The following is a 144179-nucleotide window of genomic DNA, read 5'->3' as shown; positions in this document are numbered from 1 at the left end:
GTGTTGGGCCCATAGAGACCAAGAGATAGTTTTCAGGGGGTACACTATCTATAATAGTGTATTCGGCCAGGCCTTGTAACAAAGGCTGGGCTGAACCCATGTAGCTGATGTGTAGATCAATGTTTGGGTCCCACACCATACAAGGAAGCCCAACTGGGCAGCAGTTTGGAGGGCTGAATGAACACATAAACTTAAATGGGCCTTAAGCCCATTTCAAACTGGGCTAATTTGATTAGTCACTTAAAGGGGTGAATTCTGAGATGGATCAGCTGATAGGATTGGGCCCAAACCCTATCCACTTATAGAGTCCAAGATCTAAATAAGATTTGAAGGGATAGGATATCCATCACATGGATGCCCGAAGATTGTGGAATAAGGGGGCGAATTTCAAAAATTTTCTCTCCCTTCAACTGGGAATCAAATTCCCTATTTAGAAAATCATATTTTCTAGGATCATTCTTGAACCATAAACTGAACTAGATCTGAACCAAAAGGAGCAGGGAGGGATTATACCTGATACGAAGAAACAGTATCTCCCAATGGAGGTGTTCACGCCCAAGGAAGGATTCAAAATTTGCTCCCACTGAAGGTGGTGCAGAATCAGAGTGTTCTTCCAAAAGAACTTGACCCTTCGCAAGAATCAACTAGACGGCTTGTGAAAGATTGGAATCAAGATCAAACCTTGATTTCTCCCAAGAATAGGAGATCGAACTACTGGAGGCGACGGTTGTAGGAAGGAGGCGGCAAGAGAGTATTTGCAGGGTGCAGAATTCTCTCTTCTTGTGATCTCAGCTCTGAAGACAAGGGTGTGCTGGTTGCATGTCTAAAGGCTGCCGCCCCCTCCTCCTTTTATAATCACAAAGGGATCAGCTCCTAATCCCATTAGGAGTTGCTAACCCAAATCATATTTGGATTAGAAGTCCCTTTAAGTGATAAGGGATAACCCTTATCTTATCTGCAGATTAGATCAGCCATCTCCTAATCTAATTAGGAGGTTTCCAGATCTAAATCTTATTTAGATCTCGGACTCTCTAAGTGGATAGGGTCTACGCCCAATCCTATCAGTTGATCCATCTCAAAATTCGCCCCTTTATGTGACTAATCTAATTAGCCCAGTTCGAAATGGGCTTAAGGCCCATTTAAGTTATGTATTCATTTAGCCTTTCAAACTGCTGGCCAGTTGGGCTTCCTTGTATGGCGTGGGACCCAAACATGGATCTACACATCAGCCACATGGGTTCGGCCCAGCCTTTGTTACAAGGCCTAGCCGAATACACTGTTATGGACAGTGCACCCCTCGAAAACCATCTCATGGTCTCTATGGGCCCAACACTTACCCTAAGTGGTTCCTGGGCCAAGCCACCTTATAACACCCAGGGACTGTGGACCGATGCAAGATTAGCCCATCAGGTTTTATCCTCAATGGTCTTACACTTAACCTCTCAACCCATAATGATCATACACTGCCCGACAGGAGAGGACCTCTCACTCGGCTGCAAGAAACAGTGTTGCACTCTCTCTTATATGGATCCTGGGAATTAAAACCTTTTTGCAAATATTTCAAAACCATAATATATATATATATATATATATATATATATATATATATATATATATAATATGTTTTACAAAATAAATCTTAACGATTGAAATCATCTTGGAGAGAGTGACTCCATGCCTGAAAGGAACATTTCCTCGGAGTTTTCTATGCTATATCTTTTGACTATTTTTCCAATGTAGGCAAATTGGGATAATCCTATTATCTGCTTCGATCTATCTCTATAGAGTCGAAGACCCAGTATATAGGAGGCTTCTCCAAGATCTTTCATGAAGAATTGCTGTGAAAGCCATACTTTCACTGTAGTCAACATTCCTACATCATTCCCAATGAAAGAATGTTATCTACATACAGAACCAAGAATGTAACCTTATCTCCACTGGACTTCCTGTAGACACAGGATTCATCCGGATTCTGCTCGAAATCAAACGATTTGACAGCAGAGTTAAAACTGATGTTCCAACTTCTAGAAGCTCGCTTAAGTCCATAAATTGATCTATTGAGTTTACATACCATGTTTTCCTGACCCGCAACTATGAAGCCTTGCGGCTGCTGCATATAGATATCTTCAATAAGATCTCAATTCATGAATGCAGTTTTGACATCCATCTGCCAAATCTAATAATCATGGTATGCTGCTACAACTAGTAGGATTCTAATGGATTTAAGCATAGCCACAAGCAAAAAGGTTTCCTCATAATCGATGCCCTCTTTCGGAGTGTACCCTTTCACCACCAAACGAGCTTTGAAGGTCTCAACCCTACCATCAGGGCCATTCTTCCTCTTGTAAATCCATTTGCAACTGATTGCTTTTACCCTGGAGGGTGGATCTACTAGAGTCCAGACTCCATTGGTCTCCATTGAGTCCATCTCTGCTCTCAAGGCCTCCATCCACTTCTAGGAATCTATGTCCAACATAGCTTCCACGTAAGTCACGGGATTCTCCTCACTAGTCAAGGTTTCCACCAGGTAACTATCCTAGTCATAACCATAACGGGCTGGTGGCCTGGATACCCGAGTGGATATTCTAGGTTGGTCACTACCTGGAACTTGTGGGACCTCTCCCACTACTCCTGAGCTCTCCTCATCAAAAACAACTTCCCGACGATGGGTGTGCAAGATGAAATCAGTCTCCAAGAATTGTGCATTTCCACTGCAGAACACTTTCTGTTCACTTGGGTCATAGAATAGGTAACCTACAGAGCCTTTTGGGTAGCTTACAAATAGGCAATGGCTGGTCTTAGATTCCAACTTGTCCGCACCCATTCTTTTAACGTGTGCTGGACAACCCCAAATCTTCAAGTGTCTAACACATGGTTTCTTTCCGGTCCAATGTTCATATGGAGTATTCATAACCGATTTGGTTGGAACCCAATTCAGTACGTAAATCGCAGTCTCTGATGCGTAACCCCAAAAGGATGTGGGTAACTCTGAGTGTATGAGAAACAACTGGACCATATCCAATAAGGTCCTATTTCTCCTCTCTGAAACACCGTTAAGTTGTGGTGTAGAAGGAGGAACTAATTGTGATACTATCCCATTGCCCTTTAAATAGTCCTTGAATTCGACAGAGAGATACTCGCCACCTCGATCTGATCAAAGGGCCTTAATTTCTCTTCCTAACTGTTTCTCGACCTCTTGTCTAAACTCTTTGAACTTTTCAAAGGATTCAGACTTGTGTCTCATTAGGTACATGTAACAATATCGTGAGAAATCATTTGTGAAGGTGATGAAATACACGTATTGATTTCGTGTCCTAAAACTCAGGGGACCACATACATAAGTATGTATCAGGTCAAGTGTGTTTGTACATTTTTCAGGCTTACCGTTAAATGGTCGATTCGTCATCTTGCCTTGTAGACAAAGCTCACTGGTGGGAAGATCTTCTACAGTTAGAAAATCCAAAGGACCATCCTTTACCAACCTTGTGATTCGGTCAACACCGATGTGGCCAAGTCGGTAATGCCGTAGACACGTGGGATTAACTATATCACGGGCTCTCTTCTTGGGGATTTCAGCCGACGTAGTTTTAGTTATATTAGTTTCTAGAGAAGGATGTAGAACATAGAGACCATTCTCTAGTTCTCCATATGCGATGAATCTGTTATTTCTTTTAATAGTAATCGTATTACTAAAGAAAACAGAATAACCATCTGCACACAGTTTTGAAACATAAATCAAATTTCTCCTTAAATTTTGTACATAAAGACAATCTTTCAATACAATTATTCCTTATCTAAAAATTAACTCCATGGTTCCTATGGCCGCGGCTGCAACAGTTGCAGTAGTCCCTAAGTAGAGTGTGACTTCTCCTTCACTCAGCCATCTACTTACCTTGAACCCCTGCAGTGAGTTACACGCATGAGTTGAAGCCCCGGAGTCAATACACCAGGACGCAGAAGCTACCAATAAATTGGTTTCTATAACATAAGTTTCAAAATTACCTTTCTTGGATTCCAGGTAGGCAGGATAGTTCCTTTTCCAGTGGCCAGTCTTCTTGCAGAAGTGATAGGCATCTGATGCTTTGTCTTTCTTCTGCTTCTTACCCTTAGTGACTTTCTTCTGAGGCTTGTTAGCCTTCATCTTTCTCTTGCCTGTCTTGCTAGCTTCAACAAGCATAGCTACATGCTCATCCATTCTTAATAGTTCTTCGGCTCTTTACAACATATTGCTGAGCTCTTGCAAACTGATATTCAGCTTGTTCATATTATAGTTCATAATGAATGGATTAAAGGAAGGAGGCAAAGAATTAAGGATAGCATCTATCTGGGTTGCAAGGTCCAGCCCGGATCCAAGAGCCTCCAGTTCGTTAATGTATCCCATCATCCGAAGACAATGGTCGTGAACTTGTTGGCCCTTGGACATTTGTGCGGTCAAGAACTGTTTCAAGACCTTTTGTCGAGTAGAACAATTCTGCTCTTCATACATCGTCCTGAGACTGTCCAATATGTCATCGGCAAGTTCGATCTGATCGAACTGCCTCTGTATTGAGTTGTCCAAGGAGACAATGATGTAAAATCAGGCAAGGGAGTTTTTCTCCTCCCATTCCTGATAATCTCTCCTTCGGGCCTCAGAAGCCCTGTTACCCGGACGCTCCGGGGCAAGATTCTTTGCCACATTGTCCAACTTTTCAGAAGTTAGGACCAGCATAAGGTTCCTGTACCAGTCGGCATAGTTTGGGCCCTTTAGCTTGTTGTCGTCAAGAAGCTTTGCAAAAGATCCATTTGCCATTTTCTGATAAAAGAGAAAACATCAGTCCACAACCTAATTTGATTCATGTTCATTACATAGATACGGATTTTAATCTACATTCCATTTCCATTTATTCATCTCTGAGATTTCCCTCCTTTCTCAGTGACGGAGACTACGGGTTGTCTCTGGAAATGTGGGAAATCACATAGGGTGCATGGAGCCAACTGTTTCAGCTCCATAACCCCACCACCTTTCTGTGAAGGATCATATCCACTCATCATATGAGTATTCCCTTTGGCCTTTGTCAGAAAAGGTTCAGAGCCATTTTCAGGTAAACCTTTCTGTCCAGTAAGTGCTTACCCATCATATTCATGAACGCCATGGTACCATGAGAGAGTTTCCATTTTCTGGTGAAGCCTCTCCCACATCAGTCTATGACGCCCCTATCATCTTATGAAACACTCAGACAAGCCCAACACCAAATGGATAGCCCATTTTGTGGTGCATTTCCTCATTACTGAAAGGCCCATCCTCATGCTAATGATGAAAGGCCTTTAGAGAATTCATCATATGAATCTCCCTATCACATGCACTCATATTAGTTGGAGGGAATAGTTAATTACGCCCTAGTTTGATTTAGGTCAAACCAAAGTGGCTCCCACTGACTTTCATAAAGTCAAATTTCGGTGGGCCTTAAATCAGCTAGGGTTTCACACATAACCTCTTGATGAGGTGTGGGGCCCACCACTGAGGGAGGTCATCCAATGACCAAAAGGGACACCATAGCAATGATGTGCATTCAGCCATGGTGTGCACAAGAGCCACTGTCGAATGAGCATGGGCCAAGCACTTATGGCCCATGTACGCAGCACATCACACATCCAAACATCTCATGCTGGGATAAATTGATCCAATCAATTAATCATCTGTAAGGCCCATTGGAAGCTCGTTTTAAAGCCATAATATTAACCACTAATATTATCTAGGAATATGGGCTAAATTAGGGTTACCCAGTTCGGCCCCTATAACTTTATCCTTTCAAGTGGGCTTTTACCAGTTTTAACTATTTAAAACTAGGCCTTTGTAGGTTGGACCGAATTAACCATTTAATTAAATATCAATCCTCAGGTCCATTAGTGGGAAAATTAGGGCTGACCTTCAGTCTTGATTAAACCCTAGATTTGGTCCAAACAGTTTGAACCAATCTTGGTTCGAATGGGTCTAGGGTTTGATCTTTAATTAAATCTTTAATTCAAGAAAATAATCTGAAATTAAATAAATGATAAAAGAAAATCAAGAATCAGTTAAACAGGGCTGTTCGCACAATCCATCCAGCAAAACAGAGGATAGATCATAGATTTGCAGTTTCATAAACTGCAAATCGTAGATAGTAAATGTCCCATCTGCGAAATCTCCCTTTCTGCGCTGCCATTTTCGATCCAAGAATAAAATAAATAGAAATCCTACTTCTATTATTAATTACATCAGATTAAATACCTATACATTGAGTCTAAAAAATTAAAAAAAAAATTATTTACAGACCAAATGTAATAAATCACGAAACTGCAAATCTTGCAGTTCTCCCTGCGCAAACCAAGAATTTGATCTCCTCTTGTACGAACAACCCATAAATCAAGAAAATCATAAAGAACTATTCTAAACAATAATCAGATTTATATAAAAATAATTTCATATTATTTGCCCATCAATTCTGGGAACAAATTTCCCAAAACCCATATCTGCGCAAATTGGGTAGAACGCCTTCTGCCCATTTGCGCAGGATCAGATCTGAAATAGAATGGTTCAAGATTTGAACCTGGCTCTGATACCACTGAAGGGATAGGATATCCATCACATGGATGCCCGAAGATTGCGGAATAAGGGGGCAAATTTCAAAATTTTTCTCTCCCTTCAACTGCGAATCGAATTCCCTATTTACATAATCATATTTTCTAGGATCATTCTTGAACCATAAACTGAACTAGATCTGAACTAAAAGGAGTAGTGAGGGATTATACCTGATACGGAGAAACAGTATCTCCCAATGGAGGTGTTCACACCCAAAGAAGGATCCAAAATCTACTCCCACTGAAGAAGGCGCAGTGCAGGGTGGAGCAGAATCAGCAGTGTTTTTCCAAAACAACTTGACCCTTCGCAAGAATCAACTGGATGGCTTGTGAATACAACTCCAACCAATCTTTTCTCCAAAAGATTGGTATTAAATTCAAATCTTGATTTCTCCCAAGAACTAGAGAACTAACTGCTTGGAAGCGGCGGCTGCAAGAAGGAGGCGGCAAGAGAGTATTTGCAGGGTGCAGAATTCTCTCTTCTTGTGAGCTCAACTCTGAAGACAAGAGTGTGCTGGTTGCATGTCTAAAGGCTGCCACCCCCTCCTCCTTTTATAATCTCAAAGGGATGAGCTCCTAATCCCATTAGGAGTTGCTAACCCAATCATATTTCGATTAAAAGTCCCTTTAAGTGATAAGGGATAACCCTTATCTAAATCTTATTTAGATCTTATTTAGATCTTATTTAGATCTTGGACTCTCTAAGTAGATAGGGTTTGGGCCCAATCCTATCAGCTGATCCATGTCAGAATTCGCCCCTTTAAGTGACTAATCAAATTAGCCCAGTTAAAAATAGGCTTAAGGCCCATTTAAAGTTATGTATTCATTTAGCCTTCCAAACTGCTACACAGTTGGGCTTCTATGTATGGCGTGGGACCCAAACATTGATCTACACATCATCCACATGGGTTCGGCCCAGCCTTTGTTACAAGGCCTGGCTGAATACACTGTTATGGATAGTGCACCCCCCAAAAATCATTTCATGGTCCCTATGGGCCCAACACTTACTCTAACTGGTCCCTGGGCCAAGCCACCTTATAACACCCAAGGACTGTGGGCAGATGCAACATTAGCCTATTAGGTATTATCCTCAATGGTCTTACACTTAACCTCTCAGCCCATAATGATCATACACTGCCCGATAAGAGAGGACCTCTCCCTCGGCTGCAAGGAACAGTGTTGCACTCTCTCTTATATGGATCGTGGGAATTAAAACCTTTTTGCAAACATTTCGAAACCATAATATATATATATATATATAATATATTTTGCAAAACAAATCTTAACGATTGAAATCGGTTGCCGGAAGTCTTGGTTTCCATCAGTGAGTGTGCATCCCCGATCATTACATTTGTCCGACAAAGGGGCTGATCCTGTTACTATGATCACCCACTCAGATGAATTCTCAGACTGTCCCAACATACCCAAGTTTTGACCCCCGCTAAGGATTTCACTGATTGGTATATCAAACACAGCCCAATCCGACACCTAGCGCAGTATCATACCCAAGTCTAGGGGTCGGGTGTAACTTTCCAGTTTTGCCCATCAATCTCTAAGGTCCAGGGCAATAATGGAAATCTGGTCTGGTTCAAAGATTCAATCAATCCTACATTGTATGTGCCTAGGGACTCACCCTGGCAACTGACACAGGCCACCCCAACCAACATGGTGGCACTACAGTGTCAGCCTTGTCAGGAAAGGTCTCCCCAGACCGACCCACTGGCTGTGAACATTCTAAACTAACACGAATCTCATTAAGTATCTAGTTTAAGGGTATTACACAGAAACATACCAAGGGAACAAGAATCAAATATGCACTTTTATTGTATGCTCTTAGCATCAATCAAGATGATGTACTTTATGAGTTTATTGTAAATGAATAAAAGTGCATATTTAATTCATGTTCCCTATGTATGTTTCTATGTAATACCCTTAAACTGGACACTTAATGAGACTCATGTTAGTTTAGAATGTTCACAGCCAGTGGGTCGGTCTGGGGAGACCTATCTTAACAAGGCTGACACTGTGGTGCCACCAAGTCGGTTGGGGTGGCCTGTCTCAGCTGCCAGGGTGAGACCCTAGGCACATACAGTGTAGGATTAATTGAATCTTTGAACTGGACCAGATTTTTAGTATTGCCCTAGACCTTGGAGATTGATGGGCAAAACTGGAAAGTTGCACCCGACCCCTAGACTCGATTATGATACTGCACTAGGTGTCGGGTTGGGCTGCCTTTGATATACCAATCAGTGAGATCCTTAGCGGGGGTCAAAACCTAGGTATGTTGGGATAGCCTGAGAATTCATCTGAGTGGGTGATCATAGTGATAGGATCAGCCCCTTTGTTGGACAAAGGTAATGATCGGGGATACACTCTCACTGATGGAAACCAAGACTGCCAGCAACCGATTTCAATCATTGTGATTTGTTTTGCAAAATATATTTTATATGAGATATAAAAGTATATATATTATGGTTTCGAAATGATATGCAAAATGTTTTAATTCTCGGGATCCGTATAAGCAGAGAGTGCAACACTGTTCCTTGTAGCCGAGGGAGAGGTCCTCTCTTGTCAGGCTGTGTATCATCATTACGGGCTGAGAGATTAAGTGTAAGACATTGAGGATAATACCTGATGGGCTAATCTTGCATCGACCCATAGTCCCTGGGTGTTACAAGGTGGCTTGGCCCAGGGACCACTTAGGGTAGGTGTTGGGCCCATAGAGCCCATGAGATGGGTTTCAGGGGGTGCACTATCCATAATCGTGTACTCAGCCAGGCCTTGTAACAAAGGCTAGGCCGAACCCATGTGGCTGATGTGTAGATCAATGTTTGGGTCCCATGCCATACAAGGAAGCCCAACTGGGCAGCAGTTTGGAAAGCTAAGTGAATACATAACCTTAAATGGGCCTTAAGCCCATTTGGAACTGGGCTGGTTTGACCACTCAACTAAAAAAGGGGCAAATTCTAAGATGGATCAGCTGATAGGATTGGGCCCACACCAAATCCACTTAGAGAGTCCTGACCTAAATAAGATTTAGATCTGGAAGCCTCCTAATTAGATTAGGAGATAGCTGATCTGATCTATAGATAAGATAAGGGTTATCCCTTATCACTTAAAGGGACTTCTAATCCAAATATGATTTGGATCAGTAACTCCTAATGGGATTATGAGCTGATCCCTTTAAGTCTATAAAAGGAGGAGGGGGCAGCAGCCTTTGAGATGCAACCAACACATTCTTGTCTTCAGAGCTGAAATCACAAGAAGAGAGAATTCTTTACCATGCGAATACTCTCTTGCCTCCTACTCTCTTTAGGAGTAATCAAGATTTGATCTTGATACTATTCTTTTGGGGAAAAGATTGATTGGAGCTGTATTCACAAGCCATTCTGTTGATTCTTGCGAAGGGTCAAGTTCTTTTGGAAGAACACTGCTGATTCTGCTCCATTCTGCACTGCACCATTTTCAGTGGGAGCAGATTTTTGATCCTTCCTTGGGCTTGAACACCTCCATTGTGAGATAATGTTTCTCTGTATTTGGTACATCCTTCCTGTTACTCCTTTTGGTTCAGATCTAGTTTGGTTAATGGTTCAAGATTGATCCTTGAAAAATATGTTTATCTAAAATAGGGAATTCGATTCCCTACAAAGATGGAAGAAATTTTTTGAAATTTGCCCCCCTTATTCCGCATTCTTTGGGCATCCATGTGATGGATATCCTATCCCATCAGGGGTATCAGAGCCATGGTTCAAATCTTGAACCAATTTGTTTCGGATCTGAACCTGCGCAAATGGGCAGAAGGCGTTCTACCCGATTAGCGCAGATATGGGTTTTGGGAAATTTGTTCCCAAAATTGATGGGCAAATAATCTGAAATTAATTTTATATAAATCTGATTATTGTTTAGAATAGTTCTTTATAATTTTCTTGATTTATGGGTTGTTCGTACAAGAGGAGATCGAATTCTTGGTTTGCGCAGGGAACTTGCAAGATTTGTAGTTTCTTGATTTATTCATTATATTTGGTCTGTAAATAATTTTTTTTTTTAGTCTGGATGTACAAGTATTCGATCTGATGTAATCATTAATAGAAATAGAATTTCTATTTATTTTCTTTTTGGATCAAAGATGGCGGTGCAGAAAGGAAGATTTCGCAGAGAAGAAGATTTCGTAGATGGGAGAAATACAATCTGCGATTTGCAGTTTATGAAACTGCAAACTGTGATCTAACCTCCATTTTGCAGGAAGGATTGTGTGAATTGCCCTGTTTGACTGATTCTTGATTTTCTTTTATCAGTATTTAATTTTAGATTATTTTCTTGAATTAAAGATTTAATTAAAGATCAAACCCTAGACCCATTCGATCCAAGATTGGTTCAAACTGTTTGGACCAAATCTAGGGTTTAATCAAGGCTGAAAGTTAGCCCTAACTTTCCCACTATTGGGCCTGAGGATTGATATTTAATTAAATGGTTAATTTGGCCCAACCTCTAAAGGCCTAGTTTTAAATAGTTAAAACCGCCAAAAGCCCACTTCAACAGATAAAGCTATATGGGCCGAACTGGGTAACCCTACTTTAGCCCATATACCTAGATAATATTAATGGTTAATATTATGGATTTAAAATGGGCTTCCAATGGGCCTTACAGATGATTAATTGATTGAATCAATTTATCCCAGCATGAGATGTTTGGAGGTGTGATGTGCTGCGTACATGGGCCATAAGTGCTTGGCCCATGCTCATTCGATAGTGGCTCTTGCGCACACCATGGCTGAACGCACATCATTGCCATGGTGTCCCTTTTGGCCATTGGATGACCTTCCTCAGTGGTGGGCCCCACACCTCATCAAGAGGTTTCGTGCGGCACCCTAGCCAATTAAGGCCAACCGAAATCTGACTTTATGAAAGTCAGTGGGAGCCACTTTGGTTTGACCTAAATCAAAGTAGAGCGTAATAACTATTCCCTCTAGCTAATATGAGTGCAAGTTATAGGGAGATCCATATGATGAACTCTCTAAAGGCCTTCCATCATTAGCATGAGGATGGGCCCTTCAGTAATGAGGAAACACACCAGAAAATGGGCTATCCATTTGGTGTTGGGCTTGTCTGAGTGTTTCATAAGATGATAGAAGCGTCATAGACTGATGTGGGAGAGGCTTCACGAGAAAATGGAAACTCTCTCATGGTACCTTGGCATTCACGAATATGATGGGTAAGCACTTACTAGATAGAAAGGTTTACCTGAAAATGGCTCTGAACCTTTTCTGACAAAGGCCAAAGGGAAAACTCATATGATGAGTGGATACGATCCTTCATAGAAAGGTGGTGGGGTTATGGAGCTGAAACAGTTGGATCCATGCACCCTATGTGATTTCCCACATTTCCAGAGACAACCCGTAGCCTCCGTCACTAAGAAAGGAGGGAAATCTTAGAGATGAATAAATGGAAATGGATCGTAGATTAAAATCCATATTTAGGTAATGAACATGAATCAAATTACGTTGTGAACTAATGTTTGCTCTTTTATCAAAAAATGGCAAACGGATCATTTGCAAAGATTCTTGACGACAACAAGCCTAAGGGCCCAAACTATGCCGACTGGTTTGGGAACCCTATGCAGGTCCTAGCTTCTAAAAAGCTAGACAAAGTGGCAAAGAATCCTACCCCAGAGCGTCCGGGCGACAGGGCTTCTGAGGCCCGAAGGAGAGACTATCAGGAATGGGAGGAGAAAAACTCCCTTGCTTTATGTTACATCATTGCCTCTTTGGACAACCCAATACAGAGGCAGTTCGATTAGATCGAACTTGCCAAGGACATATTGGACAGTCTCAGAATGATGTATGAATAGCAGAATCGTTCTACTCGACAAAAGGTCTTGAAATACTTCATGACTACAGAAATGACCAAGGGCCTACAAGTTCACGACCATTGTCTTCGGATGATAGGATACATCAATGAACTGGAGGCTCTTGGATCCGGGCTGGACCTGGCAACCCAGATAGATGATATCCTTAATTCTTTGCCCCCTTCCTTTAATCCATTCATTATGAACTATAATATGAACAAGCTGAATGTCAGCTTGCAAGAGCTCAGCAATATGTTGCAAAGAGCCGAAGAACTAATAAGAATGGATGAGCATGTAGCTATGCTTGTTGAAGCTAGCAAAACAGGCAAGAGAAAGAGAAAGGCAAAGAAGCCTCAGAAGAAAGCCACTAAGGGTAAGAAGCAGAAGAAAGACAAAGCATCAAATGCCTGTCACTTTTGCAAGAAGACCGGCCATTGGAGAAAGAACTGCCCTGCCTACCTGGAATCCAAGAAAGGTAATTTTGAAACTTGTGTTATAGAAACCAATTTATTGGTAGCTTCTACGTCCTGGTGTATTGACTCCGGGGCTTCAACTCATGCGTGTAACTCATTGCAGGGGTTCAAGGTAAGCAGAAGGTTGAGTGAAGGAGAAGTCACACTCTACTTGGGGACTACTGCAACTGTTGTAGCCGCAGCCATAGGAACTGTGGAATTACTGTTTAGAGAATGAACAATTGTACTAAAAGATTGTCTTTATGTACAAAATTTAAGGAGAAATTTGATTTCTGTCTCAAAACTGTGTGCAGATGGTTATTCTGTCTTCTTTAATAAAATGATTACTATTAAAAGAAATAACAAATTCATCGCATACGGGGAACTAGAGAACGGTCTCTATGTTCTACATCCTTCTCTAGACACTAACATAACCGAAACTACGTCGGCTCAAATCCCCAAAAAGAGAGCCTGTGATACAGTTAATCCCACGTGTCTGTGGCATTACCAACTTGGCCACATCGGTGTTGACCGATTCACAAGGTTGGTAAAAGATAGTCCTTTGGATTTTCTAACTGTAGAAGATCTTCCCACCTGTGAGCCTTGCCTACAAGGCAAGATGACAAAATGACCATTTAATGGTAAGCCTGAAAGATGTACAGGCACAGTTGACCTAATACATACTGATGTATGTGGTCCCTTGAGTGTTAGGACATGAAATCAATACATGTATTTCATCACCTTCACAGATGATTTTTCATGATATGGTTACATATACCTAATGAAACACAAGTCTGAATCCTTTGAAAAGTTCAAATAATTTAGACAAGAGGTCGAGAAACAGTTTGGGAGAGAAATTAAAGCCTTTTAATCAGATCGAGGTGGCGAGTATCTCTCTGACGAATTCAGGGACTACTTAAAGGACAATGGGATATTATCACAATTAGCTCCTCCTGTTACACCATAACTTAACGGTGTTTCAGAGAGGAGGAATAGGATCTTATTGGATATGGTCCGGTCGCTTCTCATACACTCAGAGTTACCCACATCCTTTTGGGGTTATGCATTAGAGACTATGATTTACGTGCTGAATTGGGTTCCAACCAAATCGTTTCCAAATACTCCATATGAACTTTGGACCGGAAAGAAACCAAGTGTCAGACACTTGAAGATTTGGGGTTGTCCAGCACACGCTAAAAGAATGAGTGCAGACAAGTTGGAATCCAATACCTGTCGTTGCCTATTTGTAGGCTACCCAAAAGGCTCTGTAGGTTACCTATTCTCTGACCCAAGTGAGCAGAAAGTGTTTTGCAGTCGAAATGCACAATTCTTGGAAACCGATTTTATCCTGGACACCCATCATCAGGAAGTTGTTCTTGATGAGGAGAGCTCAGAAGCAGTGGGAGATGTCCCACAAGTTCTAGGTAGTGACCAAACTAGAAGATCCACTCAGGTATCCAGTTCACCAGTCCGTTATGGTTATGACCAGGATAGTTACCCGGTGGAAACCTTGACTAGTGAAGAGGATCCCGTAACTTACGCGAAAACCATGTTGGACATAGATTCCCAAAAGTGGGTGGAGGCCATGAGAGCAGAGATGGGCTCAATGGAGACCAATGAAGTTTGGACTCTAGTAGATCCACCCTCCGGGGTAAAAGCAATCGGTTGGAAATGGATTTACAAGAGAAAAATGGTCCCTAATGGTAGGGTTGAGACCTTCAAAGCTCGTATGGTGGCGAAAGGGTACACTTAGAAAGAGGGCATCGATTATGAGGAAACCTTTTCACCTGTGGTCATGCTTATATCCATTAGGATTCTACTACCTGTAGCAGCGTACCATGATTATGAGATTTGGCAGATGGATGTCAAAACTGCATTCTTGAATGGAGATCTTACTGAAGATATCTATATGCAGCAGCCGCAATGCTTCATTGCTACAGGTCAGGAAAATATGGTATGTAAACTTAATAGATCCATCTATAGACTTAAGCAAGCTTCTAGAAGTCGGAAGATCCATTTTGACTCTGCTGTTTAATCGTTTGACTTCGAGCATAATCCGGATGAACCCTGTGTCTACAGAAAGTACAGTGGAGATAAAGTTGCCTTCTTGGTTCTATATGTAGATGACATTCTACTCATTGGGAATGATGTAGGAATGTTGACAACGGTGAAAGTATGACAACAATGGAGCCATTACTCAGGCTAAGGAGCCACGAGCCCACTCGAAGTCGAAGCACATCGAGAGGAAGTACCACACACTGCGGGAGATTGTTGGTAGAGGGGACGTCCTGATTCAAAAGGTAGCGTCAGCGAAAAATGTAGCAGACTCATTGACGAAGCCACTATCACAGAAAGGGTTTGAGAAACACATGGAAAGCATGGGACTCCGGCTAGTACCTGATTGGAACTATGTGCAAGTGGGAGCTGTTAGACAGTTTTGTATGCCCTTAGCTTCAATCAAGATGTACTTTATGAGTTTATTGTAAATGAATAAAAGTGCATATTTGATTCATGTTCCCTTGGTATGTTTCTGTGTAGTACCGTTAAACTGGACACTTAATGAGACTCATGTTAGTTTCACAACCAATGGGTCGGTCTGGGGGACCTATCCTAACAAGGCAGACACTGTGATGCCACCAAGTCGATTGGGGTGGCCTGTCTCAGTTGCCAAGGTGAGACCCTAGGCACATACAGTGTAGGATTAATTGAATCTTTGAACTGGACCAAATTTCCAGTATTGCTCTGGACCTTGGAGATTGATGGTCAAAACTGAAAAGTTGCACCCGACCCCTAGACTCGATTATGATACTGTATTAGGTGTCAGATTGGGTTGTCTTTGATATACCAATCAGTGAGATCCTTAGTAGGGGTCAAAACCTAGGTATGTTGGGATAGTCTGAGAATTCATCTGATTGGGTGATCATAGTGATAGGATCAGCCCCTTTGTCAGACAAAGGTAATGATCGGGGATGCACCCACACTGATGGAAACCAAGACTGTCGACAGCCGATTTCAATCGTTGAGATTTGTTTTGCAAAATATATTTTATCTGAGATATAAAAGTATATATATTATGGTTTTGAAATGATTTGCAAAAGGTTTTAATTCCCGGGATCCATATAAACAAAGAGTCCAACACTGTTCCTTGCAGCCAAGGGAGAGGTCCTTTATTGTCGGGCAGTGTATGATCATTATGGGCTGAGAGGTTAAGTGTAAGACCATTGAGGGTAATACCTGATGGGCTAATCTTGCATCTTCCCTCGGTCCCTGGGTGTTACAAGGTAGCTTGACACAGGGACCACTAAGGGTAAGTGTTGGGCCCATAGAGCCCATGAGATGGGTTTCAGGGGGTGCACTGTCCATAACAGTGTATTCGGCCATTCCTTGTAACAAAGGCTGGGCCGAACCCATGTGGCCGATGTGTAGATCAATGTTTGGGTCCCACGCCATACAAGGAAACCCAACTGGGCAGCAGTTTGGAATGATAAGTGAATACATAACCTTAAATGGGCCTTAAGCCTATTTTGAACTGGGCTGGTTTGACCACTCAATTAAAAAGGGGTGAATTCTAAGATGGATCAGCTGATAGGATTGGGCCCATACCCTATCCACTTAGAGAGTCCAAGATCTAAATAAGATTTAGATCTGGAAGCCTCCTAATTAGATTAGGAGATGGCTGATCTGATCTGCTGATAAGATAAGGGTTTTTCTTTATCACTTAAAGGGACTTCTAATCCAAATATCATTTGGATCAGTAAGTTCTAATGGGATTAGGAGCTGATCCCTTTAAGTCTATAAAAGGAGGAGGGGGCGGCAGCCTTTGAGATGCAACCAACACATTCTTGTCTTCAGAGCTGAAATCACAAGAAGAGAGAATTTTGCACCCTGTGACTACTCTCTTGCTGCCTTCTTCTTGCAGTCGCCACGTCTAGCAGTTTGATCTCCAACTCTCTTCAGGAGTAATCAAGATTTGATCTTGATACTAATCTTTTGGGGAAAAGATTGATTGGAGTTGTATTCACAAGCCATCCTGTTGATTCTTGTGAAGGGTAGTTCTTTTGGAAGAACGCTGCTGATTCTGCTCCATCCTGCACTGCGCCATCTTTAGTGGGAGCAAATTTTGGATCATTCCTTGGGTGTGAACACCTTCATTGGGAGATATTGTTTCTCTATATCAGGTACATCCTCCCTGTTACTCCTTTTGGTTCAGATCTGGTTTGGTTAATGGTTCAAGATTGATCTTTGAAAAATAAGTTTTTCTAAAATAAGGAATTCAATTCCCTACAAAGATGGGAGAAATTTTTTGAAATTTGCCCCCCTTATTCCGCATTCTTTGGGCGTCCATGTGATGGATATCCTATCCCTTCAGAGAGGAAATTTTAATAATGAATGGCATCTGGCTGACGACATTAATTTTGGCGTTGGTTGGCAAGCAACCCAATGTAGTTGTTTTTAGGATTAGAGCTTTTTGTTTTTTTTCTTGATTCGAGACCAATCGGCAGACCTTGAACTCCTTGGGAAAAACCCTCTTGATTGTTCCCTTTGGCCTAAGACCCTTTTGCATCAATCTAGTTATGCCAATGTGGACAATGGCATTTAAGTTGGGGGGGAGGAAAGAGGGAAAATTTTAAAAAACAAATTGAGAAACTAAGCCTATAAATATGTAGAATTAAAATTTCACTGAAAATCTTAAAATCTTTTTTCCATTAAAAGAGATTCCTGAACAAAAAAAAGTTAAGGAAACTGATAAAAGAATATTAAATTTAGAAGAAATTGGTAGCAAGTGACAGGAGTTAAATTGGTCTTATTTGAATATTGTCAAAACTATTTAGAAATTGAAAATACTCCCAAGTTTGCCCCTGTAAAGATAAGAAGAGAAAGATTGAGAAATTAGACAGAAATTCTTTAAATTCTTAGAGACAGTAGACTACCCTGAACGGTGTTTCAAAAAAAAAGAGAGAGAGAATAAAAGGTCAACGGACACCCTAGACTTAGTAATCAAGTCTCTTCACCTAAGTTAAGTGTCGAGATTCGCATCAAACGGAAAAGGGAAGGCCAGAGACACTTACCTAACACTTAGTAATCGGGTCTCTTCACCTATGTCAAGTGCCGAGATTTGCGTCAAACAGTGAAAGGTAGCAATAAAAATGTGTGTGCATATCAAATTTAGGGGTAGAGAAATGATAAGAAAAATACCTGCCCGATTTTAAAAATCAATCTCATCTTATTGAGACTGTCTGCAAATGGAAGGGTATATAAGATTTTTAAGCCAAATTTCTATAATGTTCAAAGCATGACGATTTTACCCCTTAAACCCAATACTGATCTATACAAAGTTTGAGAATTCTGAAATCAGGATACTTGGTTAATTTTGTCATGGATGATCTTGCAATGGGAATGATATTTTTACTCGATGTAATTTTAAGGCTGCATTGCTAAGGGACTAGCAACGATCAAGTCGGGTGTGATAACTCTAAATTTTGATGCCTTAACAGGTATCATTTTAGGGTTACCTAGGCCTTAGAATAGTCAAAATGTGCCCTTTTTTCAGTTAAATTCAATATTGTGACCTCTGAGGGTCCTTGTCCAAATCCTGAGAAAACTAGGGAAGTTTCATGGTAGAAATGTAGTTTTTGGGAAGCTGGTGTGAATTCCAACAGAGAGAGGGGGTGTTTCTGTGAAAAACTGAGCACTGGATGGCACCTCATATCTTCTAAACCCAGAATGGCACCCTTCTTACTGTATTAGCATACTCCCCTATCCTCATCAAACCCTAGGGCACCTCCCCTCTCATTCCTTTTACCTCTAACAAACCCTACCAGCCCCTAACTACAAAATTCTCACATTCCATTCCTTTTAACCTCCACCTTTCGGCCGGAGGTGCCTAAATCTCCACCATCCAATCTTAGGAGCCAAAATCTCAGCCATACATAATATTAGGTGCCCTCTCCTTCTCTTCTCAGCCTTAGGATCACCTTACACCAATCCTAACTCTCCATTCTCAAAACTAGGGTGCCCATATTTCTGCAAAAACCCAATTACCGCCCCTTTTTCTCTCTAATCCCAGTTATGATCACCCTTCTCTAAACACAAGGACCCCAGGGGCCCTGGAGAAGGGGTTGGTCAATTCTCCTAGTTCACAAGGCTAAGGTTTCTTGAGGAGTTCAAGGGTTGTAGAAGGGAAGGACGCCCAACTCTTATCAGGAGGGGTTCCTGCAAGTAGTCCAGCCAATCACCAGCTACCACCACTAGATCTAACCAATCATCCTTTTATTTTCTTTATTTTCTTTCATGTTATTTTTATTTCAGCAATCTTTTAGATTTAATTTCCGTTCGTTTGTGTGTTTTGCAAATCCAAATTCGGCTGATTCAAGGCTAAGGTGTCTCGAGGGGTTCGAGCGCTAAAGAGGGAAGGATGCCCAGATCTTGTCAGGTTGGGTTCCAGCAAATCGTCCATCCAATCTACAGCTACCGCCACTGGATCCGAATTTTGGATCACTTTTATTTATTTCTTTTGTTGATTTTAGTGTTCTTTTATTTCTGAATTTTGATTATTGCCTTGTTTCATTCTGAACATTTAATTTTAGCATTAATAAATTTTATTTTCTAAGTTTCTACAATCCCCATGTCCATTTTCTTTTTAATTGTCTAGAATGAGAAAATAATAATTTTTCCCTTGCTTCCTTGTGGGTTCGACCCCTTCCTCACCACGTACTACATTGTTTAAGGTTACGTGAGGATAGAAAAAATTTATAAATTATTAAACTGGTGTTCCAAAGTGGTTAACGACATGCTTCCGGTAACACCAAGTTTTTGGCGCAGTTGCCAAGGAAGCAACGGAGAAAATTTTTTATTTGCTTTCTCCAAATCTGTTTCATTATTTTTTTATTTTTGTTTGATTACGTGATCTGTAATCTCATTTTTGTAGGACGTAATAGCAAAAGGTGGGGTACCGAAATGTTACCAAACTATTGAAGAAAAGAGAAGAGAAGAGAAAATGGGATTGCATTTCAAGTGTAGTCACCCCAGTTAAATTCAAATTTGAGTTTAAATTTCAGAATTTAAATTTCAAAATCTAAATTTGAAATTAAAATTCAAATTTTAAATTTTTAATAAAGAAAAAAGGAGAAGAAAAAGGGACTTCAGAGTTATATGTTGTGAAGGAGATCTCTGAGGAGAGAAACAGTAGAACCCATACCAATGATAGAGAGATAACTCCATCACCAACAACGCAACCAAATGGCCTCAATCAATGATGCATGGTCCAGAAAGCTGAAAGAGTATTTCACTCTGACCCAGTATAACCCTTCATCCTGTATACAGTTGTCGAATACCTAGGCCGTGTAGTATCAAATTAAATCAAGCACAATCCAGATGCTCCCTTCTTTCTATGGGAACCCAAGTGAGTATACATACAAACACATAGACGAGTTTCTGGAAATCTGTTCCACTGTAAGGATCCAAAACTTTAGTGATGATGGCCTTAGATTAACTCTTTTCCCCTTCTCCTTGAAAGACAAGGCCAAGCACTAGTTGGGAACTATAGCGAGACCTATTAGAACTTAGGTAGAAATGCAACAAGAATTCCTTAGACAGTTCTACCCTATACGACGAACCAATACCATGAGAAGAGTCATCACTGGATTCACCCAAACATCGGGTGAACAAATTCACGAGTCTTGGGAGAGAATGAAAGAGTTGATGAAAAAGTGCCCACACCATGCCATGTCTCAATAGCAAATTGTCCAAGCCTTCAATGAAGGTCTAACTGATCAATACATGCAAATGGTTGATGCATCCTATGGGGGGCATTTATGAGCAAAAGTGAGGATGAAGCATATACTCTTTTTGAGACATTGAGTGAAAATTCCATCAACAATGCCTCATTGTATTCCTATGAAAGGTCAGTGGAACCCTCTAATAGGGTAGGGCTCTATGAAGTCGGTGGAACCCTAGAAACAAGTCGGTCCAACCTTATAAGGTTTACCCACAACCTCCTCAAACCAATTCAATTGATGGCAAATTCAGGAAAATTCTAACTCAGTAGCAGTCCATAGCTAGATTTGAAAGCCAAATATGACAGCTAGCTGAAACCGATGTAAATAGAAAAGTGGGACAACTACCGAATCAACTGGTTGTGAATCCTACAAATCAGCCACCGGGTTTTCCTACATAGCAGATCTAACCACCTCCTAAGAACCCTCTATTTGAAAATGCCAAGGCTATTACAATCTTAAGGAATGGGAGGATTTTAGAGGATGCGTATGAGAAAAAGAAAGTGAAGAACGGAATGAGCAAGAAGACCATAAGTTGGGGGCAAGAAAAAAGAAAGGAAAATTTAGAACAACCTATAGTGAACCGACCTATAATTCCCTTTCCAACCATACTCATAGTCGGGCCATTGCGAAAGATGAAAGAGACTTGCAATGAGGAGATCAGGGAGTTATTCAAGCAAGTTCATATTAACATCCCTCTACTCAACATGATCCAACATGTCCTGGCCTATGCCAAGTTCTTGAAAGAGTTGTACACTCAAAAGAGGGAGCCACGATCAACCCCGCAAAAAGTGATGCTCTTGGCAGATGTTAGTGCGGTTATCCTAAATCAACTCCCTAAGAAAATGAAAGACACTGGTGCTCCTTTAATAAGATGTGTCATCTCTAGAATCACTTTTGATCGGGCTCTATTAGATCTTGGGGCCAGTGTAAATTTGCTCCCCTCTATTATTTATGAAAGGTTCAGGATCGGCAAATTAAAACCTACCCCGGTAATTCTACAACTCATTGATCAAGACTCTTCCAAGTGTTATTGAGGATGTCATTGTCAGGGTAGAGGATTGTTACTTGCTAGTGGATTTTATGGTCTAAGACATGACCCCAACCGAGGAACTAAACCATAACTCGATAATCTTAGGATGTCCTTTTCTGGCAACAGCCAATGCAAATATCAATTGTAAATCGGGAGAAATGGACATTTTATTTGGGGAGCAAAAAGTTCAATTAAATGTATTTAATGCCACTAAGTATCCAAACCTATGGGAAGATAAGTTCAAGGTAGATATAGTGGATGAACTTTTAGATTCCATGTCTACCCCTTGGTTAGCCTAATCTGAGCCCTATCTTTGTAAAGAATAAAGCAAGTCCGGGAGTGTAGATGAGATAAGTGAGTGAATGTGTCTGGCTGAAGACGTTAAACATAGCGCTGGTTGGGAAGCAACCCAACATTTTTAAGAATGAATGGCATCTGGCTGACGATGTTAAAATTAGCGCTGGTTGGGAGGCAACCCAACATAGTTGTTTTTAGGATTAGAGTTTTTTGTTTCTTTTCTTGATTTGAGACCAGCTGGCAGACCTTGAACTCGTTGGGAAAAAACCCCTTGATTATTCCCTTTGGCCCAAGACCCTTTTACATCGAACTAGTTATGCCATTGGAGGCAAAGGCATTTAAGTTGGGGTGAGGAAAGAGAGAAAATTTAAAGAAAATTTTGAGAAGTTAAGCCTATAAATATGTACAATTGAAATTTCATTGAAAATTTTAAAATTTTTTTTCCATTAAAACAGATTCTCGAATAGAAAAAGTTGAGGAAACTGATAAAAAAATATTGAATCTTGTAGAAATTGGTAGCAAGTGACAGGAGTTAAATTGGTCTTATTTGAATATTGTCAAAACCGTTTAGAAATTAAAAATACTCCCAAGTTTGCCCCTGTAAAGATAAGAAGAGAAAGATTAAGTAATTAGATATAAATTCTTCAAATTGTTAGAGACAATAGACTACCCTGTGAAGGGGATGAAATATCCATCATATGGATGCCCGAATCTTGTGGAATGGAATGGGCGAATTTCAAAAATTTCTCTCCATCCTATTGGGAATCGTATTCCCTATTTTAGAAAAATCATATTTTTTAATGATCAATCTTGAACCAAGAACCGAATCAGATCTGAACAAAAAGCAGTAGGAGAGGGATATACCTGATATGGAGAAATAGTATCTCCCAATGGAGTTGTTCACGCCCAAGGAAGAACCAAAGACTGCTACCATAAAGATGGCTCAGTGCAAGATGGAGCAGAATCAACAGTGTTCTTCCCAAAACCTAATCCTTTGTAAGAATCAACAGGATGGCATGTGAGCACAGCTTCCTATCAATCCCTTCACAAGAAACTGATATCAAGATCTGATCTTGATCACTCCCACTTAGAACAGGAGATCGAATTGGTAGATATGGCGGTAGCAGGAAGGAGGCGACAAGAGAGATTTAGCGCAGTAAAGCTGAAATCTCTCTTCTATAATTTCAGCTCTGAAGATAGGATATGAAGTGTAGTATATCAAAAGGGTGCCAACCCCTCCTTCTTTAATAACCTTAAAGGGACCTGCTCTTAATCCTATTAGGAGTTGTTGATCAAGATCATATTGGGATCAAAATTCCCTTTAAGTGATAAGGGTAAACCCTTATCTTATCTGTAGATTAGATCAGCTCCCTCCAAATCCTATTAGGAGGTTTTCAAATCTGAATCACATTCCATTTTGGACTCTGAGTGGATAGGGTTAAGACCCAATCCTATCTACTAATCTAATCCCAAAATTCACCCCTTATTAAACTGATTGAATCATCCCAATTCGAAATGGGCTTTAGGCCCAATAAGGTTAAGTGCTCACTTAGCCTTCCAAATTGCTGCTCAGTTGGGCTTTCTTGTATGGTATAGTACCCAGACATTGATCTACACATCAGCCACAAGGGTTCAGCCCAGCCTTTGTTAAAAGGCCTAGCCGAATACACTGTTATGGACAGTGCACCCCTAAAACTCATCACATGGGCTCTATGGGCCCAACACTTACCCTAAGTGGTCCCTGGTCCAAGCCACCTTGTAACACCCAAGGACTGTGGGTAGATACAAGATTAGCCCATCAGGTATTACCGTCAATGGTCTTACACTTAACCTTTCATCCCATAATGATCATACACTGCCCGACAATAAAGGACCTCTCCCTTAGCTGCAAGGAACAGTGCTGCACTCTCCTCTCATATGGATCCCGGGAATTAAAACCTTTTGCAAACAATTAGAAACCATAATATTTATACTTGTATATCTCATATAAAATTTATTTTGCAAAACAAATCTCAATGATTGAAATCGGCTACCGGCAGTCTTGGTTTCCATCAAAGAGAATGCATCCCCGATCATTACCATTGTCCGCCGACAAAGGGGCTGATCCTGTCACTATGATCACCCACTCAGATGAATCCTCAGACTGTCCCAACATACCCAGGTTTTGACCTCGCTAAGGATCTCACTGATTGGCATATCAAAGACAGCCCAATCTGACACCTAGTGCAGTATCATAATCGAGTCTAGGGGTCAAGTGTAACTTTCCAATTTTTCCCATCAATCTCCAAGGTCTAGGGCAATGTTGGAAATCTGGTCTAGTTCAAAGATTCAATTAATCCTACACTGCATGTACCTCATGTCTCACCCTGGTGGCAGAGACAGGCCACCCCAACCGACTTGGCGGCACATCAGTGTCAACCTTATCAGGATAGGTCTCCCCAGACTGACCCACTGGTTGTGAACATTCTAAACCAACACAAGTCTCGTAAGTGTCCGATTTAAGGGTATTACACAAAAACACACCATAGGAACATTAATCAAATATGTACTTTATTCATTTACAATAAATGTCATAAGTACATCAAACTGATTGGAGCTAAGGGCATACAAAATTGTCTAACAGCTCCCACTTGCACTTTGGTCCAATCTGGAATAAGCCGGAGTCCCATACTTTCCACGTGTTTCTCAAACACTTTCTATGTGAGTGGCTTAGTCAATGGGTCTGCAACATTCTCCACTAAAGCTACCTTCTAAATCAGGACGTCCCCTCTATCAACAATCTCCTGCAGTACGTAGTACTTCCTCTCGATGTGCTTGGACTTCGATTGGGCTCGTGGCTCCTTGGCCTGAGCAATGGCCCCATTGTTGTCGCACAGCAACGAAACGTTTCCCTTCTTGGAGTTTTCCATGTTGTACATTTTGACGATTTGTCAATGTAAGCAGATTAGGATAGAGTCGAAGACCCAGTATATAAGATGCTTCTCCAAGATCTTTCATGGAGAACTGTTGTGAAAGACATACTTTGACCGAGGTCAACATTCCCACATCATTCCCAATGAGTAGGATATCATCCACATACAGAACCAAGAACGTAGCCTTATCCCCACTGGTCTTCCTGTAAACACAAGGCTCATCCGTATTCTGCTCAAAGTCAAACGTTTTGACAGTAGAGTCAAATTGGATGTTCCAACTCCTAAAAACTTGCTTAAATCCATTTGCCAAATCTCATAGTCATGGTATGCTGCTACGGCTACTAGATCCTAATGGATTTAAGCATGGCCACAGGCGAAAAGGTTTCCTCATAATCAATGCCCTCTTTCTAAGTGTACCCTTTCGCCACCAGACGAGCTTTGTAGGTCTCAACCCTGCCATCGGGGCCCTTCATCCTCTTATAGATCCATTTGCAACCAATTGCTTTTACCCCAGGGGGCGGATCTACCAAAGCCCAGATTTCATTGGTCTCCATTGAGTCCATCTCAGCTCTCATGGCATCTTCCCACTTAAGGGAGTCTATGTCCAACATAGCTTCCGCGTAAGTCACGGGATCCCCCTCACTAGTCAAGGCTTCCACGATAACTATCCTGGTCATAACCATAACGGACTGGTGGCCTGGATACCCAAGTAGATCTTCTAGGTTGGTCACTACCTGGAACATGTGGGACATCTCCCACTACTCCTGAGCTCTCCTCATCAAAAACAATTTCCTAACAATGATTGTTTAGGATGTAATTCTCTTCCAAGAAATGGGCATTCCGACTACAGAACACCTTCTGTTCTCCTGGGTCATAGAATACATAGCCCATAGAGCTTTTGGGGTAGCCTACAAATAGGCAACGGCTGGTTCGGGATTCCAATTTGTCCAGGCTCATTCTTTAACGTGTGCCAAACAACCCCAAATCTTCAAGTGTCTGACACTTGGTTTCTTTTCACTCCAAAGTTCATATGGAGTGCTCATAACCAATTTGGTTGGAACCCTATTCAGCACATAAATCGTAGTCTCTAATGCGTATCTCCAAAAGGATGTGGGTAACTTCGAGTGTGCGTGATGTGACCGGACCATATCAAGTATGGTCCTACTCCTCCTCTCTGAAATAGCGTTAAGTTGTGGTGTAGCAGGAGGAGCTAACTGCGATACTATCCCATTGACCTTTAGGTAGTCCCTAAATTCGTTAGAGACATACTCGCCACCTCGATCGGATCGAAGGGTCTTAATTTCTCTCCCCAACTATTTCTCAACCTCTTGTCTAAACTCCTTGAACTTTTCAAAGGATTCAGACTTATGTCTCATTAGGTACACGTAACCATACCGCGAATAATCATCGGTGAAGGTGATGAATGTTATGTGTTGGTTACAACTCCTAACATTCAGGGACCCGCATACATCACTATGTATAAGGTCAAGCGCGCCTGTACATCTTTCAGGCATGCCACCGAATGACTGTTTTGTCATCTTACCATGAAGGCAAGGCTCACAGATGGGAAGATCTTCTACAGTTAAAAAACCCAAAGGACCTTCCTTTAGCAACCTTGTGATTCGGTCAATACCGATATGGCCAAGACGGTAATGCCAGAGGCACATGGGACTAATGATATCATGAGTTCTCTTGGAAACATTAACCAATGTAGTTTCGGCTATGATGGATTCTAGAGAAAGATGCAGAACATAGAGACCGTTCTCCAGTTCCCCGCATGCAATGAATTTGTTGTTTCTTTTAATAGTAATCGTATTACTAAAAAAAATAGTATATCCATCAGCACACAATTTTGAGGTAGAAATCAAATTTCTTCTTAAACTTTGTACATAAAGACAATCTTTAAGTAAAAGTGATCCTTCTCTAAAAACAATTCTTCACTGTCGATGGCCATAGCTACAACGCTTGCAGATATTCCCAAGAAGAGCGTCACCTCTCCCTCACTCAGTCTTCTGCTTATTCTAAAACCCTGCAATGTATTACATGCATGAGTTGAAGCCCCAGAGTCAATACACCAGGATGCAGAAGTAACCAACAAATTGGTTTCTATGACACAGGATTCGGGATTACCTATTTGGATTCCAGGTAGGCAGGACAGTTCCTTTTCTAGTGGCCGGTCTAGTGACAATGGTGACAGGCATCGGATGCCTTGTCCTTCTTCTGTTTCTTGGATTTGTTGCCCTTTTTCTGGGGCCTCTTCTTAGACCTCTGCTTCCATAAGCATGGCGACGAGCTCATCCTTACAAACCAGTTCCTCAACTCGTTGCAACATATTGTTGAACTCTTGTAAGCTGACATTCAGCTTATTCATGTTATAATTCATGACAAACCGATTATAGGACAAAGGTAAGGAATTCAGAATAGTGTCTACCTTGGTGACATGGTCTAGCCCGGACCCTAGGGCTTCCAGCTCGTTTATGTATCCCATCATCCGAAGACAATGGTCATGCACTTGCTGTCCCTTAGTCATTTGAGCGGTCATGAACTACTTCAAGACCTTCTACCGAGCAGAACGATTCTACTCTTCGTACATAGTTTTCAGGCTATCCAATATGTCCTTGGCCAGTTTGATATGATCGAACTGCCTCTGTATTGGATTGTCCAGAGAAGCTATGATATAGCAACGGGCTAGGGAGTTCTTTTCCTCCCACTCCAGGTAGTCCCTTCTGTAGGCCTCAGAAGCCCGATCACCCGGACGCTCCAGGGTGGGGTTTTTGGCAACTTTATCCAGTTTTTCAGAAGTCAGTACCAGCATAAGGTTACGGTACCAATCAACATAATTAGGCCCTTTTAGTTTGTTGTCATCAGTGAGCTTGGCAAATTGTCCATTAGCCATTTTCTGGTAAAATAGCAAACATTAGTCCACATCCTAATTTGATTTATGTTCATTACATAGATATGGCTTTTAATCTATGTTTCATTCCCATTTGTTCATCTCTAAGATTTCCCTCCTGTCTCAGTGACGGAGACAACGACTTGTCTCTGGAAATGTGGGAAACCACATAGGGTGCATTGAGCCAACTGTTTCAGCTGCAAAACCCCACCACCTTTCTGTGAATGATCATATCCACTCAACATATGAGTTTTCCCTTTGGCCTCTGTCAGATAAGGTAAAGAGCCATTTTCAGGTAAACTTTTCTGTCCAATGAGTGCTTACCCATCATATTCATGAACGCCAAGGTACCATGAGAGAGTTCCCATTTTCTGGTGAAGCCCCTCCCACATTGATCTATGACGCCCCTATCATCTTATGAAACACTCAGACAAGCCCAACAACATTCTCTCTCGAGTAGAGTTCTCAAGATGGAAGTGCATTAAGTCCAAGGAAAAACCATTATATTCTGATGAATCATGTATATATATCTCTATATACCATTCAATTCATACTATGAACTATTCAGTCAATTGTGTGAATTCCTCTCTCAATTCATTCAAATAAACCAAATCAATTAAGGGGTGGCCAAGCTCTTAATCGCATTAAGCAAGATAATTCATAGACTATAAGGAAATCACAATCTTGGATAAATCATAAAGGTAAAAATGTATTCATTAATAGGGTTAGGCTTTCCACAGCCCCAGCTAAAAACAAATAAGTTCATGATAAAAGAATTAAAGCAAACAAAGGGAAAGAAAGAACTCATGAATTCGCCCATGGTGCTGAGATCTCTTCTTCTTGCCACCACCTTCTTCTTGAAGTTTCTTGAGTTCTTGATCACCTTCTCCCCAAGTTTCTTGAATTGTTTGATCTCTTCTTGATAGATCTGCAATCTAGTTCGTGATACCCTTAGGGTTGGTATGCCCCCCTCTCATATAGCTTACAATTATTGGAGTTATCTCAAGAATGGATAATCCAGCCTTGATCCAAACTCCTCCTCCTATCCTATCTTCTCTCCTATCTCAAGATCTAAATCTTTACTAATATTTCTGGAATTACATTTAAAATTTAAATCTAACAAGACTCTCTAAATTCTTGAATTCGAATGGGCTGCTTTAATGACTTGGGCCACCTCAATGTTTTTCTGCGAAATGGGCTTCAGCTGGAAAATGGGCCTCACTACGAAATTGCTCCATCTTTGGTCCCGAATTTGACTTTGATGTAGGCCGAATCTATGAAAGCCCAAAACATAAAAGTTGTAGATTTCTCTCTTATCTTTCTAGTGAATCTTGAATCAGCCAATCGGAGCTCAAATATGAAAGTTAGGCCCAGATTATTGATCGCTACCAAAACTTTGAAAATCCATCCGATTAGCCTTGTTTTCCTTCTTGCGACTTCTTTCCTTGCCCTGCACCAAAATACAAGAAATATGAGTCTAATTAAGTACTAATTCAGTATAAAAGACAGAATATTAGGGGGTAAAAATATGATAAATTTTATTCTCATCAAATCCCCCCACACTTAAACTCTTGCCCGTCCTCGGGCAAGACAAAACTGAAGCAAAACTAAAACAAGACAAGCTGACTAACTACTAAAATTTTTGGAGGACATTCTTCAGAGGATGTTCGCCCTCTTGCATGCCTTGATCCAGTATTTAATGATTCTTCCATTCGTCCACTTCTTGTTCCTCTTTAACTTGTCAAAGAATCATCTTAAATCGCTAATCCTCATGCTCCCCAGTGAAATCAACAATCAAGGGGAGTAGGCATTTCATCGCATGAACAATTTTAGGACTAAAGTAAACACTCATTGTTTTCATAATCAAAATGTAGCAAGATTCAAAGTATTCCCTCATAATAAAATATATATATTTTTTTTTGAATAAGTCAAAACAAGGAATGTTATTACTATAAGCTTGCTTATGTATCACATCTCCACCCCTAGCATGAGTTCATTGCATCAAAAAGTGACAAGGGTTTGGGATCTAGGGATGAGTGCATTTTATTCTCCATCTCACCCTTTTCTTATGCTTTTAGTGTGAGTGCATTTTATGCTCCATCTCACACTATACTTTATTTTTCTCCTCTTCCCTTTCTTTTTTTTTCTCGAAAAAGGGCATCACCATTTTCATACCAATCCTTGAACTCACTACTGTTGTCTGAACATGTCTATAAACGCAAGTTCTAGAATAATCAAACCATGTTTGATAGTCATAAACCAAATGCTCATAGGGGTCAAATTTGTATTGCATCTTGCTCGTTGATCATTCCAACTACTGAGGTACCTTCCATAGCCAAAAATTTCAGCTAGATTTGCTTGCATCCTTTCTTGTCTATCGAAGTATGCTAGAGTTAATTGAAGAAAAATTTTATCAACCCCTTAATCCCCCTTAATCCTCCCCCACACTTAAGGTATACATTGTCCTCAATGTATGGAATATGCATAAAAAGAATAAGGAGAGAAAGAATTAAGGGGACTTCTCTGAATACCTCGTTGAGATCCTATAGATGTGAGATACGAGAAGAAGAAACACACTCATAAGAAAAAATGCATTATGAGTTGTAATTTCAAACGAGTCTAGCTCAAAAGTCAAATTTCGCAGTTCTGATTTCAATACAAACTTCAGCTCTACTTGTTGCAATTGATTAGGACTATTGTTAAGTGCAACTTTCAATATGTCTTCTGATTTAGATGTATCTACTTCATCAATGCAGTCAAATGCATATATCTCATGTTCAATTGTGTTGGGACATTTCATGGTTTTAAATACATTAAACACCACTTCTTCATCATTAATTCTAAGAGTAAGCAGACCTTCTTTCACATCAATTAAAGCATTACCCGTAGCAAGAAAGGGTCTCCCTAGAATCAACAGCATTGTCCTATCTTCCTCCATATCCAACACAATGAAATCAGCAGGAATGATGAAATTACCCACTTTGAGTAAAACATCTTCTACTATTCCCCTAGGATATTTAATGCTTCAATCAGCTAGTTGCAAGGTAATAGTTGTAGATGTTAGTTCATGCAGTCCAAGTTTTTCAAAGATAGAATAAGGCATTAAATTTATGCTAGCACCTAAATCGCATAAAGCTTTCAAATTCAGTATTCCCTTTGGTGCAAGGTATAGAAAAACTCCCTGGATCCTTTAGTTTTGGAGGCAGTTTATTTTGAAGAATGGCTGAACATTCTTCGTTTAGCTTTACCATCTCACAATACTCCCACTTCCTTTTGTTGGACATCACCTCCTTCAGGAATTTGGCATACTTTGGCATCTGTGACAATACATCAAGAAGATTAAGATTAATATTGGATCTTTTTAAACACTTCCAAAAATTTTTCAAATTTCTTATCTAATTTAGCCTTCAAGACTCTTCTTCGGTAGGGGATAGGAAGTTTAATTTCATCTAAATTCAGTTTAGGGGTGCTTCCCCCATTCTCCTTTTGCAGATCAGCCACATCAGCTTCCTTGTCTTCTTTCTGGATTTCACCAACTGTCTTCCCACTTCTTAAGGCTATGGCGTATACCTACTCTCTGGGATTCTTCTCCGTGTTGCTGGGTAGTCGTCCCTCTTTTCTTTCCAACAACAGATTCACGATCTACCCCATTTGGACTTCTAAGTTCTTGATTGATGCTTCTTGACTAAAGAACCCCTTATCATGCTCTTGGAGCTTTGCTTCAGTTGCATTAATGAACTTAGAGATCATTTCTTCCAAATTACTTCTTTTTTCTTGTGGAGGCGACTGTTGTTGGAATCCCATGGGTGCCTTTTGTTGATTGTTGCTCCATGAAAAGTTTGGATGATTCCTCCACCCTGAGTTGTATGTATTTGAGTAGGGATTGAAATTCGGCCTGCTAGTATGAGAGATAAAATTAGCATTCTCATGTGAAGTAAAAAGACTATCTAATGGACAATCAGAATTAGTATGTCCTATTTGACCACATAAATCGCATGGAATGCTAGATGATGCATTAATGTCTACAACATTGGAAGTATCAAGTTTCTTATTCAAATTAGCAAGTTGCGCAGATAGGGTTGCGAGGGAATCGATGTGGTGTACTCCCCTCTGATTGGTTCGGTCATTGCTCCACTGGTAGCTGTTCGACACCATCACCTCTACTAGGTCATAAGCTTCCTCTGGTATTTTTCTCATGATTGTGCCACCTGTAGCTGCATCAATAATAGATCGATTAGAGGGGGTAATACCATTATAAAAAGTCTGAATTTGACACCAAGTTGGTATTCCATGGTGAGGACACTTCCTAAGCATATCCTTGAATCATTCCCATGCTTCATACAAGGATTCCCTCTCAAATTGAGCAAAAGTAGTAATATCATTAATTAGCTTTATTGTTTTAGAGGGTGGGAAATATTTAGCCAAAAATTTTTGGGTTAGATCATTCCAAGTGGTGATACTTCCTGCAGGGAGTGAGTTAAGCCAATCTTTAGCTCTATCACGCAATGAAAATGGAAATAATCTAAGCCTAATAGCATCATCACTAACTCCATTATGTTTACATGTATCACATATTTCTAAGAATTTAACAATGTGTGCATTAGGATCATCACTTGGTAACCCACTAAACTGAATACTTGTCTGAATCATTTGAATTATTGCAGGCTTGATTTCAAAATTGTTACCCTGAATTGTGGGCTTGCAAATGCTGGAAGTCGCCCCATCAATGGTTAGACAAGCATAGCCCAGGAGGGTGTGATTTGCTTCTGCCATTTCTTCCCCAATTTCTATTGCTGGTTCACCAATATCAACCTCCTCTCTTGCTTTACCTCTGTTGGCCCTTTGCAATAAGCGAAGGGTCCTCACAATTTCAGGATCGAATCTTGCTAGTCCTTCTTGTCTAGTGCATGTCATGCACTAAAAAAAATCTGAACAAAGCAAGAATTCAAACAAACTAAAAAAAATAAACAAAATAAAATAATAAAAATCCAAATTAATCAAGGTTAACAAGTTGTAATATTATTTTAGGATTAAATCCCTGGCAACGGCGCCAAAAACTTAATAGCTATAATTATAACCCTAGCAAGTGCACTAGTTATCAAGTAGTATAAAAATACCGTTCCCACGGGGATTTAACAAAATAACTATTAGAACTACAGCCTTCCCTAATTATTTGGACAATCGAATTTCAGATTTAAGAGTAAAAACTGCTAAAAATAAAAACTAGAAAAGAGAAAATGGAAGCAAGGGTGATCACTAACCGAATATGCAACAGATGAAATCGCTAGGGCTTTTGGTCCACCTAACCTATGTAATGAATATTAACGGATTCGATTAACCAAGATTATTTGTCATTCTCATAAGCTGAGTTCTCTCTAATTTTATTTAATATACTCTCTCAAAATATACTAAAACTACGCCTATCAGGTAACCCTTTGATCTCTCGAGTAGAGTTCTCAAGATGGAAGTGCATTAAGTCCGAGGAAAAACCATTATATTCAGATGAATCATGTATGTATATCTCTATATACCATTCAATTCACACTATGAAATATTCAGTCAATTATGTGAATTCCTCTCTCGATTCATTCAAATAAACCAAATCAATTAACGGGTGGTCAAACTCTTAATCGCATTAAACAAGATAATTCATAGACTATATGGAAATCACAATCTTGGATAAATCATAAAGATAAAAATATATTCATTAACAAGGCTATGCTTTCCATAGCCCTAGCTAAAAACAAATCAATTCATGATAAAAGAATTAAAACAAACAAAGGGAAATAAAAAAACTCATGAATTCACCCATGGTGCTGAGATCTCTTCTTCTTGCTGCCACTTTCTTCTTGAAGTTTCTTGAGTTCTTGATCACCTTCTTCCCAGGTTTCTTGATTTGTTTGATCTCTTCTTGATAGATCTGCAATCCAGTTCGTGATACCCTTAAGGTTGGTACACCCCCCCTCTCATATATAGCTTACAATTACTTGGAGTTATTTCAAAAATGGATAATCCAGCCTTGATCCAAACTCCTCCTCCTATCCTATCTTCTCTGCTATCTCATGATCTAAATATTTTCAAATATTTCTGGAATTACATTAAAATTTTAAATCTAACAGGACTCTCTAAATTCTTGAATTCGAATGGGCTGCTTTAATGACTTGGGCCGCCTCAATGTTTTTCTGCGAAATGGGCTTCAGCTGGAAAATGGGTCTCACTACGAAATTGCTCTGTCTTCGGGCCCATATTTCACTATGATGTAAGCCGAATCTGCGAAAGTGCAAAACATGAAAGTTTTAGCTTTCTCACTTATATTTCCAATGGATCTTGAATCAGCCCAATCGGAGCTCAGATATGAAAGTGAAGAATAGATTACTGATCACTGCCGAAACTGTGAAAACCCATCCAATTAACATTGTTTTCCTTCTTGCGACTTCTTTCCTTGCCCTGCACCGAAATACAAGAAATATGAGTCTAATTAAGTACTAATTCAGTATAAAAGATGGAATATTAGGGGGTAAAAATATGATAAATTTTATTCTCATCATTACCCTAAGTGGTCCTTGGGCCAAGCCACCTTGTAACACCCAGGGACTTAGGCAAATGCAAGATTAGCCCATCAGGTATTACCCTCAATGGTCTTACATTTAAAATCTCAGCCCATAATGATCATACACTGCCCAACAAGAGAGGACCTCTCCCTCGGCTGCAAGGAACAGTGCTGCACTCTCCTCTCATATGGATCCCGGGAATTAAAAACTTTTGAAAATAATTAGAAACCGTAATATATATATACTTTTATATCTCATATAAAATAAACAAATCTCAATGATTGAAATCGGCTACCGGAAGTCTTAGTTCTCATCAGAAAGAGTGCATCCCTGATCATTACCTCTATTTGACAAAGGGTGGATCCTGACACTATGATCACCCACTCAGATGAATTCTCAGACTATCCCAACATACCCAGCTTTTGACCCCGCTAAGGATCTCACTGATTGGCATATCAAAAACAGCTCAATCCGACACGTAGTGCAGTATCATAATCGAGTCTAGGGGTCAGGTGTAACATTCCAGTTTTTCCCATCAATCTCCAAGGACCAGGGCAATGCTGGAAATTTGGTCCGGTTCAAAAATTCAATTAATCCTACACTAAATGTACCTCGTGTCTCACCCTAGTGGCAGAGACAGGCCACCCCAACAGACTTGGCGGTGTTAGACAGTTCTGTATGCCTTAGCTCCAATCAGAATGATGTACTTTATGAGTTTATTGTAAATGAATAAAAGTGCAAATTGGATTCATGTTCCCTTGGTATGTTTCTGTGTAATACCCTTAAACTAGACACTTAATGAGACTCGTGTTAGTTTAGATTTGTTCACAGCCAGTGGGTCGGTCTGGGGAGACCTATCCTGACAAGGCTGACATTGTAGTGCCACCAAGTCTGTTCGGGTGGCCTGTCTCAGCTGCCAGGGAAAACCCTAAGCACATACAATGTAGGATTAATTGAATCTATGAACTGGACCAGATTTCTAGTATTGCCCTGGACCTTGGAGATTGATGGGCAAAACTGGAAAGTTACACCCGACCCCTATACTCGATTATGATACTGCACTAGGTGTCAGATTGAGCTGTCTTTGATATACCAATCAGTGAGATCCTTAGCAGGGGTCAAAACCTGGGTATGTTGGGACAGTCTGAGAATTCATCTGAGTGGGTGATCATAGTGATAGGATCAGCCCCTTTGTCGGACAAAGGTAATGCTCGGGGATGCACTCTCACTGATAGAAACCAAGACTGTCAGTAGCCGATTTCAATCGTTGAGATTTGTTTTGCAAAATATATTTTATATGAGATATAAAAGTATATATATTATGGTTTCTAAAATGTTTGCAAAAAAGTTTTAATTCCCGAGATCCATATAAGCAGAGAGTGCAACACTGTTCCTTGCAGCCGAGGGAGAGGTCCTCTCTTGTCGGGCAGTGTATGATCATTATGGGCTGAGAGGTTAAGTGTAAGACCATTGAGGATAATACCTGATGGGTTATTCTTGCATCTGCCCATAGTCCCTGGGTGTTACAAGGTGGCTTGCCCAAGGACCACTTAGGGTAAGTGTTGGGCCCATAGAGCCCATTTGATGGGTTTCAAGGGGTGCACTGTCCATAACAGTGTATTCGACTAGGCCTTGTAACAAAGGCTTGGCCAAACCCATGTGGCTGATGTGTAGATCAATGCTTGGGTCCCACGCCATATAAGGAAGCTCAATTGGGCAGTAGTTAGGAAGGTTAAGTGAGCACATAAGCTTAATGCGCCTAAAGCCCATTTCGAACTGGGCTATTTAATTAGTTAATTATGGGGCGAATTCTAAGATGGATTAGCTGATAGGATAGGGTTATGAGAAATTTGTTCAAATTTTGAGACGGTTCAAATTTTGAACCAATTTGTTTCTAATCTGAACCTGCGCAAATGGGCAGAAGGTGTTCTACCCAATTTGCGCAGAGAAGGGTTTTGGGAAATTTGTTCCCAAAATTATGGGCGAATAATCTTAATTTTATATAAATCTGATTATTGTTTAGAATTATTCTTTATGATTTTCTTGATTTATGGGTTGTTCGTATAAGAGGAGATCGAAATCTTGATTTCTGCAGGGAACTTGCGATTTTGCAGATTATGGATTATTTTGTTACACTTGGTCTGTAAAATAATTTTTTTTATTATTTTTAGACTGAATGTATAGATATTCGATCTGATGTAATTATTAATAGAAATTAGGATTTCTATTTATTTTATTTTGGATCGAAGAAGGCGGCAGAGAAGGAGATTTCGCAGAGAAGGAGATTTCGCAAATGGGGGAATTGCAATCTGCAATTAGTAGTTTATTAAACTACAACCAGTGATCTAACCTCTGTTTTGCAGGATGGAGTGTGCAAATAGCCCTATGAGACTGATTATTGTTTTTCTTTTATCAGTATTTAATTTTAGATTATTTTCTTGAATTAAAGATTTAATTAAAGATCAAACCCTGGACCTATTCGAACCAAGATTGGTTCAAATTGTTTGGACCGAATATAGGGTTCAATCAAGGCTGAAAGTCAGCCCTAATTTTCTCACTAATGGGCCTGAGGATTGATATTTAATTAAATGGTTAATTCGGCCCAACTTTAAATGGTTAAAACTGCTAAAAGCCCACTTAACACAAAGCTATAAGGGCTGAACCATTCGACCCATATACCTAGATAATATTAATGGTTAATATTATGGATTTAAAATGGGCTTCAAATGGGCCTTACAGATGATTAATTGATTGGATCAATTTATCCCTACATGAGATGTATGGATGTGTGATGTGCTACGTACATGGGCCATAAGTGCTTGGCCCATGCTCAATCGACAGTGGCTCTTGCGCACACCATGGCTGAATGCACATCATTGCCATGGTGTCCCTTTTGGTCATTGGATGACCTTCCTCAGTGGTGGGCCCCACACCTCACCAAGAGGTTACGTATGGAACCCTAGCCGATTAAGGCCCACCGAAATCTGACTTTATGAAAGTCAGTGGGAGCCACTTTGGTTTGACCTAAATCAAACCTGGGCATAATAACTGTTCCCTCCAGCTAATATGAGTGCTTGTGATAGGGAGATTCATATGATGAACTCTCTAAAGGCCTTCCATCATTACCATGAGAATGGGTCCTTCGGTAATGAGGAAACGCACCAGAAAATGGGCTATCCATTTGCTGCTGGGCTTGTCTAAGTGTTTCATAAAATGATAGGAGCGTCATAGATCGATGTGGGAGAGGCTTCACCAAAAAATGGAAACTCTCTCACTGTACCTTGGTGTTCACGAATATGATGGGTAAGCAGTCACTAGACAAAAAGGTTTACATGAAAACGGCTCTGAACCTTGTCTGACAGAGGCCAAAGGGAAAACTCATATGATGAGTGGATATGATCCTTCACATAAAGGTAGTGGGGTTATGCAGCTGAAACAGTTGGCTCCATGCACCCTATGTGATTTCCCACATTTCCAGAAACAACCCGTAGTCTCCGTCACTGAGAAAAGAAGAAAATCTTATAGATGAATAAATGGAAATGGAACGTAGATTATAATCCATATCTATGTAATGAACATGAATCAAATAAGGTTGTGGACTGATGTTTGCTCTTTTATCAGAAAAGGGCAAACGGATCATTTGCAAAATTGCTTGATGACAACAAGTTGAAGGGCCCAAACTATGCCGACTGGTATAGGAACCTTATGATGGTCCTAGCTTCTGAAAAGCTAGACAAAGTGGCAAAGAATCCTACCCTGTAGCGTCCAGGTGATAGGGCTTCTAAGGCCCGAAGGAGAGACTATCAGGAATGGGAGGAGAAAAACTCCCTTGCCCGGTGTTACATCATTGCCTCCTTGGACAACCCAATACAGAAGTAGTTCGATCAGATCAAACTTGACAAAGACATATTGGACAGTCTCAGGACGATGTATGAAGAACAGAATCGTTCTACTCGACAAAAGGTCTTGAAACAATTCATGACCGCACAAATGACCAAGGGCCAACAAGTTCACGACCATTGTCTTCAGATGATGGGATATATCAATGAACTGGAGGCTCTTGAATCCAGGCTGGACCTTGCAACCCAGATAGATGCTATCCTTAATTCTTTGCCTCCTTCCTTTAATCTGTTCATTATGAACTATAACATGAACAAGATGAATGTCAGTTTGCAAGAGACTAGCAATATGATGCAAAGAACTGAAGAACTGATTAGAAAGGATGAGCCTATAGTTATGCTTGTTGAAGCTAGCAAAACAGGCAAGAGAAAGAGGAAGGCAAAGAAGCCTCAGAAGAAAGCCACTAAGGGCAAGAAGCAGAAAAAAAATAAAGCATCGGATGCCTGTCACTTCTGCAAGAAGACCGGCCACTGGAAAAGGAATTGTCCTGCCTACCTAGAATCCAAGAAAGGTAATTTCGAAAACCAATTTATTGGTATCTTTTGCGTCTTGGTCTATTCACTCCGGGCTTCAACTCATGCGTGTAACTCACTGTAGGGTTCAAGGTAAGCAGAAGGCTGAGTGAAGGAGAAGTCGCACTCTACTTGGGGACTACTACAACTGTTGCAGCTGCGACCTTAGGAACCGTGGAGTTACTTTTTAGAGAATGAACAATTGTACTAAAAGATTATCTTTATGTACAAAATTTAAGGAGAAACTTGATTTCTGTCTCAAAACTATGTGCAGATGGTTATTCTGTCTTCTTTAGTAATATGATTACTATTAAAACAAATAACAGATTCATCGCATATGGGGAACTGGAGAACGGTCTCTATGTTCTACATCCTTCTCTACAAAATTAACATAATCGAAATTACGTCAGCTGAAATCCCCAAGAAGAGAGCCCGTGATACAGTTAATCCCACGTGTCTGTGGCATTACCGACTTGGCCACATCGGTGTTGACCGAATCACAAGATTGGTAAAGTATGGTCATTTGAATTTTCTAACTATAGAAGATCTTCCCACCTGTGAGCCTTGCCTACAAGGCAAGATGACGAAACGGCCATTTAACGGTAAGTTTGAAAGATGCACAGGCACAGTTGACCTAATACATACTGATGTATGTGGTCCCCTGAGTGTTAGGACACGGAATCAACACGTGTATTTCATCACCTTTACAGATGATTTTTCACGATATGGTTACGTGTACCTAATGAAACACAAAAGAGTTTTGTCTAATATTTAATGGTAGCTCACTATAGATCCAAGGGTATACAGATGTCAATTTCTAGTCGGATCCAGATGATAGAAAGTCTACATCTGGATATGTTTTCACAATAGGATCGTGTGCTATTTGCTGGAAAAGTAGCAAATAGGGGTCCATTACAGACTCCACGACCGAGGCCGAGTACATTGCCGCAAGTGAGGCTGCCAAAGAAAACGTGTGGATGAAGAAGTTCGTTCATGAATTGGGAGTAGTTCCGTCCTGCACGTCACCCATCCCATTGTTGTGTGACAACAATGGAGCTATTGCTCAGGCTAAGGAGCCATGAGCCCACTCGAAGTCGAAGCACATCGAGAGGAAGTACCACGCACTGTGGGAGATTGTTGGTAGAGGAGACGTCCTGATTCAGAAAGTAACATCAGCGAAAAATGTAGCAAACCCATTGACGAAACCACTTTCACAGAAAGTGTTTGAGAAACATGTGGAAAGAATGGGACTCCGGCTAGTACCTGATTGGACCTAAGTGCATGTGGGAGCTGTTAGACAGTTTTGTATGCCCTTAGCTTCAATCAGAATGATGTAATTTATGAATATTTTGTAAATGAATAAAAGTGCATATTTGATTCATGTTCCCTTGGTATGTTTCTGTGTAATACCCTTGAACTGGACACTTAATGAGACTCGTGTTAGTTTAGAATGTTCATAGCCAGTGGGTCGGTTTGGGGAGACCTATCGTGACAAGGTTGACACTGTAGTGCCACCAAGTCGGTTGGGGTGGCTTGTCTCAATTGCCGAGGTGAGACCCTAGGAACATACAGTGTAGGATTAATTGAATCTTTGAACTGGACCAGATTTCCAGTATTGCCCTGGACCTTGGAAATTGATGGGCAAAACTGGAAAGTTACACCCGACCCCAAGACTCGATTATGATACTGCACTAGGTGTCGGATTTGGCTGTTTTTGATATACCAATCAATGAGATCCTTAGCAGGGGTCAAAACCTGGGTATGTTGGGACAGTCTGAGAATTCATCTGAGTGGGTGATCATAGTGACAGGATCAGCCCCTTTGTCGGACGAAGGTAATGATCGGGGATGCACTCTCACTGATGGAAACCAAGACTGTCGGTAGCCGATTTCAATCGTTGAGATTTGTTTTGCAAAATATATTTTATATGAGATATAAAAGTATATATATTATAGTTTCAAAAATGTTTGCAAGAAGGTTTTAATTCCTAGGATCCATATAAGCAGAGAGTGCAACACTGTTCCTTGCAGCCGAGGGAGAGGTCCTCTCTTGTCGGGTAGTGTATGATCATTATGGGCTGAGAGGTTAAGTGTAAGACCATTGAGGATAATACCTGATGGGCTATTCTTGCATCTACCCACAATCCCTGGGTGTTATAAGGTGGCTTCGCCCAGGGACCACTTAGGGTATGTGTTGGGCCCATAGAGCCCATTTGATGGGATTCAGGGGGTGCATTGTTCATAACAATGTATTCGACTAGGCCTTGTAACAAAGGTTGGGCCGAACCCATGTGGCTGATGTGTAGATCAATGCTTGGGTCCCACGCCATACAAGGAAGTCCAACTGGGCAGCAGTTAGGAAGGTTAAGTGAGCACATAAGCTTAATGGGCGTAAAGCCCATTTCAAACTGGGTTATTTAATTAGTTATTTTCGGGGTGAATTCTGAGATGGATTAGCTGATAGGATAGGGTCTTGACCCTATCCACTCAGAGAGTCTAGATCTGAATCACATTCAGATCTAGAAACCCTTAATGAAATTAGGAGAAAGCTGATCTAATCTTCAAATAAGATAAGAGTTTATCCTTATCACCTAAAGAGAAGGCTGATCCAAATATGATTTGGATAAGTAGCTCCTGATTGGATTAGGAGCCGATCTTTTAGGTTAACAAAAGAAGGAGGGGGTGGCAGCCTTGAGGATGATTCATTCAGATCTTCTTTAGTGCTAAAATCAAAAGAATGAAGAATTAAGCATCCCTACAGAATTCTTTCTTACTGCCTCCCTGTTCTCGCCGCCCTGTTTTCCAGTTCGATCTCCAGTTGTGGGAGAAGTCAAGATTCAATCTTGACATCAGTTCTTTGAGAAAGAATTGATAGGAAGTTGTGCTCATGTGCCATCCTGCTGATTCTTGCGAAAGACAGAGTTCTTGGAGAAGAACACTGTTGATTCTGCTCTATCCTGCACTGCGCCATCTTCAGTGGAAGCAGTCTTTGGATCCTTTCTTGGGTGTGAACACCTTCGTTGGGGGATACTATTTCTCCGTATCAGGTATAATCCTCTCCTACTCCTATTTGGTTCAGATATGGTTCAGTTTATGGTTCAAGAATGATCATTGAAAATATGATTTTCTAAATAGGGAATGTGATTCCCAGTTGAAGGAGAGAAAAAATTTTTGAAATTCGCCCCCTTATTCCGCAATCTTTGGATGTCCATACAATGGATCTCTCATCCCTTCAGGTGGCACATCAGTGTCAACCTTGTCAGGATAGGTCTCCCCAGACCAACCCACTGGCTGTGAATGTTCTAAACCAACACAAGTCTCGTAAGTGTCCGATTTAAGGGTATTACACAAAAATACACCATAGGAACATGAATCAAATATGTAATTTATTCATTTACAATAAATGTCATAAGTACATCAAACTAATTGGAGCTAAGGGCATACAAAACTGTCCAACACCCTGAATAGTGTTTCAAAAAACAAAGAGAGAATAAAAGGTCAACGAACACCCTAGACATAGTAACCGGGTCTCTTCACCTAAGTTAAGTGTCAAGACTCGCGTCAAACGGGAAATGGAAGGCTAGAGACACTTACCTAACACTTAGTAATGGGGTCTCTTCACCTAAGTCAAGTGTTGAGATTCACGTCAAACAATAGAAGGTAGCAATAAAAATGTGTGTGCATATCAAGTTTAAGGGTAAAATCCACTGTCAGAAATGATAAGAAAAATACCCGCGTGATTTTAAAAATCAATCTCAGCTTATCGAGATAATCTACAAATGGAAGGTTATATAAGATTTTTAAGCCAAATTTCTATTATGTTCAAAGCATGATGGTTTTACCCCTTAAACCCAATACTGATCTATACAAAGTTTGAGAATTCTGAAATCATGATACTTGGTTGATTTTGTCAAGGATGATCTTGCAATGGGAATGATCTTTTTACTCAGTGTAATTTTAAGGCTGCATTGGTAAGGGACTACCAATGATCAAGTTGGGGGTGTGATAACTCTGCATTTTGATACCTTAATAAGCACCATTTTAGGGTTACCTAGGCCTTAGAATAGTCGAAATTGTGTCCTTTCTCCAGTTAAATTCAATATTGTGACCTTTGAGGTCCCTGTCCAAATCCTAGGAAAACTGGGGAAGTTTCAGGGCTAAAATGCAGTTTTTGGGAAGTTGTTGTGAATTCTGGCTAAGAGATGGGGTGTTTCAATGAAAAGCTGAGCACAGGAGGGCGCCTCCTATATGCTAAACATAGAACGGTGCTCTTAAGGGATGAGAGATCCATCGTATGGACTTCCAAATCTTGTGAAATAAAGGGGCGAATTTAAAAAAAAATTCTCTCCCTTCAACTGGGAATCGCATTCCCTATTTAGAAAATCATATTTTCAATGATCAATCTTGAACCATAAACTGAACCAGATCTGAACCAAAAGGTGTAGAGAGGATTATACCTGATACAGGGAAAAAGTATCTCCCAACGAAGGTATTCACGCCCAAGGAAGGATCCAAAGACTGCTCCCACTAAAGATGGCACAATGCAGGATGAAGCAGAATTAGCAGTATTCTTGTCCAAGAATTATGTCCTTCACAAGAAACAGCAGGATGGCAGATGAGCACAGCTTCCTATCAATTCTTTCTCAAAGATCTGATGTCAAGATCGAATCTTGACTTCTCCCACAACTGAAGATCGAATTGGGTGTCTGGCGGCTGTAAGAAGGAAGCGGCAAGAAAGATCTTTGCAGGGATTGTAGAAATCTTTTTCTAAAGGCTGCCGCCCCCTCCTTCTTTTGTAACCCTATAAGATCAGCTCCTAATCCAATTAGGAGTTGCTGATCCAAATCATATTTGGATCAGACCTCTCTTTGGGTGATATGGATAAACCCTTATTTTATCTGTAGATTAGATCTGCCTTCTCCTCATCTCATTAGGAGGCTTCTAGATCTGAATCATATTCAGATCTGGACTCTCTGAGTGGATGGGGTTAAGACTCTATCCTATCTGCTGATCCATCTCAGAATTCGCCCATATTTAACTTATTAAATAAGTCCAGTTCGAAATGGGCTTTAGGCCCATTAAGCTTATATGCTCACTTAACCTTCCTAACTGCTACTCAGTTGGGCTTCCTTGTATGGCATGGGACCCAAGCATTGATCTACACATCAGCCACATGGGTTCGGCCCAGCCTTTGTTACAAGGCCTGGCCGAATACACTGTTATGGACAGTGCACCCCTGAAACCCATCAAATGAGCTCTATGGGCCCAACACTTACCCTAAGTGGTCCCTAGGCCAAGCCAACCTATAACACCCAGGGACTATGGGCAGATGCAAGATTATCTCATCAGGTATTATCCCCAATGGTCTTACACTTAACCTCTTAGCCCATAATGATCATACACTGCCCGACAAGAGAGGACCTCTCCCTCGGCTGCAAGGAACAATGTTGCACTCTCTACTTATATGGACCCCGGGAATTAAAACATTTTTGCAAATATTTTTGAACCATAATATTTATACTTTTATATCTCATATAAAATATACTTTGCAAAACAAATCTCAACAATTAAAATCGGCTACTGACAGTCTTGGTTTCCATCAGTAAGAGTGCATCCCCAATCATTACCTTTGTCCGACAAAGGGGCTGATCCTGTCACTATGATCACCCACTTAGATGAATTCTCAGACTGTCCCAACATACCCAGGTTTTGACCCCCGCTAAGGATCTCACTAACTGGTATATCAACGACAGCCCAATCTGACACCTAGTCCAGTATCATAATCAAGTCTAGGGGTCGGGTGTAACTTTCCAATTTTGCCCATCAATTTTCAAGGTCCAGGGCAATACTAGAAATCTGGTCCAGTTCAAAGATTCAATTAATCCTACATTGTATGTTCCTAGGGTCTCACCCCGGTAGCTGAGACAAGTCACCCCAACCGACTTGGTGGCACCACAGTGTTAGCCTTGTCAGGATAGGTCTCCCCAAACCGACCCACTGGGTGTGAACATTCTAAACTAACACGAGCCTCATTAAGTGTCCAGTTTAGGGGTATTACACAGAAACATACCAAGGGAACATGAATCAAATATGCACTTTTATTCATTTAAAATAAACTCATAAAGTACATCATTCTGATTGAAGCTAAGGGCATACAAAACTGTCCAACATGCCCCTCCTACTGTATTAGCATACTCCATTCTCCTCAAAAAAGCCTAGGGCACCTCCCACTCATTCCTTTTGCGTCTAACAAACCATAGCCGCCCCTAACTACTAAATCATCACCTTCCATTCCTTTTAATCTCCACATTTCAGCCCTAAGCACCTAAATCTGCACATCCAATCTTAGGTGCGCAAATCTAAACCATACATAATATTAGGCGCCCTCTCCTTCTCTTCTCAGGCTTAAGATCACCTTAGACCAATCCTAACCCTCCATTCTCAACCCTAGGGTGCCCATATTTCTGCAAAAAACCCAGCTACCGCCCCCCTCTTTTTCTCTAATCCCAGTTATGATCACCCTTCTCTATAAAAAGGACCCTAGGGGACCTGGAGAAGGGGTTGGTCAATTCACCCATTTCTCAAAGCTAAGGTTTCTTGAGGAGTTCAAGGGTTGTAAAAGGGAATGACGCCTAGCTCTTGTCAGGAGGGGTTACTGGAAGCAGTCTAGCCAATCTGCAGCTACCGCCATTGGATTTGATCAACCACCCTTTTATTTTATTTATTTTCTTTCATGCTATTTTTATTTCAGCAATCTTTTAGATTTAATTTTCGTTCATTTGTGCATTTTACATATCCAAATTCAGTCCAAATCATAACTTCAGTCACAGGATACGTGCATAAGCCTCTTCCCTTCACCTACCTTGGGATCCCAGTTGGTAAGGGTCGCGTGAAGGCAGAAACATTTCGTGAGATTGTGCAAAAAGTGGCAGCAAAAATTTCTGGCTAGAAAGGGAAAATGATTTCAGTTGGAGGTAAGTTGGTCCTAATTAGACATGTGTTGAGCAGTATTCCGATATACTTGCTGTCGGCAATTGCAACTCCCAAGAAGGTTATCAAGCGCCTGAATTAGTTGATGAAAGGATTCCTTTGGTCTAATTCAGAGACGGATAATCATCACCATTGGATAGCTTGGAGGAAAATTGTGAGACCTTTTTCTGAAGGTGGGCTGCACATTAAAAGCTTATCTAATGTCCAAAAAGCACTCAGGTTGAAAGCTTTGTGGCGAGTGCTATTTCAAAATTCCTTGTGGACTGAATTTTTCAGAGCTAAGGTGCTGAAGGGTGATCATTTCTATACAGCCATCCCTCCGTGCTATACTTCTCGTACCTAGAAGGTGAATATGGAACTAAGAGGTGATTTAGTCCTTCTCTTGAGGTGGTTAGTGGGAAGGGGAGAAATCAGCTTCTGGTTGGATAATTGGACCATGGATGGTCCTTTAATTGAAAAAGTCATTCAGCTATATGGTCTTAATTTGCAGTTGAGAGTTTGTGATGTTGTTGATGAGGTAGGAATTTGGAGTCTAGATCAAGTTAGGGGGTTTCTTGAGGGTGAGGCTCTTTGACATATTCAGAGGTCAGGTGTGAAGCTCTCTAATAGCCAAGGCAAGATAGTTTGGCTTCCTGAAATGAAAGCGGAGTTCTCTGCTAAAACAGCTTGGTCCTTTTATAGGGAGGCTCATCCTACGGTGGAATGGTACAAGGTATTTTGGAATGCTCTAGTGCCCACCAAGATAAGCTTCTTTGTCTGGAAACTTATGGTGGGAAAGGTAGGGGTGGACTCTGATATAAAGGAGTTGGGGATCCCTTTTGTGTCAAGATGTGTCTGCTGTCATGATCACTCATAGGAGAATGTTAATCATTTGTTGGTGCATGGCTGTCTAGCTCGAAAAGTTTGACTTTTCTTTAGCAGATTGTTTAGGCTCTCCTTCAGGGGTAACGAGAGTATTAAGGAGCTTCTCTCTATTTGGTTTTCAGCACCTTCAGGAAAAAACCAATGGGCTGTTACAGTAGGGTTGATTACTTGTTTTGCAGTCTGGGAAATCTGGAAGGAAAGAAATAGGTGCATAATGGAAAATAAATTCAGATGCTCTAATATGGTGATTTGGGTAATTGTGTGATGGATCAATGAGGTATCCTCTCCTCTAAATCTCACCCATAAAGTGAGTTTTACTCAACAACTCTCTTTACAGGGTTTGGGTTTGCGAATTCACCCAATTAAGAATAGGTACATCAAGGTGGTGCATTTATTAGCAGTTCTGGAGGGTTACTTTAGGTTGAATGTTGATGGTGCTTCTAGAGAAAATCCTGGCCCATGTGGTGGAGGGGGTATCATCATAGATGGAAGAAATGGTTATATTAGTGCTTTCTCTAACACTTATGGTTCGGACTTCAATTTATTCACAAAGGCTATGGCTTTGTTGGATGGCTTATACCTGGCAGTTGCACTTAATTTAGAGAAGATAATGGTGGAGTCAGACTCCAAACTTCTTATTGATATTCTCAGTGGTACTTGTACAACCCCTTAGAAACTTTGGTTTTGGTTGTCTCAAGTTCAAGAGATTAGAAATAGATTAGATTTCTTTTGTGTTCATATTTACAGAGAGGCTAACCAACCAACAAATGCGCTTGCGAAGCTTGGTTGCTTAGAGTCTCAGAAAACTATTTATGATTGCACAGCTATACTTCCTTCACACGTACAACACTTGATTACAGCAGATGGTTTAGGCCTTCCTTTGTTGAGAATTTGATGATTTTAGGTTGCCTGGATGCTTAATGTTTATATGAGCCAGGCTCCCTTTTGTATAGAGCGAGGGGTAAGGCTTCACATCCCCCCTCCATGGTTTTCTACATATTAATAAAATTTTGGTGGCCACCCCTCCACTGGGAGTAAATTTTGGGACTAAAAAAAATATACTATTATCGTTCTCCAATAAATATTTCATTTAGTGAAAGTTAAATTATAAAACTTTCAATTATTCAATATTGTTAAACTTAAAAAATTATAAAAGAAAATATTATTTTATTAATTAACTAAAAATCGTAATTATAACAAATTAGTTACTTAATAATAATAATAATAATAATAATAATAATAATAATAATAATAATAATAATAGTAGTAGTAGTAGTAGTAGTACTTTAATATTACTGATTTCAAAACCAATACACACATAATAAGAATATACTATTAGTTAATAATAATAATAATAATATACTTATTATTATTACTGATTTCATAATTATTAATATATTATTAATCTATTAATAATACTGATTATTATTAAAAATGTTAATAGAAAATTTTAATTACTTAAAATTATTTTCTGAAATTACCCGTTTTATTTTAGACAGATAATTAATTATTAATTTTAATTTCTTAAAATTATTATTTACTGAACAATTTTAATTACTCTTTGATTTAACGAACTTATTTTTGAATAATTGTTTTTTTATGTTCAATATTTTTTTGCAAAAATCTAAATAATTTTCATTTGCAATGATAACCATTTAATTTTTCTCTTATTCAGTTTTCCAAAAGATAAAAAATAATAATAAATTAATGATATTACCTATTTTTATCAAATTATGTATTCATCAAGTTGTTGTCATTAATGATGACAATGGTGATGAGTCAACTTTTTGAAAGAGAAGGGTACTATTAATAATTAATGAATTCTAATTAATTAATTTTAGCTATTAAATACTAATAATAATAACTCACTGATAATAATTTCTTATAATAATTATTGCTAATACTTAATTATTGATATTAACTAATTACTGATAATTTTTCTCATTATTATTTCGGAATGATAATTAGTAATGACTTTCATATTGGTAATTAATAATTCAGAAATCATCATTTTATGTTTATATTAACTCATATTAATTATTTTGAAAATAAATATCTAATTTTAATTATTTATATTAGAATTATTATCATAAATTATAATTCATACATTTATATGAAATAGTTAATTATATTATTATTATCAATAATTATAATTAATACTTATATTAATTAATATAATTATATTATTATTATCAATAATTATAATTAATTATTACTAATAATAATGATTTCTGATAAAAATTAATTAATGATAATTAATAATTATTTTAATAATGTTAATTATTAATTAGGATATAATCATTTTATATTTATATTAATTCATAATCATCATCATCATCATCATCATCATCATTATTATTATTATTATATTTATTATTATTATTATTATTATTATTATTATTATTATTATTATTATAAGTAATTATAAATAATACTATTATTATTCTCCAATAAATATTTCATTTAATGAAAGTTAAACTATAAACTTTCAATTATTCATTATTGTTAAACTAAAAGAATTGTAAAAGCAATTACTATTTCAGTAATTAACTAAAAGTCAGAATTATAACAAATTAATTACTTCATAATAAAAATAAAAATAAATATTAAATAATAATAATTTAATACTACTTATTTCAAAATCAATACACACATAATAAGAATATAATATTAGTAAATAATAGCAATAATAATATACTTATTATTTTTACTGACTTCATAACTATAATATATTATTAATCTATATTACTAAATAAAGACATGAAATAAAAAAAAATATATTCAAATTACCACTAAATGAATGAACTAAAAATCTATGAGTGTTCTTATTGACTTGAATTTGACACATCAACATGCCCAAAATTATAATTTCAACCTACATTTCCTATTTCTATCTCCCAATTCCCATAATTCAAGCATACCATTAGGTTATGTGCAGGTTTCTCTACCTTTTCCCTAAAGATAAATTCTAGCTAGTCTACGTGCACCATGGGGAGCTTAGACTTAAAATCAATAATCACGATTGGGCAAAAGAAGTGTTGCCACTTGGAGGTGACTTCCATACTCATGATGGTCCCATTATTCTCCTTTCTTTCATGTTTCTTCTGTTGGATGGGCTTTGGAGTCCTGATTATATTATCAGTTGATTATAGATATACATGATGATGATTTGATTGTAGTCATATATTTTTCATCTCTTACTTCAAATGATGGATGCATCTACAAATGTCGTTTGGTATGGATTGTTTTTCTTAGCAGCTCTTTAAATGATTTTCTTCCTTCTTTGCCTTTTTGAATGGATATCATTTAAATGCTTTTTATCCATTCATATGTCCCTAAATAATAAGCAATATTGGTGATATTGTTTGTAAACATCCATCTAATTTTACTATTTTATAAATAGATTAATGATTTCAAAGTTATTGATACTTTTTTGGGGGTGGATTGCTAAATAAGACATTGATTTTTTATTGTTAAATAGTAAATTTCAAATTAAATGATATTGTAGTTGCCCCTTACTTAGTATGGGGTCATTGTCTAGATAAAACATGGTAAGTCTCTTAAATCAAATAAAGAACCTACCCTAAGTTTCTATTATAAATAATTAAAAAAATGAAATAATTCAAATTAAATCAAATAATTACTTGCTGAAAATTATTGGATTAAGTAAATAATAATAACAATCACTTATTTATAGAAATTATTAATAATAATAACAATCATCAAGTACTTAATTAAATAAATAATAAAAAATGAAATAACAATCATCAGTTATCATTACTTCTCGGATGTTTAGGGAGAATGACGGTTCAGCCCAAAGTCAAAATTTGTAGGCTCAAAGTACATTTGGGGTAGGTGCCAGCTCGAAATTGATGCCAATTCACAGGCGGGTATAAGTGCATAGAGTGTGGGTTTTGGACCTTTTGAATGTTTATAGCTCTGCAGTGGAAATCAGAAATCTGTGTTGAGCCTTCCGTACTTCTCGGATGTTTATTCAAAGCATTCCCCATAATAATTACCGGATATAGTAATTAAAACTTAAATAAGAATCAATATTTATTAACAATCATTAAAATTATTAAGACAAATCATTAATGTTTATTCTTAAATGCAAAATATGAATTAACAAATCTATAATATAATAATTATACTCGGTTGGAAAAATTATTTTAAGTAAATATTTAAATAATTAAAATTTTAGTTATTATTATTACTATATAACAAAAAATTTAAATTAAATACCAAAATAAATTAATAATTATAATAAGAATGGTTAAATTAAAGTAATGAATAGTTCAAGTTGAATTTAATGACCCGTATAATTTTATGGGTTCGACATATAAAGGTCAATTTATAAATAGTAATAAAAATTGTGATAAAAATCATTAATGTTTATTCATATATATATATATATATATATATATATATATATATATATATATATATATATATGTATGGGGTCATTCACTAGTTATCAACAATAGTACGCTTTAGTGTGCATTGTTTCTGGTGTTCTGCAACCCGTTTTTCAAACTCACTGTAGAAGATAGCCTTTTCGGGTGTTAATGGACCCATTTTCGATCATACTGGTGGACATTGGTTTTTTCCGTGCATCATGCATCTTAAAGGATCTATTAGATTTAATTATTAATCTTTATGAACTAGGGCCCTATTAGAAACCTCCCATTATACTTTCTCCAAAAAAAAAGAAAACAAACAAAAGAAAGAAAACCCATTGAGATGGAAAAACCAATCTTCGAAAGTTAAAAACAAAACTGGGTAATGCAACAACCTTTGTGTATTAGTATGATGGTTCTCATGTAAATTTCTGAAATACATTATCTTTTTCCAAAAACACTATATTCTTGGTTTACATTAAGTCAAAGTACGTTATTCTCAGCTTACACTACTTTTTTTGTAAACTGTTGAAACCTTTCCTCAAGTTTCTAATTGTTTCTAAAACCTCCCTAAAGTTTGTTAGTTGCAATCATCTCCCCTGAACTTTTAAACATAGTTGCAAGTAGATGAAGGGATGAGAGATCCATCCCATGGACGCCCAAAGATTGCGGAATAAGGGGGCGAATTTCAAAAATTTTTCTCTCCCTTCAACTGGGAATCACATTCCCTATTTAGAAAATCATATTTTCAATGATCATTCTTGAACCTTAAACTGAACCATATCTGAACTAAAAGGAATAGGAGAGAATTATACCTGATACGGAGAAGTAATATCTCCCAACGAAGGTATTCACGCCCAAGGAAGGATCCAAATACTGCTCCCACTGAAGATGGCGCAGTGAAGGATGGAGCAGAATTAGCAGTGTTCTTCCCCAAGAACTTTGTCTTTCACAAAAATCAGTAGAATGGTATGTGAGCACAGCATCCTTTCAATCCTTTCTCAAAGAACTGATGTCAAGATCCAATCTTGACTTCTCCCACAACTGGAGATCGAACTGGCAAACAGGGCAGCAAGAACAGGGAGGCGGCAAGAGAGTATTCGCAGGGTACAGAATTTTCTCTTCTTGATTTCAGCACTAAAGAGGATCTGATGTATATCTCCTAAAGGCTGCCGCCCCCTCCTTCTTTTGTTAACTTAAAAGATCAGCTTCTAATCCCATTAGTAGCTGCTTATCCAAATCATATTTGGATCAGCCTTCTCTTCTAGTGATAAGGATAAACCATTATCTTATCTGCAGATTAGATCAGCTTTCTCCTAATCCCATTAGGAGGTTTCTAGATCTGAATCACATTCAGATCTGGACTCTCTGAGTGGATAGGATTAAGACCCTATCCTATCTGCGAATCCATCTCAAAATTCGCACCTTTAATTAACTAAATAAATAACCCAGTTCGAAATGGGCTTTAGGCCCATTAAACTTATGTGCTCACTTAACCTTCCTAACTGCTGCCCAGTTGGGCTTCCTTGTATGGCGTGGGACCCAAGCATTGATCTACACATCAGCCACATGGGTTCGGCCCAGCCTATGTTACAAGGCCTGGTCGAATACACTGTTAAAGACAGTGCACCCCCTGAAACCCATCGAATGGGCTCTATGGGCCCAACACTTACCCTAAGTAGTCCCTGGGCCAAGCCACCTTGTAACACCCAGGGACTGTGGGCAGATGCAAGATTAGCCCATCAGGTATTATCCTCAATGGTCTTACACTTAACCTCTTAGCCCTTAATGATCATACACTGCCCGACAAGAGAGGACCTCTCCCTCGGCTGCCAGGAACAGTGTTGCACTCTCCACTTATATGAATCCCGGGAATTAAAACCCTTTTGCAAACATTTTAGAAACCATAATATATATACTTTTATATCTCATATAAAATATATTTTGCAAAGCAAATCTCAATGGTTGAAATCGGTTGCCGGCAGTCTTGGTTTCCAACAGTGAGAGTGCATCCCCGATCATTACCTTTGTTCGACAAAGGGGCTGATCTTGTCACTATGATCACCCACTCAGATGAATTCTCAGATTGTCCCAACATACCCAGGTTTTGACCCCCGCTAAGGATCTCATTGATTGGTACATCAAAGACAGTTTGATCCGACACCTAGTGCAGTATCATAATCGAGTCTAGGGGTCGGGTGTAACTTTCCAGTTTTGCCCATCAATCTCCAAGGTCCAGGGCAATACTGGAAATCTGGTCCAGTTCAAAGATTCAATTAATCCCACACTGTATGTGCCTAGGGTCTCACCCCGGTAGCTAAGACAAGCCACCCCAATTGACTTGGTGGCACCATAGTGTTAGCCTTGTCAAGATAGGTCTCTCCAGACCGACCCACTGGCTGTGAACATTCTAAACTAACATGAGTCTCAATAAGTGTCCAATTTAAGGGTATTACACAGAAACATACCAAGGGAACATGAATCAAATATGCACTTTTATTCATTTACAATAAACTCATAAAGTACATCAATTTTGATTGAAGCTAAGGGCATACAAAAATGTCTAACAGTAGACCCCTTGGATAGAATCATCTAAACAAAGGCATGAAAATGTCCAAAATACCCATGCAGTTACTTTGACTAAAATGTTTATTTTCCAAGTTTTACTTTGATTGAAATGTTTATTTTCCAAGTTTTTTCCACATAAGAATCAATCTCCCAAACCCTTTAATCTCTTTTATGAAATTGATAAATTGTCCTTCATATCAATAGTAACTGCATGGGTATTTTAGACATTTTTATGCCTCTTTTTAGAAGATTCTAATAGAGGGGTCTATTTGCAACTGTCATAAAGTTTAGGGGTGGTGATTGCAATTACCAAACTTTAGGGGAGGTTTTAGCAATGTCCAAAACTTTAGGGGAGGGTCCAAAAATTTACCCTCTTTCTTTGGGGAAAATGATGAATTTTTTATTCATTTTTAATCCCATGCATCTATCATTATATTGAAATATAGGATTTTCCATGCATTGCACAGGCCTCCACTAGTAACTAAAGCATCGCTTTCCAACATTCATTAAGAGGTATTACCGGTATTGGTGAAGTTTTCTTTACTCTGATCTCTAAATGTAGAAAATGTTATTTTGAATTCTAAAAATTGTCAAATGTCCATTTTAATCCCATATATGAGAATTTTTGTTGGTCTATTTAATTAATTAATTATTAATTAATACTAACATAAGAGTTAATAATTAATTAACAACTAATAAGTCATAATTAATTAAAATTCAATTTATACTAATGCTAATTATTATAATAATTATTTCAAAGTTATACATTAATAATTATTATAATAATTAATTAATATTATAATGATTAGTTATTATAATAAGAAGAATTAATTAATTCTTATTTAAATCTTAATTATTATAATTAAAATTTAAAAATAGTTATTATTGCATATGAGGCCCTTGAGTTATAAGGAAGGTGAAGTGTTTTGTGTTTTGGGGGTGTTATTGAAAAACAAAAAAAAATGTAAGATTCCTCTTTAAGAGATAATAGATAAGAGGAAACGAACGGTCATTTTCCTCTTAAAGTTGGAAGATTCCTCTTAAGAGGTAAAAGTTAATAAAAAATGAATGGTCATTTTGCTCTTAAGGCTCAGCTTGGAAGGAGTACAAATACAAATTTGTAGAGTGCAAAACTATGTATTTTATATTATTTTGTATGGATTTGTACTATACATATTTGTATTTGTACTCCTTCCTAACTGAGCCTAAAGTTGTAAGATTCCTTTCAAGAGGTAAGAGTTAAAAAAAATGAAAAGGCCCTTACACAGTTACACTCACTATTAGCATGATATTATAAAAGCACACAAATAAAGACAAAATGAGAAGTAATCCAAAAACTTCCTTAAAAGAATTTATAAAAAGGGAAGCAAATCTCGAAAACCAACAAAACAAAAGAAATAGAACAACAAGGGCTCATCTCCATTTTTTTTCCTTTACTCCGAGGAGAAATCAGATCTCTCCTTATCTGGTTCTCAGCTTAGCTACAAACCCTAACTCCCAAGATCACCAGATCAGGAGCCTCCTTTTCATCTTCCATCCCCCATCTTAATCATTGCTTTAACTTTCAAGAACCAGATAACTATAGCCTCACCTTCATCCCACACTTAAATTCTCTCACTTTACATGCCATTGAGTAATTTCTCAAAATTTCTTTTTGTTTCTAAATTTAAGTGACCCATCTCACTCAGTTTTCTTTTAAGGTGGGTAAGAATTTCTTTACACATTTTCCAACTCTTGTGAGGGCCTGCTAGGGAAGATCTCAGAAGAGCTAGAGAGACATGACTTGCATGGGCTCTAATCCAATCCAGCTTATCTCATCTCAACCATCTAGAAAGAACTTGTTGACCATATGAAGACATCAACCTCTTAGGGTCCATTTGATTCGCTTCTGGAATCAGAATCAGAATGATCTATTCCTATATCCTGTTTGGTTCAGACCAGAATCAGAATCAAAATTGAAAACAGCTGGAATTCGACCTCATTCCCAAGGTAGGGGGTGGGAATGGCCATACCCTCAAATGGGGGAATGTCATTCCACCAGGAATGGAAATAGGATTTCGATTCCTCCCAACCAAATGGATAGAATAAAAAAGAACCATTCCGATTTTGATTCTAGACCCCTATTCCCACGAACTGAACGAGCCCTTCGACTCTTGTCCCAAATTCCCAATTCACCTTGAGAGGAACCCTGGCTAGTGAGCCAAAACTCAATCACATCCATCTCCGCATATCAAGCATCAAAATCACAAACACCAACCAATTTAAAATTTTTGTCATCATACGTCACCCATAACCTTGGAATTAGGGATGGCAATTTTCCCCATTTCCCCGATCCCCATGGGGATCCGCCTCGGGGCAAGGATGGGGAACCCCTTTATATGTATGCATACGTTATATATGTAAATATATAAACATATATTTATGTATTAATATTTTTAAAAATATGGTTGAATATATTTGAATATTTTTTAATACGATTGTAAATGTTAATTATTTTATTTTTATTTTTTTTAAATAAAATAAAAAACAAAAACAAAATGGTTAGCATTATAAAGAATCACAGGGAATGGGAATCCCCGTGAGGATGGGAATGGGGATAACCTTGTCCCCGTTAGCAGGGATGGGGAGAGGCTCCCTATCCCCACCCCACCCGTTGCCATTCCTACTTGGAATCCTCCATTCTCTCCACATGTGTAGGTGTCGATAGGTGATTCGCTATAACAGATAGTGCTTTCATGACCCATTCAGCGCCTTCATTCACTTAGATTGAAACAGTTTCATCAAGGTCCCTACCAACACATGAAACCAAGTTTCTGTCGCATTTTCAGAAATAATGACACCATCAACAAAACTTCCGACTCCGGATCTCCTACCCACATCTACCACAATATACTACCCCTCGTGAATTGGGAACATCTTCCCCTGCATAATACTATGCAGGAGGATTAAATGTTCTCCATGTATGGCTTCGATGTTACGTGTGTAGACGTGGGCAGAGTTTGTGTGGGCAGGAGATCCAGATTCAAAACTTCCTCCTTTTAAGTATCAAAATGAACAATCTCTTGAAAATCTCCCAAACGTAACTTACGATTTTGAGATGAAATTTGGCAAGCAGACACAAATAGAAGCAAAAAACAAAAAAAAAAAATTCTTCTAAGGATCTTTTATTTCCTGCTTCTAATGCCAAAGGAACCAATCACAAAATCATTATTCTGGACATCAATCAAGAAAAGGTTACACAAACTCGAATGGTATTGGAAAAGAAAAATAAGACCATGTGATGGGAATAAGGAAAAACCAATCAATCATGTTAATACTAAAAAAATAATGTTAGCATTTTTGGTCAGTGATGTATACAGATCCCTAAGTGAGTGCTGCCTGGCGTCTTCTATAGCACTATAGAGGAGAGATCTTGGAATATCGTTCTCATATCTGGTCTCTCAGAAGCAGGAAGAACACATCTTAGAGCCACCCGTAGGATATCCTGCAAACCTCTTGCTGTATTCTCAACATTATCATTATCTATAATCAGACTGTCGAAGCACTCTTCTGAACGATTTTCAGCTGCCAAGAATCTAACCCAATCTGTCAGATCAACTGCTCCAGGGTGCCCAGAGACTATCTCTCCAGCACTTTTCGCAGTAACAAGCTCCAGCAAGATCACCCCAAAAGCATAGACGTCACTTTTCAATGATGGGCATGGCTTACTTGAATTAGCAAATTCAGGTGGACGATATCCAAGTGCACCTGCATTCAGAACCTGCTCAGTTGTACCAGCTGGAGACATTATCCGGTGGAGACTATAATCAGTAAGCAGTGCATTCAGATTAGGAGATTCTAACAAAATGTTTCTTGATTTTATGTTGCCATGAGGGATTGCTCTTTCATTGTGAAGGTAGTTTAGACAGGAGGCAACATCTATGGCAACGTTGAGTCTCTGATTAAGAGATAAAGGTGGGAACTTTCTCAGCTCATTCTCTGCAAAAGGCATAAAAAGCCAGCAATAAGTTATCTGAAAAAAACAAATAAAAATTCAGGTAAGGAATACTAATCTCACATTAGGACATCTCTATAACCAACAATTTCTAAGACAACAATCCTAGACAACTGTAATGTCACATTCTTAATTGTTATAAAAAAGAAGAAACTCTAATAAAATAGATCATAACCAACAATTTCTAAGACATAACAATCTCACATTAGGACATCTCTATAACCAGCAATTTCTAAGACATAACAATCCTAGACAACTGTAATGTCACATTCTTAATTGTTATAAAAAAGAAGAATAAACTCCAATAAAATAGATCACATGGTTATGATCATGATGTTGGTTTTAGTTCGACAAAGAAGACAGCCTTGATGGGAAATGTCAGATCATGAAACAAAAAATAAATTAACTTGCTACAGTATTCTTGTTGACAAGGGTGTATAGGTGCTTGAAACTGCTACAAACATTAATAACTATGCTAATCACAATTCTTTTCCAACACAAGTCATCAAAAATGAAAAGAAAACTCCAAAATTTTAGTCACACCTGGAAAGTTCACTCAATCAAGATGTAAGAAAGACAACTCAAAGTGGAAACCAGGGTATTAGCAACTAGAATATGTAGAAAGAAGATGAAGAAGACAAGGGGGGAAATTCAAATAGCCATACATGCAGCCTATTCCTTTCTCTTTTCATAATCAATACCCAACTCTCCCAAAAATGATCTCAACCACAATAATTCTAACACTCCATATGCCATTGCCCTATACTCTGCTTCAGCTAAGGATCTGGCAACTACAGACTGTTTCTTCTTCATGAGACAATGTTCCCTGCCACCAAGGCACAATATCCTGAGATGGATCTCCTATCATCAATACATCTAAGCCCAATCAGCATCAATGTATGACTCTAGCTTCATGTGTCCATGCTTGGAAAATAGAATACATTTCTCTAGAGTACCTTTCAAGTAGCACAAAACTCTTTTTGCAATTGCTAAATGTGTATCTCTGGGAGAATGCATAAACTAACTAATAATGCTTACTGCATAAGAAGTGTCTGGCCGAGTCATGCAAAGATAATAACAACTTCCTGAGCATTCTCTGGAACACTCCCTTATCAGTCAATAGTTCATCATCAGTAACAAGAAAGCTTATGGTTTAGGTCCATAGGGGTAGAAGCCACTTTAGCACCAAGTTTACCAGTCTCTACAAGGAGATCAAGAACATACTTGCATTGAGAAATGAAGATACCATCCTTAGATCTAGCAACTTCAATTCCCAAAAACTATCTGAGATCCCCCAGATCTTTTATCTCAAATTCAATGTTAAAAAATCTTTTGAGCTTAATCACTTCTTGAGTGTCATTGCCCGTAACCACAATGTCATCAACATAAACAATCATAAAAGTCACCAAAGAGTTACTTTTCTTCACAAACAAAGTATGGTCAGATTGAGTCTGTGTATAACCAAAAGAAACAAGGGCAGCTCTGAATCTCTCAAACCAGGCTCTAAGGAACTATTTGAGACCATAAAGAGACTTCTTCAATTTACACACATTCCCTTGCATTTGCTTTCCATATGCCCCCAGAGGTAAAAGACATATAGACCTCTTCATGCAGGTCTCCATTCAAGAAGGCATGTTTAATATCAAACTAGTGAAGGGGTCAATCAAAAGTAGCAGCTAGAAACAACAAAACTCGAACTGAAGTCATTTTAGCCACAAGAGCAAAAGTCTCAAGGTAATCAATACCAAACATATGAGTGTAACCCTTAAAAACCAATCGAGCCTTAAACCTCTCAATAGTGCCATCAGAACGACATTTGATGGGGAATACCCATTTACAATCCACTGGTTTCTTCCCTTCAGGCAAGTGCACAATATCCCAAGTATAGTTCTTATGCAAAGCATCTTGCTCAATCATCACAACATCCCCTCATTTAGATTTAGACAAGGCTTCTGGCACAGACCTGGGAATCACATGGGTAGAAACAGAGGTAAGAAAGAATAATAGGTAGGGATAGTAGGCTGTAGGACAAATGTTTAGAGATACAATGTGTTGTACGCTTCCGCTTGCCTTTGCGAAGGGCAATAGGAAGGTCAAGGTCTAGGAAGGTAGTAGGTGGGTCAGAGGAAGGCTAACCTATTGCCTCAGTAGTGATGGGAGGTGCAAAAAGCTCTAATGAAGGAGTGGAAACAACTTTTCTATGCCTAAATCTTTGTCTTTGGCACCACCTTTGGAGAATAGGATGTGAGGAAAATATAGGAGGATGATCTGGGGGAGGGGGAGCAGGAACATGTAAGGTAGACACAGTGGAAGGAGGGGAAACAAAAGAAGATGACTCAATAAAAGACTTAAAAGGAACTGGAAGATGAATAATTGGAGACATAGCAAATGGTTCCTCAAAATGCTCCCCTCAAGAGGAATACCAAAGAAAGGAATATGACTCAGCAAAAGTGGCATCTCTAGAGACAAAGCGGGTGCCACAAACTAGATCAAAACAGCAATACCCCTTCTGTGTGGAGACATATCCTAGAAAAATACACTTATGTGCCTTAGGCTCAAATTTGTGACTCTGATGATTATGAACATGGGCATAGAAGGTGCACCCATAAACTCGAAGAGGATGAGAAAAGAGATTCTCATCTGGAAAGAACGGGGTCTTGAAACCCAAAACCCGAGAAGGCATATGGTTAATAAAAAAAGTGGCAATAAGGACAACATCCCCTGAAAATTTAATAGGAACATGAGATGCAAAAAGGAGGCATCTAGGAACCTCAACCACATGGCGGTTCTTCCTTTCTGCTACATCATTCTGTTGTGGAGTGTAGGAACAAAAACTCTGATGAATAACCCCAAAGGTCTCAAAATAGGATGATATGTTCTTTTCAAAATATTCCTTAGCATTATCAGATCGGAATATTTTGATCCGAGTGTTAAACTGGGTAAGGATAAGTTCATGAAATTTTTGCACAATAGTTGGTACTTCATCCTGGGATCTCATGAGATAAATCCAGGTATAGTAAGAATAGTCATCAATAAAAAGAATAAAATATTTGTAACCCCCCATAGTAGGCAACTGATATAGCCCCCACACATCAGAGTGCACAATATGAAAAAGAGAATTAGATCTTTTATTGCTTACTAAACAAGAATGTCTACAGTGCTTCGCAAGTTCACAAGACAATGAAGACTCGATAAAGACACTTTCTTAAACATATCGGGAAACAAATGGCTCAAAGCAAAAAAAGGTAAATGACAAAACCGTAAATGACATAACATAACTCTATCAATAGACTCTGACAAAATAGACTCCAAAGCAACTCCATTAGGTGGTCCAAGACTCCTATCAGGTGTGTCCAACAAGTATATTCCATTCATCTCATGGCCACTACCAATCGTCCTCCGGGATTTCAAGTCTTGAAAAACACAACTGGTAGAAAAAGGTTATGCTACAGTTCATGGATTTAGTCAAGCTACTAATAGAAAAAAGGTTGGTATTAAGCTTGGGGACATGAAGAACAAAGGATAAAACAAGGGTGTCAAAGGCCTTAATATCTCCTCTGACAGAGATGGGAGCAAGAGACCCATCAACAAGGGATATCTTCTCTCTACCAGAGAGGAGCTGATATGAACAAAAGAGATTAGATAAACTGGTCATATGGTCTGATGCACCAGAATCAATAATCCAAGGGATTTTATGATTACCTGAAATCATAGAATGATTTGCAAAAGCATGAGTACCTGAGTGAGCAAATGCGGATGATAAGGTGTTGCCTGAAGGGTTGGATGCTAAAACAGTGGTATCCAAGTGATAAGTGACCGCCCGTACCTTTCAAACTCTGCCTTTACTGCTGCCAACTGCTCCATAGCTAATCTTTCTTCACTTTCCTTGTTTCCACCCTCAGACACTGTGGCAACATTAGCATTCTTAGGCTTCCCAGTCTGACTATTTTTCTTAAAGTTGTTATTGTTGTTCTAAAACCTGTCCAGGAGAAGATCTTGATGAAGTTTCCAACAAGTGTCCTTAGTATGCTTCAACTTCTTGCAATATTCACATATCACTTCCTTCTTCTCAATCAGCCCCTTTGGCTTTATTCCAACATGTGCAAAGTGTTCTATAGCTGGTCCCTGTAACTGTACTTGCCGCCTACTCTCTTCACTACTTACCATGGCATATGCTTGAGCTAGAGTGACCTCATCTTTGGCTAGGATGTTCTACCTAGTAATGACAAAATCAAGGTTGAGTCATATGAGAAACTCAAACACCATGTTTCGTTCCACCAGCTTTCTAAATGTCTCTACATCTTTAGTACTCTCCCACACAACTGTCTTCGTAACATCAATTTCCTGCTATAGTGATTTCAACATGGAGTAGTAAATTGCTACACTCTTCTCCCCCTGTCTTGGATTTTTCACATCACTCTTCAACTTATAGCTATAGGCTCTTGCAACATTTAACTTCTATGAATAAGTATCTGTAACATTATCCCAAATCTCATTGGCTGAGGTCATCCAAAGGTAATGCTGATTTATATGGGCCTGCATAGAGTTGACCAACCACCCAATCAATATGTAGTTCTCTTGCATCCATTTCTCATATGCAGGGTCTGTCTCTGCTGGTTTCACCTTACTACCTATGAGATACCCTAGATTACCACTACAGCAAACATAAATCCATATAGATTGTGCCCAAGCTAGATAATTGGTTCCATCTAGTTTAATTGTGGTCACACCAATTAAAAAGGAATCTACCGGACCAACCTCGGATACATGCATTTGTTTTATTTCACTTCCAGATTGCTCCATTGATCAAACGAAAATCAAAAAACTAGTTTTTTAGTCTTTACGGACCTGAGGTCAGTATAGTACCTAGAGATTAAAAAACTAGGGTTTCACTGCACCCGACTGTCGGGAAGGAGGAGAAAAGAAGCAATTGCTCCTACCAGAGCTTCCCAACCTCCTTCAAATCTCAACCGCACACTTCTAGGGATCAAAATACACCTCCCAAGCCTTGAGCACCACACCCAATCCTTCTCCATAACCTGTAACTTGAAATCTCTCTAGTCAGCTAGGGTTTTGGAAGAAAAAATACAGCTTCAATTTCTAGCAATTTTCGGCCAAATTCTAACTCTCCAAACCCCCTCTACCAACTAGGCAAATAGTCCTCTGACTGATCAGCAACTTATCTCTCCATACACTCTTCTAATCGAAGGGTGTATGGGAAAAAAAGAAAAAGAAAAGTGGAGGAAAAACTGCTCTGATACCGAGATGTGAGTCTGTCCTTCAAATCTGATATAAAACTGACAAAAGAAATAAGGGAATGTGAGAGAGAAAGAAAGGTTACAGCAGAATAGAAGAAGATGGAGAAGAAGAGAAAGAAGAAGATAGTTCGATAGTTCTCTCTCTCCCTTCACTAATCTTTTATTAAACTTAATTAATTATGCTAATTACAAGTCTGCCCTTTATGTGGACGGCCAGCAAAGCAATAACTTAAAAGAACTTAAAAAGAGGTTAACAGGCCCATTAGCACATAAAACAGATAATATTACTTAAATATAAAAGAAATATTAGGGCCCATTCGGCCCAGTATCTCTACAATCTCAGTACCAATATATGTCGGGTGACCAATTTGAAAATATCGTGACATTTTAAACATGTGAGAATTTACATTGAAGGTCATGGGAAGCTAGGGTACATCACTAAAGATACTATGGAGCTAGCTCTAACATATCCATTTCATGCTAAATGGACCTAGGAGAACTATATGGTGATGCCATAGTTTGTAAACTTGATGCAACTTCACATTAACAAGAATTATTTGTAGCTTAAATCCCAAAGAAGATTCAGGATAGCATGGTTGAAACCTAGTCCCAAGCATTAAATGTAGCCAAGGCATATCAACTTAGGAATGAGGTAAATAATTTGAAGCGAGGGAAGATACCATTGCATTATATTTCTCTATGCTCAAGTCTATATGGTAAGAAACTGATCATCTGGAAACTATAGAATAGGAGAGTTCCAAGGATGTCATGACATAAAAGAAATTGGTGTGCTTTGGCTTTCTACAATAATTGCAAGGGTCTTGGGTTTCATGGAAGTGTGGCCCAGATAGGCAGAAGATGTTGCTTGCAACATCACATTATCCCCTACTTGCAACATCACATTATACCCTACTAAACAACACATTCTCACCATAGATTAAGTCACCCTATCGTAGGCCTACTCAATTGCACATAATGAGGAAAGTAGGGGATAATGTGATGTTGCAAGCAACATCCCCTGCCTATCTGGGCCACACTTCCATGAAACCCAAGACTCTTGCAATTATTGTAGAAAGCCAAAGCACACCAAAGATACATGCTGAAAATTACACTTGAATTTGAATAGAAAGGTAGAAAAATCAATCCAATTACCAACATGGCAACTGCTAGTGATGAGTTAGGAACCTCACCTATCTCACCATTGTACCTATGCCCCCTACTCTTCTTTTTATAGAGACACTTCCTACTACCAGACCGGAATTTGAATAGGTACAAAAAAATACTTTGCTTAGCTAGAGAATGTAGATGGAGCTTCTTTAGGCATGGGTCCTTCTACCTCAGCACTTACCAACTCAAGTATATAGCTCACTACAAACCATGCCTCTTACTCAGTAATCTAGACTCTCCTTGGATCAAACTATGAAGATTCTAATCACATGTCCAGTCTCTCCCCCCTTTTCAATTATTAACTCAGCTCAAGGAAAGGCAAAGTCTCCATTGTCAATGGTTCTATGGCTTCTATATCTAGGAAAGGGAACCTTGAAGCATAAGAGCTTAACCCTCTCATTTGCTTTACATGTTCCTAAGCTTAACAAAAACTTTTATCTAGCTCCAAATCCAGTGACAAAGGTGTTGGCACTCTTGCTGCCTATGGCGTAGCAGCTAATGACGATGGATAAGGTGGCAATGGTGTTGCAAACTAGCTTTGAACCAAAGAAAAAGTTGATCCTATTTCTACTCCATTCGATCCAGTCTTTCCTTCTACTTTCCCTCCATCTGATTGAGTCAATTTTCTAATCTGTATACTTTTTCCGACCAAATTGGCCCAGTTATCATCAGGCTCCTCATCATCAATGGATGGGATTTCTACTTCTGGCACCAGGGAAGCTAGCTGAGTTGCCTTCTTTGGCCCCAATGGTAGTTGTCTTTCATCTACTCATGATGGAGGTGCTCTCCGTCATGACATTCCTCCTCCAAGACAAAACTATAACCAGAGATTCTTGATGTAAGCCACTGGGACAAGGATAGTCTGTAAGTTCTAAGGTTGGGATCAAAATGCCAAGGATGGAAGAGAGCTAAGGGAAATAAAATGGAGAAAGGATAAGGATCGAAGGGAAATGAAAGGGAAAAGGGCTAAGAGGAAGGATCTCCTCATCAAGGATCTCATCCCTTATTTATAGAGTAAGGGTTCCATGCAATGTGCATGGCTTCGAGTGTTCTAGAAACTCCTTCCCTTTAACAAATATGTGGGGAGCAAATCCTGCCTTTTCCTCCTTTGTGGGCATGTGTCCCATAAAAAGGTCAACAAGGTTGCTAGACCACGTTCCTAGGAACCCCTCCAGATGCCATGCATGTCCATACGAACGTCAGGTACACTCAAGCACAATCTCCCTAACACTGGTCTTACGTCTCTCCTTAGGTGCACTCTCAGATATTTGTTTCTACATGTGGATCTTGCATGAGACCCTATAGCGTAGAACCGTAGTAGCAAGGCTTCGTTTAGCGAGATTGCTCATTCTTTTCGACATCGGATCTCGCTTGGTCCAGCGAGGTCGCACTAGTCTTGTCTTACGAGATCATCTGCTTTTTCCGATATTGGATCTCACTCAATTTAGTGAGATCACATTTTCCCTATCTTACTGATGGGTCACTGTGATCCCAAGGAATTCTCATAGTTTTCAACGCGTCTAGGCGATTCTAGGTGACACTGGGGCCCCTAGTTTCCTACACAGGTGCCTAGGCGACACCTAGGCAAGCGCCTAAGTAACTAACTCTTGGTTAGTTCCCTAGTTTTATATACCATTCAGCATGTATGTTAATTGAAAAAAATAGCATTTCTCTTTATTAAGAACATTAAAGTTTCTCTAAAAAGGTGGCAAATCATCACATCTAAAAGATAACAATCTTTACATATATTAATTCCATTATTTTCAAAAATAATACTACTATAATAAGTATTTAATAGAGCAATTTCATATAAACTAACATCTAAAGAAGTTTTTTTTTTGTGAAAGGTAAAGAGAAAATTCATTAAAATAAAAAGAAATACATAGGAAGGTGATAAGAAATCACCCGAGAGAAGAAAAACTGACTTAGACACTTCTTACACCAAATAACAACAGACAAAGACTCCAAACAGCACAGAAAAACTAACTCCTCCGGCACCAAAACCTAGACCAAGAACACAAGGACAACTGAAAATGGGGAAAAAGGTACAAACAGAAGAGATAAGCTAATCTTCTCCATCAAAAGCTTCCTCTTGGTTGTCGCCATCTTCATCCCATCTCCCTCTTCCAATCAACTCTTTTCTCAAGCTTTCTTCCTTCTTCTTCCTCTCAAACTCTTCAAAAGATTTTAAGGCAAGATCCTCACCTCCCCAGAAAAACAAACCCAAGCTTTTACCAATTTCTACATCCTTTCTAGCCGCTGCCTTGAACAAGACAAAACCGGTTTTCTCCACCTCCTTTTCAAGACTTTTATCAAGTTCTCTAACGACAGAATTGGAATACTTTTCAGGGGTGCCAGCAAGGTGACCATTCCCCAGCTGCTTACCCGGGTTAGAGGCAATCTGAGAGTTCTCAATATCCAGATCTTGCTTTGAAATTTTAGAGGTCTTACTGTTCCTTCTTCTGTACACCCTTTTGTAGTTCTTTGTAGGCCCAGACCCAACCAAACCAAGCTTCAAACGGGAAAAAATTTTGGTTACATGCACAGTAAGAGAGAATCTTACTCCAGAGGCTCCTCAACACTTTTTGGATGTCACAAATTCAGTCCCAATCAAATCTTTCTTATCCTCTCCCTCCTACCCAAATCCATGCCTAATTTCCCAATTACCACATCCTCAAAGACACAAAGATCAGCAATGTTTTCTTTGATCTGGGATGGTGAACAAAATTCCTCACCAACAAAAAAAAATAGTATTAACTTTATATGATAAATATTCAAGATGGGAAGTAAAATAGAAAAATCAAGAATGGAATTTCTGTTTTATTTAATTAGAGAGGGAGAGAGAATAGAAAAAAAGAGAACCTCTTTATACTTCTATTCTTTCTTTCCTCTTTCTTTTTCTCTCCTCAAAACCCTTTGATCTTTTAAATTTGAACAGTAAAACATCAAAACAAAGTATAAATGATAATAACAAAATGTATTAGCACGCATATAAGGCACCCGCCTTCTCATTTTTGTTGCCTAGGCGGGTGCCTAGTTGCTATAAGTCAAGGCATTTGGGCAAGGTGCCTAGCCAAGGTCACCTAGTCACCTGGCAACACCTAGGCGGGTGCCTTGACTACTATGGGAGTTCTTGCTTGGATTACCGAGACTGAATTGCCTCTCTCATCATGGAACATCTGTGTCAAATGCCTATCCACTCTCTCACACAAGCATTAAGTTTTGGGAGGATAATTCGCCAGGTTTGAGGAAGTTTTCTAACTCAAGTCGAAGCTTGTATAGGCTGAGTGAGAAGAAGATTACTATCTCTAAGTGTTACAAAGTTAGGATGGGGTTGTGGAGTGATGTCTAAATTTAGAAGACCTCTTCTTGATTAAAAAGTGGTCTCTGTGCTACTGCTATCTAAACTTCAAGAGATAGAGATTCATCTGGAGAGGTCAGATGTTAGGTGATGGAAGGAGTATAGAAATGGCAGCTTCGTGGTGTATTCCTTTTATAAGGCTTTAGCAAGAATCCAGGTTGATAGAACTTCAATTAAAATTAAAGGTGTGTGGGGAAACAGTATTCCCACTCAAAGCTATTTGAGAAGCATAGGATTAAAATTGACTAGCAAGTGTCATATTTGCTAAGCAAGCTAATGAAGAAAATGTGTTTCAATTGTATGTCGGTTGCAACTTTATGGATTTAATTCTAGTCACCATGATCTTCTTCATGAAATATTTGCACTTTGGCCAGTCATTAATGGGAATAGAAAAGAAAAAACTCTTTGGAGCTGTGTTCCTTTCATAAATATTGACTTGAGAGACATGGAAAGAAAGAACAGAAGAAAATTTGAAGGAAAAGAAAGAAGTACGAAGATTTGTGCAAGAATAGGAATCAAACTGATGAAGTGAGTGTTACAAGAATTTAAAGAAGCTTCCAAAGAGTTCTCTAGATCTGATTTTTGGGTTTCTTTAGAAATAGAATGTGTACATATTGGTTGTTAAGCTTTGTATTTTCTTTTTATTATACATGGATGGGAGATGCTCATCACTAAATACCCTTATACTTTTTTTATTTTTAATAAAATTTTCTTTTACTTGCTTTCAAAAATAGTGAACACAGAGGCATGGTAGAAAGAAGACAAAAGCAGTAATGGAAGTTAAATGAACAATAGGGTGTTTGTTACAAGAAATCACATCCTTACAAATCATCATCATCAACATCATAGCCTTGTCCCAACCATGTGGGGCCAGCCATATGAATCCTATTTTGCCATTCTGTTCTGTTAAGTGCCATATCCATCATCAAATTATGGGTCAACCCCAGAAAACCCATGCTCATTTGACACTACATTTGGATTAAGGTGTAGTGTGTCAAATGCCCTAGCATGAGAACAAAAAGACAAATCAGTATCCATGATCATGAGAGTTTAGCAAAAGTTTAGTGTCAACTGCCAATCTGGGCTTGGGACCAGCAGTGGAGGACAATCTTACATCCTTACAAAGAGCAATACATAATCCAATATCACCAGGAATGGGTTCATAGGTACTTGATTGAGGAAGAGGAAGCTAATGTGAGGGTCTGCCTCATGGGATATTGATGTCACCAAAGGCACTGTTTCCAGTTCCATATATGAACCAAGTGGTTGATTCTTATGGTGACAAGCATTGAACTGGAGTTTGGGCTACAAAGGCTACAAAGACTGAGTGACAGGAAAGATTTCTGGGAGATTAAAAACTCCTTAAAAAGCTTATTTGATGGTAAAGAGCATAAGCCATAAGGCAAAGAAGACAAATACAAATGATGCTGGAGGAATCCTTGCCAAGAGCCAATAGTAAAGGGAATCCAAGGTTAAGAGAAATTAAAATCAAGACTGGAGGATATCCTAGTTGACCAACAGACCAGATTTCTTCGCACAAATGACATTTTGGTCTTCCATCTCAAAGACCTGAAATCTAGAATTTCAAGTCTAGATTCCACCAGGTGTGAGAGAATTGAAAGGAAAGTCAAATCTGAGGTTCATGTTTCCTAGTTTCCAGCATAGCCAAAGAGAGCAATATCACCCCTTGAGGTCTCTAGGGAAAACCCAGAAAAATGATTAAATCACTTTTAAAATACTCCTCACTAAATGGTGAAAGTCACTCCCTAAAAGATTGCTTATCAAGTTCAAGCTCCCATGACCAAGTATGAACAGTGAAAAACCATGAACAGTACTCGTGGCTTGAAACTTGATTCACTTCTCCTTGATTCACTGAATAATTCCCACACTAAACCTGCTCCGGTACCATGCAAACCTAGGGTTCCATATGGTAATACATGAAGAAGAAAGAAAAACAAGCATATGAGGTGTATTCAAATGAATAGTCCCACCTCTAAAGGGCAAGTTTTATTAAGGAATAGAATATGTACAATTACAAGAATGCCCTTTGAGATTATTTACATCATAATATAAGCTATAAAAGGGCTATATCAATACATTAGAAAAAGAAAGAAACAAAATAAAACACTAGAAAACAGTGTACAAGACTGTCCACATCCACGACTGAAGGCAAATGTCCTATTACAATTTAGCATCACTGCAGCACTAGGCAGATCAACAGTGATCCACATAAGAAATCAGGAAAGAGCAGTGGCATACATATGCAATACTGCTACTACCATTGCTTCACCCCTGTACTGCATTTTCTACCAGTCAAAACAACAACTCCTAACTCCAACTTCTCCCACCTAACAGATCCAGATCAATCTTCATCCAGAAGCTCTTCCCAGCACTGGTAGCAAACAATAGGGCATGACCACTTACAGTCTATTAGGCCAAAACAGCAGATCTGCAGGCCTATAAATCACTACATCCACTGCAACAGTCCATGATCAGACGGCTTCTTCCGCAGCACTGCATGAAACCCTATATTCTTTGATCACCTACTTTAAACACTCAAGAATGAACCTTTGTCTTATGACCAAGAAAGAACAAGGAGAAGAAAAAAAGGCCGACCAGATCAGGGTTGTCCAGTCACTTCAACAGCAGTCTATTCCCCTTAATTAGAGCTTTAGGTTGAAGAAGAGATTCAATCTTCTCTATTACAGATGGTGCTCCTGTTAGACAGTGTATGCCCTTAGCTCCAATCAGCTTGATATACATTATGACATTTATTGTAAATTGTTAGCGTAGGGATATTTCTGTCCTTATACCCAGATTAAGGTTGCCGATCTGTAATGTTGTGTTAGAACCAGTGCTCCTTCCTTAAATAAGGGCACATATGTCTTTTCAATTATTTTAATAATAAAAAAGAATTGTCTGGCCGAATGGGAGTTATGTTCTTTAGACTTCCAGTTCAAACAAGACTTTCTCCTTTTCTCTCTCTCTTTCTTCCACCTTTCTACCTCTTTCTACATAATCTATCTCAGACAAATAGAACTTCAAGGCAGGCCAAACCATAACATGGTATCAGAGCCACTTGAATCTACCTAGATTTCTATTCACTATGCACCCTATCTAGGGTTTCTCCTGATTTTTCTGCATTCAACTAGAGATAAGGGAAATGACTGAAAAGGAGTGATCGCCCTCTTCCCTTGGAGGTTTCTATGCCTCCAGTCGGTTGCTGTGGTTTCTAAGATCGCCCTCCCCTAATCAATGAAGAATAGAGAGCCGATCTATGTGGTGCAGTGGCTGTCTTTTGTGGGCTGATTTCCTGCTCGTGTGGTTGTTCCTTCAGTGATAAGGTAAGAGATTTTTGTGCATGATATCTGTTATGGATCAAATAGGAAGTGTTTTCAGATCATATGTTGGGGTTTCAGACAGTAGTGTGCTAGGGTTTATGCTGTTTTTGTGTATTTCAAAGGAAGAGTTATGATGATATAGTGGTGAGATTTCAGGTAGCCGTAGGAGTAGGGTTTGTGGTGTAAAGAGCACACTTTTCAGCAACAACAAGTGCTGAAATCAGTGTGACAAGTGTGATCTAGTCGTGTGCAGCGTGCAGAATTCAGTGGCAATAGAATTCAGCAAGTGTGATAACAGAATGGGAGATAACAGATTGTAAACCTAATGTGATGGTGCCTACAGACTACCTGAATGTTCAGATGACCTCCATTAAACTAAATAGAGAGAATTATGTGCCTTGGGCTAAATCCGTCAAAGTCTTTCTGAAGGCAAAGAAGAAGGTAAAACACATAAGAGAGGAGAAACCCTCCACTGATTCTCACGAGTATGAAAACTGGGAGCAAGAGGATGCTCAGATCATCACATGGCTGTGGAATAGTATGGAACCCAGGATTAGTGTAAACTTCATGTTTCTTGACTCTGCCAAAGATGTGTGGGACCATGCGAAGAAATTGTATTCGGGGTAAGACAATACAACCAGAGTGTATCAGCTGTATCAGGAGTACTTTAATCTACAACAGAGCAATCAGAGTCTTGAGGAGTACTATGCCAACATGAGAAACATACGTAATGAGTTGAATGTCTATCACCCTCTCACTTTTGATGTCAAGATTCAGCAACAACAGAAAGAACAGCTTGATGTGACTAGATTTTTGGTGGGACTGAAGTCTGAATATGAACCAGTACGGGCTCAGATATTAGGAGGATCAGTTCTCCCCTCTTTAGAAGAGGTATTTGCTAGACTCCGGAGGATTTCTATCAGATCTACTGAGAACTCTAATATCTCCGAGGTGGTAGTAGTGGTCCTGGTGGTAGTAGTGGTCCTGTGTATAGCCGAAGTGGTTGTATACAGTTTATGAGATAGGTAGCAGTAAGTACAGCATCACCCCAAAATCTTGTGGGAACATGCGAGGCAAACAAAAGACTCCTTGCAACTTCAACAATATGTCTATTTTTCCTCTCAGCAATTCCATTTTGTTCAGGGGTTCTAACACAGGAGCTTTGATGAATAACCCCCATGTCTGAAAGATACAAGGATAAACTCTTCTCAAAGTACTCTTTTGCATTGTCAAATCTGAAAACCTTAATTCTGGTACCAAATTGAGTTAGAACAAGCTCATGAAATTGCCTCACAAGTCTTGGGACTTCATCCCGGGATTTCATTAAGTATATCCAGGTGAATCTAGAGAAGTCATCAATGAACAAGATAAAATATCTGTAACCCCCCATAAAGGATAAATGGTAATGGCCCCCACACATCAGAGTGCACAATATGAAAAAGAAAAGAGGATCTTTTATTGCTCACATGGTAATTTTTTCTACAATGCTTTGACAACTGACAAGACTCACAATTGAGATTGGACACACTGACTTCCTTAAACAGTTTTGGAAACAAATGGCTTAAAGCAGAAAAAGGTAAATGACCCAACCGACACTGACTCGACATAATTTGACTAACAGACTTTGAAAAAGTAGAACCAAAAGCAACATTCTTGGGATGATCAAAGCATTGGCCAGGGGTGTCGAGCAAGTATATTCCATTCGCTTCATGGCCACTCCCAATCACCTTCTGAGACTTCAGGTCCTGAAACACACAGTGAGAAGGGAAAAAGGTTACACAACAATTCAATGATTTGGTCAGGCTACTTACAGATAACAAATTGGTATTTAATTTAGGCACATGAAGAGTGGAAGGTAAGAGTAAGGAGTCTGTAGCCTTGACAGTTCCCTTGCCGTAAATAGGGGCAAGAGAACCATCAGCTAAGGTGATTTTGTCACGGCCAAGTAGTAAATCATATGAAACAAATAAAGTGGAAAGGTTGGTCATGTGATCAGAAGCACCCGAGTCTATGATCCAAGGGATTTTGTGTTTACCTGAGGTGGATGCATGGTTAGTGGAAGCCCTTATACCTGAGTGAGCAAAGGCAATGGTGGCTGAACTTCCAGAAGGGATGGATGATGCACCTTCAAGCTGACTGATCATCTTTCCAAACTTCTCATATTCAGCTTTCATGGCTACCAACTGTGCACTGGTAGATTCAACCTCTGTATCTGTGCCTGTGGTTGCATGTGCACTTCCTGTCTTTCTACTATCATTCTTCTTCTGGAATCTGATAGGTACAAGATTGGGATGCAACTTCCAGCACTTGTCCTTTGAATGTTTCGGCTTCTTACAATATTCACACACTTCTTTCCTTCCTGAGCCACTGTGAGCTTCTGTAACCCCTTTAGGTTTAATTCCCATATTTGCAAAATGATCATTAATACCAACTCCTTAAACCTGCACTTGCCTTCTACTTTCTTCACTGCTGACCAGAGTATATGCTTGTGACAATGAAACATCTTCCTTGAACAAGATGTTTTGCTTTGTAATATCATATTCAGAATTCAGCCCTGTCAAGAACTTAAACACCCTATTCCGTTCAACCAATTTTCTGTATGTTTCAGCATCCTTAGGGGTATCCCAAGTCACAGCCTCTATCAAATCAATCTCTTGCCATATAGATTTTAAGATTGAGAAGTATGCTACAAGTGACTTCTCCCCCTGTCTTAGATTTTTCACATCACTTCTCAATTTGTAAGCTCTAGCAACATTCAACTTCTGGGAATAAGTCTCTGCAACACTATCCCAGATCTCTTTAGCCGAATTCATCCATAGATAATGTTGACTGATCTGTGGATGCATTGAGTTCACAAGCCACCCAATCACAGTGTAGTTTTCTTGTACCCATCTCTCATAAGATGGATCATCCTCTAGAGGAGCTTTCTTGCTCCCAGAAATAAAACCCCATTTTCCTTTGCTACAAATATGGATTTTCACTGATTGTGACCAAGCTAAGTAATTGGTCCCATCAAGCATGACTGTAGTTTCAGCTAGCATAGAATCGGTTGGGGTTCCCAACATCTGCCCATATTTAGCAGTATTCTTGTTTTCATAGTTAGAGAAATCCATCATGCAAAGTTCGGCGATAGTTCTTTTCTTTTCTGTTTCAGCCTCCAAAAGACACCCAGCAACCTCCAAACACAAGATATTTATGATTCTAACAGCCTATGTCCCAAGAGGAAGACAAAAGAAATACAGTCCTTGAGAGACCTTCTGTCGAACACTCAGTGTGCAATACTTAACAGCCCACTGTTTATTGTTTCAGCCTTCAAAGTATAGGGCACTGTTTACTGTTTCAGCCTTCAAGAAGGGGCTGGAATGAAGATGAGACTAGTACCTCTTAGTTTTAACAGTCTCAACAACTTCCCAACCCAATAATCAGTCGAATAGGACCTCCAAAAACAACCCAGAAATTTCTGGGTAGGAGCATTCCAGCAACAGTGGCCGAATGAAGCAGTCTCAGCAGCAGTGATTCCAGGGGTATTTCGGCTACTTGACAGTCCAGAAAAGAGATAAAAACAACCCAGAAATCTCTGGATTAAGTCAGACCAGAGGATAGCCGAATAGTAGCATTGTTTCCAAGGAAACTTCAGCCCTTTTAACAGTCCAGAACAGTGAAAAATTAACCCAGAAACAACTGAGCAAAGACTTACAGTAAGAGAGTCTCTGGTTTGTACAATAAACCAGGCCGAACACTTGTCCTCTAGGATGACTTCGAAACCCTTTTCTCTGATTTTAAATCAGGCAAAGCAACTTGTTCTCTGATTCTTCTTAGTCACCGAACCCTTCTCCAAGTGTGTAGAAGCTTGGGAACCTTCCAATGACCTCCAAGAATCAGGCAGATGACTGTAAACTCTCAGCCCTAGAACCTCTTCATGTAGTTGGCTGGACTAGAACCACATGAGGGACACGCCAAGCAGTGGCCTACTCTGATACCAAGTTGAAAAACAGTCCTAGAAGTAGGGATTGTGTTTGAAACGAAGGAAACTAGCAAGAGAAGATTAGAGAAGAAGAGAGAGTTGCGGCAAGAAGAGTTAGAGGATGAGAGTTTAGAACATAACATCCCTCTAACTCTCTAATACACTTTTATTAAGTTAATCTTTTAGTAATTACAAGAGAGGTCCTTAGTTGGACAAGAAATTACAAAAAAATGAACACAAAAGAGTATGGGCCCAGAATAAGGCCCATTACAGAGAAGAACATAAAGATAACATACAATAACAACCTATGGGCCATTCGGCCCATCTTCTCTATAGTGGGCCTACTTATAATCGTGGTGTGGTCGTACTGGGGGCAGAGATTTAGGGGAGCCCGTGGTAGAGGACGTGGCTCAGGCCCGAGGAAGTGCACTCGTTGTGGTATGGATGGACATACCATTAACTATTGTTATGATCTACATGGTCCACCCTCAACCTGGGCCAATCATGTCGCGACTAGTGACTCCAGTTCCAGCTTTAGACAGGAGAATCATTCATCTGATCAGATACCTCCTACATCGACAGATGATCCCGTGAAAGAGATGGTGAGTGTTCCCCGTGATGAATATGAGAGGTTTATCCAATCACAGCAGAACACGGCGACTTTCGCTCACTCAAGTATGGCTTGTTTGACATCCACACCCAATCCCTGGATCATTGATTCTGGAGCCTCCGATCACATGACTGGAACCCCAGGTGTGTTTTCTTCCTTATCTCATTGCTCAACATCACAATCTGTCACCTTTGCTAATGGTTCCACATCCTCAATTTGTGGTATTGGTAATGTTGACCTAGACCCTGTATCCCTCTCTTCGATTTTGTATGTTCCTAAATTGCCTTTTAATCTTATGTCTGTTAGTAAGCTGACCAAATCACTTAACTGCTCCATTACCTTTTATCCTTCTACGTGTGTTTTTCAAGATCTCAAGACGGGGATGAAGATTGGTGGAGGGCATGAAGCTGTGGGACTGTATTATCTTGACGGTGGTGGCAGAACTTCAACAGCTCTCCAGTCATCCCTTTCTCCTCTCCAGTGGCACTACTGATTTGGTCATCCGTCGCTAAAAGTTTTGAAGTCTTTGGTTTCGTCTTTGAGTCAACTTTCTGTTTTGGATTGTGAGTCGTGTCAGTTTGGGAAACACCATCGTGCTCCCTTTAGTTTTAGGGTTGATAACCGTGTGTCGAGTCCTTTTCCTTTAATTCATTCCGATGTTTGGGGTCCTTATAAAGTGATGTCATATAATGGATATAGATATTTTGTCATTTTTGTAGATGATTTTTCAATGATGACGTGGTTCTATCTAATGAAAGAAAGAAGTGAATTGTTTACCATTTTTCAGAAATTTTATGCTGAGATTCGTAATCAATTTGGTACCCACATTAAAGTATTTCGTTCTGATAATGGCCGTGAATATTTATCCTCATCATTTCAAGAATACCTGGACCAACACGACATTATACATCAGACCTCATGTACCTACAACCCACAACAAAACGGGGTGGCTAAGAGAAAGAATCGCCATCTCCTGGAAAGAGCACGATCCCTAATGCATCACATGAATGTTCCCAAACCCTTTTGGAGTGATGCAGTGCTTACCTCTTGCTTTCTGATTAATCGGATGCCCACGTTCATCCTTGATGGTCATTCTCCGTTCACGGTCTTGTTTCCCGCTTTGTTTCCGTTTCCTCTTACGCCTAGGGTATTTGGGTGTGTCTGCTTCGTCCATAATCTGGGTCCCGGGAATGACAAGTTCGATGCCCGTTCTCTCAAGTGCATCTTCCTTGGCTATTCTCGGACCCAGAAAGGGTATCGATGTTACCATCCTAGTTCTCGACGGTCCTTTGTGTGTGCTGATGTCACCTTCTTTGAGTCTACTCTGTTCTTTTTAGGGTCCGGTGATGCTTCTTCCTCCTCATCACCTCCTCTTCCACTTCCCGTTGCCGACCCTCTTCCCCTTGTTCCAGTCGTGACCAAACCCTTGCCTCCGGTGCCACCACCTGTTGAACGCCCACCTATCCGTCATGTGTATAAGCATCACCCACGCGTACCGGCTACTACTCCTCTGGCTACATCTCCGTCGACAGATCCGGCACCAGACCCGCACTCAACATCTAAGCTTGATCTCCCCATTGCCTTACGGAAAGGTAAACGTACTTGCACCCTTCATCCTATTTCTAACTATGTTTCACTTACCTTTCCGCCTCCCATCGCCAATTTGTCACCTTGTTATCATTAGTTGTCCCTAAGGATGTCCAAGAAGCCCTTGCCTCTCCAAGGTGGTGCCGAGCGATGGAAGAACTCTTTGCCCTCCATCATAATCATACTTGGGACCTCACCACTCTTCCTCCTGGGAAGCAAGTTGTTGGTTGCAAATGGGTTTATACGGCTAAGTATCTGCCTGATGGTAGTGTTGAACGCCTGAAAGCGCGATTGGTTGCAAAAGGGTACTCCCAAACCTATGGTATTGACTACACAGAGACCTTCTCACCGATTGCTAAGATAGGGTCAGTTCGTGTTGTGATCTCTCTTGCAGCCATGTATGATTGGTCGATATATCAGCTTGATATCAAGAATGCCTTCTTGCATGGTGACTTACTCGAGGAGGTCTACATAGAGCAACCTCCAAGGTTTGTTGCTCAAGGGGAGGATGGTAAGGTGTGCAGACTAAGGAAGGCTATATATGGGCTTAAACAGTATCCTCGAGCATGGTTTGGTAGGTTCAGTGAGGTAGTAAAGAAGTTTGGTATGAAACAGTGCAAAGTTGATCATTCTATATTTAGTCATGACTCTCCGAGAGGAAAAATACTGTTGGTGGTGTATGTAGATGATATCGTTATTACTGGGAATGATAACATGAGTATTGACAGGCTGAAGACTTATCTGCAGGATCATTTTCAGACAAAGGATCTTGGTAAATTGAAATATTCCTTGGGGATAGAGGTAGCAAGATCCAAGTATGGTATTAATCTATGGCAGAGGAAATATGTGCTTGATTTGCAGGAAGAAACAGGCTTGTTGGGTGCTAAACCAACTAAAACACCTATGGAAACAAATACCAGGCTAAGCAGTGATATGGGTGAAGTGTTTGAAGACCCTGGCAGATACCGATGACTTGTGGATCAACTAAACTAACTAACCATTACTAGACCAGACATCTCATTTGCGGTTAGTGTGGTAAGCCAGTTCATGCAGAAACCTCTGATTCCTCATTGGAATGCAGTTCTGAGAATTGTGAGGTATTTAAAAGGGGCTCCGGGTCGCAGTCCGATATACAAGAGTAGCGGAAAACTTGAAATAGAATGGTATGTTGATGCTGGTTGGGCCGGTTCTATGTCTAATAGGCGGTCTACCACAAGCTATTGCACTTTCCTGGGAGGTAACCTGGTGACATGGAAAAGTAAGAAACAGACGGTCATGGCAAGTAGTGCAGAAGAATATAGGGCTATGGCGCACACTGCTTGTGAATTAGTGTGGCTAAGGAACCTTCTACAGGAAGTAGGGTACAGCATCAATACTCCAATGAAGCTCTATTGTGACAATCAGGCTGCAGTTCATATTTCCTCTAATCCGGTATTTCATGAAAGAACGAAGCACATTGAAGTTGACTGTCACTTTGTAAGGGAGAAGGTGCTGAATGGAGAGCTAGACACTACATATGTTAATACAGGAAACCAATGGGCTGACTTATTTACAAAAGGCTTGAGTCGGGGAAGAGTGGACTACATATGTAACAAGCTAGAAATATATGATATATACTCACCAACTTGAGGGGGAGTCTTAGCATAGGGGTATTTCTGTCCTTATACCCAGATTAAGGTTGTTGATCTGTAATGTTGTGTTAGAACCAATGCTCCTTCCTTAAATAAGGACACATATGTCTTTTCAATTATTTTAATAATAAAAAAGCACTGTCTGGCCGAATGGGAGTTATGTTCTTTAGACTTCCAGTTCGAACCAGACTTTCTCCTTTTCTATTTCTCTCTTTCTTCCACCTTTCTACCTCTTTCTACATAATCGATCTCAGACAAATAGAACTCCAAGGCAGGCTGAATCATAACATAAATGAATAAAGTACATATTCGATTCATATTATGTTGGTGTGTTTCTGTGTAATACCCTTAAACTGGACACTTATGAGACTCGTGTTAGTTTAGAATCTTCACAGTCATTGGATAGATCTGGGGAGATTTATCCTACCAAGGCTAACACTGATGTGCTGCCAAGTTGGTTGGGGTGGCTTGTCTCAGCTGCCAGGGTGAAACCTGAGGTACATGTAGTGTGGGTTTTCTTGAAACCTTGAACCGGACCAAATTCCAGTATTGCCCTGAACCTTGGAGATAGATGGGCAAAATTGGAATGTTACACCTGACCCCTAGACTCGATTATGGTACTGCACTGGGTGCCGGATTGAGCTGTCTTTGATATGCCAATAAGTGAGATCCTTAGAAAGGATCAAAACCTGGGTATGTCATAGTGACAGGATCAGCCCCTTTGTCAGACAAAATGAATGATCGGGGAATGCACTCTCTCTGATGGAAACCTAAACTGCCTGCAGTTGATTTCAAACTTGTTGAAATTTGTTTTTGCAAAATATATTTTATATAGAGATATACATATATATTACGGTTTCACAAAATGTTTGCAAAAAGGTTTTAATTCTCGGGATCCATGTGAGTAGAGAGTGCAACAATGTACCTTGCAGCCGAGGGAGAGGTCCTCTCTTGTCAGGTAGTGTTTGATCATTATGGACTGAGAGGTTAAGTGTAAGACCATTTAGGGATAATAAACCTGATGGGCTAATCTCACATCTGCCCACAGTCCTTGGGCCTTCATAAGATGGCTGGACCCAAGGACCATTTAGTGTAAATGTTGGGCCCATTAAGAGACCATACTGATGGACTCAGGGGTTCACTGTATTCAGTAGTGAATTCGGCCAGGCCTTCTAACAGAGGCTAGGCTGAACCCATATGGCTTATGTGGAAATCAATGATAGAGTCCCACGCCATACAAAGAGAGCCAAGCTAGCCAGCATTAAAAGGAAGTGAGCTTGAAAGCTTAATGAGCCTAAAGCCCATTTTGAACTGGGTTAACTGGATTAATTAAATAGGGGGCGAATTTGGGTATGGATCAGCAGATAAGGATAAGAAGATAACTCTTATCCACTTAAAGAGTCCATATCCAAATAAAGATTTGGATAAGGAAACTTTTAATTTGATTAGGAGTAGTTGATCTTGATCTGCAGATAAGATAAGGGATTATCCTTATCACTTAAAGAGTTTGAATCCAAATAAAGAATTGGATCAAGAAACTCCTAATCAGATTAGGAGATTGACTCTTTAAGGATTATATATAAAGAGGAGGGCAAACTGGAAAATAGACACAGTCCTACTGCTTTCTGCATTCATTTCTCTCTCCCTTTGCTCTTGCCGCCTTACACTGTTCGATCTCCACCTCTTGGAGTGATCAAGATTGGATATTGATATTGTTTCTTGGTGGAAGAAACAATCTTGAAGCTGTGCTCACATCCCTACACATTTCTTGCTGAAGAATCCACTTATTGATCCTGTCTCACCCTAACTATGTCATCTTCAGTGGATGAAGGATTTGGTACCCTCTTTGGGCGTGAACACGTTGGGAGGAACTTTTTGCGTGGATTCCATATTAGGTATTCCTCTCCCTAATTTTGGTTTCAGATTTGGTCCGGTTTGTTTCAAGAACGAACCTTGAAAAATGCAGTTTTTTAAATCAGGGAATAGGATTCCCAGATAGGAGAAAGAAATTTTTGAAATTTCGCCCAACCACCATACATGGTTCGGCCATCCATATGATGGATCTCCCATCCTTTCAGCTCCGATACAAAGTTATTTTTCATAAAAAGATCGAGAGAAAAGAAAAGACAAAAAGAAGAAAAAATGAAAGGAAAGGTCAATGATTAGGGAAGTGGATGTGCCCAGAGTTTTAAAAGACGATAAAAGGACAATATTACCCTTGCACCAAAAGATACAAATAGTAATAGTACTCATGAGAAGAAGCACCAAAAGCATTAAAGAAATTTTATTTAAAAATTATAGAAAATCAAGCAAGCCACAAATTACCATGAATTGGAAGAAAAAAAAAATAGAAGCATAAAAACTTGAATTTCATGTTAATTAAAGGCCAGATAGAGTGGTAGCCATTCCTATTTTTTTCTTATTAGACTTTGAGCCACTAACAAACATCTCCATCAATCATACTCTACTAAATCTCAGCCTTTGAATGATGCAAGCATGGAAGCAAGGAAAGTACCCATGGGAAAAGACATTAATTTTCTCAAGATTCCACATCCAATGGCAATGCCATAATTTGGGGGTTTATGGATTTTATTATTTTTGAGTCTTTTCAAATTTATTTTCTATTTTGTGATTTTCTTGGCAATAGGATTTGTCATCTTAAAGGGTCCAATGGCTTTATAGTGTCTTACTAGAGTGTTATTAGAATTTTGAAAAGTTGAAGAAGAGATCACGTCATTTTTTTCTTTCAACCTGTTTCTTGATGGTCAGAATTTATTCATTTTGCATGACTTTAGTGTCATTGGATAGGTAATTGAGTTATCTATCCAACAAGACCAATATCTTGTAAACTAAACCTGTTTTAATGGAACCATGGTTAGTGGCGGGATTTGCATTTTTATATTTCTTTGGGTCAATCTTAGAATTGCTTAGGATAAGTACAGAGTTGTTTTAAGAATCAAAGTCATTATTTAAGTGTCCCTACAGATTACCTATTGGGATACCTTTGTTTTGAAGTAATTAGAAGTTGTGTTGGGTCACTTTTTTAGTCTAAATTAGAGTTGCAAAAGGAAATCAAGTTCTTTTGTTTAATCTATGAATAGAACCATTATGATAGAGCTAAGCTGATTTAATAATAACAGTTTAATTTTAAGTTACTTAGGGGTAATGGTATGTAATCCTCTTTGACTCCCTTATCTCTTTATTTATTTCTAAAGCTGTTCCAACTTTAAAAAGAAAGGGAAAGAAGAAGAAAAAGAAAGAAAGAGAAGAGGAGAAGAAAAGAGGGAAAACCAGCAAGGAGAAATCTAACTCAACTCTCCTTACTGTTGACTCAACTTATATTAACATTCTACTAAATCTGAAATGACAACAATGCCCTTAGATAAGTTACAGCAGATATAAGAGAGGAAAAAACAAGAAAAAGACAAGAACGCCCCTATCAATTAATTCTAACAAAAGCTAGTCTTTCTTGTCTTTTTCTCATAATTCAGATCCTTGATTTCCCATTTACCCATGGCATTCATCTCAATAGGTATAGTCTTTCTTGTTTTTCTTTTTTTCTTTCCATTGCATATTGTTGCCACCTAACTAGGGGCATCCTAGTAATTTTATTTTTTATTTTCCACATTTAATATAAAAGGCAGTGGGCCATAAAAGACAGCCCACAATTGTTTGTTCTTTCTCCAGCCTCCTCTTCTTCCCTTCACTCTCCTCTGTTGTTTTTCTTCCTTTAATTCTTAAGCTAGTTAAGTTTATCATTCCATTTTTGAAAGAAAATAACCAAAATTCATTGAATAAAATACAGAGAAGATGTGAATCTGAAAACAGCACAACTAAAGACACAGATTACATAGGCAGATCTCTGTTGCTATACAGAGCATCTCTCAGAGTCGGCCAGAGCATTTAAATCTCTGGGAATCCAAACTAATGTCAGTCGTTGAGTCAAAAATGTCTCTAGCCTCGTTTAGGATATAAGACAGCCTCCAAGGACCACCCTCTTTCCCTTTTAACCAGTTTATAGTGTTTACAGAGTCTCCTTCAATGGCCATTCTTGAGAAACCCAAATTTCTAGCAATTCGGATTCCAGTAAGAGCAACTAGTACCTCTCCCTTGGTTGAATCAGCAGTCCCAATGGGGCCACTAAAAACCCAACAGATATTTCCATCACCTGTCCTGAACACACCACCAATGCCAGCATTGCCAAGGTTGCCAAGAGCACTGACATCAAAGTCTAAAGTTATCACCCCCACTTGTCTAGAGATTGGGCCAGAGTGGCTGGTCAAAATCAATGGTAAGGAAAATAAGTTCACTAAACTTCTTCGCAAATCTCCCATTGAAATTCCTTGAAACTCCACAGCATTTTCCACCTATAAATTACATAAAAAAGTAATGTGGGTGTTGAAATCTGTTAGTCTCCTTATTTAATTCTTTGTTATATTTCTGTTCTTTAGTGCCGCAAGGGGCATTCTTGTAATCTTACTCTTTTATTATTAGTTGGGATGCCCTAATATAAATACTAATGACTGGCGCCGCCAATCATAACTTTTGATCCCAGAATTCTCTTTGTCTCTCTTCTCTTTTCTCTCTTGCTTTCTTCTCCCTTTCTATTCCTGTTTCTCTGATATGTCTAACCCAGAAAACAGTGGGAATCAACTCCTCAAGGGATTTTGCCTTGTTCTCAAAATATATGGTTGTTTCTTTCTTCCCACACACTTCACAACACTGCATGCAAAGCAATAATCCAGTAAGTCTTACCCTTTTTGCCAAGACCTTTGCCATACCATTGCCAAATGAACCCCATAATGTGTGCAGAAGCAACCCAGCAATAGCCAATAAGATTAAGGAATTGTACAATATTTTTAGTTTCCTGACAATGGAGAAGGATATGATCCACAGTTTCTCACTCACTGAGACAGAGCACAAAAATGGAGGGAATGCATAATCTGCCCTGGTTCTTTGTAGAGAGATTGGGCAAAATGGGCCTTAGTTTGGTGGCCAAATGGACCTTGCTTTTAGTTCAGTTGTTTATTGTTTTATTTCTGCTGTAATGGGCTGTCTTTATGGGCCCCTTAAGACTTAATTTTTATGTTTATTGAGTCAGCCACCTAACCAGGAGCACCCACGTAATTTCTTCTTTAATTTAATCCAGCACATATATAAAGGAGCCAAGGGAGTGAGAGAGGGACGATTTTCTCTTCTCTTTTCTTCCTCTTTTTCCAACTTCTTTCTCTTGAACAGATCTTTCTCTCTTCTTCCTTCTTATTTTTCTTGTTAGACATGTAGAAATTTCTTGGACTGGTTTTCTTCTTGGTATCAGAGCAAGTTCCCACTTCCTGCTTCTCTTCTTTTACGCCCATACACGGTGTGTATGGAGAAGTAAGCTGCTGATTGATTGAAGATTGATGCTTCCCAATCAGGGTGATCTGTGGAGGAGATTTATCACTTAGATCCAATATTTTAAAAATCATGTGATTCATGATTTGAATCGTACGATTCAAATCGAATCAGGGCTAAAACGATACAAATCGTATATATAAATCGTTTTTTGAATAAATCATACGATTTGTAAGCAAATCGCTAGTGTAAATCGTAAATCACAATTCTTGGAAGATTCATACAATTAGAGTCTGAAAGCTTAAATTAAGATTAAATGACCATTTAAACCTCTTCCTTTTTAAAGTCTCTCCTTTACATAGAGGGGCAGAATCACCATTTTAGTTATAAAACATAGAATATCCACTTTGATCAATCAAACATGACTTACCATTGAAGGAAAAGACTTGGCGGGAGACTGGAAGAGAAGAAACCCTCCTCCATTGTTTCAGTGAAGCTCCAAACCTCCTCTACTTGTCTGCATGAAAGGTGAGAGATTTTGTTTTTTTTTTTTTTTTGATTTCTACTGTTTTTATATTATCTGTACATGGTTTATATTGTTTTCTTTCTCTTCTTCCTCCTCCTCTTCCTCCTTTCTTCTTGTCTTCTTTCTTACTACTTTATTTCAGTCGGTTTTTTTGCATGAAAACAAGGGCTCTGCCCTATTTATTTCAGTCAGTGTTTTGGCATAAAAACACGGGTTCCACCCCATTTGTTTCAATTGTTTTTTGGCATGAAAACAGGGACTCCATCCCATGTTTTTAATTCATTTTTGCATGAAAGCTATGGGTACCTATTTCATAATATTTCCCCCTTGTTTCATAATATTTTATCTTAATTTTTTTTTTTTTGCATAAAAACAGGGGCTCCGCCCTTTTACTTTTCAACCTTTTTCCATGCATAAACAGGGGTTTTTCCCCAATGTTTTTACTTGTTTTCTTGCACGAAAATAGGGCTTTAGCCCTGATATATTCCCTCACCCTTTTTCTAATCACAAAACAGGGGTTCATCCCCATTTTTCTTTCTTTTTTACACATAAAATAAAACTAAGTTATACAAAAACAGAGATGTATTTGCACTTTGTAGGTTAAAACAGGTTGCTTTCTATTGTGCAAAAATAGCTTCCTTTTTTTTTCTTTTTGCTAATGTTAAAACATGTTCCATTCTATTATTCACTCTTATTTTTTATGAAAAAACAGGGATATATTCTATTTTTTCACTCTTTTCTAACATGAAAACAGGGTTCACTTGTTTTCTTTCTTTCATTTTTCATATTAAAACAGTGACTTTGCCCCATTCTTTCTTCTCGTCATTTTTCCCTCGTTTATATTTTCCTTCCTCCTTGAAATTAGATTATGATTTACTTTTTTTTTGGAAAAGGAAAAGTAAATTTATTCAACACAAACAAACTGCAATTCAGACCCAAAAAGGCAGTCTAAAAAGCAGCCGAGATTACAACTTCCACCAGGAACAAGATTGAAATAATACAGGCAAGCTAATATTCCTGAACTCCCCAGAAATGGAAATCCAAGAAATCAGCTTACCCACAGCTTTCTGAATTACATCATCCAAATCCAAGAAATTAGATTATGACTTATGAAGCACTTAGACTTTAAAATTTGATTTTTTAGAATGGAATTAAAACTAATCCATAGTTCTATACACATGATATCTCTTTATATTCATTAATTTCAGAGAAATTAATTTCTTTAGTTGTATAACTTTCATTTGTAGTGTGTCTCACTATTGTATAAATTGTATGGATAATTATTAATTAATGACTTGATGTGCGTAGTTCGTTACTTATAGAACACTTGAAAGTTGAAAGTTAAAATTTAAAACAATATAAACAAGACTCCATACTATATAGTTATGGTTCCTTTTAAAAAATTATGGTTCATCCATATTTCATATCAAGATAATTAAAGATATGGCTTTTTATTGACACTAGTGTAACTACAAGTCTGTCATTACTATATAGTTATAAGATGTTTATGGGTTAAAAAGCTTGTGCAAAGTCATTTTTTCTATTTTTTAAGAGATTTAGGTATATTTTAGAGTTTTTAACAGCTTTTGAAAAAACAAGAAAATATCTTATGATTTACGATATGATTCGATTCAAGCCCCTTTACTATTTACGATATGATTATGATTTTTAGAACAATGCTTAGATTGAGGCCCAAGGTAGGTTCTTGGATATTTTTCCCAAAAACCCTAGCTGACTAGAGAAATTGGACTAAGGGGTTTAGAGATAGTTTAAAGCTGGCACTTGGGGCTTAAAAGGGAGTTTACTGACCCATGTGGAGATCAACTCTAGCGGGAGAAATTTCTAGAGTCCCTGATAAGAGAGGCCACAAGTTCTCTCTCTCACCCATTTTCTATCATTTTGCCGGGTGCTCTGAAACCCTAGTTTTCTGCTACAAAAAGGATTAGATTAGTGTTTTTTTATCAATAGTATCGTATTTTGATAATTGTTTTCCTTCATTTGATCAATGGATCATACTGGAGGTGAGACAAAATACCTTACAGACTCTAGATGCGGTCAAGGATCCATAGAGAATCTTTGTGGGGTAGTGACTACTGTGAAACTAGATGGGTGCATGATAATTGATAATTACACTGTTGTGGGATGGTTGGTGAACTCTATGCAACCCCATATCAGTCAACACTACTTGTGGTTAGAGACTACTAGGGAGGTATGGGATATTGTTAAGGAGACCTACTCATTGAAGTTAAATGTTGCCAGGGCCTACAAATTGAAGAATGATGTGAATAACTTGAGACAGAGGGAGAAGCCATTAACTATGTATTTTTCGATATTGAAGTCTATGTGACAGGAAATTGATTTGATAGAGACAATTCAATGGGGATGCACAAAAGATGCTGAAACTCATAGAATGTTTTAGCTAAGGAGAGGAATCGGGTTTTTAAGTTCCTAACCAGGCTCAATCCTGAGTATGATAGTCAGACAGAATGTTTTAGCTAATGATGAGGTAACCCTTTCTCAAAGCCTCAAGCTTATGCTATGGTCAATAGTGAGGAGAGCAGGAGACAGGTTCAGATTATGAAAGCAGAAGGGTGGTATTGAAAAAAATGAGGTTTGTGTGAATACTGCAAGAAGCCAAAGCACACAAAAGATACCTGTTGGAAGTTACATCCAAAGCTCCTACCGCCAGATGGTGAGAAGGGGCAATGTGATGATGTTTAGGATTAAATAATATATGATGTAAAAAAAAAAAAACATATATAAGGCTTGAAGAGCCAGATTTGACAGCTGGCCCACTTCACATAAATTTAAATTTTAAGTTATTCTGGTTATAGGGGGAGTTAAGCAACCACCCCACATATGAAGAGTGGGGAGGTTGCTCTAACCTCCCTACCCATAATTGCCTCCTCTATAAAAGGGAGAGAGGACAGGAAAAATGGGCAGAAGATGAAAAAAAAAAAAAAGAGAAGAGATAGAGAAAAGAGAAAAGAGAAAAGAGAAAGAGAAAAAGGACAAAAGAGAGAGGAAGAGAGAAAATAAAGGAGGGAACTTGTAGTTCTGCTGATTGAAGTGGTTAAGGACAAGTATACACAGGTACAGATCTTATTTTTCTTTTATCTTGTCTTCTATCCCTTCAAATTTTATTTACTTTCAGTCCTTATCTTTAGGACTCAAAATCTTATCTCAATTTATAATATCTGGGGGATTCTATGTGATAAAACAGGAAAAGAAAGAAAGAGATTAATACTTGGGAACCATTGTTATGTTCAATGGATCCTATCCACCTCAAAAGAACATTCAATGGATTAATCCAATGTTAAAATGTATAAAAAAAATCAATTGACAAATCTCTGGCTCCCACTGTCAGTAGATCTTATCCACCTAAAAAGGGGACAAATGTATTACTACTGCAGCCTATATTGCCACTTGTAAAGGGCAAACCTCTGGGACCCACTGTCAGTGGATCTTATCCACCTGAAAAGGGGACAGAGATGCTGGTTTGCTACCTGTAAACAAACTAAAATATATAAGCTAAGACTCACTTAGTGGATCCTATTCACTTCAATCATAAATAAATATATATATATATAATAAAATTTGACCCCACCATTGAAAGCTGTGAACTGTCATGAGTTGGTGGGTCCCCATCAAATTACCTTGCAACAACAGATTAGTGTTGCAATCGGTGGATCCTGTCCACCACATTCAAAGCTAGATATAAATTAATTGGTGGGTCATCACCCACTATTGAAATCAACATAGTGGACCCACTGTTATAATTGTTGGTTTTGGTGGGTCCCACCCACTATAAACCCAAATAAGATTTAATTATTAGATTGTAATATTCGGTGGATTTTATCCACCTCAAAGGAATATTAGCAGTGAATAATCCACTGTTACAAAATTCTGAATTGTTTTTGGCTTGGTGGGTCCCACCCACCATAAACAAAAGCAAAGCTTAATAATGAGTTAATATTGTAGTGGGCTATATCTATAACAAGTTTTAAGTAACTTGGCTTGGTGGAACCCATGCAACATAGTGGGTCCCACTGTTAGAACATCTAAGCTTAAAGTGGGCCATGCCCACTATTTAAACAGTACATATCAGTGAGGCCCACTATTTAAATATTCAAGTGCACAATCAGCATAGTGGGTCCCACTTGTCAGCGGGCCCAATGTTAAAATATTTAAGTTTAAAACATTAAAGTGGGTCCCACTTGTAGAACACTTGAAAGTTGAAAGTTAAAATTTAAAATATAAACAAGACTCTATACTATATAGTTATGGTTCCTTTTAAAAAATTATGGTTCATTCATATTTCATATCAAGATAATTATAGATATTACTTTTTATTGACACTAGTGTAACTATAAGTCTGTCGTGACTATATAGTTATAAGATGTTTATGGGTTAGAAAGCTTAAGCAAAGTCATTTTTTCTTTTTTCTTTTTTTGAGAGATTTAGGTATATTTTAGAGTTCTTAACAGCTTTTGAAAAAAATAAGAAAAAATATTACGATTTACTATACAATTTGATTCAAACCCCTTTACAATTTACGATACGATTACGATTTTCAGAACATTGCCAGCCTCCACTCAAACTAAACAGAAACCAATACTCCACTCCAATATACAAAAAAACTCCAAATGACAAGAGAAAATCCTTTTGACCCATCAGCATCAAAAGTTCAAAACTATCAGCAACCTCAACCACCCCCAATCTTTAACCTGAATTTTTCATGCACCTGACAGACTACACACTTCCAAAATCAGTAACCCCTATCTAATTTTCATAGAACGAAGAAACCCTACTTCCAAGAATTGAACACCAAATTAATACCATCCTTATCTTTATCCACACCCTCTACTACTTTATTGGCTTGATTATAATCCAACACAATGTTCTTATCAACACTTGTAATTTTCTTCACGTTTTTCTGAGAACCAATGCCAAATAATCCCCCTTTCAACCTGGGAAAAACTTTTGAAGCTTGGAGAACTCTTTGATTTTTTTGACGTTTAAAGCATCTGACAGCATTAGACATCTTCTCTACCTCCCTAAGATCTTTATCCTTGGAACTATCAGCAAAAACTTCCAAAACTTGGATAGCTCTTTGATTTTTTTGACCTCACCTACTGGCCTCCATTTAGTTTTTGCCCATCATTGAACATCTTCTGGATCAGAGCTGACAAATCTGCCAGTGAGGCATAAACCTAACGACTCTAATCTTTCTCTAAGCTTACCAATATCTGTTATGACCACCCCTATTTTGTGATCCTCATCCTCCACAGATCTTATTCATGTGTTTACTATTAACCTGTCTCCATTCATTATTATTCCATCGGTGTATAGTCACTAGGAAGAATCCGCTATCAGACAAAAGGGGGAAATTAAATGCAGGAGAATTAACCCCAACTAAAATATTCATATTTTGAAGAGCATTTATTGCCCTAGATTTGAGTTCACTAACGGATCTGTTCTGTTCACTTGATCAAAATCTGGAAGATGAAGAAACCAACCAGATGCTAGTTTACCCACTGATGCTACCAGATGATCAATGCTCTTTAACCTGTCCTCAAATACTCTTCTATTTCTCTCATTCCAAACTGACCAGCAGACTGGAAATGCGATACAGCTCCACAGAATCCTGACTTTCTTGCTTCCTTAAAGTTTTGGCCATTTAGAGAATAGTTCTTCTGGAGAAGAAGGTTGAAACATCCTTTGTCTAAACAGAAAGAAATAGAAAATCCAAATAAAATTTGCCACAATACAGGAAAAGAACAAATGAAGGACTGTCTCCTCCTCCATGTGACATAAACAGCAGTAGCTTGACAAATTAAAGCCTCTAGTCTTCAAGTGATCCTTAGTGAGAATGCTGTCATGGGCTACCAACCAGGCAAAGGTTTTTTTTTTTTTTTTTTTTTGATCAGCAAAGAAGAATTTTATTTGAAATTAGATTTAAAATTTTACAACTGCGTATGGGATTCGAACTCCACACTACTACATATTTCTGTCCCTCTTTACACTGCAGCCCAAAACAAATGTTGCCTTAAAGCCCCTTGTTTAGCAAGATAATCAGCTAGCCCATTTGCACTCCTTCTAACCCATTTGAATTCAGACCAGGCAAAGGTTTTTTTTTTTTTTTTGATCAGCAAAGAAGAATTTTATTTGAAATTAGATTTAAAATTTTACAACTGCGTATGGGATTCGAACTCCACACTACTACATATTTCTGTCCCTCTTTACACTGCAGCCCAAAACAAATGTTGCCTTAAAGCCCCTTGTTTAGCAAGATAATCAGCTAGCCCATTTGCACTCCTTCTAACCCATTTGAATTCAGCCTCTACCTCCCTTGCGACCTTTTCCACTTCCCTTATCACTTGTTTGAAAGTCCACAGAGTAGTTCTATTGTTTTTAGCCCGAGAGATGATCACCTTGTAGCATTGCCATTAACTCAGCTTTTAGAGAGTTGCCCATGACAAATCAGAACCAGGCAAAGGTTTCAACTCTTGGCTCTTGGGGGTACCGGATTACCCCACACTCCTTTTATCTTACCCGACTCTAGGCTCTCTCTTACTAATGCCTTGTATAATGACTTAACTGAGAACTTTCCATCTTTGCTCTCTTTCCACCACAAACCACCTCTTGTAACTACTGCAATGTTTATTCCTTCTAGCTTTTCCAGCAGCATAATACACTCTTCCACTGATCAATTGTAACTTGTTGATCAGTCAACCTAGATAACTTTGGGCAAACCCCACACAGTTTTCCTACTTCAGTCCATTCATCTCCCCAAAACCTAATTCTAGATCCATCCCCAACTTTGAATCTCACCAATCCCCTAACTCCTGATTAAACCTCATGATTCCTTTCCAAACACTTACCCCATAAGAGCTCCTTACTTCTCTTGGTTCCCACCCAAGCCTCACCACCCCATATTTCCCAACCACCATCCTCCTCCATAAGCCTTCCTTTTCTCTCTCTTGCCCAAACCTCCACGGACACTTCCCTAGCAATGCTTTGTTAAGCAATTTTATCCTTCTCAGACCTAAACCTCCCCACCACCACCCCACCTCGCCTTTGGTTTGCAAACCTTTTCCCATTTTACCAGATGGAACTTCTTGGAACCCCCACCCCTTCCCATAAAAACTCCCTTTGAACCTTCTCAATCCTAGCCACCTCCTTAGGAACCTTCTCAATCACCCTAGATAACAAGGCTCAATGAGAATCTACATTTCAATAATATTTATGCATGGTATTAGAGAAAGCCGAATAAGGGTAGATTAGTCAATTTATTTTTGTTAAGTTATGTGCTTATGTGGCAGTCTTAATAGAGTTTGTTGTTCTTCTTCTTCTCTTCTCCTGGTTCGGACTACTGTAGCTACAGAAATAACATGGTATTAGAGCAGACTGAAAAAGGCAATTTATGGGTTGAAACCACCTGGGTTTGTTGCTCAGGGGGAGGATGGTAAGGTGTGCAGACTGAAAAAGGCAATTTATGGGTTGAAACAATCGCCTCGTGCTTGGTTTGGGAAGTTTAGTGAAGTGGTAAAGAATTTTGGAATGAAACAATGCCAAGTTGACCACTCAGTGTTCAGCTATGATTCAGAAGCCGGAAAGATTTTATTAGTGGTCTATGTGGATGATATTGTCATAACTGGTAGTGACAAATTGGGGATCAATAAACTAAAGGTCTTTTTGCAAAATCACTTTCAAACAAAAGACCTTGAAACATTGAAGTATTTCTTGGGTATAGAAGTTGCTAGATCAAGACAAGGTGTAAACCTGTGTCAAAGAAAATATGTTCTTGATCTGCTGGATGAAACAGGACTGTTAGGTGCAAAACCAGCTGAAACTCTCATGAACCAAATGCTAAGTTGAGCAGTGACACAGGGGAAATATTTGATGATCCTGGAAGGTATAGACGGCTAGTGGGGAAGCTGAACTATTTGACTATCACGAGACTAGACATCTCCTTTGCAGTCAGTGTGGTGAGCCAATTTATGCAGAACCCTCGGATATCTCACTGGGATGCAGTTCTTAGAATTGTAAGGTACCTGAAGGGAGCTCCAGGCCGTGGGATATTATACAGACCAGGAGGAAAACTTGAAGTAATTGGGTAAACAGATGCAAATTGGGTAGGCTATGTGTCTGATAGAAGATATACTATAGGTTACTGCACATTTCTTGGAGGAAATCTTGTGACATGGAGGAGTAAGAAGCAGACGGTTGTGGCAAGGAGTAGTACTGAAGCCGAAGACAGAGCCATGGCACACACTACATGTGAATTAGTATGGTTGAGGAATCTCCTACAAGAAATCGAGTTCTCCATGAATAGACCTATGAAATTGTACTGTGACAATCAAGTTGCACTCCACATCTCATCCAACCCTGTTTTTCATGAGAGAACAAAGCACATAGAGATTGATTGCCACTTTGTGAGGGAGAAGGTCCTTACTGGAGAGATAAGCACAGAACATGTGGGCTCAGGTGATCAATGGGCAGATTTGTTTACAAAAGGCTTAAGCTTAGGGAGAGTGAAATATATATGTAACAAGTTGGGATTATATGACATATATTCTCCAGCTTGAGGGGGAGTATTAGAGCTAGCCGGATAAGGGTAGATTAGTCAATTTATTTCTGTTAAGTTATGTGCTTATGTGGTAGTCTTAATAGAGACTTCTTGTCCCATACTTAACTGGGAGCAGTTTAGTCTTTATACCACTAATTAGAGGCTAATCCATATTAAGGGTCGACTGATAGGGTTTAAAACTATCTGGTTCGACTGTTCTCTTCATCTTCTTCTTCTTCTTCTTCTCTTCTCCTGGTTCGGACTACTGTAGCTACAGAAATAACACATATGATTGATCTACAGGCATTATCAGTCATCCCTCCTAAGCATCTTTTATCAGTAACAAGACAAGCAACTTTTTTTTATCAGCAACTGAAAATTCGTTCATTAATCTAAAAGAGATAGAGTACAACAGGGCTAGGGACTTCCCCAGCCATCCCTTTACAAGAACAATCCAATTTACAATTCAGCCCAGAAATATGTTCCCTATGAACCCCTTGCTTTGCCAAACAATATGCCAGTCCATTTGCTGTTTTTCTAACCCATTTAAACATGGCTCCCACTTCTTTAGTAATTGTGTCTATCTCTCTTAATGACTACCTATAAAACTCCAAGCTCCCAAAGCCTCACTCCTTAGCCAAGAAATGACAAGCTTTGAGACCCCTTCTACCCAACATATTTAATCTCTCCTAGGAATTCTGTCTACCATGACCACCACAACCTCTATCGCAACATTTTTGTCATCTATTTCTATCTTTCTTTAATAGCCAAAAAATAAATAAGAATACATGATTAAAAATAAAAATTGTCATCGTGTTGTTGCTGATTTAATAGGGAGAGATAATTGTTGAGCAAGAGCGAGAGCAAGTGAGAGACAAGAGGAGAGAAGAGAGGGGGAGAGGAGAGGAGTGCCGAGAGGACTGAAAGACCCTATTGAACTTAGGGGGCGAAAGAATGATCTATTATTATTTATACTAGTACAGCTGAACAATGTAATCAAAGGGAAAATTACAACAGTACCCTTATGGTACTAAACCTGAATACATAAACATAAACAACTGACAACACTCCCCCTCAAGTTGGAGCATAGATATCAATCATGCCCAACTTGTCACAAAAATCATGATGTCTGGAAATGTTTAAACCCTTTGTAAAGATGTCTGCAAGTTGGTTCTCAGAAGTGACATAAGGGGTACACACTTCGCCTGTGATAACTTTCTCTCTGATAAAATGCTTGTCAACTTCGATGTGTTTTGTTCTATCATGTAGCATCGGATTGGCAGCAATGCTTATAGCTGCTTTGTTATCACAAAATAGAGTTATAGGTTTGGTCACTGGGAAACCCAACTCCCCCAACAAATTCTTTATCCACATGCCTTCAGCAACCCCGTGGGCCATAGCACGATATTCAGCTTCAGCACTGGATCTAGCTACCACATTTTGCTTTTTACTTCTCCATGTAACAAGGTTCCCTCCTATAAATGTGCAGTAGCCACTAATAGACTTTCTGTCACTTCGGAATCCAGCCCAATCTGCATCTGTATAAACTTCAACTTTCAAATGTCCGTGCTTTTGAAACAACAAACCAGTACCTGGATACTTCGTCAAATATCGGAGGATTCTCTCTGTTGCTTCAAGATGAGAAGACCTAGGAGCATGCATGAATTGACTAAGAACACAAACAGCATACACAATGTCTGGGCGAGTCATAGAAAGGTATAACAATCTCCCTACAAGCCTCTGAAACTGTTTCACATCCATAAGTGATTCACCACTGTTGTCACCTAAATTATGGTTGGGGTCAATGGGAGAGTCAACTGGCTTCACCCCCCATCTTTTCAGTGTCCTGAAGTAAATCTAGGACGTATTTCCTTTGAGAAATGAAGATACCCTTCTTTGATCGGGCAACTTCAATTCCAAGGAAGTATCTGGTGGGTCCTAGATCCTTCACTTCAAACTGAGTTGCAAGGAAAAGTTTCAATTTCTGAATTTCATCCTCCCAATCACCAGTAACAATTATGTCATCCACATAAACAATTAGAGCAACAATTTTACCTTCTCCTTTTTTCACGAATAGTGTGTTATCTGATTGACATTGCCTGTATCCTTTCTGTTGAACTGCCACATGGAATCTACTGAACCAAGCTCTTGGTGATTGTTTCAGCCCGTATAAGGACTTCTTCAACTTGCACACTTTCTTTTCATTGCCTTGGGCTAAAAACCCAGGAGGTTGAATCATGTACACTTCCTCTTCAAGGTCACCATTCAAAAATGCATTCTTGATGTCCAGTTGGTGTAAAACCCAATCCAGATTGGCTGCAAGAGAGAAAATGACTAATGGAATTCATCTTGGCAACGGAGGCAAAAGTTTCAGCATAATCAACTCCATACACTTGGGTGAATCCCTTTGCCACTAAGCGAGCTTTATACCTTTCCACTGTTCCATCAGCCTTATGCTTGACTGTGAACACCCATTTACATCCAACTAGAACCTTTCCCTTGGGAAGATCAACAAGTTCCCATGTGCCATTTTTGTGAAGGGCATTAACTTCTTCCCTCATGGCATTTGTCCATTCAGGAACTGAAAAAGCTTCTACCACATTTTTAGGGATAGGGACACTGTCAATAGAGGTAAGGAAGGCACGGAATGAGGGTGAAATATTCTCATAGGAGACAAAGATGGAAATGGGATGTTTTGTGGTGCACAATCTAACACCCTTCCTGTGAGCAATAGGACGGTCAAGATCATTAACAGTAGAGGAATCATTTTCAATAGATTCAAGGACATCATTGGGAGCTAAAATACCTGAGTGAGAATGATCCGCCCTCGAGGAGTCTGGTGGCACTGGAGTTACAGCTTCCGGATTCTCTATAGCTCTTGGATTTGGCTGGACTTTGCGACGACGAGAAAAAACACGAAAAGGTGGAGGGTCAGGGAGAGAGGGAAGCTGAACTAGTTTCTCCTCATGTCTACACTCCCCCTGAGGAGAAACAGGATAGAAAGGTTCATCTTCAAAGAAAGAAACATCCATGGAGTCATAGAATTTACGAGAAACATGATCAAAAACACGGTAGCCCTTTTGAGTGAAAGAGTAACCAAGAAATATGCAAGGTATAGCACGAGAGTCCAATTTCCCACGGGTAGGAGACAGATTTTGGACAAAACACCGACAACCAAAGACACGAGGAGGAATAGAAAGAAGGGGAGCCTTAGGAAAGAGAAGTTGATGTGGGGCTTTGTACTCTAACCGACGAGAGGGCATACGGTTTATAAGGTAAGTGGAACAAATAATAGCTTCAAGCCAAAACCGTTTGGGAACATTCATATGAAGTAGTAAACCTCGAGCCACTTCAAGGAGATGTTGGTTCTTCCGTTCGGCCACACCATTTTGTTGTGGTGTGCGGGCACAAGAGCTACAGTGAAGGGAACCATGCGAAGCAAAAAAATCCGTGAGGTCACTATGAAAAAATTATTTTGCATTATCTGATTGGAAAATTTGGATTTTAGTTTGAAATTGAGTGAAGACCATCCGCTGGAAATCTTGAATGATTTTGTATACTTCTTCCCTAGTTCGCATCGGGTATACCCACGTAAATCTAGAATAATCATCAATGAGGGTAATGAAATACTTGTAGCCACTCTCAGATGGTAAAATAACAGGGCCCCACACATCAGAATGAACAATGTAAAATGGAGATTCAGATTTACTATGTCTTTGAAGAAAATGAGTTCTACAATGTTTACTCAACTGACATGTTTGACAAGAAAAGTCAGAGACAGACATTGACTTAAACAGTTCTGGGAATACAACTTTCAAAGACTCAAAAGACAAATGACCAAGACGACAATGCCATAAATAGACTTTTTTCTTACAGGACTGACTCATAGACTCTGTAACATGAAGACCAGCCTTATTCTCCAGCATGTAAAGTCCATCAGCCATACGACCCCTACCAATCGTCTTCCCCGAGGCCAGATCCTGAATCACACAATGAGAAGGGAAAAAAAATCACTGAACAATTCAAGGAATTAGTAACACTACTAACAGAGAACAAATTACTGGGAAAATTTGGAACATGAAGAACATCAGAGAGGGTAAGGCCAAGAGGAAGAGAGATAGTTCCTTGACCAGCTATGGAAGAGTATGATCCATCGGCTAGTCTCACCTTGTCTCTTCCAGAAAGAGGGTGATAGGTTTGAAAGTAAGAAGACGTACCAGTCATATGTTTTGATGCTCCAGAATCAATGATCCATGGAGAGTCATGGGTGTGAGAAGCAACATGGAAAGCAGTGGCAGGGTTACCTAACGTAGATGCAAATGAGGTTGAGGGAGGAGTATCCATCTGACGAATTGCTCTACCATAGAGCTCTAAATGGTTACGGAAGGAATTCATAATGTCCTCCCTCGGGTCAGGTCCAGTGAGATGTGTCTGAGTCACAGTAGAAATGGTAGGCTGATGCTCCCGGGTAGCCATGTTGGCCATGTGATGTTTCTTTGTATTTTGCTGCCCGTACTTCTTATTCACCTCTGAACTATGCTTCTTAGTCAGATCTTGAGCCCATTTTGGTTTCCCATGAAGATCCCAACAGGTATCTTTGGTGTGTTGGGGTTTCTAGCAATGAGTGCACCACAATTTTTCCTTATCTTCTGTTTTTTTCTGGAGCTCTCCTTTCCGGGAAGAAGATCCCCCACCAGCAGATACACCCCATTTTGCAACTAACACAACAGCATCCCCACCAGGGTTGTTCATCAAATTTCTCCTGCTTTCTTCCGATTGTACAAGAGCATAGACTTCCTGAACAGAAGGGAGATCCTTAGAGCTGAGAATTTGAACTCTAATAGATTCATACATAGGATTTAGACCATGTAAGAATGCAAACACCCTTTGCTGGGAGACAATCTGTTTGTACTTCTTAGCATCCTCATCACACTTCCAATCCACACTCTGGTAGTGATCCAACTCCTTCCAGGCAGATGTTAAGTCAGAGTAATAGACCGATAAACACCTCTCCCCCTGTCTACAAGTAGAAGATGCTGCCTGCAGTTGATAGATTTTGGCATAGTGTCTCAATTCTGAATATGTAGACTTTGCTTGTTCCCAGATTTCATTCGCAGTTTCAGCCCACATGAAATTCTTCCTGATTTGAGGTTACATGGAAACCAAGAGCCAGGACATAACAATACTGTTCTCCTGATTCCATCTATCATATTCAGCACTCCCGGAGGATGGTTCTTTTATCCTCCCATTAATGTAGCCTATCTTCCCTCTTGCAGTGATGTATAACTTGATCCCTCTTGACCACTTTAGGTAATTTAAACCATCAAGAGGGACAACAGCCATAGGAAAGGATAGGTCACCCCCACCCATTCCATTCGGCATTGAGGAAACTCCAGATGAAGTTGAATCTTCACTACTCATGATTCCTGGTTTAAAAAAAAAAAGGCAACCAAAGGAGTACTTCCGTACACGGCTATTATAGAAACAGGTCCTTCTGACCTATGGAACAGGTCTGTATAACCTACGGTCTTGTAGGAATCCAAGAAGAGAACATTGTAGTTGCAGTACACAATCAGGTCTGTATGACCTACAGTTGTATAACCTACGGTCTTGTAGGAATCCAAGAAGAGAACACTGCAGTTGCAGTACACAATCAGGTCTGTATGACCTACAGTTGTATAGATGTCATATGACCCTCCAACAAAATAGAAAAAACAGGTGAAGATCACCACACCCCTAATCGGCAGGTCTGGTAGCCGAACAGTCAATGACTGAGATCAATACAAAAATATGTTTTAGGACATCAACAGTCCATCGAAGGGGTAAGGACTACAAAACAAAGTTGAATACAACTACTTTGTTAAAAAAAAACAGTCCCTCAATAGTCCATCAATCGACTGAACAGCCAATCAGTAAACAGCCAATCCGTAGGGCAGCCGAATAGTAAATGAACAGTACCTCTTTTAACTTCGGATGATAGCCTCTCTGTAAGCCAAAAACTCCCTCTACGAACCTCAGATGATAGCCTCTCTACAGTCGAATCAACAATGAATACCACTTCTGGGCTGGAAGATGAAAAGTCTCTACAACTTCTGGGTCGAACTGAATACAACTGATTAGCAGTTCGATGGATACAGCCTTGGGAGATGAAAAGACTATCTGCTACTGTTTGCTTGACACCACCCTTCAGGCCTGGACGACTTGCTCTGATACCATGTTGAGCAAGAGCGAGGGCAAGTGAGAGACAAGAGGAGAGAAGAGAGGGAGAGAGGAGAGGAGTGCCAAGAGACTGAAAGCCCCTATTGAACTTAGGGGGCGAAAGAATGATCTTTTATTATTTATACTAGTACAGCCGAACAATGTAATCAAAGAGGAAATTACAACAGTACCCTTATGGTACTAAACCTGAATACATAAACATAAACAACTGACAACAATAATGAATTGAGGAAACAGATTTGCAGCATGAACGAAGGCCTTACGGTATTTGGGACAGGGGGTGTAAAAACAAAATAGAATCCTACACAACAATGAAAAGAGGGAGAAGCACATCAGATACAACATGCAGATTATAAGAGAAATGTCATTAAGCCCATGTCTTTCAGTGCAAGGAAGAAAAATCTACAAAAGGTCACTCTTGTCATGTGAAATATATGGAGTTAATAGTATAAATACTTGTCAAATTTGATTTTAACCATGGACAAAATGAGAATATATCCAAGTTTTATCCAATTATAACACACATGGTATTTAGAACTCAAATTTGACCCAAAAAGGGTTAGACAGAAATATGAATTTTACGGTCTTGTAGGATTTGGACTTCAACTGGCTCAATATCCAATTAGAACCCATTATTCCATTACTCAGTGGTCCCAGAAAGGATATCTATTTTCGATCTATATATATAATTGCTATTGACTTTCCTAACTGATTACCACACTGGTTTTTCCGTTCATTGGACAGAAACATCATGGTTCAGATGGTTATGATTGGGCTCATCATGCTGTGGTCCTGCCTACCATGAATGAATACACAACATAAGAAACCCTTTGAGCCTGATAAATAATCATTTTAATCACCTAGGATCCTTAAATTTTTTTAAGAGTCACATACATTACCATTTTTTGAGCTGCATAACATGAACAAAAGACAGAATTATCAAAAAAAAATACATGAACAAAAGACAGGAACAAAAGGATCTTACCAAAAAGATAGTCAGCCAAGCATGATGCATTGATGTAATTTGATATTAATAGCTTCTCATGATCCTTAGGACCCCAATAATAACCTTGTAAAGAAACTATATTTGGATGTCTGATATTACCAAGCTTCTTCGCTTCCCTTGAAAATTCTTTCTTGCCTTTTGATATCCCTTCCTTGAGCCATTTCACAGCCAATACGCTACCTCTGTCAAGTGTAGCTTTGTATGATATCCCATGACAACTTCTACCAATTACCTCTGCTGGTGCACGAGAAAGCTCTTCCAATGTGAACCCCGGTGAGCCTTCAAAAAGGTGTAAATCTCCAGCCAATTTATCAGGAGAACAGACCCTGAGCACAATAGGATTCTCAGAGAGATGTAGATCATTAGAACAGGGTGAAGAAGATGAAAATATTGAAATAGGAGAAGATATTGCTTTATCCTTCACTAGAGACCCAGGAATTTGTAACTCTGTGAACTTTCCTACAATTGATGAAGTGCCACCATGCTCATGTACTGAATCCATTTCTGAAGAAGCTAAACGATCTTGAGAAAGGCCCAATGAAGCTCGAGATGGGTCAACATTTTTGTGAATCCCAAATACATGATGACCAGGAGAACCCCCCTCTGGAATACCTTTCTTCTCAACAGTTTCATTGGAATTGTTCCTCCATCCTTCACATCTTTGTCTGCAGGCCTTGTGGTAAACAATTAAGGAGAAAAGAGCTAAAATAGCAGCCATGCCAACAAAACCTGCAATTAGAGCAGTTTTAACTACAGATTTTGTATGGATTCCATGCTTCCCCCTTAGAGTAACCTCAGGAGCATCTTTTGGGGAAGGATGAGGGAGAATCAGTAAGGAATTTCCAGGATGAAAAGCAGAGTCTGGAAACCTCCTCAAATTTACAGGTACAACACCAGAGAGATTATTATAGGACACATTGAATTCTTTTAACCCATCTGGAAGGTTCTCAGGGATGCTACCTTCAAAATGATTCATAGATATATCAAGATACACCAAATCATGGAAATCACTGAACTCCGATGGCAAATTGCCACTTAACGAGTTATCTGACAGATCAAGAAAAACCAGGGTAATATTTTGATTGGAACCTAGAGAAGGAACATTAAGAAGTGCTTGAAGTGGGATGGGCCCACTTAAGCTGTTTCCTGAAAGGTTGAGAGCAGTCAATTTCAATGATGTAAATAAGCTAGGAAGTAGGGGCCCATTAAGCTTGTTGTGGCTAAAATCGATCACATTTAGCTGTGGGTATGTTCCTAATACAAGTGGGAGAACCCCCTCTATTGAGTTGTTAGATACCTTAAAAGAATTCAGCCTCAAGAATTGAGAAGTTCTGTTAGGAAAGGTTCCTGTCAATAAGTTTGAACTTAGATGAATAACTTCGACATAATTTCCCCAACTCTGAATTCTTGATAATTGTCCTGAGAGCATATTATTACTCAAATCTACAATTGCACAGTTTCCTACCTTTGCAGGCAAGGAGCCCGACAACTTATTTGAAGAAAGATTAAGATACTTCAAAGTTGCAGAGGTGACAGTTCCTAGTGGACCTGCAATAAATAAAAGAAAATCAGATGGCAGAAGTATGGGTAAGCACCTTCATAATCTAAAGATCAAAATTGACTTTAATAGATCATACAAAATCAACGTACACCACTTTACTTTTCCTCTTCAAATCTAAAATTTACTCCCATTGAAGGGTTCGTCCAGCATTCATTTTATTAAGGGCAGCCTAGTGAACGAGGCTCCCACCAATACAGGGTCTGGGGAGGGACAGTGTGTGCAGCCTTATCCCTGCACATACAGAGAGGCTGTTCACAAGATTTGAACCCTGGTCACCAAGGTCGCAATGGAGCAACCAATCGTTGTGCCAAGACCCACCCTCCCAGCATTCATTTTATTAATATTGTAAAATGAAAACCTATGTAGGGGGACATAAATACCTTACCCCTCTAAGAATCTATACAAGTTGATTTCCAGCTCATAATAGATACAAGAAAACATCTAGAAATCAACAAAAAAATCAAGTTGGTTGGGAGCACCATACATCAGAGGGGGTTGCTCAGAGGTTAAAATGTTCTCATAATATCCTGTTACAATGTGTGCTGACAGAAAGTAATGGTTTGATGTAGTGAAATAGAGGTTCACAGGAATGTTTTCAAGTCGTAAAGTCAGGGCTTATATGAACATTTTGTTATCTTGTGCACCAATGGCAACTAATGTTTGTTGTACCACAGTTTCATACAAATGTTTTGTATTTCTGTTAGCAGACTGAATTTGGTTTTGTAGTCTCTCATTTCCCACTTTCTTTATTCTCTCTCTGTCAACCTTTTTTCTCTTTATTTTACAAAAGCCTTCCCATTACTGACAGATAAGGGAAACACACATTTTCCAAGATAAAGGAACATGCTAGATCGTGGTAATGACCATTTCTCCTTGCCTTGGTTTCATGTTTAATACCAAGACCAAACACATGAAGCCTTTATTATTTTATCAAGAGAAAAGTACACTAATTTTGATAGTAACTTTTCAAAATAAATAAAAAAATAAACTTAGTCAATTAAGAGATATTTCATAAAGATTTGGCAACAAGTGAGCATTTTCTTACAAATAAGAACTTCAGATGCACTTACAAGGAGTAAAAGATACACTGAAACTGCACATAATTTACTAAGGAATTTTTGGTATTCATAATAATGTGATTCCCCTAAGGAGTTTCAAATGGCAAAGTTTTTCAGTTAAGAAAAAGAAAAGAAAGTATATTTTGATATTTTCTCTTCACAAAGCAAGAAATCAGCTTGTGAACGTTTAGAAAAAAGCAAGTAATCAAAGAAATTAAATATATTGACTCAGGCCAACTAAATAGACTTTTTAACTTGCTATATGCTAATACAAGTCAATAGAAAACCAAGCTGGAAAAGAAGTATATTTTGATATTTTCTCTTGCCTTGAGAAGAATGTATATTAGAGTTCATCAGAAAAAATATATATATATACATATATATATATATATATATATATATTAAAATGGCTGAATTTGGTTCCATATAGAATGAAGGGAAATGAATGGTTTCCTAGGAAAGCACCATTCAATAGGGAAATGAAACATGTTCTTAATTTTCCTGGTGTTTTGCTTAACTTGGAAATATGAGTGTCGCAATATATGAATCAAGAACAACAACCTTTGTTTAGAAAATGCTTTATGGAATAATAATGAATGCCATTTTTCTATAAACAATATTCATTTTCCACAGCCATTGTGTATGTGACTGAACACTGTAAAACAGCAAAAAGGATCCTATATGTAAATAATAACTAATGTGTAAGAATTAATTCACCTTCCAGTTGATTAAGGCTGAGATCAAGTTCTGTTAAGAGTGTTGAGCTTTCTTGCAATAGGTGTACTGGTAAAGACCCTGACAATTGATTGCTTCTAAGTCGCAGAATCTGAAGAGAAACTACAAAACTGAAGGAAGGAATCTGACCGGTAAGCTGGTTATAACTAGCATCGAACACCTCCAGATTGTCAAAATAAGGCATCCCATCATGGGCAAAGAGCTCCCCAACCAGTGAGTTATAGCTAAGGTTCAAATATTGAACTGTAGAAACAAAAGTGGAGTTCCCAGGACCCAAATCCAAGGACCCAGAGAACATATTACTACTGAGATCCACATACACCACATTCTGCAGTTGCATAAGAAGACTACTAACATCACCAGTGAAGCCATTGGAATGCAAATCTAGATACTTCAAGTTCTCAAGTTTTCTAAAATCAGATGGAATTGTGCCACTGAAATTGTTGGAAGACAAATTCAGAAGAACTAAATTTTGCAAATTCATCACATCTGATGGAATTGATCCATGAAATGCATTGTGTGAAAGATCCAACCATGCCAAAGATTTGATCGACCCAATTTCCATAACAGTTCCCATTAACTGGTTGTTTGAAATTGACAAGTTACGAAGCATTTCAAGATTGGCTAGAGCAGAAAATTGGAAATTTCCCTCCAATCCCAAATCATCCAGCGTAATTGATGTGACATGGCCCCCTGTACAGCTAATCCCATACCAATTTTGCAGACACCCATCAGACGATAGGGAGTTACCTCTCCAAGAACTTAAAATATTCTGGGGGTCTTTCTCAATTCCTTTCTTAAACTCCAATAGGGCATCTGATTCTGACTTTCCAAATGCAACTTCCACCAGAAACAAGAAAATCAAAACGATGGACTGCATTCCCTTCTCTCAACCCTTACTTGAAAAAGAAGCAATTGAATAGCATGCACATTAAAATAACTAAAATTTGGTCTTCAAAAATTAAAGAAAGGACAAAAAAAGTCACTATTGCAGCTCCTGCAAAAACGAAATGGAAATCTTGAAATGTACCAAAACTTCAAACAAAATATATATATATAAAATCTCAACCCTTAACACTATCCAAGAAGAAAAAGAGAAGAAAACCCAACTAAAACATAACTACCAGGAGTTCCCACTACTTCAGTAATGGAAGACAATAATCTTATCAAAAAGATACATGCAAAATGAAATTAAAATACTAACCCTAATCAAGAACAACAAAGAATTGAAAAAATCGAGAAAGATAACATAATTTGCACGAACCCTGAACCTCTAACAATGAGCTGAACATGGCATTTACTTCAGGTTCAAACTTTAAAGCCCACACAACCAAGAACAAAACAACAACTAGAAACACGAACCTATCAAAGAGCCAAAAAGAAAAGCTTACAAAATCTTCTTTTTTCTCCTTTTCTTTTGCGAATCACCCACACTGGCAATTACACAAAATGCCAGAAATGAGAGAACCAAAAAGTCTCAAATTCAAAAACCGACCCAATTCAGAACAGAATTGAGAAGGAGAAACCCATAAAAAACCCTGCATTTTTTAGTGTTGACTAAACTGAATCTCGAAATGCCGAGACAATAGAAAATAGTTTCCAACTGTTCTCCCTTTCCCTCTCACGAAAAAGATAAATTTACAGAGATAATTTTTCGGGAAAACCTGAAAAGGTTGCAGAAAGACAGTCTGTGAAAAGGGCATGTATAGGTGGAAGTTTCAGAGATCAGAGAGCAACAACTCCACTCCACTCCACTCTCTCACTCTCTCACTCTCTCACTCTCCATCTCTCTCCACTGTTTTCGGTTCAGTTTTTCTGCTCTACTGGCTTGGTACTTTATTTATCAAAAAAATCTTTTTCTTATTTTTTTAACTATTTTTCAATAAGCTTTTATAGACATAGTTGTCACTAGTGCAATTACTAGATTCACATTCAAATAAGCCAAAAATGACGTTAGAGAATAGAAGACACCCTTATCAGCTGACATCGACGAGGAGATTTTTGTCTTTTTATAAGGAGATTCCCGGGTTATCAAAATTGAGTTTAATTAATGGAAAATGATTATGGTTCAGAAAACACGTGCTTACGAAAAGGAGTTGTCCAATATAATCCTCATGTAAGCTCGAGCTCAAGCATACAAATTTGTTTTATTTTATGCTTTGCCAATGCATCGTACAGATACACCAGGCTTTTCATTTTCAAGTGGGTTTCTCCTCACACAGCGCCTCACAGACACATCCTAGTGTACATTGCGAACATTTCCCGTAAATAATAATATATAACGGTTTCCCCTCAACCGTTAAGTCAAATAACAAATACGTGAAATTATCAAAATACCCCACTAAAATTTCTTTATTTTCTTTTACTTATCATCTTCTCTTTAAACCTAAATCACCCAAAAATATCTTTGATCGTCCTATAAAAAGAAAAGAAAAATCTAATTTTCTTGGGTGAAAAATCTCTAGCATAAAATCTAGGGAAAAGTATGGATAGGCCCATTTTATAAACCTGAACCTCACAGGCCAGCCCATACAAAATTTAGAATAACAACCAACCTCAACTATTGAAACTGTAGGACAAATTCCCACGCTAACTAGCATCTTGCTTTTCCCTATGATGTGGCAATCCAACTTGGATTCCATGTCATAATATCTCTTATTTATATTTGTATTTTGAAATTTACCCTTGAGTTTTAAAGACTAAAATGACCCTGCTGGGTCCCACTATCATTGATCTCTCCCACCCTCCCTATTTTTTCTCTCTTTCGTTGTCTTTCGCACTCTCAACTCTCCTCTTCAACTAAACTTCTTCTGCAACTGCAAGTTCTCCCAAGCAGCGCTCCTCTTTCTCACTCTCATTCTTTCCTCCCTCGCTCTCCCTTAGTCTCGCTCTCCTTCTATCTCGCCCTCACTCTCTCAATCTCTCTCGCTTTCACTTTCTCTCATTCTTCCTCTATCTCACTCTCCCTCTCTTCTGCTATCCCTCCCTCTTGCTCTCAACTCTCTCTCTCTCTCTCTCTCTCTCTCTCTCCCTCTCTCCTCGCTCTTCCACTCTCCCTCCCTTCTCTCTTGCTCTCCCTCTGTCTCACTGTCCCTCTCCCGCAACTTTGTGGTTGTGGTCGAATCTAGAGGCATCAGAACTTGTCAGTTGGAGGCCCATTTCTTGCTAGTACATAGTAGTCGAACTTGTTAGGTAGCATTCTTGCTTTTTTCAACTCTATTTCTTAGTTAGTACATACCAGTTGGAGGCCCCATCTTAATTGTTTTTGTTTCTTGTGCAGCATTGTCACTGCTTTATCATTTTGTTTGGCTTATCCATCAAACTAGGGTTTTTCCCAATACATTGAGGCCTTTCCTAACTAGAGGAAGTTATCAGTTTGAACACCAGTGTCACTAACAAGTATTTGACAATTTCTTTGTATGATAGTCTAATTTGTTTTAGTTAGTCAAGAAATCCTTTCAAATAAATTTGATCTTTGGTTCTCTTTGCATTTCTATCATAGTAAATAGGTTGTCATTTTTATATAAAGAAAAATTGTTAAGTTGTGTTTGATACTGATTCATGCTTGTTGATTGTGCATTGGAGAACTCGTTGTAATAAAGTGTACATTAGTTTACACATGAAAAAGCATATCAAAAAGGTGTTTGTAATGAAAGGTCAATCTATTTTGGTTATGGAAATGTCTCTCCAAAATTAAGATGATAGTTTAGTGGTAATCACTCATAACAAACAATAATCACATTGTTTTGTTGTAAACTCTAGGAGGGTGTTTGCCTTCTCAACATGCTCTTCAAATTCCTCCTATAAAGGGCCAAATCCAATTAATGAGAAACATAAATTTGTAAGTTGAATGTCCTCAAATCAAAGCATATGATACAAACATGTTTTGAATAGAGGAAAAGAAATTTATAATAAAAATAAATTTATAACAAATAAGTAGTAACCATGGAACAAAGCAAATAAGTGGAAAAAAAACTAAACAAATAAAAGTTTGAAAACAAAATAGAAGTTAACTCCATCACACCATTCATAACTTAGTATCCCACCAAAACCACAACTAAAGAGGGTGAAGCAAAATGAAGATAAGTTATAGATTGAGATTGAAGATACACTAGCAGGAAAATCCAAAAAATTGAGATATGTGACTTATGAACTACCAAGGTTAAGAATCTCCTCAACCCAAACCTTACCTTTCTCACCAAATCCACATCTATTCTGTAGAAAGCATAGAATATAAATAGTTAGAAATATTTCTCCCATATAGGATACAAAGAACTATATAAGGGAGAGTACTACATTGTATTACACTGAATCCTGGTTTTATATTCCAAATATTAAGTTTAAAGGGATGGGAGATCCATCATATGGATGGCCGAACAATGCAAGGCGGTTGGGAAAATTTTCAAAAATTTTCTTTCTCCCATCCAAGAATCATATTCCCTATAATTTAGAAAACTGTATTTTCAAGTTTCGTTCTTGAATCAAAATCGGACCAAATCTGGAACCAAAAGGAAAGGAAGGGATATACCTTATACGAAGTAAAGTAATTACCAACGTAGGTGTTCATGCCCAAAGAGAAGACCAAAACCCGCCTCCACTGAAGATGACACAGTGTATGGTGAGGCAGGATCAGCAGGATGGTTCTTTAGCAAGAACCTGAATTCTTCAGTAAGAATCGAACAAGGGCTGACAAGCGCAACTTTAGATTGTTTGTTCTAGCAAGAAACAATATCAAGAACCTTTCTTCATTAGCTCCACAGATGAAAATCGAACTAGGTAGGGGCAGCAAGAACTAGGGAGATTTCTGCAGGTTGCTGAGTGTGTATAAACTAAGGAATTCACCCATTATTTATAGCATTCTTTGGATCAGCCTCCTAATTCAATTAGGAAAGAGTTTCTTGATCCCAATCTGATATTTGGATCTAGACTCTTAAATGGATAAGACTTATTTTATCCTTTAGCTAATCCTGATTATATTATAAATCTGATTTTGCCCCCTTTTAATTAACTAACTTAAGCCCAGTTCGAAATGGGCTTTAGGCCCATTAAGTCACATAACTCACTTACCCTTTAGCATGCTGTCTAACTTGACTCTCTTTGTATGGCATGGGGCCCTAGCATTGATCTACACATTAGCCACATGGGTTCAACCCAACCTTTGTTACAAGGCCTGACTGAATTTACTGTAGGACACAATGGACCCTTGAGTCCATCACCATGGGCTCTTAATGAGCCCAACATTTACACTAAATAGTTCTTGGGTCCAGTCATCTTATGAAGGCCCAAGGACTGTAAGTAGATGCAAGATTAGCCCATCAGGTATAACTCTCAAAGGTATCACACTTAATCTCTTAACCCATAATAATCAAACATTGCCTGACAAGAGATGACCTCTCCCTCGGCTACAAGATACAGTGCTGCACTCTCTACTCACATGAATCTCGGGAATTAAAACATTTTGCAAACATTTTGTCACTATGATCACCCACTCAGGTGAATTCTCAAATTGTTCCAACATACCCAGGTTTTGACCCCCTCTAAGGATCTCACTGATTGGCATATCAAAGATAGTCCAATCCGACACTTGGCGCAGTACCATAATCGACTATAGGGGTCAGGTGTAACATTCCAGTTTTGTTGATCTATCTTCAAGATCCAGGGCAATACTGGAATTTGGTCTGGTTTAGGGTTTCAAGCAAATCCACATTGCATATACCTTAGGTCTCACCCTGGCAACTGAGACAAGCCACCCCAACCAACTTGGCGACACATCAATGTCAGCCTTGGTAGGATAAATCTCCCTAGATCTACCCAACGATTGTGAAGATTATAAACTAACACGAGTCTCATAAGTGTCTACTTTAAGGATATTACACAGAAACACACAAAATCACATGAATCAATTATGCACTTTATTTATTTATAATAAATGACATAATGTACATCAATCTGATTGGAGCTAAGGCATACACTGTCTAACAACTCCCACTTGCACTTAGGTCCAATCAGGTACAAACCGGAGTCCTAGACTGTCCATGTGTTTCTCAAACACTTTCTATGTTAGTGGCTTAGTTAATGGATCTGCCACATTCTCCGCTGATGCTACCTTTTAACATCAATCTCCTGTAGATCCAATGTTGTCACACAATAGTGGAATGGGTGATGTGCTGAATTCCAAATCCAAAATGAACACTTTCATCCATTAGGCAGCCTCACTTACGGTAATGTGCTTGGCTTGGGTTGTGGACTATTATTTTTACTACTCAGGATCCCATCGTGAAGATGTAACCAGATGTAGACATTCTATCATCTGGGTTTGACTGGAAATCAATAACAATATAGCCGATGATCTATAGTGAACTACCATCGAATACCAGACAAAACTCCTTTTGTCCTTCGAAGGTATTTCAGTATGTTTTTTACAGCTGTTCAGTGCTCATGACCTGGGTTAGATTAAAACCTACTTACCACACTCACTACTTGAGCAATGTCGAGCCAAGTGCACAGCATGACATACATGATGCTCCCTACGGGTGAAGCATAGGGAGTCTCTCTCATACCCTCAATCTCCTCGGGTGTCTTAGGAGAAATGCCCTTGGAGAGAGTGACTCTGTGCCTTAAAGGAACATTTTCCTTTCTTGGAGTTCTCCATACTATATCTTTTGACAATCTTGTCAATGTAAGTAGACTGAGATAATCCTATTATCTTCTTCGATCTATCTTTATAAGATCGAAGTCCCAATATGTAGGAGGCTTCTCTAAGATCTTTCATGGAGAATTGTTGCGAAAGTCACACTTTCACCATATTTAGCATTCCTACATCATTCCCAATGAGTAGAATGTCATCTACATATAGAACCAATAATGTAACCTTATCCCCATTGGTCTTCTTGTAAACACAAGGCTCATCCAGATTCTGTTCAAAGTCAAACTGTTTGATGGTAGATACCATGTGCTCCTGACCTGCAGCAATGAATCCTTGCGATTGCTACATGTAGATATCTTCAGTAAGATCTCCATCCAGGAACACAATTTTGGCATCAATTTACCAAATCTCGTAATCATGGTATGCTGCTATAGTTAGTAGGATTCTAATGGATTTAAGCATGGCCATAGGCGTAAAAGTTTCCACATAGTTGATTCCCTCTTTCTAAGTGTATCTTTTTTGCCACAAGACGAGCCTTGTAGGTCTCAACCTTACCATCGGGGCCCTTCTTCCTCTTATAGATCCATTTGCAACCAATTGCTTTTACCATAGTATGTGGTGAGGAAGGGGTCAAACCCATAGGGAACCAAGGGAAAAATTATTATTTTCTCATTCCAGACAATTAAAAAGAAAATGGATATGGGGATTGCAGAAAATAAGAAAATAAAATTTATTAATGCTGAAGTTAAACAAGGTTAGGAATGGACGGCTTGCAGAAACCCCTCCTCCTGACAAGATCTGGGTGTCCTTCCATTCTTCAGCCCTTGAACCCATTGAGATACCTTAGCCTTGATCCGGCCGAATTCGGATTTGCAAAACACACAAACGAATGGAAATTAAATCTAAAAGAATGCTGAAATAAAAATAAAATAAAAGAAAGTAAAGAAAATAAAAGGATGGTTGATCTGATCTAGTGGCGGTAGCTGCAGATTGGCTGGACTGCTTGTAGGAACCCCTCCTAACAAGGGTTGGACGTCATTCCCTTCTACAACCCTTGAACACCTCAAGAAACCATAGCCTTATGAACTGGGTGAATTGACCAATCCCTTCTCCAAGGCCCCTGGGGTCCTTTTTAAAGAGAACATTGATCACAACTGGGATTAGAGAGAAAGAGGGGAGCGGTAGTAGGGTTTTTGCATAAATATGAGCGCCCTAGGGTTGAGAATGCAGAGGTAGGATTGGTCTAAGGTGATCATAAGGCTGAGAAGAGAAGGGGAGGGCGCCCAATATTATGTATGGTTGAGATTTGGGCTTCTAAGATTGGATGGTGGAGATTTAGGCGCCAATGGTTAAAAGGAGAATAAAAGGAGTGGAAGGTGAGGATTTAGTAATTAGGGGCAGCTATGGTTTGTTAGAGGTAAAAGGAATGAGTGAGGAGGCACCTTAGGTTTTGCTAAGGAGAGGGGAGTATGCTAATATAGTAGGAGGGGAGTCATTCTAGGTTTGGTAGATAAGAGGCGCCCTCCTGTACTCAGTTTTTCACAGAAACACCCCATCTCTCAACTGAAATTCATATAAGGTTCCCCAAAACAACATTTCAACACTAAAATTTCCCTAGTTTTCCCGGGATTTGAATAGGGACCCTTAGAGCTCACAATATTGAATTTAATTAGAAAAATGACACATTTTGACTATTCTAAGGCCTAGGTAACCCTAAAATGATGCATGTTAAGGCATCAAAATACAAAGTTATCACACCCCCCAACTTGATCATTGCTAGTCCCTTAGCAACGCAGCCTTAAAATTACACTAAATAAAAAGATCATTCCCATTGCAAAATCATCATTGACAAAATCAGCTAAGTATCCTAATTCCAGAATTCTCAAACTTTGTATAGATTAGTATTGGGTTTAAGGGGTAAAACTGTCCTATTTTGAACATTATAGAAATTTGGCTTAAAAATCTTATATACCCTTCCATTTGCAGATTGTCTCGATAAGCTGAGATTGATTTTTAAAATTTGGTGAGTATTTTTCTACTCATTTCTGACAGTGGATTTCTACCCTTAAACTTGATATGCACACACACTTTTCTTTCTACTTTCCACCGTTTGACGCAAATCTCGACACTTGACATAGGTGAAGAGACCCAATTATTAAGTGTTAGGTAAGTGTCTCTGGCCATCCCTTTCTCGTTTGACGCGATCTCGACACTTAACTTAGGTGAAAAGACCTGATTATTGAGTCTAGGGTGTTCACTAACCTTTTATTTTCTCATTTTTTATTTTTTATTTTTTCTGAAACACTATTCATGGTAGTCCACTTTCATTAACAATTTAAAGAATTTCTGTCTAATTTCTTGATCTTTCTCTTCTTATCTTTACAAGGGCAAACTTGGGAGTATTTTCAATTTCTAAACGGTTTCGACAATATTCAAATAAGACCAATTTAACTCCTATCACTTGCTACCAATTTCTACAAAATTCAATATTCTTTTATCAGTTTTCTCAACTTTTTCTGTTCGGAAATCTCTTTTAATGGAAAAAAAATTAAATTTTTTAGTGAAAATTTAATTCTGCATATTTATAGGCTTACCTTGTTAATTTTTTTTTGAATTTTCTCTTTCCTCACCTCCCAACTTAAATGCCATTGCCCCCAATGGCATAACTAGACTGATACGAGTTCAAGGTCTGCCAACTGGTCTCGAATCAAGAAAATAAACCAAAAACTTTAATCCTAAAAAGAACTATGTTGCGTTGCCTCCAAACCAACGCTAATTTTAATGTCTTCAGCCATACACCATTCATTCTTAAAAATGTTGGGTTGCCTCCTAACCAATGCTAAGGGTGACGTCTTCAGCAAGATGCATTTACTCACTTTTCTCATCTACACTCGCTGACTTGCTTTGTTCTTTACAAAGATAGGGCTCAGATTGGGCTAACCAAGGGGTAGACCGGGCATCTAAAAGATTGTCCACTATATCTACCTTAAACTTATCTTCCCCTAGGTTTGGATACTTAGTGGCACTAAATACATTTAATTGAACTTTCTGCTCCCCAAATGAAATGTCCATTTCTCTCGATTTACAATTGATGTTTGCATTGGCTGTTGCTAGAAACGGACGTCCTAAGATTATCAGGTTATGGTTCAATTCCTCGGTTGGGGTCATGTCTACGATGATATAATCCACTGTGAAGTAACAATCCTCTACCCTAACAATGACGTCCTCAATAACACCTAAAGGAGTCTTGACTAACCGATTAGCGAGTTGTAGAATTACCGGGGTAAGTTTTAACTCGCCGATCCTGAATCTTTGATAAATGACAGAGGGGAGCAGAAGCGGTGGAGTTTTGCAGCTGAAACAGTTGGCTTCATGCACCCTATGTGGTTTCCTACATTTCCAGAGACATTTCGCCGTCTCTGTCACTGTGAAATGAGGGAAATCTCAGAGATGAACAAATGGGAAAGGAACATAGATTGAAAGCCATATCTATGTAAGTAACATGAATCAAACTAAGGTTGTGGACTAATGTCTTTGTTGTTTTATCAGAATATGGCAAACGGTCAATTCACAAAGCTTCTAGACGATAACAAGCTTAAGGGCCCAAACTATGCCGACTGGTACAGTGAACCCCTGAGTCCATCACTATGGACTCTTAATGGGCCCAACATTTACACTAAATGGTCATTGGGTCAAGCCACCTTATAAAAACCCAAGGACTAGGGGCTGATGCAAGATTTGCCCATCAGGTATTACCCTCAATGGTCTTACACTTAACCTCTCAACCCATAATGATCAAACACTTCCCAACAAGAGAGGACATCTCCCTCGGCTGCAAGGAACAGTGCTGCACTCTCTACTCACATGGATCCCAGGAATTAAAATATTTTGCAAATATTTTGAAACCATAGTATATATATATATATGTGTGTGTGTGTGTGTGTGTGTGTGTGTATATCTCTATATCAATATATTTTGCAAAACCAAATTTCAACGGTTGAAATCGACTGTCAACAGTTTTGGTTTCCATCAGAGAGAGTGCATCCCCGATCATTCACTTTGTCCGACAAAGGGGCTGATCCTGTCACTATGATCACCCACCCAGATGAATTCTCGGACTGTCCCAACATACCCATGTTTTGACCCCCTATAAGGATCTCACTGATTGGCATATCAAAGATAGCCCAATCCGACACCCAGTGCAGTGCCATAATCGAGTCTAAGGGCCAGTTATAACATTTCAGTTTTGCCCATCAATCTCCAAGGTCTAGGGCAATACTAGAATTTTGGTCCGGTTCAGGGTTTCAAGATAACCCACACTGCATGTACCTCTGGTCTCACCCTAGCAGCTGAGACAAGCCACCCCAACCAACTTGGCGGCACATCAGTGTCAACCTTGGTAGGATAAATCTCCTCGGATTTATCCAACGGCTGTGAAGATTCTAAACTAACATAAGTCTCACATGTGTCCAGTTTAAGGGTATTACATAGAAACACACTACAATAACATGAATCAAATATATACTTTATTCATTTACATTAAATGTCATAAGGTACATCATTCTTATTGGAGCTAAGGGCATACACTATCTAACAGCTCCCACTTGCACTTAGGTCCAATCTGGTATAAGCCGGAGTTCCATACTTTCCACGTGTTTCTTAAACATTTTTTCTGTGTTAGTGGCTTAGTCAATGGGTCTGCTACATTTTCCGCTGACGCTACCTTTTGAATTAGGGCGTCCCCTCTTCCAACTATCTCCCGCAGTACATGGTACTTCCTCTCGATGTGCTTCAACTTTGAGTGTGCTCATGGCTCCTTAGCCTGAGCGATAGCTCCAGTGTTGTCACGCAACAGTGGAATGGGTGATGTGCTAGATGGAACTACTCCCAATTCATGAATGAACTTTTTCATCCATACGACTTCTTTGGCAGCTTCACTTGCGGCAATGTATTCGGCTTCGGTTGTGAAATCCGTCGTGGACCCCTGTTTGCCGCTTTTCCAGCAAAGAGCACACGATCCTATCGTGAAAACATACACAGATGTAGACTTTCTATCATTTGGATCTGACTAATCCCATATTTAGAACAGAAAACACAACACCATCTATAGGTTTCATACACATTTTCAGGAATTTGCTTTATGAACATGAACTTCAGAGAATGAATTAGAGAACTTTGAAGGTGTCTGCCAAACTCTCTAGTTGTAGTCTCCCACTTGAGAGAAGTTAGACAACTCTCCAAATTTAGGAGTCTGCTAATCAAAAAACTCTACAACAAGTCTGCTACTCGGAGAACTCTCAAGTTAGTAAATTCTCTATTTTTTACTTATTTCAATCTATGATTATAATTGTTTCAATAACTTTATAGTAGTTCTCTGATATTTTATTCTATGTTTTAGTGATTCTCGACTATCGGCAATCATTTTTACCCAGCCGTAGCGTCCTGGTGTTAATAGGATAGATTTGGTTTATGCTTTGCCATCAGGTTACATAAATTGTTGTGTCCATTGAACATTTATTTCAATATATGTTATAATGACCACCAACCAACAACAAACGTTTATGACCAGCGATTGTTCCAATCTATTGATAGGATAGAGTTCATGCTCATTCAGCTTTTATAGATAAGGTTGTGACCAGTTGATGATGTATTTTCTTCTTCAATTTTGTTGTACTTTTTGTTCTTCATTTCTTAATTTTTTCATTCTTAGTATGTTTAAGTTTCTTTATTTTGGTTCAAATGGGTGAAAAACCACTCATATATTTATTTCGAGCGACAACTTGCTTTGTTTAGGTTAAGAAGATGATATGCTTTTATTAATTGGATCGAGTTTCTTTGACCCGAATTAATACATTGTCTATTACTATTATGATTGTAATATTATATTTATTTCTGATTTTATAATTCTTAACATGTTAATAATATTTTAATAATAATTAATTGAAAATTTTATAACTTTATAACTGATAATTACACTTTCCTTATTGAGGTTAGATTGCTACACTTTTATTGAACTTTCCTTAATAACCACTTAGGTAAATGTGTATTTTACATTTTTTATTTTATATATTATTATGATGCCTTCATTAATTTTTAATTTAGACTATAATATTTACATTCATTAATTATTAATTGTTATATTTGTAGTGGACCTATCTACCCTTTATGGGGTTGAAAACTATAAGGTGAAGCCAAAAAACAACATAATGCAGCATATAGGAGTTGTTCGTGACATGTGCCGACAATTAAGTTGTAATAATATACATCTTCCCAATGAAAGGAGGATCCAAATACTTTTGAAATCTTTACTAGAGGAATAGAAGCTGGTAGCGCAATCTATATGGGACAAGTATAAGAAAAAAGAAATATGAACATTCTTTCAAGCTGCTTACGAAATTGAACTGGCTGAAGAACACCGCATTTTGCAAGGTATTAGGAGGACTTCCACACTTTCTCTCTTCCCAAATCTACATAGTAGAAGACATGTTGTCTATTGTGACAATGGAAGATATGGTAGAGACGGATGGTTATGCAAAATAGGAGCTAGAATACTAGATAATGAATGGGCACTTGATGTGTGTAATGAGTTAATGTATCATCCCTATAGGAGATTAAGTAAAAATATGCTCGGTAATAAGGCAAAGTGATATGAATAAATATCCTTCTTATTCTATAGGAGATTTTCTAAATATTGATTGTTGATATTCTTTTTTTTTTTTAAACCGTAAATGTTACTCTTATTGTATAGAACCATTTTCTTGATCCTATTGATTAGTACCATGTTTATATTTTTTTAGTTGTTTTTTGAAACCGTAAGTGGTAATTCAATCTAGTTAGTATATTTACATGCTATTATTTTTTTAGTTGTTTTGTCTTTCATATTATGTTGAATACAAAGTTATTAATTGCTTGCATCACTAAGTATAATGACTTCCATTAAACGCCGATCAATTGTATTCACAATCAGTTGAGATCACAACCAAACTACTTTTTTTTCCTTCTTCCATTCACATTTTCTTCTATTACTTTGAATATTTAACACATATTTTTGTTGAAATGGGTGATAAGCCACCCTTCTTTTACCTCTCGACCGCCTCTGTACATTTGTTGTCGTCGCTCTGTTGAGTTAATAGTCGGGTTAAGAATCTTATGCAATATGGATCAGGTGGGATGGGTCTAAACATAATATGAATCTGGGTTTTACTTATTATCTAATAGGTATGGTTTAACTGGTTATATGTATATAAGCCGACCCAGTTTCCATGGAGATGAATATGATGCACACCTGATCCATATTGCATCAAGATGTTATTATTAAAGAAAGATCAGGTGGTCTCAGAAAAATTAATGAACTACATCCAAGTTTTATGGCAAAGCAGTATCCATTATTATATCCATATGCAGATGATGGATTTAGAGTTGATTTATTGTTAACAAATACTCAAAATAGACGTGCAATGAAATACATGATGATGAGCATGCGTGAATATTATGCATTTAGATTGCAACAAAGACATGTTGAAAGGCGAACATTAACCCGAGGTAAACATTTGTTCCATCAATTTATTGTTGATGCAAAGACATGTATAAAAGAGAACAGGTTGACTTATTTCAAGAATAACCAGTCAAATATTCGAGCATAACTTTATAAGGGTATAAGAGATGCAGTTACTACAGGAGACACTAATGCATCATTTGTAGGATGACGCATCATATTGCCATCATCTTTCACTAGAGGCCCAAGATATATGGTTCAAAATTATCAGGATGCAATGGCCATTTATAGATGGGCTAGATTGCCTAATGTCTTACTTACATTTACATGTAATCTAAAATGGAATGAAAAAAAGAGATTCGTAGAGATCATACCTGGGAAAAAAAAAGAAGAAAGACCAAATATTGTTGTTCGCGTCTTCAAGATAAAATTAGACCAAATGATGAGAGATCTGAAGAATTTCTTACGTTTGGGAAGAGTCATTGCAGGTATTATAATTATTTGGCAATTCTATTCATACATATTTAAATCATATAATTTTACTAAGCATAATAATTTAATTTATTCTAATTTTTGCAGCAATTTATACCATTGAATTTCAAAAACATGGGCTACATGCATAAATTCTGTTATTCTTGCACCAAGATGATAAACTTTCAACACAACAGAAATTGATAGAATTATTTCAGCTGAACTTCCAGATAATGATAAAGATCCTGAGGCATATGAAATAGTGGTTAAGTATATGGTTCATGGTCCATGTGGAGAATCAAACCCAAATGCTCCTTGCATGATTAATGGAAAATGTTCTAAGCATTATCCTAAAGAATTTTGTAATGAGACAACATTTGATGGAAATGGTTATCCTATATATAGGAGAAGAAATAATAGACGAATTGCAATGAAGAATTGTCATGTTTTGGATAATAGATGGATTATTCCATATAATATTGATTTACTTTATCGGTTTCAAGCACATGTCAATGTTGAATCATGCAATCATTCAAGATTTATTAAGTACTTATTTAAGTACGTTAATAAAGAACAAGATAGGGCCATTGTTGTTATTGAAAAAGATGCAAAAGATAATCACTATGAAATTCGTGAGGTAAGAGAAGTTGATGAGATCAAAACTTATATGGATTGTAGCTATATTTCAGCATCAAAAACTTATTGGAGAATATTCATGTTTGGTATTCAATTCCGATTCCTAAGTATTGAAAGATTATCATTTCATCTCCCTAATGAGCAAACTATTACTTTTAAGGATAATGACAATTTAGTCAGGGTTTTGAATAGGTCTGATTTGGAGCACACTAAGTTTACTCAATGGATGTATGTAAATAGTATATATGATGATGCAAGGGAGTTGACATTTGCTAATTTTCCTACAAATTGGGTGCGGAATCAAGAAAACAAAATTTGGACCAAAAGAAAATTGGGTAAATCAATTGTGAGAATCTACTACGTACACCCAACTTCAAGTGAACAATTTTATCTTAGAATACTTTTAAATTGTAAGAGGTCCTATGAGTTTTGAGGAAATCAGAGTAGTGAATGAAATCGTCTACCCTACCTTTAGATCAACATGTTCAATGCTTGGATTGTTAGATGATGATTATGAGTGGCATAAAGCTATTGAACAAGCCGGGTTGTGATCTATTGGTCAACAACAATGAGAAATATTTGTTACAATTCTATTATTTCGTAAGGCTTTAGACCATAACGAGTTGTGGAGTAAGCATTGGGAATTGCTTTCAAACGATATATTAGATCATCAAAGAAGAATATTAGAAGACAACTTAATTAATCTGTCAGATGATCAATAAGGAACTATGCATTACATGAAATTGAAAAGATATTAAACAAGTGTAATAGTTCTCTTAAAGATTTTCCAACACTTCCATTTCCAGATATGTCATTCCAAACTTGGGTTGAAAATAGACTAATTCGAGATGAAATAAATTATGGTGGAATTTCTCAAGGATTGCATACATATTCATTGAATATGGAACAAAAAATTGTATTTGAAGCAATCATATAAGCAGTCCATACAAATTCTAGAAGATTATTTTTTATGCATGGAAATGGAGGTATGGAAAAAACTTATCTTTGGAAAGCAATAATTACACAGTTATGGTCTAAACAAAAGGATTGTGCTAGCGTGTGCATCATCAAGAATTGCGGCGATTTTACTACCTAAAAGAAGAATTGCCCATTTAAGATTTAAGACTCCCCTTGAAATTGGGGACAACACATATTGTCCTATTACACAAAGATCACATCTCGCTGAATTGATCCAAGTCGTTGATTTAATAATTTGGGATGAAGCTCCAATGACTCATAGAAATGCATTTGAGGCTGTAGATAAAAATTTTAGAAATTTTATGTGTTTAAAGGATCTATGTTCTTCTGAAAAAGTCTTTGAAGGGAAACCCATTCTTCTTGGAGGAGATTTCAAACAAATTTTACTAGTTGTTAACAAGGGAACGCGGGAAGCAATTGTTTCATCTGCGGTTAATAAATCATACTTTGGCATCAATGTGTTGTTTTTCACTTAACAATAAATATAAAGCTTCAAGTTAGATACCTGGAGGATTCGGCTGCAAATTCTTTAAATGAATTTTGTAAGTAGATATTAGATCTTGGAAATGGTAAATTGTGTGCATTATCTTTGGATGATCAATACAAACCAAGTTGGATAAGAATACTAGAAAAATTTTTGATACCTGCAGGGAATAATGATATTAAGAATAGTGTGTCAGCAGCATATTATGATTTGGAATGTAGATATACAAACCACAATTATTTGACTGAAAGAGCAATTTTAGTACCTACAAATGACAAGGTCGATGAAGTGAATGATTATATCTTATCTACTATACCTAGTGATATATCTACATATTTAAGTACAGACACAATAAGTCATATATCTGAATCAATTGAGAATCAAGATATTTTATTCCCCATATAGTTCTTAAATACATTGAAGTTTTCTAGAATTCCAAATCATGAACTAAAGTTAAAAGTTGGAATTCCAATCATTCTTCTGCAAAATTTGAACCAAAGTTATGGGTTATACAATGAAACAAGGTTGATTGTTACTCAATTTGAAAGAAGAGTAATTGAAGCTGAAATAATTATAGGAAATAATGTGGGTAAAAAGGTATTCATTCCAAGGACAGTGATGACTCCGATTGATTCGAATTGGCCATTTCTTCTTAGATGAAGGCAATTTCCTGTGAAGGTCTGTTTTGCGATGACAATCAATAAAAGTCAAGGATAAACTTTGAATTATGTTGGGATTTACTTGTCGCGACCTGTATTTACTCATGGACAATTATATGTGGCAATCTCTCGTGTAACATCAAAAGAGGGTTTAACAATTTTGATTGAAAATAAGGACAATGAACCGGAAGGATATACACAAAATATTGTCTATCATGAAGTCTTCAATATTTGTATTTTGGTATATTGATTATTAATAGTTATTTCTTACTATTTTGTATTTATTTTGCGTCTAATATTTTTCTCAAATTAATGAACAGGTGAGTGACAATATGTCTTCAAGAGATTATCAATATCTCAATGAAATAAAATTTTGATTCTTGGAAGACTAAAGTACGGCTGTCATGCTTATGGAAGGCATTGGATTTTAAAAATAATGATGAGCCATGGAGTTTGGACATGTTATTAATTGATGAAAATGTAATTATACATATTTTGCTATATTTCCATTAACTTTAAAATTATTAATATATTTTTATTTGTTTAATTCTTTTGTAGAGAGAACAAATATATTTTGTTATATGGAAAAGTTTATTTTATAAATCTGAAAATTTATTGTGCGAAGGTTCTCTATATTTTTTCAAAACTTTTAATGTTGTTCAAAGTAAAGGGTCCTACAGAGCTGTGAAACATGCATTTATTGCACTTTCTGCTTCAAACATGGTCATGATGAGGGAGAGTGCAAATTAAAACTAAAGATAAACTCAAAATTTGAGGGAGAAGTCGCCAAGTCTAAACCCACTTAAGCTAAAATGCCGATTAATCCTGAAGCACCCAGGAAAAAACAAACTGTGAAGCAGGTTTACCAGGAAGTTCGAAGAAACCCGGCAACGGTCCCAGAAGTTGTAGTGATAGAAAACAAAGACACTGAAGAGATCTAGGATCAGCAACCTGAAATCCCAAAATAGTTGATATTACCTACAGAGAGGGTGCGGGAATCTTTTGCTTCTAAAGATGATATTAGTTTGAAGCCTATTCGGCCAGTCATTCTGGAGACGATCTCTTTTTCATCTAGGAAACCTAACAAGATCTGGAGTCTAGAGGAGCTACAACAATCCAAGTTGGAATTGGATGAGAGGCTTTCTCATAGGGAGTACAACACTGGCCTCATTTTTTATGCCAAGTTGCTCGATAAAATTACTGAGAGAGCTCAAAGTTCTTCCTGCGCCTTATCTAAGGACAAAGTCGGGTTAGAGGTGGAAGCAAACTGGACACAGGTGGTTCTCAAGAAAAGGACTCATAAAAAATATGTATAGACAGTTACCAGATCGCAGATTGACCAAGGTATGACTACTTCTCGATGTTCTCAATGAATGGTCTATTCTGGAATATTAAAGGGATTGCAAATGATCCCTCTATTACTCGTCTAAAAAACTTTGCAAACTGCATAAATTATGTGTAGTAGTAGTTTCTGAACCCATGATTGGGGATGATAGACTTTCCCAGATTTCTAGGAGACTCAATATGACTGGTTTTATGGTAAATATCAGTAGTAAAATTGTTATTTTTTGGAATAGCCTTTTCTCTGTACAGTTGATTGAGGACTATGATCAAATCCTATCGGCGAAAGTCACCACCACTGCCAATGAGAGTTTCTTTCTTTTTGTGGTTTATGCCAAATGTGATCAGCTAGAAAGAATGTTTCTTTGGGATAGAATTCGGAATTTAGCCTCTGGTATTTCTGAACCCTGGTTGTTAGCTGGAGATTTTAATGTGATAACTTGTAGAAAGGAGAAAGTGGGGGAAAGAAATCCTTATGTGTCTACAATGGAGGATTTTGTGGATCTAATAAATGTTGCAGGATTGGTTGATTTGGGTTTCTCTGGAAGCACATTTACTTGGTGCAATAACAAAGAGGGCTTGGACTGTGTTCGGGCTCGTCTAGATCGAGTTCTGGTTAATTCAAGTTGGGCGCAATCCTTCCCTTTGAAGCCTGTGACACATCTTAACCGCACCTATTCAAACCACTACCCTCTAGTTTTTTCTATTGAGGAAAGATAGACAGGTCCTAAACCTTTTAGGTTTCAGCAGGTGTGGCTCTCTCATCACTCTTTTCACACAATTGTCAGGGATTGTTGGGCTAAGGAGGTTCACGCCAATCCATTGGTGAGTTTATTTCTCAAACTACATAAATTAAGGAGTAAACTCAAGCAATGGAACTGGGAGGTCTTTGGGAATGTTCATCAGGTTGTCAAGGAGGCAGAAGACAGGGTCCAACAGGATAAATTGAATCATTTATAGATGAACTCTATTGCTAGCTTCACGGGGTTAAGGGAGGAGAGGAAGAAACTTCATAAAGTTCACAAATAGGAGGAAATTTTTTTGAGGCAGAAATCTAGAATTAAATGGTTGAAAGAGGGGGATAGAAACTCAAAATTTTTTCATCTATCTATTAAGCTAAACTGAATGTGGAGCAGAATCAGCAAATTTAAAAATTCTATAGGTGATTGGATTTTTTACCCAAAGGAGTTGAAACAAGGTGTTGTAAACTATTTTTGTAGTGTTCTTTCAGAGGAAGGAGTTGTTGGTGATGAGGATTTGCTAGAAATCATTCCATGTGTGGTTAATTAGGAAGACAACGGCAATCTTTTGGCCATTCCTGCTGAGACAAAAATTCAAGAGGTGGTTCATGCCATGGACAGAGACATCGCACCAGGGCCGGATGGTTTTACAGGACATTTTTTTGTTTCATGTTGGGACATTGTTGGAGTGGATGTGGTAGGGGCTGTCCAACTCTTTTTTAATGGTGGCCAGCTTTCGATGAGTTACACTTCCTCCTTTATTTCTTTGATACCAAAATGCAAGGTTCTTAAGAGTTTCACAGATTTTCGTCCCATCAGCTTAGGTAATTTCTGCTACAAAATTATTGCAAAAATCTTTATTAAAAGACTAGTTGGTATTTTACCTAAGTTAATTTCACTAGAGCAACGTGCTTTCATTCAGGGGCGAAACATCATGGATAATATAGCTTTGGTATAGGAAATGGTAACAAATATTGATAGAAAGGTTGTGGGGGTAAATGTAGTGCTTAAACTAGATATGTCTAAAGCTTATGACCGGCTGAATTGGGACTTCCTCTTCAAAGTCCTGAGACGGTTCGGTTTTAGTGAAACTTGGATTGACTTGATTAGAAACATGGTTGTGAATTGTTGGTTCTCAATTCTTTGGAATGGAGGAGTCACAGGGTTTTTTCAGTCCACCAGAGGCTTGTGGCAAGGGGATCCCCTTTCGCCATATTTGTTTATCATTGCAAAAGATGTACTCAGCAAAAACTTGTCTAAGTTGGGCGAAAAGTATCCTGTAGATGCTTATGTGACTCACAAGGGCTGCCCTACTATCACCCACAGTCTATATGCTGATGACACCATTATCTTCACAAGAGGGTCCAAGCAGGCGTTAGAGAAAGTAATGTCAATAATCCGAAGGTACAAGCAATGTTCGGGTCAATTGGTGAACAAGCCTCTCGCAGCAGATAAAAAGTGATGCTCTCAGTAGATGTTAGTGCAGTTCTCTTAAACCAACTTCCTCGAAAAATGAAAGACCCTGGTTCTCCTCTCATAAGCTGTGTCATCTCTAGAATCTCTTTTGATCGGGTCCTATTAGATCTTGGGTTCAATGTAAATCTGCTCCCCTTTATCATTTATCAAAGGTTCAGGATCAGAGAGTTAAAACCTACCTTGGTAATTCTACAACTCACTGATCGATCAGTCAAGACTCCTCAAGGTGTTATTGAGGACGTCATTGTCAAGGTAGAGGATTGTTACTTCCAAATGGATATTATCATCCTAGACATGACCCCAACCGAGGAACTGAACCATAACCCGATATAACCCGATAATCTTAGAACATCCATTTCTAGCAATAGCTAATGCAAACATCAAATGTAAATTGGGAGAAATGGACATTTCATTTGGGGAGCAAAAAGTCCAGTTAAATGTATTTAGAGACACTAAGTATCCAAACCTAAGGGAAGATGAGTTCAAGGTATATGTAGTGGATGATATTTTAAATGCCCTGTCTACCCCTTGGTTAGCCCAATTTGAACCCTGTCTGTGGGAAGAAGAAAGCGAGTTTGAGAGTATAGATGAGAGAAGTGTGTGGATGTGTTTGGTTGAAGATGTTAAACTTAGTGCTGGTTGGGAGGCAACCCAACGTGGTTTTCATGTGCTTTTAGGATTAGAGTTTTTCTTTTCTTGATTCAAGACCAGTTGGCAGCCCTTGAACCCCTTGGAAAAACCCACTTGATTGTTCCCTTTGGCTCAAGTCCCTTTGCATCAGTCTAGTCATGCCATTGGGGACAATGGCACTTAAGTTGGGGGCTGAGGAAAGAGAAATTGAAAAATGAAAATTGAAGCTAAGCTTTTAGAAATGCAGAACTAAAAATTTCATTGAAAATTTTAAAAATTCTTTCCATTAAAAGAGATTCCCAAACAAAAATAGTTGAGGAAATTGATAGAAGAATACTGAATTTTGTAGAAATTGGTAACAAGTGATAGGAGTCAAAATTGGTCTTATCTGAACATTGTCGAAATCATTTAGAAATTGGAAAGTACTACCAATTTTGCCCCTGGCAGGATAAGAAGAGAAAGATTGAGAAATTAGACAAAAAATTCTTCAAATTGTTAGAGACAGTGGACTACCCTGAATAGTGTTTAAAAAAAAAGAGAATAAAAGGTCAATGAACACCCTACACTTAGTAATTGGGTCTCTTCACCTAAGTTAAGTGTCGAGATTTGTGTCAAACAGGAAAGGGAATGCCAAAGACAATCACCTAACACATAGTAATCGGGTCTCTTCACCTAAGGCAAGTGTGGAGATTTATGTCAAACAGTGGAAGGTAGCAATAAAAATAAGTGTGCATATCTATAGTTTTATGCCTTAAGAGCACCATTTCAGGGGTAGTTTAGGCCTTAGAATAATCAAAGTGTCCCATTTTCCCAGTTAAATTCAATACTATGACCTCTGAGGGTCTCTATGCAAATTTTGGAAAAAACTGGGAAAATTTCAAGGCTGAAATGCAGTTTTTGGGAAGCTTGTGTGAATTCCAACTAATAGAGGGGGTGTTTTTGTGAAAAACTAAGCATAGAAGGGCGCCTTCTATCTGCTAAACCCAGAATGGCGCCCCTCCTACTGTATTAGCATACTCCCCTCTCCCTAGCAAACCCTAGGGCGCCTTTCCACTCATTCTTTTCATCTCTAACAAACCCTATCTCCCCTAATTGCTAAATCCTCACCTTCCATCCCTTCCTAACTTCTAATTTCCACCCTCCATTCTAGGGCACTCTCTTTGGAGTGCATTCTAACCCTAGGGCGCCACCTAACTACTAATCATCGTCATTCAGCTTTTATCCACTAGATCTCAGCCCTCTATTTCACTCTCTATCTCAGTCATTCACCCTAAGGCACCACCCACTCCTTTTAATCTCCACCTTTTAGCTGAAGGGATGAGATATCCATCGTATGGACACCCGAATATTGTGGAATAGAATGGGCGAATTTCAACATTTCTCTCCATCTTATTGAGAATCGTATTCCCTATTTTAGAAAAATCGTATTTTTCAAGGATCAATCTTGAACCATGAACCAAACCAGATCTGAACAAAAGCAGTAGCAAAGGGATATACACGATACGGAGAAATAGTATCTACCAATGGAGGTGCTCACGTCCAAGGAAGGAACCAAAAACTGCTCCCACAGAAGATGGCGCAATGTAGCATGGAGCAGAATCAATAGCGTTCTTCAAAAGAACCAGCTGATAGCACGTGAGCACTACTTCCAATCAGTCCTTCCACAAAGAACTGATATCAAGAACTGATCATGATCACTCCCACTAAGAACAGGAGATTGAATTGGCAGATATGGCGGCGGCAAGAAGGAGACGACAAGAGAGATTTAGAGCAGTAAAGCTGAATTCTCTCTTCTGTAATTTCAGCTCTAAAGACATGATGTGAAGTGTGTTTAAAGGCTGCCGTCCCCTCCTCCTTTTATACCTTAAAGGGACCAACTCTTAATCCTATTAGGAGTTGCTGATCCAAATCATATTTGGATCAGAATTCCCTTTAAGTGATAAGGGTAAACCCTTATCTTATCTGTAGATTGGATCAGCCTTCTCCTAATCTGATTAGGAGGTTTCTAGATCTGAATCACATTTAGATCTGGACTCTCTGATGGGATAGGGTTAAGGCCCAATCCTATCTACTAATCCTGTCTCAGAATTCACCCCTTATTTAACTGATCAAATCAGCCCAGTTCGAAATGGGCTTTAGGCCCAATAAGGATATGTGCTTACTAAGCTATCCTAACTGCTGCCCAGTTGGGCTTCCTTGTATGGCGTGGGACCCAAACATTGATCTACACATCAGCCACATTGGTTCTGCCCAGCCTTTGTTACAAGGCCTGGCCGAATACACTGTTATGGATAGTGCACCCCCTAAAACACATCACATGGGCTCTATGGGCCCAACACTTACCCTAAGTTGTCTCTGGGTCAAGGCACCTTATAACACCCAGGGACTGTGGGCAGATGCAAGATTAGCCCATCAGGTATTACCCTCAATGGTGTTACACTTAACCTCTCAGCCCATAATGATCAAACACTACCCGACAAGAGAGGACCTCTCCCTCAGCTGCAAGGAACAATGCTGCACTCTCTACTCACATGGATCCCGGGAATTAAAACCTTTTTGCAAATGGTTGGAAACCATATTATATATATATACTTGTATATCTCATATAAAATATATTTTGCAAAAGAAATCTCAACGATTGAAATCGGCTACTAGTAGTCTTGGTTTCCATCAGAGAGAGTGCATCCCCGATCATTACCTTTGTCTGACAAAGGGGCTGATCCTATCACTCAGATGAATTCTCAGATTGTCTGAACATACCAAGGTTTTGACCCCGTTAAGCATCTCACTGATTGACATATCAAAGACAGCCCAATCCGGCACCGAGTGCAGTATCATAATCGAGTCTAGGGGTCAGGTGTAACTTTCCAGTTTTGCCCATCAATCTCCAAGGTCTAGGGCAATGCTGGAAATCTGGTCTGGTTCAAAGATTTAATTAATCCTACACTACATGTACATCAGGTCTCAGCCTGGTGTTAGAGACAAGCCACCCCAACCGACTGAAGGGATGATAGATCCATCCCATGGACGCTCAAAGATTGCGGAATAAGGGGGCGAATTTCAAAAATTTTTCTCTCCCTTCAACTGGGAATCACATTCCCTATTTAGAAAATCATATTTTCAATGATCATTCTTGAACCTTAAACTGAACCGGATTTGAACCAAAAGGAATAGGAGAGAATTATACCTGATACGGAGAAGTAATATCTCCCAACGAAGGTGTTCACGCCCAAGGAAGGATCCAAAGACTACTCCCACTGAAGATGGCGCAGTGCAGGATGGAGCAGAATCAACAGTGTTCTTCCCCAAGAACTCTGTCCTTCACAAGAATCAGTAGAATGGTACGTGAGCACAGCTTCCTTTTCAATCATTTCTCAAAGAACTGATGTCAAGATCCAATCTTGACTTCTCCCACAATTGGAGATCGAACTGGCAAATAGGGCGGCAAGAACAGGGAGGCGGCAAGAGAGTATTCGCAGGGTGCTGAATTCTCTCTTCTTGATTTCAGCACTAAAGAGGATCTGATGTATATCTCCTATAGGCTGCCACCCCCTCCTTCCTTTGTTAACTTAAAAGATCAGCTTCTCATCCCATTAGGAGCTGCTTATCCAAACCATATTTGGATCAGCCTTCTCTTCTAGTGATAAGGATAAACCCTTATCTTATCTGCAGATTAGATTAGATTTCTCCTAATCCCATTAGGAGGTTTCTAGATCTGAATCACATTCAGATCTGGACTCTCTGAGTGGATAGGATTAAGACCCTATCCTATCTGCGAATCCATCTCAGAATTCGCCCCTTTAATTAACTAAATAAATATCCCAGTTCGAAATGGGCTTTAGGCCCATTAAGCTTATGTGCTCACTTAACCTTCCTAACTGCTGCCCAGTTGGGCTTCCTTGTATGGCATGGGACCCAAGCATTGATCTACACATCAGCCACATGGGTTCGGGCCAGGCTTTGTTACAAGGCCTGGTCGAATACACTGTTAAAGACAGTGCACCCCCTGAAACCCATCGAATGGGCTCTATGGGCCCAACACTTACCCTAAGTGGTCCCTGGGCCAAACCACCTTGTAACACCCAGGGACTGTGGGAAGATGCAAGATTAGCCCATCAAGTATTATCCTCAATGGTCTTACACTTAACCTCTCAGCCCTTAATGATCATACACTACCCGACAAGAGGGGACCTCTCCCTCGGCTGCAAGGAACAGTGTTGCACTCTCCACTTATATGGATCCCGGGAATTAAAACCTTTTTGCAAACATTTTAGAAACCATAATATATATACTTTTATATCTCATATAAAATATATTTTGCAAAACAAATCTCAACGGTTGAAATCGGCTACCGGCAGTCTTGGTTTCCAAGAGTGAGAGTGCATCCCCGATCATTACCTTTGTCCGACAAAGGGGCTGATCCTGTCACTATGATCACCCACTTAGATGAATTCTCGGATTGTCCCAACATACCTAGGTTTTGACCCCCGCTAAGGATCTCACTGATTGGTACATCAAAGACAGCTCGATCCGACATCTAGTGCAGTATCATAATCGAGTCTAGGGGTCGGGTGTAACTTTCCAGTTTTGCCCATCAATCTCCAAGGTCCAGGGCAATACTAGAAATCTGATCCAGTTGAAAGATTCAATTAATCCCACACTGTATGTGCCTAGGGTCTCACCCCAGCAACTGAGACAAGCCACCCCATCCGATTTGGTGGCACCACAGTGTCAGCCGTGTCAGGATAGGTCTCCCCAGACCGACCCACTGGCTGTGAACATTCTAAACTAACACGAGTCTCAATAAGTGTCCAGTTTAAGGGTATTACACAGAAACATACCAAGGGAACATGAATCAAATATGCACTTTTATTCATTTACAATAAACACATAAAGTACATCAATTTTGATTGAAGCTAAGGGCATACAAAACTGTCTAACAACTCCCACTTGCACTTAGGTCCAATCAGGTACTAGCCGGAGTCCCATGCTTTCCACATGTTTCTCAAACACTTTCTGTGATAGTGGCTTAGTCAATGGGTCTGCTACATTTTCCGCTGACGCTACCTTCTGAATCAGGACATCCCCCTACCAACAATCTCCCGCAGTACGTGGTACTTCCTCTCGATGTGCTTCGATTTCGAGTGGGTTCGTGGCTCCTTAGCCTGAGCAATGGCTCCATTGTTGTCACACAACAATGGGATGGGTGATGTGTCGGACGGAACTACTCCCAATTCATGAATGAAATTCTTCATCCACACGGCTTCTTTGGCAGCCTCATTTGCGGCAATGTACTCGGCCTTGGTCGTGGAGTCTACAGTGGACCCCTGTTTGCTGCTTTTCCAGCAGTGATCTACCGTCGAATACTAGACAAAACTCTTTTGTCCTTCGAAGGTACTTAAGTATGTTTTTCACAACAGTCCAATGTTCCTGCCCTAGGTTGGCCTAAAATCTGCTTACTACACTCATTACCTGAGCTATGTCAGGATGAGTGCACAGCATGGCATATATGATGCTCCCTACGACAGGGGCATAGGGAACGTCTTTCATGACATCAATCTCCTCAGAAGTCCTGGTAGACATCTTCTTGGAGAGAGTGACTCCATGCCTGAAAGGAACATTTCCTTTCTTGGAGTTTTCCATGCTATATCTTTTGATTATTTTGTCAATGTAGGCAGATTGGGATAATCCTATTATCCGCTTCGATCTATCTCTATAGAGTCGAAGACCCAGTATATAGGAGGCTTCTCCAAGATCTTTCATGGAGAATTGCTGTGAAAGCCATACTTTCACCGTAGTTAACATACCTACATCATTCCCAATGAGTAGAATGTCATCTACATATAGAACCAAGAAGGTAACCTTATCTCCACTGTACTTCCTATAGACACAGGGTTCATCCGGATTCTGCTCGAAGTCAAACGATTTGACGGCAGAGTCAAAACGAATGTTCCAACTTCTAGAAGCTTGCTTAAGTCTATAAATGGATTTATTAAGTTTACATACCATGTTTTCCTGACCTGCAGCAATGAAGCCTTGCGGTTGCTGCATATAGATATCTTCAGTAAGATCTCCATTCAGGAATGCAGTTTTGACATCCATTTGCCAAATCTCATAATCATGTTTTGCTGCTATAGCTAGCAGGATCCTAATGGATTTAAGCATGGCCACAGGCGAAAAGGTTTCTTCATAATCGATGCCCTCTTTCTGAGTGTACCCTTTCGCCACCAGACGAGCCTTGAAGGTCTCAACCTTACCATCGAGGCCCTTTTTCCTTTTGTAAATCCATTTGCAACCGATTGCTTTTACCCCAGAGGGCAGATCTACTAGAGTCTAGACTCCATTGGTCTCCATTGAGTCCATCTCTGCTCTCATGGCCTCCACCCACTTCTGGGAATCTATGTCCAACATAGCTTCCATGTAAGTCATGAGATCGTCCTCACTAGTCTAGGTTTCCACCAGGTAACTATCCTGGTCATAACCATAACGGACTGGTGGCATGGATACCCGAGTGGATCTTTTAGGTTGGTCACTACCTGGAACTTGTGGGACATCTCCCACTACTCCTGAGCTCTCCTCATCAAGAACAACTTTCTGACGATGGGTGTCCAGGATATAGTCGGTTTCCAAGAATTGCGCATTACGATTGCAGAACACTTTCTACTCACTTGGGTCATAGAATAGGTAACCTATAGAGCCTTTTGGGTAGCCTACAAATGGGCAACGACTGGTCTTGTATTCCAACTTGTCTACACTCGTTCTTTTAACGTGTGCTGGACAACCCCAAATCTTCAAGTGTCTGACACTTGGTTTCTTTCCGGTCCAAAGTTCATATGGAGTATTCGGAACCGATTTGGTTGGAACCCGATTCAGCACATAAATCACAGTCTCTAATGCGTAACACCAAAAGGATGTGGGTAACTCTGAGTGTATGAGAAGCGACCAGACCATATCCAATAAGGTCCTATTCCTCCTCTCCGAAACACCGTTAAGTTGTGGTGTAGCAGGAGGAGCTAATTGTGATACTATCCCATTGTCCTTTAAGTAGTCCCTGAATTCATCAGAGAGATACTCGCCACCTCGATCTGATTGAAGGGCCTTAATTTCTCTCCCTAACTGTTTCTCGACCTCTTGTCTAAACTCTTTGAACTTTTCAAAGGATTCAGACTTGTGTCTCATTAGGTACACGTAACCGTATCGTGAAAAATCATCTGTGAAGGTGATGAAATACACATGTTGATTTTGTGTCCTAACACTCAGAGGACCACATACATCAGTATGTATTAGGTCAAGTGTGCCTGTACATCTTTCAGGCTTACCGTTAAATGGCCGTTTCGTCATCTTGCCTTGTAGGCAAGGCTCACAAGTGGGAAGATCTTCTACAGTTAGAAAATCCAAAGGACCATCCTTTACCAACATTGTGATTCAGTCAACACCGATGTGGCCAAGTTGATAATGCCACAGACACGTGGGATTAACTGTATCATGGGCTCTCTTCTTGGGGATTTCAGCCGACGTAGTTTCGGTTATGTTAGTTTCTAGAGAAGGATGTAGAACATAGAGACCGTTCTCTAGTTCCCCGTATGCGCTGAATCTATTGTTTCTTTTAATAGTAATCGTATTACTAAAGAAGACAGAATAACCATCTGCACACAGCTTTGAGACAGAAATTAAATTTCTCCTTAAATTTTGCACATAAAGACAGTCTTTCAGTACAATTGTTCCTTCTCTAAAAATTAACTCCACGGTTCCTATGGCCGCGGCTACAACAGTTGCAGTAGTCCCCACGTAGAGTGTGACTTCTCCTTCACTCAGCCTTCTGCTTACCTTGAACTCCTGCAGTGAGTTACATGCATGAGTTGAAGCCCCGGAGTCAATACACCAGGACACAGAAGCTACCAACAAATTGGTTTCTATAACACAAGTTTCGAAGTTACCTTTCTTGGATTCCAGGTAAGCAGGACAGTTCCTTTTCCAATGGCCGGTCTTCTTGCAGATGTGACAGGCATCCGATGCTTTGTCTTTCCTCTGCTTCTTGATCTTAGTGGCTTTATTCTGAGGCTTCTTTTCCTTCCTCTTTCTCTTGCCTGTTTTGCCAGCTTCAACAAGCATGTCTACAGGCTCATCCTTTCTACTTAGTTCTTCATCTCTTTGCAACATATTGCTGAGCTCTTGTAAGCTGACATTCAGCTTGTTCATGTTATAGTTCATGATGAACGAATTAAAGGAAGGAGGCAAAGACTTAAGGATAGCATCTATCTGGGTTGCAAGGTCCAGCCCAGATCCAAGAGCCTCCAGTTCATTGATGTATCCCATCATCCAAAGACAATGGTCGTGAACTTGTTGACCCTTGGACATTTGTGCGGTCATGAACTGTTTCAAGACCTTTTGTCGAGTAGAACGATTATGCTCTTCATACATTGTCCTGAGACTGTCCAATTTGTCTTTGGCAAGTTTGATCTGATCGAACTGCCTCTGTATCGGGTTGTCCAAGGAGGCAATGATGTAACACCGGGTAAGGGAGTTTTTCTCCTCCCATTCTTGATAGTCTCTCCTTCGGGCCTCAGAAGCCCTATCACTCGGACGCTCCGGGGCAGGATTCTTTGCCACTTTGTCCAGCTTTTCAGAAGATAGGACTAGCATAAGGTTCCTGTACCAGTCAGCATAGTTTGGGCCCTTCAACTTGTTGTCATCAAGCAGTTTTGCAAAGTTTGCCATTTTCTGATAAAAGGGCAAACATCAGTCCACAACCTAATTTGATTCATGTTCATTTCATAGATATGGATTTTAATCTATGATCCATTTCCATTTATTCATCTCTGAGATTTCCCTCATTTCTTAGTGACGGAGACTACGGGTTGTCTCTGGAAATGTGGGAAATCACATAGGGTGCATGGAACCAACTATTTCAGCTGCATAACCCCACCACCTTTCTGTGAATGATCATATCCACTGATCATATGAGTTTTCCCTTTGGCCTCTGTCAGACAAGGTTTAGAGCCGTTTTCAGGTAAACCTTTCTGTCCAATGAGTGCTTACCCATCATATTCGTGAACGCCAAGGTACCGTGAGAGAGTTCCCATTTTCTGGTGAAGCCCCTCCCACATCGGTTTATGACGCCCCTATCATCTTATGAAACACTCAGACAAGTCCAACAGCAAATGGATAGCCCATTTTCTGGTGCGTTTCCTCATTACTGAAGGACCCATCCTCATGCTAATGATGGAAGGCCTTTAGAGAGTTCATCATATGAATCTCCCTATCACATGCACTCATATTAGCTGGAGGGAACAAAATTACGCCCTAGTTTGATTTAGGTCAAACCAAAGTGGCTCCCACGTAACCTGTTGATGAGGTGTGGGGCCCACCACTGAGGGAAGTCATCCAATGACCAAAAGGGACACCATGGCAATGATGTGCATTCAGCCATGGTGTGCGCAAGAGCCACTATCGAATGAGCATGGGCCAAGTACTTATGGCCCATGTACGCAGCACATCACACATCCATACATCTCATGCAGGGATAAATTGATCCAATTAATTAATTATCTGTAAGGCCCGTTGGAAGCCCGTTAAAATTCCGTAATATTAACCATTAATATTATCTAGGTATATGGGCTGAATCAGGGTTACCCAATTCGGCCCATATAGCTTTATCCTTTAAAATGGGCTTTTGCAGTTTTAACTATTTGAAACTTGGCCTTTACAGGCTGGGCCGAATTAACAATTTAATTAAATATCAATCCTTAGGCCCATTAGTGGGAAATTAGGGCTGACTTTCAGCCTTGATTAAACCCTAAAATGGGTCCAAACAGTTTGAACCAATCTCGGTTCGAATGGGTCTAGGGTTTGATTTTTAATTAAATCCTTAACTCAAGAAAATAATCTGAAATTAAATACTGATAAAAGGAAAAACAAGAATCAGTCAATTAGGGCTGTTCTCACAATCCTTCCTGCAAAGCAGAGGTTAGATAACAGAATGCAGTTTCACAAACTGCAAATCGCAGATAGCGTTTCTCTCATCTGCGAAATCTCCTTCTCTACGAAATCTCCTTTTCTACGCCGCCATCTTCGATCCAAAATAAAAATAAATAGAAATCCTATTTCTATTAATAATTACATCAGATCGAATACCTATACATTGAGTCTAGAAAATAAAAAAAAAAATTATTTACAAACCCAAAAATAATTCAAGAACTACAAAATCGCAGGTTCCCTGCGCAAACCAAGAATTCGATCTCCTCTTGTACGAACAGCCCATAAATCAAGAAAATTATAAAGAACAATTCTAAATAATAATCAGATTTATTTAAAATTAATTTTAGAATATTTGCCCATCTGTTTTGGGAACAAAATTCCCAAAAAACCATATCTGCACAAATTGGGTAGAACGCCTTCTCCCTAATTGCGCAGGTTCAGATCTGAAACAGAATGGTTCAAGATTTGAACCATGGCTCGGATACCACTGAAGGGATGAGAGATCCATCCCATGGACGCCCAAAGATTGCGGAATAAGGGGGCGAATTTCAAAAATTTTTCTCTCCCTTCAACTGGGAATCATATTCCTTGTTTAGAAAATCATATTTTCAATGATCATTCTTGAACCTTAAACTGAACCAGATCTGAACCAAAAGGAATAGGACAGAATTATACCTGATACGGAGAAGTAATATCTCCCAACGAAGGTGTTCACGCCCAAGGAAGGATCCAAAGACTGCTCCCACTGAAGATGGCGCAGTGCAGGATGGAGCAGAATCAGCAGTGTTCTTCCCCAAGACTCTGTCCTTTGCAAGAATCAGTAGAAGGGTATGTGAGCACAGCTTCCTTTTTAATCCTTTTTCAAAGAACTGATGTCAAGATCCAATCTTCACTTCACCCACAACTGGAGATCGAACTGGCAAATAGGGCGGAAAGAACAGGGAGGCGGCAAGAGAGTATTCGCAGGGTGCAAAATTCTCTCTTCTTGATTTCAGCACTAAAGAGGATCTGATGTATATCTCCTAAAGGCTGCCGCCCACTCCTTCTTTTGTTAACATAAAAGATCAGCTTCTAATCCCATTAGGAGCAGCTTATCCAAATCATATTTGGATCGGCCTTCTCTTCTAGTGATAAAGATAAACCCTTATCTTATCTGCAGATTAGATTAGCTTTCTCCTAATCCCATTAGGAGGTTTCTAGATCTAAATCACATTCAGATCTGGACTCTTTGAGTGGATAGGATTAAGACCCTATCCTATCTGCTAATCCATCTCAGAATTCACCCCTTTAATTAACTAAATAAATAGCCCAGTTCGAAATGGGCTTTAGGCCCATTAAGCTTATGTGCTCACTTAACCTTCCTAACTGCTGCCCAGTTGGGCTTCCTTGTATGGCGTGGGACCCAAACCTTCATCTACACATCAGTCACATGGGTTCGGGCCAGACTTTGTTACAATGCCTGGTCGAATACATTGTTAAAGACAGTGCACCTCATGAAACCCATCGAATGGGCTCTATGGGCCCAACACTTACCCTAAGTGGTCCCAGGGCCAAGCCACCTTGTAACACCAGGGACTATGGGCAGATGCAAGATTAGCTCATCAGGTATTATCCTCAATGGTCTTACACTTAACCTCTCAGCCCTTAATGATCATACACTGCCCGACAAGAGGGGACCCCTCCCTCGGGTGCAAGGAACAGTGTTGCACTCTCCACTTATATGGATCCCGGGAATTAAAACCTTTTTGCAAACATTTTAGAAACCATAATATATATACTTTTATATCTCATATAAAATATACTTTGCAAAACAAATCTCAACGGTTGAAATCGGCTGCCGGCAGTCTTGGTTTCCAAGAGTGAGAGTGCATCCCCGATCATTACCTTTGTCCGACAAAGGGGCTGATCCTGTCACTATGATCACCCACTCAGATGAATTCTCAGATTGTCCCAACATACCCAGGTTTTGACCCCCGCTAAGGATCTCACTGATTGGTACATCAAATACAGCCTGATCCGACACCTAGTGCAGTATCATAATCGAGTCTAGGGTCGGGTGTAACTTTCCAGTTTTTCCCATCAATCTCCAAGGTCCAGGGCAATACTAGAAATCTGGTCCAATTCAAAGATTCAATTAATCCCACACTGTATGTGCCTAGGGTCTCACCCCGGTAGCTAAGACAAGCCACCCCAACCGACTTGGTGGCACCACAGTGTCAGCATTGTCAAGATAGGTCTCCCCAGACCGACCCTCTGGCTGTGAACATTCTAAACTAACACGAGTCTCAATAAGTGTCCAGTTTAAGGGTATTACATAGAAACATACCAAGGGAACATGAATCAAATATGCACTTTTATTCATTTACAATAAACTCATAAAGTACATCAATTTTGATTGAAGCTAAGGGCATACAAAACTGTCTAACACCGACTTGGCGGTACATTAGTGTTAACCTTGGCAGGATAAATCTCCCAAGACTTATCCAATGGCTGTGAACATTCTAAACTAACACAAGTCTCATAAGTGTCCAGTTTAAGGGTATTACACAGAAACACACAACAGGAACATGAATCAAATATGTACTTTATTCATTTACAATAAAGTCATAATGTACATCATTCTGATTGGAGGGGCATACAACTGTTTAACTTCTCCCACTTGTACTTAGGTCCAATTTGGTACAAGCTAGAGTCCCCGACTTTCCACGTGTTTCTCAAACACTTTCTATGTCAGTGGCTTAGTCAATGGGTCTAACACATTCTCCACTGATGCTACCTCTTAACGTCAACCTCCCATTGTCACACAACAGTGGAATGGGTGATGTGCTGAATTCCAAATTCAAGAATGAACGCCTTCATTCATAAGGCAGCCACACTTACGGAAATGTGTTCGGCTTGGGTTATGGGCTGTTAATTAGCTACTTAGGACCCCTGTTTGCTATCATTTAGGAAACAACACACGATCCTATCGTGAAAACATACCCAGATGTAGACTTTCTATCATTTGGATCCGACTGGGAATTGGCATCAATATACCCCTGGATCTGTAGTGAGCTTCCATCGAATACCAGACAAAACTCTTTTGTCCTTCGAAGGTACTTAAGTATGCATTTCACAGCGGTCCAATGCTCCTGCCCTGGGTTGTCCTGAAATCTGCTTACTATACTCATTGCGTGAGCAATATCGGGGCGAGTGCACAACATCGCATACATGATGCTCCCCACGGTAGAGGCATAGGGAACATTCTTCATGTCCTCGATCTCCTCATATGTCTTGGGAGACATCTTCTTGGAGAGAGCAACTCCGTGCCTGAAAGGAACGTTTTCCTTCTTGGAGTTTTCCATGTTGTACCTTTTGACGATTTTGTCAATGTAAGTAGATTGGATAATCCTATTATCCGCTTCGATCTATCTCTATTGAGTCAAAGACCTAGTATATAAGACTCTTCTCCAAGATCTTTCATGGAGAATTGTTGTGAAAGCCATACTTTGACCGAGGTCAACATTCCCACATCATTCCTAATGATTATGATATCGTCCACGTACAGAACCAAGAATGTAACTTTATCCCCACTGGTCTTCCTGTAAACACAAGGCTCATCCGAATTCTGCTCAAAGTCAAACATTTTGAAAGTAGAGTCAAATCAGATGTTCCAACTCCTAGAAGCTTGCTTAAGTCCATATATGGATCTATTTAGTTTACATATCATATGTTCCGGATCCGCAGCTATGAAGCCTTGCGGCTGCTGCATATAGATATCTTCAATAAGATCTCCATTCAGGAATGCGGTTTTGACATCTATTTGCCAAATCTCATAGTTATGGTATGCTGCTACAGCTAGTAGGATCCTAATGGATTTAAGCATGGCCACAGGCGAAAATGTTTCCTCATAATCAGTGCCCTCTTTCTGAGTGTAACCTTTCGCCACCAGACGAGCTTTGTAGGTCTCAACCCTACCATCGGGGCCCTTCTTCCTCTTATATATCCATTTGCAACCAATTGCTTTTACCCCAGGAGGCGGATCTACCAGAGTCCAAACTCTATTGTTCTCCATTAAGTCCATCTTAGCTCTCATGGCATCTACCCACTTAAGGGAGTCTATGTCCAACATAGCTTCCGCGTAAGTCATGGGATCCTCTTCACTAGTCAAGGCTTCCACCAGGTAACTATCTTGGTCATAAATATAACGGACTGGTAGCTTGGATACCCAGGTAGATCTTCTAGGTTGGCCACTACCTAGAACATGTGGGACATCTCCCACTACTCCTGAGCTCTCCTCATCAAGAACAATTTCCTGACGATGATTGTTTAGGATGTAATCTTCTTCCAAGAAATGGGCATTCCGACTACAAAATACCTTCTGTTCTCCTGGATCATAGAATAGATAGTTCATAGAGCTTTTAGGGTAGCCTACAAATAGGCAACAGTTGGTTCAAGATTTAATTTATCCAAGCTCGTTCTTTTAACGTGTGCCAAACAACCCGAAATCTTCAAGTGTCTGACACTTGGTTTCTTTCCACTCCAAAGTTCATGTGGAGTGCTCTAAACTGATTTGGTTGGAACCCTATTCAGCATGTAAATTGCAGTCTCTAATGCGTATCTCCAAAAGGATGTGGGTAACTCCGAGTGTGCGAGAACTGACCGGACCATATCAAGTAAGGTCCTATTCCTCCTCTCTGAAACACCGTTAAGTTGTGGTATAGTAAGAGGAGCTAATTGCGATACTATCCCGTTGACCTTTAGGTAGTCCTTGAATTCATCAGAGAGATACTCGCCACCTCGATCGGATCGAAGGGTCTTAATTTATCTCCCCAACTGTTTCTCAACCTCTTGTCTAAACTCCTTGAACTTTTCAAAGGATTCAGACTTGTGTCTCATTAGGTACACGTAACCATACCGCAAATAATCATCGGTGAAGGTGATGAAGTATACGTGTTGGTTACGACTCCTAACATTCAGGGGCCTGCATACATCACTATGTATAAGGTCAAGCATGCCTTTACATCTTTCAGGCTTGCCGCCAAATGGCCATTTTGTCATCTTACCACGAAGGCAATGCTCACAGGTGGGAAGATCTTCTATAGTTAGAAAATCCAAAGGACCATCCTTTACCAACTTTGTGATTCAGTCAATACCGATATGACCAAGACGGTAATGCCAAAGGCACGTGGGACTAATGGTATCACAAGTTCTCTTGGGAACGTTAACCGACGTAGTTTTGGCTATGTTGGATTCTAGCGAAGGATGCAAAACATAGAGACCATATGGACGCTCAAATCTTGTGGAATAGAATGGGCGAATTTCAAAATTTCTCTCCATCTTATTGGGAATCATATTCCCTTATTTTAGAAAAATCATATTTTTCAATGATCAATTTTGAACCAAGAACCGAACCAGATCTGAACAAAAATAGTAGCAGAGTGGATATACCTGCTACGGAGAAATAGTATCTCCCAATGGAGGTGTTTACACCCAAGGAAGGAACCAAAAACTGCTCCCACTGAAGATGGCGCAGTGTAGGATGGAGCAGAATCAGCAGCGTTCTTCAAAAGAACCAGATCCTTCGCAAGAATCAGCTGGATGGCATGTGAGCACTACTACTAATCAGTCCTTCCACAAAGAACTGATATCAAGATATGATCTTGATCACTCCCACTGAGAACAGAAGATCAAACTGGCAGATATGGCAGCGGCAGGAAGGAGGCGACAAGAGAGATTTAGCGCAGTAAAACTGAATTCTCTCTTCTGTAATTTCAGCTCTAAAGAGAGGATGTGAAGTGTGTGTAAAGGCTGTCGCCCCCTCCTCCTTGTATAACCTTAAAGGGAACAGCTCCTAATCCTATTAGGAGTTGCTGATCCAAATCTTATTTGAATCAGAATTCCCTTTAAGTGATAAAGGTAAACCCTTATCTTATCTACAGATTGGATCGGCCTTCTCCTAATCTCATTAGGAGGTTTCCAAATCTGAATCACATTTAGATCTAGACTCTTTGAGTGGATAGGGTTAAGGCCCAATCCTATTTGCTAATCCAATCTCAGAATTTGCTCCTTATTTAACCGATCAAATCAGCTCAGTTCAAAATTGGCTTTAGGCCCAATAAGGTTATGTGCATACTTTGCCTTCCAAACTGCTGCCCAGTTAGGCTTCCTTGTATGGTGTGGGACCCAAACATAGATCTACACATCAGCCACATGGGTTCAGCCCAGCCTTTGTTACAAGGACTGACCGAATACACTGTTATGGACAGTGCACCCCCTAAAACCCATCACATGGGCTCTATGCCAACACTTTCCCTAAGTGGTCCTTGGGCCAAGCCACCTTGTAACACCTAGGGATTGTGGGCAGATGCAAGATTAGCCCATCAGATATTACCCTCAATGGTCTTACACTTAACCTCTCAGCCCATAATGATCAAACACTGCCCGACAAGAGAGGACCTCTCCCTCGGCTGCAAGGAACAGTGTTGCACTCTCTACTCACATGGATCCCGGGAATTAAAAAATTTTTGCAAATGGTTGGAAACCATATTATATATACTTTTATATCTCATATAAAATATATTTTAAAAAACAAATCTCAACGATTGAAATCGGTTGCCGGTATTCTTGGTTTCCATCAGATAGTACATCTCCGATCATTACCTTTGTCCGACAAAGGGGCTGATCCTGTCACTATGATCACCCACTCAGATGAATTCTCAGACTGTCCCAACATACCCAAGTTTTTACCCCGCTAAGGATCTCACTGATTGGCATATCAAAGATAGCCCAATCTGACACCTAGTGTAGTATCATAATCGAGTCTAGGGGTTAGGTGTAACTTTCCAGTTTTTCCCATCAATCTCCAAGGTCCAGGGCAATGCTGGAAATTTGGTCCGATTCAAAGATTCAATTAATCCTACACTGCATGTACCTCGAGTCTCAGCCTGGTGGTAGAGACAGGCCACCCCAACTGACTTGCCGACACATCAGTGTTAGCCTTGGTAGGATAAATCTCCCCAGACTTATCCAACGGTTGTGAACATTCTAAACTAACACGAGTCTCATAATGTCCAGTTTAAGGGTATTACATAAAAACACACCATAGGAACATGAATCAAATATGTACTTCATTCATTTACAATAAACTCATAATTTACATCATTCTGATTGGAGCTAAGGGCATACAACTGTCTAACATCAGCGCTAGGCACCTAAATCTCCGCCATCCAATTCTAGGTGCACAAATCTTAGCCCTACATAATATTGATCGCCCTCTCCTTCTCTTCTCAGCCTTAGAATCACCTTAGAACAGTCCTAACCCTCCATTCTAAACCCTAGGGTGCCCATATTTCTGCTAAAGCCCAACTGTCGCCCCCCTCTTTCATTCTAATCCCAATTTTATCCACCATTCTCTATAAAAATGACCTAAGGGGTCCTAAGAAGGGGTTGGATTTTGCCCCTTGGTAAGACGGAAGGCTGCTGTTGAGAAGTTGAAGGGTAGAGAAAGAGGAGAATGCCCAGGCAAGAGGAGGGGTTCCTGCTTGCAGTTCGCCTAGCCACTTCTACCACCTCTGGATTCGGACCCCAACCAATTTTCTATTAGTTTCAATATTTACTTTCCGTTCTTTAATTTCTAGCCCTTATTTTTATTTCTACAATTTACTTTTATCTAATTTAATTTTTGTCTTCCTTTCTATTGATCTGGAATTCGGACCAGTAAGGCAGAAGGCCTAGTTCGAGGAGTTCAAGAGTCAAAGGATAGATCCGGAGATTGCTACCTCTGACCAAGTTGTAGACTTTCTATTTGGTTATTGATTTATTTATTTATTTTTATCATTTATTCATTTTTTTTGCATGTTTCGCTTTCAACATTGTTAGAATTTTATGTTAATGGATTCCAGTTTAATTAATTAAATTTTGTGTTTCTGCAATCTCCAACTGTATTATTTTGTCTGGATTGAAGTACGTAAAGATTTTTCCCTCACTTCCCTATGCATACGATCCCTTTCTCACCACTAACTGCATTTGTAGTTATTTTGAGAATTAGAAAATTTTATAATTATTGAAGCTGGTGTTCTGAAGTGGTTAACGACATACTTTCGGATACACCATTACCGTCTACTGACCTTCCTCCAGTAGTCGTAGGGCCAGCCTTGAGCACTATTGTAACGATGATGGACCACATCATGAACTGGCCCTGTGATGAACTCTCATGGCCAGAATTTGTGTTAGACAGTGTATACCCTTTGCTCCATTTAGATTGATGTACATTATAACATTTATTGTAAATGAATAAAGTACATATTTGATTCATGTTATTGTGGTGTGTTTCTGTGTAATACCCTTAAATTGGACACATAATGAGACTCGTGTTAGTTTAGAATGTTCACAGTCATTGGATAAGTCTGGGGAGATTTTTCCTACTAAGGCTAACACTTATGTGCCACCAAGTGTTGGGGTGGCCTGTCTCAGCTGCCAAGGTGAGACCCGAGGTACATGTAGTGTAGGTTTACTTGAAAACTTGAACCAGACTAGATTTCTAGTATTGCCCTGGACCTTGGTGATTAGTGGAAAAAACTGGAAAGTTACACCTGACCCCTAGACTCGATTATGATATTGCACTAGATGTCATATTAGGCTACCTTTGATATGCCAATCAGTGAGATCCTTAGCGGGGGTCAAAACCTGGGTATGTTGGAACAGTCCGAGAATTCATCTCAGTGGGTGATCGTAGTGATAGGATCAACCCCTTTTTTGGACAAAGGTAATGATCAGGGATGCACTATCTCTAATGGAAACCATGACTGCCGGCAGCCGATTTCAATCGTTGAAATTTGTTTTGCAAAATATATATATATATATATATATATATATATATATATATATATATATATTATGGTTTCAAAATATTTGCAAAAGGTTTTAATTCCCGAGATCCATGTGAGTAGAGAGTGTAGCACTGTTCCTTGCAGCCGAGGGAGAGGTCCTCTCTTGTCGGGTAGTGTATGATCATTATGGGCTGAGAGGTTAAGTGTAAGACCATTGAGGGTATACCTGATGGGCTATTCTTGCATCTGCCCACAGTCCCTAGGTGTTAATAAGGTGGCTTGGCCCAGTGACCACTTAGTGTAAGTGTTGGGTCCATTAAGAGCTCA

At 39.1% G+C, this 144179-nt stretch overlaps 1 protein-coding gene and 2 non-coding genes across 5 annotated transcripts; 1 reads left to right on the top strand and 2 right to left on the bottom strand.

Annotated features, from left to right (window-relative positions):
- Window positions 1-20513: 20513 nt before the first annotated feature.
- LOC148871632 (small nucleolar RNA R71) lies at window positions 20514-20620 on the bottom strand. The gene has a single exon (XR_016108593.1). It is a non-coding gene; the product is annotated as a small nucleolar RNA R71 (small nucleolar RNA).
- Window positions 20621-32088: 11468 nt separating this feature from the next.
- Window positions 32089-32195, top strand: LOC148871631 (small nucleolar RNA R71). The gene has a single exon (XR_016108547.1). It is a non-coding gene; the product is annotated as a small nucleolar RNA R71 (small nucleolar RNA).
- Window positions 32196-56725: 24530 nt separating this feature from the next.
- On the bottom strand, window positions 56726-105316 carry LOC148871630 (Leucine-rich repeat protein kinase family protein). Of its 3 annotated transcripts, none has more exons than XM_088967451.1 (4): window positions 104900-105316; window positions 103491-104505; window positions 100134-101702; window positions 56726-57562 (listed from the first exon to the last, which is right to left on the bottom strand). In XM_088967451.1, the coding sequence occupies exons 2-4, from the start codon at window positions 104386-104388 to the stop codon at window positions 56973-56975; spliced, it is 3057 nt and encodes a 1018-aa protein (XP_088823577.1). In that variant the 5' UTR covers window positions 104389-104505; window positions 104900-105316; the 3' UTR covers window positions 56726-56972. The 3 variants fall into 3 exon arrangements, with proteins under 3 accessions (XP_088823577.1, XP_088823579.1, XP_088823578.1); XM_088967453.1 differs by having other exon boundaries at window positions 105173-105316; XM_088967452.1 differs by having other exon boundaries at window positions 104871-105001.
- Between the last annotated feature and the right edge of the window lie 38863 nt (window positions 105317-144179).

The sequence above is a fragment of the Nelumbo lutea genome, chromosome 2 (genome assembly GCF_056320005.1).
Source record: "Nelumbo lutea isolate HS-2025 chromosome 2, American lotus-T2T, whole genome shotgun sequence".
In the NCBI taxonomy this organism is placed as follows: Eukaryota; Viridiplantae; Streptophyta; class Magnoliopsida; order Proteales; family Nelumbonaceae; genus Nelumbo; species Nelumbo lutea.
The sequence above is the reverse complement of the archived record's forward strand: the minus strand, read 5'-3'. Positions and strand labels throughout refer to the sequence as shown.

Bases quoted from the DNA above. Each gene is read 5' to 3' on its own strand.
- LOC148871630 (XM_088967451.1), bottom strand. From the start codon at position 104,388: ATGCAGTCCATCGTTTTGATTTTCTTGTTTCTGGTGGAAGTTGCATTT. The intron at 101,703-103,490 runs GTGAATTAATTC...TATTTATTGCAG, and splicing joins CAGCCTTAATCAACTGGAAG to GTCCACTAGGAACTGTCACC. The intron at 57,563-100,133 runs GTAAGATCCTTT...TGCCTTTTGCAG, and splicing joins CTTGGCTGACTATCTTTTTG to AGAATGAGCTGAGAAAGTTC.